The sequence below is a fragment of the Cornus florida genome, unplaced genomic scaffold (assembly GCF_030987335.1).
Source record: "Cornus florida cultivar Cherokee Brave unplaced genomic scaffold, ASM3098733v1 CherokeeBrave_3.0.0_Hap2_Chr03, whole genome shotgun sequence".
Taxonomy (NCBI): domain Eukaryota; kingdom Viridiplantae; phylum Streptophyta; class Magnoliopsida; order Cornales; family Cornaceae; genus Cornus; species Cornus florida.
In genome coordinates, this window is record NW_026775573.1 from 29,708,818 (window position 1) to 29,852,996 (window position 144,179).

Below are 144,179 nucleotides of genomic sequence, written 5' to 3' on the forward strand. Positions count from 1 at the left end.
CATTCCAGAACAAAGCATATATACTTAAGGTACCATTTCATATGCTCACTTTTGGAGGATAGAGTTTTATCACTTGAGAAGATCCATATATAGGAGTAAAAATCGAGCGGACATGTCAACCAAGACAGTGAGAATTGAGAAACTGAAGCTTTGCTTAGCTTTAGTTGGTGTTCAAGCTTGAGGACAGAGGAGTAAGTTGTTGTGGTGTTTTGTTATATATGAAGACATGTGGGAGTTGACAGTTTGATGTCTATCAGTTTCCAATTGGGAGATTGATGGGTAGTATGGAGTTTCATAGATACTGTACACCAAGCCCAAACTCATCGGATCACCCAATTTTTTTGGAGGGTATTTTGGTAATTTTCGCACTTGTTATGTTGCCCTAGTACGAGGGTATTTATTCATTCTGAACTCTCTGTATCCGCGGCTGTTTTTTATCATCATAGTGAAAATCCCTGCAATCCTTGGACATAACCCTGAATTTTGGGTGAACCAAGTAAAATCTGTATTCTTGTTGTGTGTGTGTTTGATCTCTTTCTTCTGTTTTCTATTTAATTTCGCAACAGTTGCTTCTTTACATCATTGAGAAAAAAGCGAAATAAAAAATTTTCTTGCCTTTACTGTTGCAAAGGTCAGACTTAATTCACTTTGCTGGTATCTTTCAGTTGATTTCACGTTGTTGAGTATATAAATAAGTATACAGTGGTATGAAGTTGTAAATATGTGATATTTAAAGTTCTCAAAGGGTTAGGAGTCAAAATACTTTTGATGAGGTTTGAACTATTCTTCATATGTCATGCAATTAAAGATAAAAAGAAAGTTGATTTTAATACTTGTACGTGCCATTCAACTACTCTATGCATGAGATTTGAGATCAGTGTTCAGTTTTGGCCTCTGTCGAATACTATTAGATATTAGTTGAAATTAAAAGCCGGCTTGAATTGTCCTTAAATAGAGAGTCGAAAGATTTGTATGAGATACTAAAATAAATATGCTGTTTGAAGAATTTGTGAATCTAGAGATGTATATTTGAGCTGGTAAAAAATTACGAAAACACAAGAACAACAAGAAAATGATAAAGATATCACCTGTATATCAAAGCTCTATATCATTTCTTTCTAAGAATTTGATGATACTCCACTACACTGAGTACATCACTGTCATAAGATAAGCTTTGATTGCACCTCTTCCAATCTGTTTCTGTTCCCTGATTATCGCAACAAAAATTCCGCGAAATAATGCTCAGATCAGACATTACATTATTATTATGTAATTAAGACCACCTTTGATAGCCTAGTTAAAGTGTTTTATATCAAAATACCTATCAAAAGAATATTTTTGATCTATCTATAATTACTCAGTCATTGACATACGTTTTGAATGTGAAGACCTTCTTGCACGCTTGGATCATTTGCCCAGACATAAGAGAGAACATAATCGTTAACCCGTGAACATAATATGTTTGTTTTGTAAATAGAGAATGGGGGGTGGTTACCTGGCACCACAATTCTTCTTGTTGAGATGGTAGGTGGATGTCGGTGGAAATGTCTTCAAAAAATCTTTGATTTCATCCTGATTCATCTGGGTTCCAAAATATGTGCGTCGTTCAATTTTCCTATGCACTGATTTAAAAAACACATTCTCAATTCCCAATAAATCATGGCTTTCTTACTAAAACTAAATAAGAACATAAGTTACCATCTGATATTTTCTAAAACAATCATTGGAACAAGGATGCCTGAATAGGAGTCACCAGCAACGTAGAGGAGAGTGTTGAGAAATTTGGGATGGTTCATCAACCAATGCATTTTTTGTTATAGGTTTATCATTAAATTGTCACTATCAAATTCTATAAATCAAAACATGAGCATCAATTTCCTTTTGTTTTTACATATTATTAGTGATTATAGGTGTCTTTTGCTTATTTTGTCTGAAGGAGCAGAAAGTGGACCGGGCCACTTTCTGGCCGGTCCACTCAGTCCAGGACATCACTTGGTTGTTGATCCACTTTCAGAATGACCCACTAGGTCCAAAGATCAATTCCATCACTCACAATCCCAGTCTCTTCAGCGTTACAAAGCAGACATCAATTCACCACGGCCTGAACATCAGGCCCACTGAAGATTATCCCAAGTTTGAGAGTTTTGGGAGAGGAGCTAGGACATATGTACACTTCTGTAAATAAAAGTTAGAGAGATAAAAAGAGGCCGATTGTGTGATGTATAATAGATTACTTTCCTGATATAGAGAGAAATTTCTTACATCTTTGTAGGGGTTCTTTTTTACTAGGTAATAAAATAGTAATAAAATAGAAATATCAAGGATACAAATACTAAGGAAAACAAAGGAGATGCTCAGTGTAGGAGGAGGAGGAGAAGAAGACCAACTCTCAAGATCAAGATGGTGGTAGGGCGAGTATACAGTTTTTTATGACAGCTTTTCTTTCATCCGGAGGTTGATTCTTTCTTCATAGGACAGTGCCATTTATAGATCTAGATTCCATTGGTCATTATCCAATGGTCCCCTTTATGCATGGTTCCTCGCATGCATCACCCCCAATCCGGATTACGTGAATAATCCTAAAGATTTAGGGGTCCGAAAGGTCTAATCCTTTCCTCAAGCCTTGTCCCATGTTGCCATGTCACTTCTCCCCTAATCAGGGGCATTAAATGTTGCTTGGTCGTCGGTTGGTCAAGCTTGACACGGCATTAATTGTGATTTTAAGGTTTGCTGTCACAACGTGTATAATCCCATCATCTTGTTAATTGGGCCTTGCCGAGAGTGAAGGCACCTCTTGACTTCACATCCACCAATCCAAGATCCTCCTAAGTTTCCCAAACATGGATTCCTATAACACGAAGATCCTACCTCATCTCGTACTAAGGAGCTCCAATCTTTCAAGACAGCATCGTCGCGTAACACCAGGATTCGGGATATTCGAGAGTCGATCTCTAGAGACTTGATGCGCCTGGTGTGGCGCCCGAATTTGGAATGTTCAAGGATCAGCTTCTCGAGGCTTATTGGGCCTGGGGCGATGCCAGGGCTTAGAGTGCTTGAGATTTGATCTTTCGAGGCTTAAGGGCCTGGAGCGATGCCAGGGCTTAAAGTGCTCGAGATTTGATCTTTCGAGGCTTGAAGGCCTGGAGCGATGTCAGGGCTTAAAGTGCTCGCGATTTGTTCTTTCGAGGCTTGAGGTCCTGGAATGATGCCAGGGCTTAAAGTGCTCGAGATTTGATCTTTCGAGGCTTGAGGGCCTGGAGTGATGCCAGGGCTTAAAGTGCTCGAGATTTGGTCTTTCAAGACTTTTAACTTTTCAACTTGCCACGGAGGATTTAGCTAGGGTTGTATTGACTTGTCAACGTGCCACATCAGCACCTGATAAGTGACACCCACATTTTGGCCCCTGCACGTGCGACAATTCAAAATGAATTATTGTGCGTGCAAGACTAGGTTTCTAGGTCATTTATTGTTTCGAGGAGGCTGAAGAGACGCGAGCATGAAAGATCGCCTCCAGTTATTAATGCGCCGTCTGTTGCCGATTTGATTTTTGGGGGTTCCCGAGGCAAGAGGGCTATTAAAAGGGAAACAGTGACGGAGTAAAGGGTTACTTATGAAAAGGACTTAGAAAGTACAGAGATTACCTGAACTTCTATCGTCGTCGGAGAAGAGATCTCACGAAAGTTTAGAGCGCTTTGGTGAATTGTTTGCTTAGTGGAAGGGACTGCCATCATGGTTAGCAAGAAACAAGAGTTATGCAAGAAGGATTGCCCTCCGCCAAAGGTGCTAGCAAATTCGGAATGGCGACGGGCACCACTTTCTGGAAAAAGTGACCTGTTTTGACACCGGGCGAACAAGGTTGTGGTCACCAGCGAACCACTTGAAGTGGTTGAGTTGATGGAGGAGGAAGTTGAAATGAACCTGGCTCCTCGCATCCCTGCAGATACTATCTTGTGATTTGGGGTAAAGCAAGGGCAGTATCCATGGTCCTATATAAACTTCAATAATCACATAAGTCCAGCCCATAGTTGGGAAAAATGGACGGACGCGATCTTTGCAAACACGGAGTACAAGGCAATCTTGGATGCAGCGAGTTTAACATCGTGTATTAAGCTATTTCGCCAAATACACATTCCTCGCGACACTGCAAGTTTATGGGAACTAACCTCGCGGTGGAGCTCAAGCTCGCACACTTTCATTACTGCGTAGGGAGAGTTCACTCCCACGATTGAGGATGTGAGCCAGTTGTTAGGCCTACCTTTCCAAGGGGTAGAAAATCCGGGCTCTTGGGAGTTCGTGCAAGCTGAAGACGTTATCTCATGATCTCGAGATGGCACTGGAGAAAACCAAAGATTTTAGATCGCTGTGGGGCGCACAGGGTGTTCGCCATGCTAAGCAAGGCAAGGGTACACGTAAGGCCACTCTTGGGGCGTTGGTGCAATACTATTTTAAGGACTTCCCCATGACGAAAAAGTATCTCTCAGAGGAGGGAAGGAAAGGGATTCCAGGTCCCTAGGTTGATCATTCTACCAGTCTCGCGGCTTATTTACTATGTTGGCCATCGAGATACCTGTTCGAGGGGACTCCGGAGGATGCTCCACAGCCACGACTTGTGGATCTGGCGATGAAGCTGGCGAGTGGTGTGAAAGTGGCCCTCGCACCTCTCTTTTCGGGAACATTATACCACCGACTCGATATGGTGTGGGAAGACATGGGATGGTCTGTGGGGCACTATGTCCATTGCTCGTACGCGTCCACCATCTTTCTACAAATGTTCCTGTACGAGAGGTTCCAATCCTATGCTCCCATCCCAGCGGATTTGGCTGTGGACGAGGAGGTGGTGCGAGGCATGAGATGGCATGGTCGGTCGCCACGAGGACGGCTAGGATATGCCTTGGACCAAAGCTTCTAATTCATTACTCGCCCTTATGCAATGGACCTTCCCGGGGCGAAAACTCTGCCCATGTATGTTGATGATAACGAGCACATTTCAGCGGGTGTTCATCGCTTGAATACGAGCAAAGTGTTGGTGTTCTTGTTGATGAGCACCCCTAGCTACTTGCCCGCGATATGGGAAGGGGGCCAAATAGCAAAAACATATAACCCTCGCAGAGTCCCTCTGTAATTTGGCTACGATATGGGGGTACCCTCGCAATACATCTTTGTAAAGGACGAGGACTCTTATAAGAGTAGCTTCGCGAGGTTTGTAGTGGCTCACATTGGGCTACTTCGCGAAGGCATTGGCGGTGTTTTCCTGCCAGGAAGAGGCAAAGTCCCGAGATGTACAGAGACGACTCGCTCGCTCTGGGCAATAGAGCTAGCGAGCTGGAAAGACTTTTGTCAGAGTCCGGCCCATCGTGCAAAGGCACTGGTGATATATTCGAGGGACCATTCACTAAGGCCTACAATAGAATTTGACAAGGGAGACCTTTGCAGCTTCACGCCTGACCCTATACGCACTACAACGCAACAAGGGAATCCTCTCAACCCGTCGCGGCAACCACTAATCCTACCTTCGAGGCAGCCCCATCGCCTGTCTGTAGGCGCAAGACGTGGACAACTTCACGAGCAAACCTTGCCCCACCCCCCAGCAAACGTGTAGCTGTAAGTGCAGTAGAGCCAGCCATTGCTAGAGTGAGGCAAGAGATGGTAAAGCCTCCAGTACCAAGTATATCTCGACCCATGGCCTCCCCGAGCAGAATCCCACTTGTGGATGAACCAACTGAGAGTGAGGATACGACTACGTCTGAAGATGATGGCGAACAGCCTCTCGTTGGAGAGCATGGCTCAATGGCTGCAGCCTTTGGGCCAGGGCAGGGGGGTCGCGCAGGCTTCACCGGGTGCGAGATGGTGGAATTGATGCCACTGTCCATGATATAAGCTCAGGTGAGGTACTAGCTGCTGACAGTGAATTTCCAAATTTACCTACTTTTGATTTTATGAAAGCCTTAGGTGAGAGTGCCTTGTATTGTTATCGTCAGGAGGATACTTCAGCGGGGGTAAGAGAGGAAGAAATGGAAGAGATCGCGCTGTATGTCTCGCCTCTCATCACCATTCGAGACGTACCTGTGCGCACGCATGCCGCTGAGGTGGCAGAAATGATGCGAGGGTATGTAAGTGCTACAGCGCCACCTCAAGCGAGCGACGACAATACCGAGGACACAGTACTTCCCCAAGAGGGGGAGGATATGTCTCGAGACACTGCCCAAGTGAGGGCTGAGAATGGGTCAGAATCCCTATACCCTGAGGGGACAACTTATTCAGGCGATGCTGCATCTGGATCACCCAGGGGTGAAAATGTAAAAGTGGCCCCGCGAGGTAATACAGATACAATTTCGAGCTCACCTATGGAGGTGCAAGAACCCTTTCAATCGAGAGATGAACAGATGGGAGAACACCTCTCTTCTGAAATGGGTAAGGCCTCTGAGCGAGACCCCTAAGTCTCATCTTTAGAGACACAGGAGACAGAACAGGCCCCTCTAGTAAGTGAGGAGGCGTTGCAAGAGGAGAGGGTTCAAACCTCTCCTTTAATGGAGTTGCAACCTTCACCAGTCCTCTCGGTGCCACAATCGCAGACTACTGTAGTGCGCCACGGCTACCCCAGTGAGGCAGTCCACAGCTCCCACTGTTGAGCAAACCACAGCAAAAAGGACTCCTTGCCCTATTGGTGAGCCAACCTTGGGGGTTAAGCAACGTGCAGTGAGTGACACAGGGCACAAGCTGCTAGCGTGGAGGCGGAGTGGATGGGTATGCCATTCCCTCGCGCCTATGTATAACTCCTCAAGGCAGCCCTTGCTCATCATCCCGAGGTTGTACAATTTTTATCATCGCGCCATGCATATGTGCAGCATTCAATGTACCTATGCCTTGGAAAAATTTTGGAGGTTTTTACAGAAATCGAGCGGGGCGCGACCAATGAAAACCTCATCGAGGAGGCTACACTCCTATTGGATGATGTTCGGAGGCTCGAAGTTCCGGTTTCATGGCTACGAAGATGATTATTTGTGGCTGAGAAGTGTTTGCAGCAGTGACTGCTCGCACCACGCCTTCAAGAAGTACGGGCTCGTATTGGCAAATTAGAGGGGGAGCTCGCACAAGAGCGAGAGAGCTTTGAAGTATTGACATCGTACTCACGGGAGCTCGATGATGATTACTCGCTGCTGTCATTATATAGGGATTAAACTTATAGATTGCTCTTTTGATTATTGATGTAAATGAGCCAAGGACTCCACAATTGTAATCGAACAACCTTGAATGAAAAGAAAGAAAATTTGTGATTATTCCACTCTTGGTTTTTTTTTTTTTTAAGAACTTGAGTCATGCACCAAGCTGAATAAAACCAATAACTTTCATTCAGGATAACCAAGTTTAACAAAAGTAAGGCTTGAGCCAGACATTATTAATGGGGCTATGATCAGAGCCCTCGAGTATGCAATAGCCACTATCACTAGATGTCTTGACAATATAGGGGCCCTCCCAATTAGGTGACAACTTGGGAGCTAAGAGGCCGCGCATAATGTGTGGAACAGCTTTAAGAACGAGCTGGCCTGGTTAGAACTGCCAAGGTTGAACATGCTTATTATATGCTCACACTATGTTGCGCTGGTACTGTTGGAGGTGCTGCAGGGCTAACTCGCGCCGCTCGTCGGGGGCTTCCAACTCAATATCTCGTGACATGGGAATCCCGCTGCGCAAGGCGAGCTGCGTCGCCGGGACTGCAATATCAATGGGCAAAATAGCTTTAGTTCCATAGACAAGAGAAAACGGAGTTTGACCTGTGGAGCGCTTGGCGGAAGTGCGATAAGCCCAGAGTGCTAGAGGCAATTGCTCTACCCAGGTGCCAGGCTTTTCTTCGAGCGTCCTACTTAAGATTCGAATGAGATTCTTGTTTAAAGCCTCTGCTTGGCCATTACCCTGCGGGTAATATGGCGATGAACGTTTATGCTGGACATTGTACTGCCTAAGCAATCGCTTGACTTTATAATTAATGAAAAGAGTACCATTGTCGGTGAAAAAGGTAGTGAGGGATTCCGAAGCGGCAAATGATATTCTCTTGTATGAAAGCCGCGACGGCCCCGCCAGTGGCATACTTAAGGGGGATCGCCTCGATCCATTTAGTGAAGTACTCTGTTGCAACAAGAATCCACATGTGACCTCGCACCAGTGGATGGATTGGCCCAATAAGATCCAGCCCCTATGTGTGGAATGGCCAAGGGACTTCGAAAGAATGGAGGGGTGTAGCTGATGTATGGATCTGGTGATGATGATGTTGACAAGGTCGACATTTTTGTACATGAGACTTGGCATCACGTTCCATAGTAGGCCAATAAATTCCCTTTTGTAACAAATACGCGAAAAGCTTGCGTGAACCTTGATGCTCCAACCGGTGAGCCTCCTTGAGAGCTTCCATGGCATCATTGCGAGATAAACATTGCAAATACGTACCATTGAGGGCTCGATGAAATAGTTCATCCCCGAATCTCGAATCATGCGGACTTCCTCTTGAGCTTTGCAGCAGCTTGTTTATCATCTGGAAGGGTACCATGTGCAAGGAAATCAATGAATAGGCGACGCCAATCAATCATCTCGAGAATATAAGATTTGGTCTCATCCATTACAGCCTGATATCACGGGCAGGTGCGTTGCAAGGTATTAGCCTAAGCTGCCATGTTTGGCCAAAAATAACCCTGACGCTAGAGTCACCGGTACAACGCCAAAAGCATAACACAGTGCTGCTCGTGAGTTGCTATTGGAGCTACCTCAGCATTGCGAGGGCCCAAGCATCTGGCTAACGTTCCGCATGGCAGGTGGAAGTAGAGCAGTCCCTGTAAGAGCTGGAATGATTTCAATTATGTGAGAGGTAGTGACCCTGTCCGCTGTTTGAGTTGACTAATGATTGGGGTTCGCCAATCATTGTCCAGAACGGTTTGGGCCGAGAAAAGCTCAGCGATGTTAGCTGGACCAATGCATTTTGTGATGCGGATCTCAGTCATATCATCTGTAATGGTCAGTTTCGAAGCTAACGTGGCGAGGGCATCTGGGTACCGGTTATTGGAACGAGGTACATGCAAGAAACGAACGGAGGAGAATCTCGCGAGGAGCTTTTGAATAATGGTACAATAAGATGCGAGCGAAGGCTCGCGTATAGCATACTCACCCGTTACCTATTTAACAACGAACATGGAATCCCCGCATACACATAAGCACGAGATGCCTTTGTCGAGGGCTACGAGGAGGCTAAGAATGAGTGTTTCATACTCAGTTTCATTGTTAGAACAACGAAAGGCCAGCTTGAAAGCTGCAGTGACATGCTGAGTTGGCGAGGTGAGAACAATGCCTGCTCCTCCACCCGTGTTAGTGGAAGACCCATCAAAAGCTAGTTTCCATTCGCCGTGACTGTCTGCAATGGCAGTCACCTGGAGCTCGTCAAGGGGTAATGCTTCGTCAAGGGGCTCATGCCTCTATTCGGGGAACTGCGCGAGCAAATCTGCTAAAGCCTGGCTCTTAATACCTTACGGTGCATAACAGGTAATGTCAAACTCTGAAAGAGCTAAAAGCCAGTGCGACGCCTTCCCTGAGATGATTGGCTTAGAAAGGATGTGTCGATATGGGTCGCACTTTGTGATCAGATGGCTGAATAGTAAGCCTCAGCCTCGCGTAGAAGACAACTGAGATAATAGACTGGTCGTTCTTGCCTGTCGACTGTTTGCGCGAGAAGAGCACCAATAGACTTGTCAGTTGAAGTGAGATAGAGAAGCAAAGGCTGCTCCCTCATAGGTAGGTGCATAGTGGTCGAGGAGGCAAGAACGGCCTTGATCTTCTCAAAGGCTACTTGATGAGCCGCTGTCCAAAGGAATTTGGCATTACCTTTGATCAAAGTGCTAAAAGGATGAGAGATTTCAGTGAGAGCTGGTATAAACCTACGCAAATACAAAACTTTGCCCAAAAAAACTTTTGAGCTGTTTAAAGGAGCAAGGGCGGGGCATATCTGTAATTGCACGAGCTTTAGTGGGGTCAAGGTCGATTCCTTGGCAATGCACCAAAAAGCCCAAAAAATTGCTGCGACGTACCCCAAACGCACACTTAAGAGGATTCATGCGTAGATTGTACATACGACATCGCCCAAAAACGCGACGCAAATCGTGGAAATGATCCTCTCGCTGTTTGGATTTCACGACCAAGTCATCGACATAATCTTCCACTGTGTGATGCAGCATATCGTGAAAGATGGCAGTCATGGCTCTTTGATATGTGGCTCCAGCATTCTTTAACCCGAAGGGCATGACAGTGTAGTGGAAATTGCCAAGTGGTGTCCGGAACGTAGTCTTGTGGGCATCTCCTTCGGCCATCTGTATCTGATTGTAGCCGCTGTACCTATCCATAAAGGAGAAAAGTGAATGCCCGGCGGTTGCATCAACCAGCGTATTAATGATAGGAAGAGGGAAATCATCCTTCGGGCATGCCTTGTTGAGATCGCGAAAATTGATGCAGATTCGAATTTGTCCGTTCTTCTTCTTTACAGGAACAATATTTGCCAGCCAAGTTGGATGTAAGATTGGCCTAATGAATCCTACAAGGAGTAAATTTTTGACCTCTGTGTTAATCTGAAGCTCGAGCTTAGGTCTATAGACGCAAGGTACTTGTTTGACAGGGCACGAGCCTGGGATGGTACTGAGATGATGTGTCACAAGCTGGGGGTCAAGTCCTGGCATCTCGCTATAGGTCCATACGAAGACATCCGAGAAGTACTTCAAGAGGTAAATAAGGCCATCTCGCAACGATGGGTCTAATTATGAGGACACGAAAGTTGTCCGTGGTTCTCATCCTGCAGGGGAGAGATTGACTTCCTCGAGATCCGGCATTTGTAGTGGTTCCTCCTTTACATTCGTAGGCTCAACAACTGGGCTCGCCAAGGCGGAGCCCGTACACCGTCATAAGCGATAGACATATCGCCCATCCAGCAGCCTCACTCGTTTGCATTCCCGCGGGGTAGTGACTTCTGTGCCTCAACGAGGAACATACGGCTGCAGAGGGTAAAAGATGCCCTGCTGTACCTCTTCCCATTTAGGTAGCGGAGTATAAATTATATGCGCCTCTGCTTCTTCATCCTCATCATCCAACTCATCAAAGAAGAGAGCCTCAATAAAGTGTGCCTCGTGCTTAGCAAAAGGCTTGTCAGAGCACGGAATCGTGACGACCTTGTTGCCCAAGATGCCCTTGAAACATTGATGGTAGGTAGAAACTACTATACTGAAACGGTGCATCCACGCCCGCTCGAGGAACACATGGTAGGATGTATCGGCCTTGATGACATGGAATTTGGTGGGAGCTCGAAATCTACCAACCGCGAGATCAACATTTACATAACCGAGAGTCTGGTGGGATTTATTGCCGAAACCATAGACCTCGATGATTTCTTTGACAAGGCGATCCTAGGGCAAACCAGCTTTCTGAAAGGTAGCCCATGGCATGATGCTGATGGAAGACCCGTTATCTAGAAAAGCGCGCCGAAACTCCCTACCATTGAGTTGCGCAGTGACATAGAGTGGATGATTCTGGGGCGTAGAAACCCTTTTGTCAGATTCAGAGAAAGAAATGGTCAATGGAGCCTGGTGAGAGGAGGGTTGACTTGACAAAGCGGCTGCACAGTACTCTTCCTCTCCATATTGCGCTTGAACCTTTGATTGCGTAGGATTGGTTTCTTTCAACTCGTCATAATACGTGACCACAGCCACACCGCGATGACGAGGGTACGGATTACGCCGTACATCCTTTAGCGCGGTCAACTCGAGATCACTACCCTCAAGCCGTTGTTGGAAAATTCGCCTCAGAGTCCTGCAAACACTTGTTGGATGTGAAGTGGCTTAGTGGAAGATACAGAAATTTGGACTTGCACGATCCTGCGCGGTCGGCTTTTTGTGAGGGACAGGTAGCACGACTACACCGTACTTGACCCACTATTCGAGAGTACTGGCAACTTCTTCCATACACACCGGGAATGGGGGAGGCTCATTTGTTCGCTCAGCGCGAGATCCCTTGGCCCTAACATCGACGCTTTTTTGCCCTGTCATTTCGAGGAGCAACCGACGTGTCCTTGCGAGTGACCTGTCCAGCGACCTCTGCCTTGGGAGGTGCAAGATCTTTACAAATGTTCTGTACAGCTATGGTGAGATCGCTGAAGTTGTTGAGACCCAGATTGACCAAGTGTATCCTTTAGGTCTTAGTCATGCCTTGTATGCATATATCAACCAGATCTCTTTCACTGCTACCCTCGAAGCATTCCCTTGCACGGGTCTGGAAACGAGAAATGAACTTGAGGGGCTCTTCGTGAGATTCTTGCGTTTCTTTGGTGAGAGAGAGAGTAGTGACTATGATACCCCCTGGATCTAAGACATGGGTTGATCAGGCCCAGGCCCAAACCTGAGGGATATCAAACAATTAATATGTAACCGAACACAGAATACAAGATAAAATAAGAAATAAAAATAATAAGCTGAAAGAATCTAGAAATAAAATCCTTTATAATTAAATACTTAAAAACTAATAATCCAAAACTCCATAAGTTTACAACTCGGGAATCCATCCATTGGACCCCTTATTAAAATTCTCCAAAAGATACTGAAATAATAAAAATAAAATCCAAAGCTATCATAGAGAAGATTCCTACATAATCGGAGGAATGAATAGTTGTATCTGCTCTGCACGTCCAAACTCTAACCCTGGAACTGACGAACATCTGAAAAATAAAGAAGTGGGTCAGGCCCACATGCAAGTCCTGATCTACTACAATCCAAACAGTAATCCGATACGCAGATACATCCTAAGAAGACTAAACAATATCTAGAGTAGTCCATATATATATATAGTACACACTATAGGACGCTCGCTAGTCCAGTAGGTCTGTCTCAGCCTGAATAGAAGGCAACATGCGAATACGCACCCGAAGGGGGGCATGAGTACCTAGACCTACCAGGGAACAACACCTATGTACAGTTATCCATCCTAGGTGATATACGCACCCTAACCATGGTCCTAAGACTCAAGCTCATACCATGGCACATAAAACAAATATATAAAGTCCGTACTCCTAATACAAAATATTATCCATCTGTATAGTGGTCTGATATATGTATAACCAATCCATCCTGAAACCACAATAGGTCATTCAATTTATTTGTTTGACATGACACAAGTAGGTAATGGACTTAACCTTTATAGTTAATCCATACCTTAATCCAAATTTGATAGGACTTAGTGTTTTAAACTAATCCATTCCCTATATAGGTAAGTCTTAGTGTTTTGAACCAAGCCATCCCTAATATGACACCGTCCCATACCGGTTCATATATATATCCATATAAGTAGGACTTAACCTTTTTATGGTAAATCCAACTCATTCCAAATTTGGTAGGATTTAGTGCTTGAACCAATCCATACCTAGTATGTCACCGTCCCATACCGGTATATACAATCCTCCAATTAACGAAGTTGACAAAAACGGGAATAAGTATTTATCAACCATACTCTAGAATTAGCATAAATATAGTTTAACATGTATATAACCAACTTATGCATTCAATATAAGATCTAGAATCCCAATTATAGTCCATTAAATTTATTAAGTAGAATTACACAATCTACCTCTCCAAACAGTACCATAACTGATGCAATGTAAAACAGATTTTAACACCAGTTGATACCAACTAAGCATAGATATAACTATACAATAGTATACTTATAACACAGCTGCAAAACATGATTTATAAATCCAAGTCATGCAGAGAAATAAAATTCCAAAAATAGTAGACAATAGAAATTAATTTTCAAATCATCCACCCACGGGTTCACTGTTTAATCTTAGATTAATCCCGTTCTTAGTTCCTACTTATAATCATGCTTACCAACATTTTTACAAGTCTTAAACATTAAATTACAACATCCAGTAGCCTTTAAACAATTTTAGAAAATCCAATTTCAGCCAAAAAGTCCTTAAAAATTCGATTCTGTACGTTTTAAAATGGAACAGGCTCTAAAATTTGGAGCCTGCTCAATTTTCATTTGGAGCCTGCTCAATTTTCTCTTGGAGCCGGCTCTAAACCACTTAGAGCCGGCTCTAAGACACTTGGAGCCGCCTCCAAATAAGTTTGGAGCTAGCTCTAAGGTATTTGAGAGCCTGCTCTCTTTTCCCCTAGCCGCCGTTGTCCGTTCCAGCTTCGTCTTCTCCAATTCCGATGATTACCAGAGCAGCCTCTGTGTAATACCCCGATAATTTTAAAAGATTTATTAATTAGGATTAATTATTTTATTTTATTTTTCAATGATTTATTTTATTTTATTGAGTGCTAGATTAATTATCTTATTTTAATTAAGTTATATTTCGTGATTATGTATGATGATTGATTATTTGTGTGGTTGATTATTGATTGAATTATTGGTGTGTTGATTTTATTGGTATTATATAACTTAGTTGTAAATTCTTGTTTGTTTATGTGCTTCATGTAATTAGTTATTTTAATTTCTATATTTAATTAATTATCTTATTTATTTAAATTAATTGGATTGGGCTTAAGGAAAGTTGGACCCAAAAGATGTGGTCTTGGGCTTGTATGAAACCTTATTGGGTTAATTAATGAAGGTCCGTGGTTATTTAATTATTTAAATGATCACTTTTGTATCAATTATATTTATATATATATAATTATATATAAATATAATTAATTAATAATTGTTATGGAAAGATATATATATAGATATATATTTATTGATATTTATAAGTATATATGATTTAATTAACTAATGAGTTAATTATGGAAGGAATATATATTTATATATATATATATGTTTATAGATATAAATTATTTAAAGATTATTATTTTAATTCATAATACTAGTTGGAATAGGATTTGGAATTTAAGGTGTATAAAAATACACATAAGGCTTTAGGGTTAAAGGTTTTACACGTTAGAAAAATAAAACAGACAGAGAGAGAGGAAGAAGAAGGGCTGACAAGGAGGAGGTCGGATCTTAAAAGGAGGACGTCGGAATTGGAAGAGATAATTAAAGCTTAAAGCGTCGGTTTCGTTTCGAAACCTTCAGGCGAGTTTTCTCTAACTTTCCTCTTAGAACTCATAAGGATTTCACCTTGAGTATCAAGGCTTTAATTAAATTTATTTGTTTAAAAATTATGGTTAGATCGGAATAATTAAAAAGTATAAACTATTATATTTGATTTTTAGATTATTGGATTTTAATTGATATATATAGGTGTTATGTATATTTTAAAATCAATCTATAGGTGGATTTGTGACCCAAGAGAGTTAATTATGGTTTCTTTATTTTCTAGAATTGTTCTGCAATTTTCTGGATTTTTTTCTGATATTTTTAGGAATTTATTAGGATTTATTTTCCTATTATTTGTTAGGAAAATAATTTATATATATATATATATATATATATATATATATATATATACTAGGTAACTGGCGCATGTGGAGCGGCGGCACAATAAAGAATTGATCCAGTGCGGCGCGGTGTAGGATAATAGGGTGTATACGCCAATTAGGGCCATTAGATTAATTAAACTTATGTGAATTGATATGGTGCATCGCGGCGCATAAAACTTTGGTGCGCATGTGTATCTGGACCATAGAAGTGGTCTGGTCAATTATGGGATTATTTGGTGTATTGCAGACCATGAGAAGATGGTGCACTCGCTGATCTGGACCTTAGATCTATTATAGTTAATAGAAAATAATCTAGTGTGAGCGTGTTCATTTGCGCACTCGTTTATGACCATTGGATGCGGCATAAAGGAAGTGATGGATTCAGTGTGGTGAGCTCACGGTAGTTGAAAGAGCTTAGCCAATACCAGCACACAAGGAGGATTGAATCCAGCGCGTGCAAATGCATAGTAAGCACGTGGGCGCGCGTGGGAAACTATGTTGGCCTAATTCGACACTAGAAATTAAAACGGTCATAACTTAGTCATTTTAAATCGAAATTGGGTCATTCTTGAGCTCAAATTCAAGGATTTTTCGTCTTCTTTCCAATGGTACCAATTTCATTATCAGATTCCCATCCTACTAGGAGATATTTATGTTTTAGTGAGAAAGTGTCGGAAAACTATTTAAACCAATATGGAGTATTTAAAGGAAACTATTTCTGACATATTTAGTTGCACTAATTTGTGTAAATATAATAAATTAATAATTTGTTATGGAAGGAAGTGTATATATATATATATATATATATATATATATAAAATTATTTATATATGTGTATATATAGTTTAATTTGTCTATGAGTTGTATGGAATGATGAATATATATATATGTATGTATGTATGTATATTGATTTTAAATAATCAAGGATTATTAAAGAAGGTGTTAAACACATAAATACATTAAATAACATATGTGTAGGTATATATACATATAAATCATTTAAGATGATTAATATTATCATTCTTATTTGGCATATCTTAATAGGCTGGTTGTTAAATTAATGATATGCGTATAATATGCATGTGATGGCTATGTATGATTTAGCGTATTGTTAATTTTAAAGTTAATTCATGGTTAAAGTGTGGGCATGGATGAATTGTCAAATGATTAAATATATTACCTAAATATTTGTATGAATAGAATACATATATGGAAAGCATGGATGAATTGCTAATTAAATGTATGAATAAATATACCTGTGGAGGCATGGTTGAATTGCCAATGTATAAATATACATACACGGAGGCATGGTTGAATTGCCAATGTATAAATAAATATACTTATGGAGGCATGGTTGAATTGCCAATATATAAATAAAAATATTTACAATGGCATGGTTGATTTGTCAAAGCATAATTACGTTGTTATGTGTTAGATGATTAAAATATCATCTATAGTTGTTGTATGTATGGATTGGATTAGGGTTAGATATTCTTAAATGAGAATAGTTTAGTACTTACTGGTTAGTGTATTATTTTACATTAATAAAATAATATTGGGGAAGACGTGGATGATTTGTCAAAACTTGGATTTTTGATATGTGATTTAAACAATTAAAATCATTATCGGGTTGGGATTAAATAGAGTATTTCTTTTATTATAATTTGTTGTTTAAATGATTATACAACTGACTAGGATGGGATTAAGGTCAAAGGAGTTTTTATAAAATGAAATGGTAGATTGGTCTAGGTATGAATATTATTTTAATAATTATTTAATAGGTATGGAAATTTAATAAACCTATTAATGGATGTGATTAGTATAGTATATATAATTATATATAGACATGTATATCGTGCTTTATTAAAGTTAAAACTTTATTAGGTTTGGTTTTGATCAGAGATGATCATCTGCTTATTGGTTTTCAGAGGCCTGGTAGAGTGAACTTGCTCGTAGGGTTTAACCCACGATTTATTTTTCAGGTTATTAGAGGTTCCAGTCTCGAGGTTGAGGATCCGCAGCTAGGAGACTGTCATTTGTCTATTCATCTTGTGTACTTTTAAATAGTATTGGATTATTGGATAATGTTTTAAGGGGTCCTTGAGTTATGGGATTTCTGAATTGTAATTGTTAGAGAATCATTAAGTAATATTTATTTATTAGTTTTCTTCAGCGGTTTATTTATTCTTTATTATTCATCTTTGTATTCTGTGCTTGTTAAATACTTAAATTGTTTTGATATCCCTTGATTTTGTGCGCGGACTTGATCAATCCGTGTTCCGAAATTAGGGGGTATTATAGTTGGTATCAGAGCACTCCAGGTTCAAGTGTCCCTAGGGTGTCTTTCGTTGTGTGACTTCCGCGTTGTGTACTCTTTTACTTAGAGCTTAAGTTTAGGATTCATTGTATTCTATATTCGGTCCGTTAGTGTGTCCTAATGGTAAATCATTGAGTCTTATCAGGAAAATGGTAAGACACCGATTTAGAAGGTATTGGTAAATCGTTGAGTCTTCCCCTAATTTTGAAGTATGGGTTTTATGGATTTATGCACCAATAAAATAATATGGAGGTATTTTAGGGACGGATTAACGGAATAGTTAAGTCCTACCTATTTATTTATGAATTGTATGGTTTAATACACCGGTATGGGACGGTGGCATTTCAGGGACGGATTAACCAAAGAAGTTAAGTCCTACCTATATATTTATAAGAGAACGGATTAACCATAGCGTTAAGTCCTACTTATTCGTGTCAGGTCAACGGAATAGTTGGATGGTATGCCATTGAAATAATATGGTTGGATAGTTTACTTTTATGTGGATATAATGGATTATATATATATATATATATATATATATATATATATATACATACACACACACATATATGGGCCATGATATAAGTTTGAGTCTCAGGATCAGTGGTTAGGATGGAAGCGTATATTGCCGATTGAGATGGGTAGCTGGGTTTAAGGATGTGTGGGCTCTGGTAGAAGGAGGACTCGTAACCACCTTTGTGTGCGTTTTACATGAGATACCCACTATCCGGTTGAAACTGCTTTAGTCCAGTGAGAGTCTCTAGTGTGTACTTATATTTATCAATTATATAAATATAGAATTAGCTAATTACGTGATGTGTCTGCTAATAATGAATATGTGTGGATGGGTTAATTTCCACACGGATAAAAGGAATAATGAAATTTGAAATTAAATAATCAAAGTTTTTATTTCATGGATTTGTGAATTCCGAGGACGGAATTCCGTTTGTTAGGGGGGAAGAATGTAATACCCCGATAATTTTAAAAGATTTATTAATTAGGATTAATTATTTTATTTTATTTTTCAATGATTTATTTTATTTTATTGAGTGCTAGATTAATTATCTTATTTTAATTAAGTTATATTTCGTGATTATGTATGATGATTGATTGTTTGTGTGGTTGATTATTGATTGAATTATTGGTGTGTTGATTTTATTGGTATTATATGACTTAGTTGTAAATTCTTGTTTGTTTATGTGCTTCATGTAATTAGTTATTTTAATTTCTGTATTTAATTAATTATCTTATTTATTTAAATTAATTGGATTGGGCTTAAGGAAAGTTGGACCCAAAAGATGTGGTCTTGGGCTTGTATGAAACCTTATTGGGTTAATTAATGAAGGTCCGTGGTTGTTTAATTATTTAAATGATCACTTTTGTATCAATTATATTTATATATATATATAATTATATATAAATATAATTAATTAATAATTGTTATGGAAAGATATATATATAGATATATATTTATTGATATTTATAAGTATATATGATTTAATTAACTAATGAGTTAATTATGGAAGGAATATATATTTATATATATATATATGTTTATAGATATAAATTATTTAAAGATTATTATTTTAATTCATAATACTAGTTGGAATAGGATTTGGAATTTAAGGTGTATAAAAATACACATAAGGCTTTAGGGTTAAAGGTTTTACACGTTAGAAAAATAAAACAGACAGAGAGAGAGGAAGAAGAAGGGCTGACAAGGAGGAGGTCGGATCTGAAAAGGAGGACGTCGGAATTGGAAGAGATAATTAAAGCTTAAAGCGTCGGTTTCGTTTCGAAACCTTCAGGCTAGTTTTCTCTAACTTTCCTCTTAGAACTCATAAGGATTTCACCTTGAGTATCAAGGCTTTAATTAAATTTATTTGTTTAAAAATTATGGTTAGATCGGAATAATTAAAAAGTATAAACTATTATATTTGATTTTTAGATTATTGGATTTTAATTGATATATATAGGTGTTATGTATATTTTAAAATCAATCTATAGGTGGATTTGTGACCCAAGAGAGTTAATTATGGTTTCTTTATTTTCTAGAATTGTTCTGTAATTTTCTGGATTTTTTTCTGATATTTTTAGGAATTTATTAGGATTTATTTTCCTATTATTTGTTAGGAAAATAATTTTATATATATATATATATATATATACTAGGTAACTGGCGCATGTGGAGCGGCGGCACAATAAAGAATTGATCCAGTGCGGCGCGGTGTAGGATAATAGGGTGTATACGCCAATTAGGGCCATTAGATTAATTAAACTTATGTGAATTGATATGGTGCATCGCGGCGCATAAAACTTTGGTGCGCATGTGTATCTGGACCATAGAAGTGGTCTGGTCAACTATGGGATTATTTGGTGTATTGCAGACCATGAGAAGATGGTGCACTCGCTGATCTGGACCTTAGATCTATTATAGTTAATAGAAAATAATCTAGTGTGAGCGTGTTCATTTGCGCACTCGTTTATGACCATTGGATGCGGCATAAAGGAAGTGATGGATTCAGTGTGGTGAGCTCACGGTAGCTGAAAGAGCTTAGCCAATACCAGCACACAAGGAGGCTTGAATCCAGCGCGTGCAAATGCATAGTAAGCACGTGGGCGCGCGTGGGAAACTATGTTGGCCTAATTCGACACTAGAAATTAAAACGGTCATAACTTAGTCATTTTAAATCGAAATTGGGTCATTCTTGAGCTCAAATTCAAGGATTTTTCGTCTTCTTTCCAATGGTACCAATTTCATTATCAGATTCCCATCCTACTAGGAGATATTTATGTTTTAGTGAGAAAGTGTCGGAAAACTATTTAAACCAATATGGAGTATTTAAATGAAACTATTTCTGACATATTTAGTTGCACTAATTTGTGTAAATATAATAAATTAATAATTTGTTATGGAAGGAAGTGTATATATATATATATATATATATATATATATATATATATATAATTATTTATATATGTGTATATATAGTTTATTTTGTCTATGAGTTGTATGAAAGGATGAATATATATATATGTATGTATGTATGTATATTGATTTTAAATAATCAAGGATTATTAAAGAAGGTGTTAAACACATAAATACATTAAATAACATATGTGTAGGTATATATATATATAAATCATTTAAGATGATTAATATTATCATTCTTATTTGGCATATCTTAATAGGCTGGTTGTTAAATTAATGATATGCGTATAATATGCATGTGATGGCTATGTATGATTTAGCGTATTGTTAATTTTAAAGTTAATTCATGGTTAAAGTGTGGGCATGGATGAATTGTCAAATGATTAAATATATTACCTAAATATTTGTATGAATAGAATACATATATGGAAAGCATGGATGAATTGCTAATTAAATGTATGAATAAATATACCTGTGGAGGCATGGTTGAATTGCCAATGTACAAATATACATACACGGAGGCATGGTTGAATTGTCAATGTATAAATAAATATACTTATGGAGGCATGGTTGAATTGCCAATATATAAATAAAAATATTTACAATGGCATGGTTGATTTGCCAAAGCATAATTACATTGTTATGTGTTAGATGATTAAAATATCATCTATAGTTGTTGTATGTATGGATTGGATTAGGGTTAGATATTCTTAAATGAGAATAGTTTAGTACTTACTGGTTAGTGTATTATTTTACATTAATAAAATAATATTGGGGAAGACGTGGATGATTTGTCAAAACTTAGATTTTTGATATGTGATTTAAACAATTAAAATCATTATCGGGTTGGGATTAAATAGAGTATTTCTTTTATTATAATTTGTTGTTTAAATGATTATACAACTGACTAGGATGGGATTAAGGTCAAAGGAGTTTTTATAAAATGAAATGGTAGATTGGTCTAGGTATGAATATTATTTTAATAATTATTTAATAGGTATGGAAATTTAATAAACCTATTAATGGATGTGATTAGTATAGTATATATAATTATATATAGACATGTATATCGTGCTTTATTAAAGTTAAAACTTTATTAGGTTTGGTTTTGATCAGAGATGATCATCTGCTTATTGGTTTTCAGAGGCCTGGTAGAGTGAACTTGCTCGTAGGGTTTAACCCACGATTTATTTTTCAGGTTATTAGAGGTTCCAGTCTCGAGGTTGAGGATCCGCAGCTGGGAGACTGTCATTCGTCTATTCATCTTGTGTACTTTTAAATAGTATTGGATTATTGGATAATGTTTTAAGGGGTCCTTGAGTTATGGGATTTCCGAATTGTAATTGTTAGAGAATCATTAAGTAATATTTATTTATTAGTTTTCTTCAGCGGTTTATTTATTCTTTATTATTCATCTTTGTATTCTGTGCTTGTTAAATACTTAAATTGTTTTGATATCCCTTGATTTTGTGCGCGGACTTGATCAATCCGTGTTCCGAAATTAGGGGGTATTACACTCTGTAACATGTTTTAATTCTCATTCTAGGTTCAATCTCAGTCCTTGGTACATATTAAACCACTGATATTCAATGATAGCATGCATAAAACATAGGTTTAGAAGCAACGATTACAAAACCTTAGTCTGAAACTTTAAGCAACCCACAACAGATTTATTTGGTGATCTTCATTACTGTTTTAAAAACTTATTCTAGGGTTCATTTAAATATTTCAAACTAATACTAAAACATAGATATCCAATCACAACAGGAATTCAACACAAGTGCTAAAATAATCTAGAACAAGATTTCTGTTAAAACTTTTAAGCAACATCAAACAGATTAACTCAATAGAAACAAAATACTGATTCAACATGCATACAAGATGAATTATAACATTCGTTGAATCTGTTTTAATGTTTGATTAATTCCTGGAGTCTAACTAGGCATGCACAGAATACGAATTAACGGGAGAGAGAAGAACAGAGACTTGCCTGCAGTTTCAGATTTGAAACTATAATTCACCGTCTCTATAAATTCCGGCAACGTCAACTTGTTGTTATCAACCTCTGCCACTCCTAGTTAGGACCAGAACTCCTCCTTGAATCCCTCCCTTAATCTCCTAAAGTTTCTCTAAGTAAACCACACAAGCTCCCTCTCTGTTTCTCTGCCCTTACAACTCTCTATATGACTCTATTATGTGACTCTGTTATTGAAGGTGGTGAGTAGGGTTTATCAAAAACCCTAGACAGACGTATACCCATATATTTATAGAGTTATACCAAACCCTAAATTAATTCAAGCCCTAACTAAATCCTAACCGGCCTATAGAACATAATTAAAACCTGTGTCGGCTAAATAAACTAAACCCTAAATTATAAAACAGTTAATTTTACATAAGCACGTAATTAAGAAAACTTAAGAAACATAATTAAATAATCAATTAACCTAAAACAGTTTTATTTAAACAATTAATTCACGAAATGCAAATAATCAAGCAAATAATTTATTAACCAAATATTTAAAACAATTTAATTCAAGTAATGCAATTAATCCAGCAAACAATTTATTTAAACAAACAAAACACAATTTAAACAATAAATTTAGTAAAAACACACATACATAATTAAAATAAATGCCAGGACTATCCTTTTTAAAATTAGGGGTATTACAGTGACCCTCTCGATGGCTTGACCAAATTTATCGTGGAACTTCTGGGAGAGCTGTTGCTAGGTGGTAACCGAGTCTGGCTTGAGACTACGAAACCATCTGTACGCGAGCCCGGTGAGAGACTTGGAGAATTCTCGCAGGCGTAGGATTTCGTCATGGCTATGTTGGCCTAGAGATTCCACGAATCTTTGCAAGTGCTCATCGGCATCCCCTTTGACACCGTCGTACTTGGGAAATTTTGGGATGATGTACCCCTGTGGGTACGGTGTCTGAGCCAGGCTTTTTGGGTACGGAGGCTCCATACGCAAAACTAACGTGCGTGCAGCCGATGGGGTATGCTTCATAAAAAAATCACGTAGCATAGATTCAGTGACATATTCCGGGGAGGGGTTTGCCGGTGGACCTGTTTGAACTGGGGTAGGCTTTGGGGCTGCTTGGGCTTGCGTCGGCGGATACTATAGTGATGGCACATGAGTAGATGAACTACCTGGTTGGTCATGCTCAGGAAGGGCCACTCTAGTGGGAGAAATAGTTCTGGCTCGTGCACTCTGCATGATCAAGGCTTCCAACCTATCCAGGCGGACGTTAAGATCACGGTTGGACTGTAACAACTCCTCATGAACAGAAGGGGCCGCTGAACTTTCCGGCATTGTGATATGTGGTGCACGAGCATTGGAAGCATGTGACGGTGCCTGGGATTGAAGAGGAACGCCGCCGCCACCCCCAACAGAGGGCTCTGAATGGCGAGTCGACATATCATGTGATTCCATCTGCTTGTACTGATATCCCCAGCGGAGTCGCCAAAATGTAGGGGTTCTTTTTTACTAGGTAATAAAATAGCAATAAAATAGAGATATCAGGGATACAAATACGAAGGAAAACAAAGGAGATGTTCAGTGTAGGAGGAGGAGAAGAAAACTAACTCTCAAGATCAAGATGGTGGTAGGGCGAGTATACAGTTTTTTATGACAGCTTTTCTTTCATCCGGGGGTTGATTCTTTCTTCATGGGACAGTGCCATTTATAGATCTAGATTCCATTGGTCATTATCCAATGGTCCCCTCTATGCATGGTTCCTCGCATGCATCACCCCCAATCCGGATTACATGAATAATCCTGAAGATTTAGGGGTCCGAAGGGTCTAATCCTTTCCTTGAGCCTTGTCCCATGTTGCCATGTCACTCTCCCCTAATCAGAGGCATTAAATGTTGTTTGGTCGTCGGTTGGTCAAGCCTGACACAGCATTAATTGTGATTTTAAGGTTTACTGTCACAACGTGTATAATCCCATCATTTTGTTAATTGGGCCTTGCCGAGAGTGAAGGCACCTCTTGACTTCTCATCCACCAATCCAAGATCCTCCTAAGTTTCCCAAACATGGATTCCTATAACACGAAGATCCTACCTCATCTCGTGCTAAGGAGCTCCGATCTTTCAAGACAGTATCGTCTGGCGTAACACCGGGATTCGGGATATTCGAGAGTCGGTCTCTCGAGACTTGATCGGCCTGGTGTGGCGCCCGGATTTGGAATGCTCAAGGATCAGCTTCTCGAGACTTATTGGGCCTGGGGCGATGCCAGGGCTTAGAGTGCTCGAGATTTGATCTTTCGAAACTTGATGGGCCTAGAGCGATGCCCGGGTTTAAAGTGCTCGAGATTTGATCTTTCGAGACTTGAGGGCCTGGAGCGATGTCAGGACTTAAAGTGCTCGAGATTTGATCTTTTGAGGCTTGAGGGCCTGGAGCGATGCCAGGGCTTAAAGTACTCGAGATTTGATCTTTCGAGGCTTGAGGGCCTGGAGCGATGCCAGGGCTTAAAGTGTTCGAGATTTGTTCTTTCGAGGCCTGGAGCGATGCCAGGGTTTACAGTGCGCGAGATTTGCTCTTTCGAGGCTTCAGAACCTGGAGCGATGCCAAGGCTTAAAGTGCTCGAGATTTGGTCTTTTGAGGCTTTTGACTTTTCAACTTGCCACGGAGGATTTAGCTAGGGTTGTATTGACTTATCAACATGCCACGTCAGTACCTAATAAGTGACACCCACAATCTTTAGGAGGAGTATTAACCTTTTGAGGTTGTTGAGCAAGAGAATCCAGTGCCGACGGGTGCGTCTAGGAATATAATGCTGGAAATCTGGAAATTATCATTACCATTTGCTAACAACAATAAGTAGAGCCTTGCGACCAGCTGGAAACATGATTTGTGTTAATTTTCCGGTAAACTTGTGTACTAAAGCTGCCAGTCTATGCCTAGTGACACAGATGGGCAATGTCTGTTAAAAGTTGAGATAAAGAAACTGTTGATTGTAAAGTGCATTAATATATTTTACTTTTTCTAAAATGGTAGAGTTGATAAATTTAAACTTCATCATTCAAATTATACATCTTTGACTATTATTTCTTCAAAAATATCTACTCAGTAATTTAGATCTGATATGTGAGGAGTGAGTGACGGTGGCAAGAAATAGATATTTTTAACAATAATAATAATTTATAAAATACCCACCTTTCAATTAAAGTTACATATTTGGGATATATTTTATTTGGTTGGGGAGCAGGTGTTAAGTCAACTTGATAGTGACGAGATAAATATGTATGTGTGTAATTTTGAATTTTCTTTTCAATTTTAAACATGTAGAACATGCGTGAGAAACCTACCAATTTCATAAACCAGACCAGAGAAAGCAGAACTACAGGGACCTCCAGTGAGCCACAACACAAGGGGATCCTTCACATGATTCCTCTTTGCTTCAATGAAGTACTGCACATCGTCCATTTCGCCAACGCTCACATGTCTGAAAAAATAAAAAAATAACATAAAATCCCATGATAACTTCATTCATTTTTCTTAACTTGGTTGATTATTTGGTGCAGTGGTGAGGAGGATTCGAGTAAAAGACGACAGTCACTCGTGCAAATAATGTCGAAGGTTAAAAACACTCATTTTATATTTGGGATCTTGAATTCGTAGAGCAAAATGGAAGTAAAAAACTAAAAGCCAAATGGTGCATTAAGACCAGAATGTTGTGAAATTAACATAAAGCACAAGAAAAAGAACAAACAAACGCACAACAAGAATACACAGATTTTACTTGTTTTATCCAAAATTCAGTTTACCAATTACCCTCCAAGAAGAACAAAAAGAAGTAAATGCATCGACATTCTACTGATGAACTTTCCTGAAGCAAACAGACATTGTACTCGCGGAGAATCAGCTGCTCGTGACGCGCTGGAGTACTACGTGTATACACACACAAAACAATGATTAAAAAAAGTTGAAGTTGGTTGTTGCCTTCCATTCAAGTTTCAATCCTACTTTCCAAAATAAAATATAAAAAAGTTTCAATCCACCAGTCAAGCGCCAACTACAAATAGACTAGTTTTTCTTTAGTCCCTGTAGTTTTACAGTGTTTCACTGTTGTTCCCTAAATCATGATGTTTATTATATAAAGTGCATCTTATAAATCACATCTTTTAATTGCTTTGTGTGTGTATACACGAATCGACATACATAGTTTTGTTTTCATTTTAGATGTCATTCGTTTGTTTTTTAACGAAAGCTCATCACTTATACCGCATTAAAATTTTGGGTTTTAATGTCACAACTTGATGTGAGTGATTCGATCTTTCTTTAAATTTTTGTTCTTTGTCAACAGAAAGTAACAAAAACTTTTTGTCAACAAGGGTTGTCAAAGAGAGAATTTAATACATTCGTATCAAAGTAACATTATTTTTATTTTTTATGTATGTCACATTATTTATTTATTTTTGTTTTTTGTGGTCGCTCTTGGGCATATTTTATGGGACATATCTGAGCAATTGAAGACTTGAAGTCTGTCCAATGAGGTAAGAAAGAATGGTGTCCCATGGTGAGCACGTGTGGGAGGGGGAGTATATATACCTAACCAAAAAACAAGAAGTTTGAGGGAATGCTATAATTTGGACACATATTGGTATAAATTCACCGACCTGATCGGTTCATAGAGATATGTAACGGTATCATATCATTAAAAAACGTTATAAACCGATTAGATACATCGACCGATACACCGAACCATATTGAAAACTTATCCTAAATGTATTGAATCATTTTTATATTTTTGGAGAGTCAACACTCTACCTAAAACTTGATAGGTAGTTCATTACACATTATTTGAAGGAAAATTGTGGATATATGAAGAGATTATTCTAGAGGTGGACACCCTCCATTACAGAAAGAGAAACTTCAGACTTTTTGTAGGATTTTTATTTTTATTTATTTATTTTTGGGGTGTGTTTAGTCATGAATTATTTATCGATATTCTGTTCTATGATTATAAGTTCAATCATATTCAAATTTAGATATTATTATATGCCCATTCAATTTCTTGTTCTTCTGTTTTTTCTCTCTATTTTAATAAGCATTATAGCAAATCAGATCTTGAAAGTTTGTTGGTGGGATAAAGTTGAGCTTAAAATGAAGCCCGGTTTGAAATTTGGGTGTAAGATTGAAATGGTGAGATTTGATTTGTTTATCTGTGTTGGATTAGCCCAAGCTAGGGGGTCTTTTTCTACAGGCGTGGGCTTCATTTTTGATTGACCCAACAGTTCTTTGGGATTTTTATGATAAGCCCAATTGTTTTTATAGACATTTAAATTATGTGGGCCTCTACCCGTGGCAAATTGGACCCACCACAAAATATGGGTTACAAGTTAACTTAAATTGTATAAATACCAAGCCCATTTTCATGGGTAAATTTAAATTATTTAACTAGTCCAAGCCCACTCCAAAGTGGGTTAGTTGAATGAGAGGATACCTAATAAAAATATAGTTGTGAATAATTATTATAAATTGTTTTTAAAAAATAATAATAATAACTATTATAAATGATAATTATCACAAAATAATAAATAAATAAAAATTCATAATATGTGATTATTAATAAAGGACACGTGTCATCATTCTATTGATAGAGGTATGGACGAGGAGAATAAAGATGGAGCAAATACTAAAAGATTGTGATCCAACATGTTAGGGCAGAGATCACATAGCAAAGTTTGGTAAAGGTAGAGCACAACGAACATAATTTTGGTACATGTATAGGCATCAAAACACAAAGCTACCTTAAATATGGCTAGAATAAGTCTGGTGTAATGTACACCCTGCGTACTCAATATTTATTTCTGAACAGCATCTATCATTTGTATGTTGATTATGATAACAAAAGTAAGAATTTGACATACAAAAATAAGACTACGTACATATAATCCTTTCAAGACCTCAATAACCTTATAGCAAACACGACAAACTCAACGTGTCAACACTGAAAAAGTTTGAATAAGCTCAGACTCTCGTATTAACAACCCCATCTCCATTGAAAGATCCAACAAATTTTTTTCACTCAAAATCATTAACATTGAACGATCTCACATTGAAAATAAGGTAGAAAAATTGAAGCCCCTAGTGCTCTCTAGATAGGATAATAATGGATCCACCTATCATACATGTCAAAGCATTCTCTGCGCTTGTACTCTTGAGGTACATGTCCTGCTCCCTATTGTATAGATTGAAAAAAAAAAAAAAAAAAAAAAAAAAAAAAAAAAAAAAAAAAAAAAAGAGTCAAAATTTTCCCTAATTTTTACTTAATTTATGAGTATTTAAATAAAATAATATTTTCTACGCACCAGTACAGTTGCATATGTTAAGCGATATCCAGATCCGCGTCTCGAATACTTGATATTGTATCTACATTGAAAAGAAAAATAAGAGGAAAAAAATTGAATTTTTAAGCTAAAACCAAATTTTAAGGGAAAAAAAAAATTAAATAGAATTGATGGATGGAAAGAAATCTATAAAATTAGAAGCTGACCCTGCAATTTGGCCATCAGCAAACCATGGTCTCCATTCAAAATCAACAGTCATATTATTCAACAACTTTATCCAATCTTGAGTACCAATGTTTGGAACAACAAGGTCATGATCGCCACTGTGGAAAAACAGGTAATGTTAGTTAGCCAAGTGTATCACCCCTTAACCATGTAGGCACGTTTTGAACAAAATTATGAGTGCCGAGATGAAAATGTGCAAAGCGGATAATATTTACATAATTAGGGCGAATCATGACAATAGATGTTCGAAGATTAATATAAATAGGGTTGTCACAAACACTGTTTATGTAGCAATTGTGATGGTCATCAATTCATGTAGTGCAAAACAATGATTAATTCACTAAAACTTGTAATAGTGTAAGATAGTTACTTGTACACTAAAACTTGTAACCCTTTTGAACTGAGATAGCGATGAACATCAAGAACACTGTACACATTCATTGTGTAATTTAATTTCTTATCGCATCTCTTCCAATCCTTTATTGTTCCCTGATTATCACCATATTAACAAAATCAACAGAATATGTTATATATACTTGTAAAATGTATATAGTAATTGTTGAAGATAACGTACCACTCGGACATTCAGAGCCTCTTGGACACTAATATCATTTGCCCAGATATACGAAAGTGCATAGTTGAAGTTCTGCAAATGTGGATCGAGTCATTTCGTTGTTCTTCAAATTTAAAGCGCCAAAAATGGTAATACAGAGAGTGTATGGAACATTACATGACACCAAAAATCTGGAATTCTAGGAGGAGAGAGTATAAAATTTTCTGATTCCTCTTTGAGTGATCTTATATCTGATTCTCCATCTTGATCTGGGGATGCCCAAGTACACTTGGGCTCAAGAATATGGTTTTTGTTTATGTCATGAATCAACTGCAAAATTTAAAAACAATAATTCTAAAATATTAAGAAGCTTAACGAAATTGGAATTTACTAGGCCAGCCTTAGTTTAGTTTTCAAAGAACGATTTTCTGTTTCCTGAAAACTGGAAATCAGAAAATTGTACAAAAATTTACTTGGTTGACAGATTCTAAAACTGTTTTTAAAAAATTCAGTTAAAAATTTTTTTGGGTGACAAACCAAACAAGCCCTAATTCTCTCTCACCTTGTCGATCTTCTGAAGATTTATATAACACTCTGATTCATCTGCTTCAACTTCATAGTAACTCCCATTACAACTTTCTCTGGCTTGCTGTACGTTCGACAAAATCAAATTTCACCAAATGTACTCTATAACATTGTATACTTTTACGTTGAACTATATGATACTTAATTAAAGTTACATTAATTCAACTACCTCAAAAAGTGGATCAGAAATAAGCCCCATTCGATGACAATATGTAACCTTGGAATTTTCATTTATAGTTTCAACTGTTCTTGGGCATCCAAGAATGTATCCCTGAGACCATTTCAAAGAACTTTGTACTTAATAATAGAAATCTATAGCACAAAACCATAATTTTTTCAATTAATCTAGCATATTGAAGTCATTAAAATTCTATTATTAGATTATGTACTTTGAGATTCAGACGTGGAAAGACCCCCGCGTCAGCTCCTGAAACATTAGGAGAAATAAAAAGGTAACGTCATGAATTAGTCTATATTTGTTCTAATGGTTTTGGGTCTTAACTCCCAAATCCTAGTCAACGTTTCAAGACCGGGGGAGAGAATCAATAAAAAAAAATCTTTATGAAATAATTATTGGATCACTTTCAAGAATGCTGAATAAATCTGAGAAATAGTTTAGTAGTTTTCAAGAAAATTGGTTACCATCTATTATGTGTTTTACAACGATTGGTGCGGATATGCCCGAATATGAATCAGCTCCGATGAATAGTTGATTTGCTAGGAATTGTGGGTGATCGGTAAACCACTGCATCACAATTTAAATTAAAGAATTTATTCATAGGATAATAGAAAATATGATGTTCATGATATTGCTTGCATTGTTCATGGTGAACAATGTTTATACTGCTGGTCCAAGAACAATTGAAAATATTTTTTGCATTTAATTTTTTTTCTAATTCTAAATTATTTTTACCTTTAGGAGGAATTCGTAAGTCTGTTCTGCTGATTTTGTGTCTGATGAAGGGTAAGCACTCGAGTTTATTGCGTAGGAGAAACCAGTGCCAACTGGAGCGTCTATAAATAATATGTTGCTAGTCTGAAAAATTATTTTTACAATTCATCTATGAGATTAATTAAGAAAATTATGAAGAAAATTGATTTTTTATAATAAAAAATAAAAATAATAATAATAATAGTAAAAAAGGAGGGTGCGAAATGTTGCACCTTTGTCCATGAGTATGGGTAATACTCCAATATTGGTGTACCTCCTTGATAAGCTGTTATGTTGAAAGCTAATGGACCTAAAATATACACATACATAAAGATATATCAAGCACATTATATTCCTCCATTTGTATAGGTCAAAGAGATGTTCATAAAATCAAGAACTAAGCTTTCATTTTGTTGTAGTCTATCAAACTATTGCATGGTTGGATGTTCACAATTTAAAATTCTATATGTGAAAATACAAAAAATTGAGTAGTATATCTAATTATTATTATTATTATTATTTTTTTTTTTTTTTTTTTTTTTTTTTTTTTTTTTTTTGTATAATCCAGACAATTGTTAGTAGTTAGGGGGAGGGAATCGTACTCTGACTCGTGGGAGGGAAGAAATCGAACTCTGAACAAGATAGGGACACTAAAAGCTTGACTCTTTATCACTCGAGTAATACCGTCGTACCTTATTTACATATACTACTATGAAAATCTTTTAAAGCTTTCACATCTTTGTCTAAGTTTGAAAGTTTAACTAGTCAACTACATTTTATGTGGTCAATAATATGACAATATCAATAAAATGGTTTTGATACGTATTTCACTGAATGTTAGGTAGCTACCTAACTTGGTAGATGTTCTGTATTTTCAGTATATTCTTATTATTCTTGTTCTCTTTCTTATCATTATATATATATATATATATATATATATAATTTATTAGTTTTTTTTAAGAGTTGTAGGTCAATTACCAAATCTGCCCACCCAATCAGATACTGAGATACTATTTATTCAATATTTTTAAATTCCATATCATAAAGTATATTATATGGACAATGAATTATTATTTTTAATTGATAAAAAATTCATATATATTTTAATTTTCATAAAGATACATGTATATAAATTACATACAAAATATATATATATATATATATATATATATATATATTATAATTTTGTGGTTGTTTTGAATTTTAGAATCTGATTGAATTAAGGTAGGAATGGTTGGTTCAAGTAGATGCAAGATGTAGAAAATTCCCATTTTCTAGTTGTTGAACTGGTGTTTTTGTTGGATTTTTTTTTATTTCATTCCGTTTTAAGGAATGGTTAGTTGTACATTAAATGCCAATGTTTATATACAATTTTTAAAAAAATTCATATTGTGGTGTCCAAATCATGTCAATATCCACATTCATATTATCCAACAAGAGATATTGTGGGCCCACAATCCCTCTCTCTTGTTCCAAAACAAATTTTTCCAAAATTGAAAACAATTTTTCATAAAATGAAATTCACTCACATTCAAGCTCTCTGAAGTAGTAGAATCAAAAGAAAAGAAAGATTACCTATTTCATAAATAATTCCATTGAGGGTAGAACAACCAGGACCACCACTGTACCAAACCAAAACAGGGTCGGACTCCGGGCTCAATTCGGACTCAATGAAGTAATAGAAGAGCTCCGATTCAGCAACAGTTATGTATCTGAAAATCAAAATCAACCCATTAAACATATATATATATATATATATATATATATATATATATGTTTTTAATTTATGAAAAAAAAAAAAAAAATGAATACTTACCCAGTCTCAAGCTTAAAGGGAAGTTCACCATCAAAACCTGGCAAGAACTTGACAATTGAACCACCAAACACAGCATTTCCAGAGGACAACAATGGTAGACACACCCAAATGATCATACAATTTCTGTAGCTGAATGACATTGTTAGGAGCTTCTCGATCATATGCTGCCTTTGGACCAAACTTAGCTACGCTAGTTGGGTTCTAAAAAGTCTGACCAAATATATATATTTATATATATATATATCATGTGTGTGTGTGTGTGTAATTGGAGAATATTTTAAAATGTTTATGAACATTGGATAGAATCACATAACTTTTGAAGTATGGAAATGTTGGTAGAACAAACGCATGCATTGGAAATGCAGTTGGGTAGACAGACCATTCTGGTCGTATATCTTTTTTTTTCCCACCAAATCTTTTTTATTGGGTCTTCACTCGAGAAGTCGTGTCACACAATCTAAAGGTTTGTCATTGAAACAGACCAATATTTTCTAATTTCCTCGTCCCACACCTTATTATTATACTCGCCATTTAAAATGTAATCAAAATAATATTTTTCTCACCTTATTATTGTACTTGCCATCGATTATTTGATCACGGGGTTCCGATAAAATATATATATTTTTTTATGTGTTTGACAATTATTATTATTATTATTTTTTTTTTTTTTTTATCAAACGTTTCATAATATTCAGGAGTATGTTTATTAACATTATAACTGTTGTAAGATTTTTTGCAACAAAAATATGAAAACACATTGGGTAAAAAAATGTTACAAGTTTAAAATATAAAAATGACTAATAAAAATGGTCATTTAAGAGTTTTTATTTTTTATTTTTGTGTACCATGCATAGCTGGGGTTTGGAAACAACTTTGCCACTTTGTTGTTTCCATCTTTAGCCTCTTTTTTCAAAACAAATAGTATTATTCAACAAAAGTTACTAAACACGCTTTTGTTTCGCTACAAGTTACCATTGGAAATTAACAAAACACACTAATCAAAAAGAGTTGTTAAATAGGGCCACATTGGGTGGGTGTTTTTGCTTTTGGTATTTTTTTTTTTTTTTTTCCTTTTACTTTTTAATACTTATGTCTCTTTTAGTTAGTATAAAATAAGAAGGATAGAAGAGTAATTCCATATGGGATTTTTACGGACATTAATGTCCGTCACTTAAAAGGGAAGCGAGTGTAATTTTCCAAAATTAATGAAAGTTTTAATATGTTACAATGTTCAATTACGAGAAAGTTTACAATATTTCTGGACCATTTATTACGTGGTATTCCCACCAACAGCTAATTATTATTTTTCTTGAAAATTTTTAATTTCTCGTTTATCAAATTAGAATTTCAATGACAGTCATTTGATCGGATATCATATGTAAATATTATGAAATATTGTATACTTTATCCAATTATTTGCCAATGATTAGAGAATTAAAAATTAGTGAAAGTTATTGAAAAAAATTCGAACTTAGAAATATAGAGCGGAGATACTCGATGCATAACTTTTACACCGTTACAGCTCTCTCGTCAAATTACATACACACGTATGGTACCTATGCATTGGAAATGTAGTTGGGTAGACCGTTATTGTGGCCTCTTATGTGGATTTAGCTAGGTAGGGTCCATATATATATATATGGATAGTCATAAGCTTTTGTCCCTCATATATTCTTTTCCAAATAATTTTTGTCTCTTCCCACGTGAGATGTATAATCAGGCAATTAAAACGTTCGACATTGAAACCGAACCACCTTTTCAAATTTCCTCGTCTCTCACCTTATTATTGTACTCTTATCACATTCCACCAACAACCATCAAATTAGTTGATGATTATGTTTTTTTTAATATGCGTGGAACACCCCTTCTGAACATCCTTAAAGAATAAATTATTCAAACACTGGTGAGATCTAAGTATCATCTCAAATAAGTCACGAATAAGAATAATTTAAAAAGAATAATGTCTCCACTATTCTTTCTAAGTATCGAGCTTTGAGACCTCCAAACATCCATCCCACCCCTCTGCCCCTCGACTATTCTTCCTAAGTATCGAACTTGAAACCTCCAAACATCTATCCCACCCCTCTACCACACTGGGCCAACCAGTGGGTATCAAATTAGTTAATCTTTTCTTTCTTTCTTTATTTCTTTTGCTTGTTTGGGGTTGATTTTTTTTTATTTTTTTTTTTGGACAGTATCAAATTAGTTAATCTTTTCTTTCTTTCTTTATTTCTTTTGCTTGTTTGGGGTTGATTTTTTTTTATTTTTTTTTTTGGACAGGAGGTATCCAACGCTGACGCCCCAACTATTCCCCCTATCACTCGCACCGGCCCCACAACACGCACAACGGTCCGTCGAAGAACTCAACAGACAAGGTAGGAATCGAACCCTGACCATTGCGAACCAACACCCAAGACTTACCATCACTGCTAGGCCCTAGGAGCTTGTATGGGGTTGATTTCAATTTTATATAGTTGATAGGTAGGTCAAATTAGTTCATCTTTTCTTTCTTTATTTCTTTTGCTTGTTTGGGGTTGATTTCAATTTTATGTAGTTGATAGGCAGGCCACAGTCAAACATGACCTAGTGAATAAACTTACTTTGAAAAAACCAGTAAACCACGAAAAAATGACTCAGATTTTATAATAAATTACACTTGCATCCATGTAGATAAAGTGAATTACAAAAATCTCTCATAAGTTTTGAAAAATTACACTCGCCTCCCCCTATATACTGTATTGAAATATATATTATATATATGCATTATATTCTGTTTCCTTTTTCCCTTCTTTCGTCCTTAATTTACTCCTTGGTTTATTTCTTTTGTGTGCAACTTTATTCTTATAAATTGTGTATCAATACAATGTAAACATATCAAGTACTATAAGCAGTAAGAGAAATGTAGCCTCAGTGGCTCTTGATACATGGATATAGGCATTAATGCCGAACCATGTATGTGCTGTGTTCTCCATCTTTCTCTCTTCCATCTTCTTATTTTATATCTTATATTTTTGCATCCTATGAAATGTAGCATCAGTGGCTCTTGATCAAACGGTTGGCCAATATGAAATTACTCTTTCGTCCTTACTCATTTTTTTTTAGTTGTGGTTATATGTTTTAAAGAAAAAATGTCTCGACCTGTTTGTTGTGTAGATATTATTTACTTTGCATATTATTTGTGTTCAAAATTTATAACGTGTGTCACATGTAAGTACCAACAACTTTTCATACAAGTCACCTCACAACGTAGAAGTGGCGTGAGAGCAAATGGAACTCATGATTTGAAGTCATCATGTACATAAGCTAATGGACGGCCTAGCATGTAAACCTAATTCAATTAAAATGGCATGATTTTTGAACTTAGCTCACAACTTACAAAATCATATGATGCCAAACCTGCCCCTGGATGTTCAAGTGTGGCTCTTGTCCAGCTGAAGCATTAAAAGTGTAAGTCGACAATTAGTGCTGTCAAGACATTACTAATCAAAGGCATAATATTTTTTCTGTTGTTTCTTTTCACTCGCTTTCCTGAGAAAATTATATGTATCCATTGGCGATTTTGTGTCTCAATACATTGTAACCTCATGAGGTTATTGAGTAGAAAAATCAAGTGCCAACGGGTGCATCTAAAAAATATTATGCTGGCAATATGAAAAATTATCAGTACTTTGAGTCTTTTGATATATATATACTTGACGTGCGCGGAAAAATTGCACAGTTTGTTTAGCATTGGAGTGAAATATGGTACCAGTCTCCATTAGTATGAATTCAGCAGAAATGTGAGTCTTTGAAAGCTTGAACATTGAAATTTTATGACTAGGAAATCCTTAAAATGAGCCATGGAGGGTCATCAACGATGTGATCTAATTGTTGCACTATGTTGTTATTGTAGTTTATATGTTAACATTGTGCTCAACTTGATTCGGTACTCTTATGATTAATAGCTTTTGCTCCGCTGCTTTGTTTTCTTCTTTATATCCCACAAGGTCACAATACATACACATACAAAAACACACACTCCATGTATTACATGGTTTGCTCTCTGAGTACTCAAAAAGGTCTATTGAAGTGATGAAGCTGAATTTGTGTGTGTATGAGAGAGGTGGTTGTAGCTAATCTTACATATCAGTCAGTAACAAAAAATGATCCCACAAAATTATCTTCTTTTTTTCAAATATAATTATTCAACAATGGCTCGGGTATCATGGCAGGAGACATGCTAGACAATGACACAGCATGTCACATACAGCCATGGATACTGTTGTGGCTTCTTCAATGGGAATTCAGATAGGGACATGTGGAATGGTGGACAGGGTTGGATTGGAGGTGACATTACGAAATGCAACTTGGGGATATCAAGAAACCACGGCCATCCAATTTGCAGGAGTGATCAGGTACCTTCAGAGAGGACAAGTGGAGCCTGAGGCTGAAATCAAAAGGAAATGTAACTCACTTCTACAAGAATAAATAGGAAGATAGACGGCAGGGGAGACAGATTGGAAAAGAGGAAGGAAAGGATTTTCAGCTGAAGGCGTAGAGAGAGACAGATTGGAATAGAGGAGGAAAATGATTTTCAGCTGAATGTCCTCTGTGCCTCTTCCTCTTTGGTGTGTATTTGCTCCAATCTCTCCCCTTTTCTTCATCGTGTATGGTTTGAAACTTGGCAATTACTACTATGTTTGATAAAACTTAATTATTAATTATCATAATATCGTTCATGTTTGGAATTTTTATTACTTCATACTAAACTCAATGCTTATTATTATTTTTTTTGAGCTATTAATATCACTAATTTTAAACTATTAATTTATATAAAAGAATATTATTGACAGCAAATAAAAAATTGTCACTTTTAAATATAGATATAGTCGGTTTTAACATAAGAGTAGAGAAATCTGATTTCCACGTCGAAAAACTCTCTCTATAAAGAGACAAACAATATAAATTATAGTTTATAAAATAAAACTGTTTATATTATAATGTAATAAAGTAACTTAATGATATTCTCCAAATAATACACATAATATAGGTAATTTATGTATTAGTTTTTGAGATAATAAATTCTGAAGTTATAAACTTAATTATTATCATAATATCATTCTACGTTTGGAATTTTTATTACTTCATAAATACTTATTATCATTCATTATTATTTGTTTTGAGCTATTAGTATCACTAATTTTAAACTATTAATTTATAAAAAGAATATTATTGGTAATTAAAAAAAATTGTATTTTTAAATATAGATTTAATCATTTTTGAAATAGAATACAAAAATCTGATTTACACGATTTTTAACATAGAGTACAGAAATCTGATTTCCACCCTGCAAATTACTCTCCGTCTAACAAGACTAACAATATAAATTATAATTTATAAAGAGAAACAATTTATATTATAATGTAATAAAGTAACTTAATGATATTCTCCAAATAATACACATAATATGAGTAATTTATGTATTAGTTTTTGAGATAATAAATTCTGAAGTTTCAGATAAGAAAAGAAAACAAAATATAAAAAGATTTTGGAGAATATTTTATCACTTGTAGAGCAAATGAGCTCCCATCCCTATTTATAAGGAACTATACTATGTATACTATACTATGTAGTAATGTCTCAAATCTTACAGTTGAGAGAAAAATAGAATACTCACTAAAGAATATCTAGAATATTAACTTATCTTTATCCAATTTTAGAAAATTCTATACACTTCTATAATAATTCTATACTAATAAGTGTATTAGATTTTAAATATAAAAGCAGTCAAACTATCCATATCATAGTGGGTCCTTCCAGTTGTACGCCTGTGTGTTCCAAGTGCAACCTTTCATAGCAAAATAACGCGGTAAAAATGTTAGCATTCAACCATTAAGTTAATGCATCCTGATTTGACATATTATCAAGGATGAATTTAGGGGTAAACTTTGGTGGACTTGAGTTCATCTTAAAAAAAAATAGTAAAAGTAATTTTAGCTCATTCAAAAAAAAAAAAAAAATCCGTTCCAGAATATATTATCACACCCTAGTATGCATTTCTAGATCCACCCTTACATACTAGTATGCTAGGGCTAAACCATATAAATTTTTGCCATAAATGTAACTTTACACTAAATCTTTATTTCATGTGTTTAGTGCATTTTAACATTATTCTATTAATTTCTTAGTTTGTTCTTAGTCTACAATATTTGTTTTAATAAAAACAAAAATGTTTTGTTTTCGATATATATATATATATATATATATATATATATATATATATATATATGAGTCGATTAGGATACAATCCATTCATTAAACAGGTCAAACACCTAACAGAGAACGACGTATATATTAACTAACATAGTATGACTTTAATAAATGTATGTGAGTTGTATCATGACATGACCAGTTTACAAGTATGGAGGCACATAGGACCCGGACTTTGTGTCATATGTTTAGTGCATTTTAATTTTTATTAATTTCTTTATTTGTTTTTAATTCACTGTGTCTATCTTAACATAAAGGAACATATTTTGTTATATATGTTGATTATATGATACAATCCGTTTATTAAACTGGACAAACTACTCATTTATTAAATAGGTAATATAATACTCTTTTTAATAAATAAGCCATATAAATTGTATCATAACATCTAATTACAAGCATAGTGGCCCATAAGTCAGTGAGTGGTCTGCCTCCGCTGATTATTTTATACCATATTATTGATACGTTCATCCAATAAAATAGTGCTTCTGTATTTTTACATTTAGGACAACTTGTTCCTCCTTGTTAATTGTTAATACATGAAATTTGTACCATCTATATGTAAAAATACACTCATTCAATGTGTTTTTCTTGAGTGGGTGTATTAATGGAGTGGTATGCCGCACTCAATACCTTCCAAGTTTTAGTATGAGAGCACCTGGTGAAAGGAAAGTTCGCTCTTCCTTTTTTTGTTTTTTGTTTTTTGTTTTTTCTTTTTTTTTGTAAGATTTCAACTAATGAAATTTTGAAGTATAAATTAACAATTTATTCAGTGAGGATTTTCAATTTTCTTTTTCTTTTTTTTTTAATTTTAATTGTTGAATGATAAATGAAATCTCCATAAGTTAAAATATTTTTAGATTTAGGTGTTACTTTATTAGTTATGCGTCATATAAAACATTTAATTGAATAATCACATAGTTTATTAAAAAATTAAAAACTAAATTGAGTCATTAATAAAGAAAAAGAAAGCATTAAGGAATTGAAAGAATTACTAATTCTGATATCAACAATAACCGGTTATACACTTACTCTCTAATTCAAATACTTAAACTATCGGATACACTGTTATACTAATTTTACTTTCCACAAGGATATAAAAGTTTTTTTGGCTGACAATATAAATGATTCACCGCAACTTGATTGTATTCACTTTTAATTTCTGATATTCAATGAAATTGTTCTTGCTTGCTTTAGGAAAAACGAAAAGAAAACAATTTTATATTTTAAAAAAGGAAAATATACCTTCTTTATTTTTCTTTTGTCCCACCAAAGAAATCCCAATACTCTTCAGGAGGCTCCGACCTTTGAAGGAGATGAGACAATACTAAGTCACAAGCCTCTATAGAAAAAGTCCCTTTATATTGTTGGGAAAATGTTTAAAAAATTCTGAAAAACCTGTTGAATTTGTTAGGGGTAGGCAAATAATTTGTGAATTTGCAAATCCGATCCGCATGGATTGCTGCACCCACATATTGGGTGGAGGATTTAAAAAAATTAAATCCTTAACTCATGGATCGGATCACCTATTAAGCTGTTAAAATTCGATCCGATCCGTGAATCCGATATATGTGAGATTTATATATATATATTTGAAGAATGTATTAATTAATTTAATTAATTAATAATCTTTAATGGACTCTAAGAATATATTAGTTAATGATCATTTAAATATATGAATTAATATTGATCAATTAAAATTTTATCTGGGTTATGCTTAAAAAATAAACAATATTAAACTATTTACAAAAAAAAATCCAATTCCGTGGATCTGTTGGGCTTTGTTTATGAATTTTGGACCAACTTAACGAGGGTCCAGTCCATACTGGGCTGCCTGTTAAATGATACAAAACTGTTGGGTCAGTTTTAAGTGTGAACGTTTGAAGGATGAATAAAAAAATAAAAAGTTTGACACTCTATTTCAATTAAATTCTTGCATTATATATTTTACTTGAGAAAAAATATGTGTTTAATTAATATAAATAATTAATAGGATAAAGTACAGTCACACCTTTTGAGATTTGGTAAAAGGACACTTAGATGAAACTTGCCTATTTTTTGGACAAAGACATCCCCTGAAGGTTCAAAAATGAACAAATCCACCCTTTTACATGAGAAATTGACTAAATTATCCTTTAACCGTTTAAGAAACTTTTTTAACTTTACAATTTAATAAATTAGACCAATCTATCCTTATGAACAATTTATGTATAAAAAAAAAAAAAAAAAAAAGTAACCAAAAGAAAAAACTTTATATTGTTCTTTTTTTTTTTTTTTGTTATTTACTTTATAAATGTCCCAACTTCTTAAAAATGTAGACGTCTAAAATGATTTTTTGATCCAATACATATATTTCAAATAAATTATATTTTGTTATTACTTCTTTTCCTTTTCTTTTTTATTTTTAAATTAAGATGCTTAATTCTTTTATCTAAAAAAATTAAACCAATCTTTTTTTCTTAAAAATAAAAAATATGGTACCAGTATAACTTTATGTATCTTAAATTGTATATCAAATATTATGCATTTTCCAACATAAAAGGGAAAAAAAATAATAATAAAACAAAGGGAAAAAAATAATAAAACAAAGGAAAAAAAAAAAAAAGGCATGCATAAAGTTATACTGATACCTAATTTCTTTTATATTGGAAAATGCATAATATTTTATATATAATTTAAGATCCATAAAGTTATACTAGTACCATATTTTTTATTTTTATGGAAAAAAGATTGGTTTAATTTTTTTTAGATGAAAGAATTAAACATCTTAATTTAAAAATAAAAAAGAAAAAGAAAAGAAGTAATAACAAAATATAATTTATTTGACATATATGTATTGAATCAAAAAATCATTTTAGACGTCTACATTTTAAGAAGTTGGAACATTTATAAAGTAAATAACAAAAAAAAAAAGTGAACAATATAAATTTTTTTTTTTTTTTTTTACTTTTTTTTTATACATAAATTATTCATGAGAGTAGATTGGTCCAATTTATTAAATTTTAAAGTTAAAAAATTCTCCTAAATGGTCAAAAGGTAATTTGGTCAATTTTCATGTAAAGGGGTGTCTTTGTCCAAAAAACATGTAAGTTTTCTCTAAGTGTTCTTTTACCAAATTTCAGGGGGTGTGGCTGTACTTTACCCTAATTAATAAGAAAGATCAATAAAATATTTTTTAAAAAAAATTCCTGCATTACTTTTTTTAAAAAATATTTTATTGATATTTCTTATTAATTATTTAAACTAATTAAGCACATATATTTTTTCCTCACACACTTTATTTATTTTAATTCAAAAAAATCCCATTAAAATTGTCCATTGCTATATTTTTTTTTCCATTAAAATACACACATAAAACAACGATCAAATTATGTTTCGTAAAACTTATTATCATAATATTGTTCTATGTTTGGAATTATTATTACTTGATATTAAACTCACTACTTATTATCATCTATTATTATTTGTTAATTTAAACTAATAATTTATACCAAGAATATTATTGGGAATAAACAAAAAAAACAAATTGTTACTTTTAAATATATGTAAGATATAATTGTTTTAAGGAAGTACAGAAATCTTAATGTCCAGATTGGAAATTACAAAAATAATAAATTATAATTTATTGAATGGTTAATATTATATATATTCTAATAAAGTAATTTAATGATATTCTCCGAATAATACACGTAAAGGTAATTTATGTATTACTTTTGGGTAATAAATTCTGAAGTTTTAGATAAGAAAATAAAACAAAATATAGAAAGGTTTTGGAGAATATTTTGTGACATTTGTTACTTGTTGTAGAGCAAATAAGCTACCATCAATATTTATAAGGACTACTAGTGTCTCAAATCTAACGGTTGAGCGAAAAATAGAATTCTCACTAAAGAATATCTGGAATATTAAATTTTAGAAATTCTATACATCTCTGTACAATAATTCTATACACTTCTTCAATAATAATTCTATACTAATAAGTGTATTAGATTTTAATTGGACGCTGGCTAAACCACTTGTTCCTCCTTGTTAATACATGAATTTTGTCCCACCTATATGTAAAAATAAACTCATACACTATATTTTTGTTGAGTGGGTGTATCAATGGAGTGGTATGCCGCACTCAATACCTTCTAAATTTTAGTATGAGAACACCCTTTCTTTCTTCTTTCTTTTTTTTTTTTTTTTTTAGTGGGGAGTTATCTTTTCTTTTCTTTTTTTTTTAAATATTAAGTGTTCAATGATAAATGAAATCTCCATCAGTTAAAATATTTTTAGACTTAAGTCTTACTTTATAATTTATGTCATATAAAACATTTAATTGAATAATCCTAAATTGAGTCATTAATAAAGAAAAAGAAAGCATCAAGGACAAATTCCAAATTGATATCAACTGTTACGAGTTAGGCACTTAACCTCTAATTCAAATACTTAAACTATCAACCTCTAATTCAAATACTTAAACTATTGGATAGTGTTATACCAATTTCACTTCCGACTCTAACGGTAGGCTAGTAACTTATAACAATTTAAGTGAAATTGTTCTTTCTTGATTTAGGAAAAAGTAAAGAAAACAATTTTATTTCAAAAAAGGAAAAAAATTCCTTTTTTTTTTCTTTTGTCAGGACAAAGAACTCTCACAATAGTCTTCAGAAGGATCAAACCTTTGAAAGGAGAGGAGATAATACTATTATTAAGTCACTAGCCTCCGTAGAAAAAGTCCCATTAAACGGTTGGGAAAATGCTTCAAAAATTCTGAAAAATCTATTGAATTTGTGACAATAGAATTGGGTTATGAGAATGGGCCTTTAATGTAAACTTTTAAATGGGAGATTTATGCTTTTAAATGGATAGACTGTTGGGCTTACTCTAAAACTTTGAACCAATTTAATGAGGGTCCATTCCATACTGTTGGGCTGCCTCTTAAATGATATAAAGCCATTGGGCCAATTTAAAGTGTGAACGTTTGAAGTCTGACTTCTTTTGTAATTCCTAAACAAAGGAGATACGTTCTACCAAATCAAAAAATTTTGGTTGCGCCAGTTGCACCGCAACGGAACCGTTTGCGTGATGCACACGCATATGTGCAAGAAAGAAAGGTCCAATGCGCTCAGTGCACGGTACAACAAACGCAACCAAGTTTTTCTCCTCCCAAAGAACTAGCCCATCCTCAAAAAGTGTGTGCCAGTACTTTCCTTATCAAAAAAAAAAAAATTCAAGATAAGTGTTCGACATACTTTTTGGCTATTTTGACCGAATTCCTTTGAACTTTCCGGGAATATTTTGGTGCTTTTCAAGCAATTAATTCATATTTTATGACATTACTGTTGGGCTTACTCTTAAACTTTGGACCAATTTAATGAGGGTCCATTCCATACTGTTGGGCTGCCTCTTAAATGATATAAAGCCATTGGGCCAATTTAGAGTGTGAACGTTTGAAGTCTGACTTCTTTTGTAATTCCTAAACAAAGGAGATACGTTCTACCAGATGAAAAAATTTTGGTATTCCTTAGAACTTTCCGGGAATATTTTGGTGTTTTTCAAGCAATTAATTCATATTTTATGACATTATTGTATTTCATTATTACGAAGTTTTAAGTGGAAGGTGACCACTTGAGAATCATCTTCACCAAAGGACATGTGACACTCTATTTCAATTAAATTCTTGCATTATTTATTTTACCTGAGAAAAAAAAAATTCCTGCATTATTTTTTAAAAATATAAATTTTATTCATCTTTCATATTAATTATTTAAATTAATTAACCACATATTTTTTCCTCACACACTATTATTTATTTTAATTCAAAAAGAAAAAATCCCATTTAAATTGTCCATTGCTATATTTTTTTTCCATTAAAATACACACATAAAACAACCATCAAAGAGCAACATCATGGTCATCCATACTATGTGAATCACACAAACTAATGCAGTATTCCCTGCACTAAATTGAGTGTGACAAAATTCAATAATTTTACAATGCATTCGGTTGAATCTCTTCAAATGTAACCCTAATATACTTCGAAGTTAAAATAATAAGTGCTTGTTGTTTCAATATTATTGCAATTAATCAATACAGTACTACAAAAATAACTTTATTTATAAATTTGCCGCGCAAAAGTTGGAATCAACAATGAATTTTTAGGCCTCAACCATCACCATTTAGATTGGGTAATAAGCAAACCACCTCTCGACCATATTCATTGACTCCTTGTGCTTGTACTCTGGAGCTGTATGTCCTGCCCCCTATATAAAACCAAACAATATACGCACATATATATATAAGCTTTTTTTTTCCCAAAAAAAAATTTTAAAAAAAAGTACGAAAAATCACATATATAAGCTTTATTTGTGCAAATCATAAAAAATGATAAATTAATTGGAGGTGTAGCTGGTTGTGCTTGCCTTTAGAGTTACATATGTCAAACGGAAGTTATCGTTCGTGTACTTCTGTAGGTACCTGCATTATAGTTAATTTGTGTGACCATAAGGTGGCTGCAAATAATTCGAGTCTAGAAAAACATTCTAAAATCGAGAAGAGATCGAATTTTTAATGGAATGTCATGTTTTCAAAACTCACCCTGCAATTTGTCCGTCAACGTACCATGGTCGCCATTGATCAAAAATAGGCACTTTGAGATTATTTACCCAACTTAGTGTCCCAATGTATGGAACAGAAATGTCGTGATCACCACTGCAGAAAATGAAAATATCGAAAAATCCATGAGAGAAATTTGGATACATGATTCTCAAAGGTATTAATAATCAATTTTTAATAAATAAAATTCATTTTCTTCTGCATTGTCCTTTTGGAAGATGAACTAGCACTATCTGAGTCAAAACAAAAAATGCAAGTTCTTGGTTCTTGTAATCTGTTTAAGGCATTGATCATGAATTTAAAGTTGATTCCTATTTTTGTTCTTTTATTTTTATGAATTGTTGTTTGTATGAGTCAAAAAGTTTATACAACTGAAAACAGTATATATATATATAGTACCTGTAAATAAGAGCTCGCAGACCTGTCCTTGTGAAATTCTGGTGATAAGCAATAGTGCTAGAGATTTCTTCTGTGTAGAATGGCAAGGATTTAAGACATCTCATCCAACTACTCTCCAATGTACCCTGTTTGGAATCATGGATTAATATATCCCATTTATAACATTTCCGAATCTTGGGACTTACTTGGTTTATAACTCTAAGAACAGAAAACAGAAAACTGAAAACTGAAAATTGTACAAAAAAAACTCTGCTTGGTTCAATTTTCTGATAACTCGGTTATAAAAAAGTCTGTTTTTTGTTCTTCAGATTTACGAACCAAACAAACCCTTGATTTCTCACACAGTGGAATTCACATACCTCCCGGACATAAAGAGCCGCTTTGACAGCATCATCATTTGCCCATTTGTGGGAAAGCATATAACCAAAGCTCTGCACCAGAAGAAAATTAGTAAATTTTGGAGCTCTTTAAGCCAAAACGACGAAACTATGCCAAAAAAATGGTCTTCATTTCTATCAGTAAGCGGTTTTTTGATCAAATGACAAAGACAAGGAATAGAAATTTACGCGACAAGTTAACTTGGGAAGTTTGTTCTGCGAAAGAAGATATTCCATCTCTTCAGCTTCCCGAACTCTCAAGTCCCATTCTATTTCCTTTCGCCTTGGGGCTGCAAAAGCACATTGTGGTTCCAAAATATGTACTAGGTTTATTTGTAGGAGGCACTGCAAATCCAAAGGGTTCATTCCTTTTTAGTCCCTATGAGTTTGAAGATGAAATATTTGTATAGTGTAAGCAAAAGTAGTAACTGTTCTAACCTGTTTGATTGCATCAAGACTTGTCACGCATAGCGAGTTGTTAAAATCTATGTTTATATAGTCACCGTTGCAAAATAATTTGGCTCTCTGCAATAACACACAGACATTTAGAAATTTATTAGTCATGGTATGCAAACCAGAAGAATAAACCTAACCAAAAAATAAATTAAATTAAATTAAAAATTAAGTGTAGGTATGAACAGAGTAGAACTGAGAGTATAAATTGATAGGGGGAAAAAAAAAATTGACGTCGGAATATTTAATTAGAAAAAAAAATTAAACAGAAATGTGATGAATTATTGAGATGCTAATATATCTTTATCCCAACAAAGTATATAGGAAAATAAAAAGCATCAATTTGATTGATATGGAGAAAAAAATAACCCTCATATCGAAAATACTATGCAAGAAAGAGGAATGTTCGAATTTTTGAGACAAAAAATGAGAATTGTCACCTCATAAAGCTCATCTGAGATTAGGTTCACCCTGTGAACATATGGGATCCTTGAATTATCATCAACGAAACTATCTGTAACTGGATTTCCAAGAATGTAACCCTGAAACCGATTCAAGCAACACTCAATTCAACCAAAATTTTCAGAACTTAAAACCAATATTCTGTTTCTGATTGCCAAAAGGACGATAGTGAAAGAAGAACGAAATTTTGAATATTACAACAGTTTCAACCCTAAATTTTTCACACTTATGAAGCATGAGGGACTGATAAATTGGAATGAACTATAAACTAAATGAAACAACAAAAAATTATGTTATCAAGTGACATACTTGGAGTCCCATATCCGGCTCATTCCCGGCTTCAATACCTGCAAGCTCCATCACCAACAAAAAGTTGAGCTTAAAAGTCAACAAAAAAAAAAAAAAAAAAAAAAAAAGGGCAAAACATCTGGTTTAGAGTATAAACAGATTGCCATGAAAACAATTACCGTCTAATATTGTTTGTACAAGGAGTGGAAGGGTAAATCCAGAATAAGAATCACCACCAATGTAGAGTGGATTTGCTTGAAATTGTGGATGAGATGTCAACCACTGTGTCACAGCACAAAAAAAAGGTCAAAAATTCTTTTACATAGTTAGAATGCTTCAGAATACAAGTTGTTCAACTTAGACATGAAAGAAACAGCCATAACAATACATAATTACTGATATCAAAGCTGAAAAATCATCGTTTTCCGATTATTCAATCACGGAAACATTCTTCTCATTCTATTAGAAATTCTAACTCACCTTTCTCAGGAAACTATAGGCCTGTGCCACTGCTTTTGTGTCTGAGGTATTTTTACCGGATTCGGTTGTAGCATAGGAATATCCAGTTCCAACAGGTTGATCTATGAATATTATGTTGGCAACCTATAACACCATAAACACTTTCCGACTGTTAAAAATGGCCATAATTCATACAAGGGTAAAGTGTAAAAAAAAAAAAGTGCAAAAACCCTCCTTTGTGTAAATAAATAAAAACCCTACATTTTTTAAATTGAGCAAACAAGGACACTTTCTCAATTTGAAGACTTAAATAACTAAAATGCCCTTAAAGAAAAATAAAAATAAAAAACACTAATATACAAGGGTATTTTGTGGTTTTCATAGAAATTGTCAAAATTGACGATGAGGGGGTAATTTGCATAAATTTTCAAATGTTAGGGATTTATATACACATGCTAAATTGAAGGGGTGTTTTTCGCACTTGATGTATATATGCATACATATATATATATATTTGAGTTATCTGAATTGTACCCTTGTCCATGAGTATTTGTTCACAACAAGAGTAGGTAAGCTTCCATTCCAAGCCTCAACATCAAATGCTAGTGGACCTACACAGAAGGAAGAATATTTGTCAAGACATATCTCACAAATATGCTGAAATGCAAGGCCAAGTCTTCAATCTGGATATTGTGCATTCCACAACAGTTTTTCTGTTCAAATTCTATACAGACATTTAATCAAACACCTGGCGAATGACTTCCTTATGGTAAATGATAAATGCAGCTCTCTCTTTTCTGCCCATGGTTATGCTATTTTTTTTCCTACGTATCGATTTAACGTAATAGGGTCATTGCCTAGTGCAATGGTAAATTACTCGGATTGTCAAGCATGAAAATGTGAGTTTGAATTCGGAGAGCAGTCACTTTGTGCAAAAAAAAAAAATGACAAAAATTAGGTTTGTATACCGTTGGCCCCTCCTTGAGGTTGACTAATGATCCTTTAATAATTAAAACATTATCAAGCCAAATGTTCTTTAGAACATGGTATACAGAATAAACAAAGTGTCAATTGGGACTCTCCAACAACCATTCTAAGTAATGGTGGTTGTAACACTACATTACTTATTTTCAGATTATCATTAATTGCAGCTACCAAACAGGGCCCAACTGGAAATAAAACCTTAGACAAAGTAATAGCAGAATTTATGGAGCAATACTTGCGAAATCTACACCATCCTTACCCGTGATGTGGACCAATAACAAGTGAACACACCATCCGTAATTATTAAATGAAAGATGTGGGATGTGCCCACTATGTCTTATTTGGTAAGTAAATATGTATACACTATATTTGATTTGGTAAATAAAGAGGATATATTCATTTATTATTGGTTCACATCACCGGTGAGGATGGTGTAAATCCTTACCGATGAGGACCCAAGCATCGTAAAGATAATTGCTCCACATTATGACAAAGACTTGTTGGACCCATTAGGCCTTAGGCTCTGTTTGGATGGAGGGATTTGGAGGGATAGTGAGGGAAAAGAAAGTAAAGAATAGTGTAGTTTGGGTTGTTGAAAATAAGAGAGATGAAAAGATTTGGAGGGATAAGGATCCTCTTAAACGTGAGAAGATGGGGAAGAAAAGAATACTGAGTTAAGTAGTATTTTATAATTCAGAAACTGCTTTTTCCAATTAGAAGGTGAAAATTGTTATTCCACTCATGTCGCATCTAATTAAAAGGGTATGATAGTAATTTAGTTATTATCCATTTATTTCTTTTATCTCTGTCTATCCAAACATGAATACAGATTATTGCTATTATTTTTTTTCTTTCCTTTTCTATTATAACTAATTTTATCATTTTATTTCTTTTCTCTCTTATGTAAAGGAACCTTAGATTTAATTATTCTTTTCTAGATGATCCAATTCTTACTGGGCAATTTTTTTTCCAAAATTCAAACAAAGGTACAATACTTACAATATTGCCCCTAAAAGAGCTGGAACTCTATTTGAATGTTTGAATAAAAAATGGTCATACCCAATGAACAAGGCTCCGCCATAAAATAGGGCCTCAAAGAGATAAGAGTTGGGAATGTTCGAACTAAATATGGTACTCAATTCCAATTCTAAGCCGCGGATTTAATGATTAATCACAACGAACAATCGAATTCGATTCTATTTCTTAACAGTATAAGAAGAATACCGATTTCATAAACGAGAGCAGATAAACCAGAACAGCCAGGGCCTCCGGTGAGCCACAGCATAAGAGGGTCAGTGACAGGGTCTCTCTCAGACTCAATGAAGTAGTAAAACAGTTGCACGTCATCAGTATCACCTATGCCAATGTATCTACACACAAAAAACACACATTACAATCAATCTCAAACTTCTCCAAATCCAAAAATCAATCGAAAATGGAGTAAAAGAGACCCAAAAAACTCACCCAGTTTCAAGTTTAAAGGGTAGCTCTCCATCGAATCCCGGCAGGGTGGTAACAATTGACTGTGAGTTTGTGACACCAATCCCAGAGAGAGCCAGCAAAAGTAGTACACACAAACACATCTCATTGACATAACTTCTTGAATTCAACATCATTTCCAAAAGTAATTAAAAAAAATGGATTAGAACCCAAAAATTTGTACTGGATTGGGGACCTCTTAACCTATGCTCATTTGATCATTGTTATATGTTTAAATAAAATGTGTGTATATATATATATATCATGTTATAACTTATACATCCGAAAGTATTGTAGTTGTCACGTGTTGTGTTGGTGGATGAAAAAACCGTTAGGTGTACTGGGTGGCTATAGCCCACTTTCAACTGAGTCAATTTGATGCACCTGAGTCTGTGGGTGGTTTGGGCTGGCCAATGGTTAACAAACTTTCCAGAGTCGAATGGACTATAAGGAGGAAGCTAATTGACTATTTGGGTTGTATTTACAGTGGTGAGCTCTCTCTACCATTCTATCTTCTTGACTTTAAAGTTTGTATATACTTGGATGGACAAAACCACCCAAATCTTTCTTTAGGGATTTCATTTTCAACCAAGTACAGTGTCTTTTTATGCCATTGAACATTTGAACAAGTGCAATCAATTCATGATGTTATTGACTGGATTGACGAGAACTAGAAGAATATGCCCTATATAGGACAGGACTCGAACTAAGTTGCAAAAATTAACAGAAAACTGATTAAACACTGAAGTAAAAACGTACTTATTTTAATTGGTTCACCAAAACGGATAAGAAATTAATTAATAAATAAATAATTTCAAAATAAGACAATATAATCAATGCAGAATAATTAACGGGTCAAATGTTCAAATCTTAGCGGAGCCATTTGTGTGTGCTATGATAACAGAAATTTGGATAGCATATCTCAAGAGGTTGAGTCAAGTGGGAAAGTGATACAAGGGGGAGTTTGTCCAATATCGAATCCAGATGAAAAAATAATTAGATATAAATGGGTAGGTATGTAGTACTACCCAATAACTTAAGTTTTTGGGTAAATGGGCAAGCGCATACCCGTTTCAGTTGGTATTAGATCCAAACCCAATCTTTAAATCGATATCACGCCAAACGCCCGACCCAGAGGGCGTCCGAATCTTCATCCCTGGTAGGCAGGGTGACCCGAGCCGCAACGAGGGTATTCCAAGTTCAAGTGGGAGAGAATGTTGTTATAAGGGAAAGTTTATTCTACATCGAATCCGGATGGAAAAATAAATGATTAGGTATAAATAGGTTGGTATGCAGTACTACCCAATAGTTTAAGCTTTTAGGTAAATGGACAAGCGTCCACCCGTTTCAGTTGATACCAGAGTCAGATCCAATTCTTGATTCGGTATCACGTCAAGCAGCCGGTCCGGAGGGCGTTCGGGTCTTTACCCCCAGTAGGCAAAGTGGCCCGAGCCGCAACAAAGGCGTTGCAATTTCAAGAGGGTGAGAATATTACAAAAGGGAGCTTGTCTCACATCGAATCCGGATGAAAAAATAATTGTGTATAAATAAGTAGGTATATAACACTATCAAATAATTTAAATTTTTGAATAAATGAGCAAGTTCTTGCTCATTTCAGAAAGTTATTTCCAAGGGCGGAGCTAGGATTTTGAGGTTAAGGGGGTCAAAATTATAAATAACATTACCTAATTAGAACTTTGGAAAAAATATATATATATTACGTAAGCAAAAATATTTTACTATTTATTATATTCATACAAAAATATATCTATTTAAAATTTTTTTAATTTATTTAAATAAAAAAAACTAGTTATTTAAAGAAATTTTTTATCAAACTTTCTGAACAAACACAAATAAAATTTATGTCAAAATTATAAAAAAATTCAATTAAATAACTCTCTTTATTTACCGAAAAGGAAAAAAAAACAAAAATAACTTTAAAAAAAATGTAACAATTGAAAATTTAACAAAACAATAACAATGATAAAAAAAAATAATAAAAAAAAACACACACACACACAAATAAATTAATAAAATAAAATTTTAGATTCTTAAATCATTGATTTTTGTTGATATTCAAAACTTCAAATGAAATTTTTGTTCTTGATTTTGTAAAAATTAATTTCTTATAAAATTCTTATAAAAGCATTTCAATAAAAAATAAAAAATAAAAAAAAAAAAAAAAAAGTGATGGAAAGAATCATGTATGAGATGGAATTTTAGAATAATAAGGTTATAAAAAGAATCGTGCTTGTAGTCACATTATAGAAAAAACGGTATTTGAGTTGAAATTTTAAGAAAATCACATTAAATTTTTATGTAAATTAATTTTTATCGGGATTTTATAATCGTTAATTAAACCACTATATAAACTATCTTTTGTTAAATTCTAATTAAAGAAATAATTTTTTTTTCTTAGGGGGCCCAAGTATAAATTTTATACTATATATGCTATATTATTTTATTTTTACTTATACTAAAAAAAAAAATTCCAAAAAATTAGGGGGGCCTCGGCCCCGCCGGCCCCCCTTCTCTCCGCCCCTGGTTACTTCCCGATATCTCATGGATCAAATCATTTGAGAGGTTTAAAGGACAAGAAAATGGGATTGCCTTTATATATATATATATATATATATATATATATATATATAGGACAGAGAAGGATAGGTAGTGAATCATCATAATCGTACTAAATGAAGGCAAACTCGTGTGTGGGGAGGAGCATTTCTTATTTGGGTTCTTGGGGATGTTGGCTACTTTTTCATTTTCACCCTCCCTACATCAATCATGAAATCCCCAACAATTCACCTTCAATTCATGCCTCCTCGAAGCTTCTTTAGAACAGAGTGGTTCCATCTTTATTCACAATTTGGAAAAGAAAGTTTGATTCTTAAAGGAGAGAATAGGGTCTTTGGAATTTAGTAGAATGAAACAACAGGAGTTGCTGGTGTTTGTGAACTTTCATTTTTTTTTTTTTTTTCAAATCCATGTGTTTTTTGTCAATGACATAAAAATTAAAATTAAAATTAAAATTAAAAATTAAAAATAAAATACACAAATAAAATTATTAATTCATTATTCATTTGTTTTGAAGCTGTATAGAAATGAATAAGTAAATATTATTTTAAATTGTAGATTTACATATTTAATTGAAATATAGATAGTTAATAGAAAAATTAAATATAAATAAAGGCTTTGTAGAGTGTTTATACATGTATTCACACAGTCCCCAACCTGTTTTTTCCTCTCCCTCTACTTTGAATGGTAGAAATCAAATAGACAGTAGAACTAGATATCTATATATATATGTATGTATAAACTCATTGCATTTATGTTTCACTGTCATTAGGCTTAATTTCATGGGAAAACTATATTTAAGTTGAGTTAGTAGTTCTAAATAACAAAGTGTCTATTTTATAAGTTTATTTTTCAATTTGGTTTAATTAAGTAAAATAATTACATATGCATCAATAATTATTATTTATGTCCAAAATGCCTTCTAAACTTTTATTTCAAAATGTTAAATTATCTTCCTTAAATCAAATAATTCATTCACACAAAAAATTTAAGAAAATACAAGCATTGTGTCCCTAATTAAATGTAAATGTAATTATTCATTTTTTGAAATAACATATTGGAGGGCATTTCGGACCTCAATAATGATTCTTGATGTATGTGTAATTATTTTGCTTAATTTAATCAAATTTAAAATTGAACTTATAAAATAGAATACTCTGTTATTTTGGACTCATAACTCAATGTAAGTGTAGTTTTTCTAATTTCATTTTACTTAGAACAAAGGGTTTCATTTACAGCTAAATGTTTTTTCATAGTTGTTTTTTTTATTATTATTATTTTAAGTTTTTTTTTGGCATTATTATTATTTTAATTATGACATTCTAATGGTAACAGTTTTTTTTTTTTTTTTTTTTTTTACTTAGTTGATGGTCATTTTAGTCATTACAACAAATTATTTTGGCGACGATGAGAAGGCATTCGTCATAATGGGCCAAATCACAGGCCAACACGGTGTGACTTTTTGTCCAAATTACGTAATTGTACATCACTTCTTAACGTCAATTAGTCTAATCAGTTTAAATTGAATGATCCTACATTTAAAATATTTTGAAAAAGTGTGACTTTTAATAAAGTTAGCTTGGACTTGTACATGGGTTTGGGTCCCAAGGGGCCCTGTACTTTTGTGGAGGGGAGAGAACCTAGGTTGGGTTTGGGTTTGGGCTTCTGAAGCTAATATTTTGTTTGGACACAATCAATTATACTCGGCTTGAGCCTGTTGGGCTTTTGCCTGATTCGTAATTATATTATATTATATTTTTTTTTTTTTTCTTTTCGGAAGGTAAAATGTTTCCTGCAAATTCAGAGTTTTTAAATGTTAAGAGGCTGCCCGCCCTTAAACCATCCCTATTCAAGGTGGTATTTAAGTCACATAAAGTGGAAGCGAGAGAGCGACAGAATTAAGTCATACAGTACTACATACATATTTATTTATATCATTTCACTTTTCATTAGATCCGTGAGACACCGCTAACATTCACTACATGTGTATTGATTTGATAAGGCCACATTGTACCATTCTCCAATGTGCAAATTGAGTGGTAAAGTAAGCCATCTTTGTGACATAGTAAATGTTATTGTAAAATTTATTTTATAACCAATGCCATGGAAAGATCAAACAAAGTGTTATTACTCAAAATGGTTACAAAATCAATAACATTGAACTATTTCGCATTGAAATTAAGGTAGAGAAATTGAAGCCCTGCAAGTGCCTTCTAGATAGGATAATAATGGATAAACCTATTATACATGTCAAAGCATTCTCTTCGCTTGTACTCTTGAGGTGAGTGTCCTGCACCCTATATATAGATGGAAACATAAAATCAACGTTAAAATTCTCTCAAACGCCTTATTTTAGAGCACCAAATCAATGTCTTGAAATCAAAATTAAAAAAAAAAGTTAGTCAAAACACACCATATTTTTCACTTGTTTCATTAATGCTTGTATGGTTTGTCACTCAACTAGAAAATTATTCTCAGACTACTTTAAAAAACTCTCCGAAAATAATTATTTTTATAACTGAGTTTTCATAAAACTGGATAAAACAATTTTTTGGTTTCTGATGAAAACACAAAACTGTTTTTAGAATTACAAACCAAGTAGAACCACAGTTTTTTTAAAACCGACTTTTTTTAACTAGGTTTTTAAAAAAACAATTCTCAGAAACTGTCAGTCAAAGAGATTTTTGTACAATTTTCTGGTTTTTCAAAACCGACTTTTTTTAACTAGGTTTTTAAAAAAACAATTCTCAGAAACTGTCAATCAAAGAGATTTTTGTACAGTTTTCTGGTTTTTCAATTCTCACAAAATAGAAAATTGTTCTAAGAAAACTAAACTAAACATGCCCTTAGTATTTCAAAGAAAAAAAACAATATTTACATTTTTTACTCACCAGAACAGTTGCATATGTTAATCGATATCCGGATCCGCGTCTTGAATACTTGATATTGTATCTACATTGAAAATGGGAAGAGAATTAAGAGAGAACAACATTGGAATTTCTAAGCTAAAACCAAATTTAAAGGGGAAAATTTTTGGATGGATTGAAAGAAATCTATAAAAGTAGAAGCTGACCCTGCAATTTGGCCATCAACAAACCATGGTCTCCATTCAAAATCAACAGTCATATTATTCAACAACTTTATCCAATCTTGAGTACCAATGTTTGGAACAGTAAGGTCATGATCACCGCTATAAAAAATAAAAATAAAAATAAAATAAAATAAAAAACACAAGTAATGTTAGTTATTCAAAATTGTGAGCACCGAGAATCCGAGATAGAAGTGTGCAAAACGAATAATATCTACAGTGTTGGAGTGAATCGTGACAATAGAACTACTTTCGAAGATTAATATGAGTAGGGTTGTCACAAACAATGTTTATAACAACTGTGATGGTCAATTCATGAAGTGCAAAAAAATACTCAAAACTCAATAAGAAATTTGAACAATTACTTGTATACTAGAACTTGTAACCCTTTTGTACTGAGATAGCGATGAACATCAAGAACACTGTCCACATCCATTGAGTAATCCAATGTCTTATTGCATCTCTTCCAATCCTTTACTGTTCCCTGATTATCACCACATTAACAAAATCATCAATATATATATATACACACACACACATATATAATAATCGTTGAAGATCACATACCACTCGGACATTTAGAGCCTCTTGGACACTAATATCATTTGCCCAGACATAGGAAAGTGCATAATTGAAGTTCTGCAAATGTGGATTGAGTTATTTTTGTTGTTTTAAGCACGAAAATTTCTAATTTCGAGAGGGGATAAAAAAAAAATTTACATGACACCAAAAATCTGGAATTCTTGGAGGAGAGAGTATGAAATTTTCTGATTCTTCTTTGAGTAATCTTCTATCTGATTCTCCATCTTGATCTGGGGATGCCCAAGTGCACTTAGGCTCAAGAATGTCATTTTTGTTTAAGTCATGAGTCAACTGCAAAAATTTTAAACAATAACTCATCATTGATGCATATATTTCTAAAATATTTTAAAAAGCGTGACGAAAATTGGAATTTATTAATATAAAATCTCTCACCTTTTCGATCTTTTGAAGATTTATGTAACACTCTGAATCATCTGATTCTATTTCATAGTAACTCCCATTGCAACTTTCTTTAGCTTGCTGTGTGTTTGACAAAATCAAATTTTAGAACATTGTCTAATTTAAATTTGAACTATATGGTACTTAAATCAATGTCATATCTAATTAAATTACCTCATAAAGTTGATCAGATATAAACCCCATTCTATGGGAATATGTTATCTTGGAATTTTCATTTATAATTGCATCTGTTCTTGGGCATCCAACAATGTATCCCTAAGACAATTTCAAAGTACATTGTACTTAAATTAATCAAATTAATCTGAATAATGTGGAAAATTGAAGTGATTAAAATTAAATTATTAGGGTATGTACCTTGAGATTGAAGCGCGGAAAGTCCCCTGTGTCAGCTCCTGAAACATTAGGGTAAATCGAAATGAGCTTGGTGAAATGATTTTGGGATCACTTTCGAGAATGCTGCATAAGAAGATGAGAAATATTTGGTATCTTTCAAGAAAATTGGTTACCGTCTATTATATATTTGACAACGATGGGAGCGGATATGCCTGAATACGAATCCGCACCGATGAATAGTTGATTTGCAAGGAATTTTGGGTGATCGGTGAACCACTGCATTAAAATTTAAATTAAAGAATTTATTCAAAGAGGAACATAAAATATGATGTTCATGATAATTGTTGGTCCAAGAACCTTTTAAAATGTTTGCATTTATTTATTTATTGTAATTTTAAGATATTTTTACCTTTATGAGGAATTCATAAGTCTCTTGTGCTGATTTTGTGTCCCCAGTAGGGTACGCGCTCAAGTCTGATGCATAGGAGAATCCAGTGCCAACAGGGGCGTCTATGAATAATATGTTGCTACTCTGAAATTTATTTTTACATTCATTTATGGGATTAAGCAATATATATATATTGTACCAATTGATGATAAAATTATGAAGAAAATTGATTATAAAAAAGAAGAGGAGGGTGTGAAATGTTGCACCTTTGTCCATGAGTATGGGTAATACTGCAATGTTGGTATACCTCCTTGATAAGCTGTTATGTTGAAAGCTAGTGGACCTAAAATATATATATATGCATACATATAGATATACATATCATGAGATGTTCATAAAATCAAGAAGGAAGCTTTTATTTTGGGAACGATGTTTTGCTGTGCAAATGTCAGTTTTGGGCCATGAACAGTTGTCTACTGTTATAATTTTGGACTATGAACAATTGTAAAAAATATATATATATATTTTTTTAATGTTTTGGTTTTGAGTCACTGTTCACAAAATATTTTAGCACTGTGTAAAATAAAACAAGACCACACCAAATATGTTTTTATTATCAAAATCAACACCGTAACAATTTAAAAAATAAAAATAGCAGAAATAAATCGCACGTGAAATAGAGTTTTATTCTGTCCAAAATCGACCAAAAGAAAGACATAGTGAATGTGGACCCCACAAAACATGGTGGGCCTATAATATGGGGTCCATAGTCACCGTCTAAATTTTTCTGTTTTGTGAAAAATTGAAATAAAAAAATTATACAAAAATTTATTTGGTTACGTTTTCTGAATTTATGAGGAATTATTTTAAAGGAACTTGTAGAGAGAGAGAGAGAGAGAGAGAGAGAGAGAGAGAGAGTACCTATTTCATAAATAAGTCCATTGAAGGCAGAACAGCCAGGACCTCCACTGTACCAAACCAAAAGAGGATCCGAGTCTGGGCTCAATTCAGACTCAATGAAATAATAGAAGAGCTCTGATTTATTAACCGTTATGTATCTGAAAATCAAAAACCAACCCATTAAACAAAAAAATTATATATACATATATATGTATGTATATCGTCATCGACACCGCTAAAAAAAAAAAAAAAGAAAAAACACATACCCAGTTTCAAGCGTGAAGGGAAGTTCACCATCAAATCCAGGCAAGTGAGTGACAATTGAGCCACCAAACACTAAATTTCCAGAGAAGAAGACTACAAGGAACAAATGCAGAGACACCCAATTGACGACACAACTCGTGTAGCTGAATGCCATTGTTGGAAAAGCAGCTAGCTTCTCATATGATGCCTTGGTACACACACATGCACACACACCCTTGTGCTTTTATTTACCAAACTTAGTCGCTAGGCTACTCTGTGTTCTAACAAATCTAACCAAAAATATACTTATATATATATATACACACACATATGTATATATAATTGAACATTGGTTGTTACACTTCGAAATATGGAAATATTGGTAGAACCAAATTATACATTGGAAATGTAGTTGGGTTACGTAGACCTTTCTGGACTCCTATAGGCTATAGTCCTACGTGATTTAGGTAGGGTCCACATATATATGGTCAAAATCTTTTGTCCCTCATAGCTTGTATAACAAATGAGATTTTGGGTATTATTTCTGGCATGTGACGTAGAGTTATGCAAATTAGTAAATCTTTGTGAATAAAACAAATTAAATAAACTACCCACCTCATTATTGCAGTTGTGACTTAAAATCTGACCAAAAGAATATGTAACTAACCATCAAAATTAACCAAAACTGGTAGGTGGTTTTTTCTTACCACCTTTTCTCTTGTTCTTTTAGGGGGTGGAGTTTGAATTTGTAAAGCTGATATTTAGGCCAAAGTCAAGCATCACCTAATAAGAAAATAAACACGCAACAGGGGCATTCATGGTTCAGATTAGATTGATTTTAAATTATTTTGTAATCAAATTAAATTGTAAAAAAAAAAACTTTAAAATGGAACCGAATTGAATTGTGAAAAGGATTGAACCATATTGACTGGTTCGATTCAATGTGGATGAATTTTGTTAGAGGATTTATTAAAAAAAAAAAAAAACAAAAACAAAAAGTGAAGAGTAAATTTTGCTTTTTATTTGAGCACGTGGTTATGTATACATGGGAGGTTTGCATATTTGAACGTCCGCTGCCACCCACACAATCAGAAATTCACAATATGATTAGCTGTACGTTCCTGATGCACCAGAGCAATTTGTCGTCAACTTTTAGGTGTGAGAGGAGACTGAAAGAGGAGGTCCACTTATGACACGGAAGCGCGCGCGCAGAGAGAGAGAGAGAAAGAGACGGGAGTATTAGCAGGGATGGCAGCCGAGCAGGTTGGGGCGGGGATTTCATTCCCTATTTCTATCTCTGATGTATTTTTCATTCTCCATCTCTATTCTCATTCTCGCTTAAAATTTTGTCAGAATCCCCATACCCGCCCCCACCCCCGACACCTTATCCCCTTCCCCGCCCCGTCCCAGCCCCAGCCTCATAATTTTTTTTTATTAAAAAAAAAACATATTTTTTCTCATTTTCATATATATAATAAATCTAATTTAGTAATAAATTATTATATATAAGGGTATATTAGTAACTTCACACCTACTCGGGGCGGGGCGGGTTTACCCCATTTCCGCCCCCGCCCGGCGGGGATTGATAAATTGTCCCCATCCCCATCCCCATCCCTGTTTAGCTAAAAAGATCCCCATTCCCGCTATAAATGGGGCGGGGTCCCGGCAGGGATAGGGAATTTGCCATCCCTAGGTATGAGAATGACACAACAAATCTCATTCAAATAGGATACCATGTGGTAAGTTGACAAATAATAATATAATAATCTAATTAGTGTTCGAGTCTTATCCATATATCGACAAGTGTCCAATATTGTTATATATACACTAAACTATTTATATTGGGTTTAGTGTACAGAGTTAGAATAGAATAGAATGTCCATTTCTAATCATTCATTTGTTTGTTATGCAATTTAAGGTGCTAATGACCATTCTATTGGAATGAAAATCTAAACTTGAGAATGAAGATCCATTCCACAACTCTAAACCTATAGAATAACTATTCCATTCTCAGGTAAAATTTTTTTTAAAAAATCTAATTCTCAAAAACCTTCATATTTCAAGCCCAAAAACCACCACCACCACCACTACCTACCACCGTCATTGTTGCCTTCCACCACCACAACCGTCGTCTCCTTTCACCATTGCCTTCCACCATCGTCACTGTCCTTGCCGCCTTAAACCACCACACCGCCGCTACCTCCACTGTCTTCCACCACTGCCACCGCCTTCCACCACTACCACTTTCGACCACCGTCATCTCCATTGCTTTTTACCACCATCACCATTACTGTCGCTGTCACCACCACCATATTCCACCACTGCCACTTTCCACCACATACACCACTGCCCGCCTTTCATTACTACCATCACCACCACTATCATCGCCTTTCACCACCACCACCCACCACTGCCATTGACTTCCACTATCACCTTCTGCCACTACCATCATTACCGTCACTGCATTCCACCACCACCACCATCGTCACCTCCACTACCTTCCACCACCACCACCGCCACCTTCCACCACTACCGCTGCAATTGCCTTCTGCCATTATCACCTACCTACACCACTTATGCCTTCCACTACTATCACCACTTCTTCCACCATCGCCACCGCCATCACCACTGTCGTTACCTTTTACCAACACTATTGCCAACTTTCGCCACCACCACCGTTATTTCCGCTGCCCTTCCGCCACCACCTCTACCACTATTTACCACCGTTGTTTCTTTTAAAAAAAAAGTATAGAAGAATATTATTTTGTTAATTTAATTTATTTGTCATTAAGAAAATTATTTTGGAGAATTTAACTTAAAGATTCATTATATTATAAATTTAAAATTGGTTCAACCAAATACTAAAATAATTATTATTATTTCATTCCTACACATTTTATATTTGCAACCAAATAATAAAATAAGAATAAAGATTTCATTTCCATCCTTATTTCATTCCCACTTGTATTTTATCATATCAAACAAAACATTAATAGACAGCAGGGGATCCAAATCTTATTATCACACTAGCAGGCGATGCCCATTTTCAACCTTTTGTTCCCGTGCATGTATAGGATCCAAATTCTAATGGAGGTTTGAGGATTTTAGTTGCTGGGTTCTTAAATGGAGGTTTGAGGATGTTAGATTTCTCTTTATTTCTTTGATGTTCTTAGAATATTGCCTTAAACATGTATAACATTAATTTAATAATGTCTTGATTAGTTTTTTTTTTTGTTTTTTTCGTTGAACTAATATTGGGTATTTCCATTTTCAGTATACTGCTGCCATTACAAAAAAAAAAAAAAAAAAAAAAAAAAAAAAGAAAAAAGATTCCGCCATGTTTTGTTTTTAGGCATTTAATAAAAAAATCAAACAACCTACCTCCTTCTTTTTCCTCCACCACCACCTAATATTGTCACCTTCCATCACCACCAGAGTCGACAGACCCAGAAACTTGGGGGAGGTAATATTTCATTAGTATATATATTAGAATGATAAAAATAGTGGGGCATAATAATAATAAATAAAAAATAAAAATCCAGGGAACAATTCCTCAGTCTAACTTAAGTCTGTCCCTAATCGCCACTTTCAGCTAATACCGCCGCCTTAAACTTACCGCCACCACCTTCCACCTAGTACAATGCCACATTCCAACACTGCTGTCGCCCCCAACTTTTTCTACCTTCCACTACCACCACCTGTTGGAATATGTTTTAAAATAGGATCGCAAGCGAAAAATACTATATGGTATACATATAGAGTATAAAACTACCTATACGTTATGAAAATAATGACATGAACTAAAGTGTCCCTCTATAATTGAATAAAAAATGTCAAAAAAATAATTAAATGTTAAATGACTAAAGAGTCCCTCTTTTTTTTTTTTTTTTTTTTTTTTTTATATATATATATATAAGGACATTATTGAAGAGAAAAAAATGTATTTTTTGAATTTTAGATCTTAAAAATGCCATGTGCAATGCACCTGATCAAATTTGTAACCAAATAATGACCTCAAACTCTTCTTTAATTATTTTTTCAAACTTAATATACTTATATATTCAAAAAGCCAAAAATATGTCTTACAGGCAATATTTGTTTAAAATTTAAATATTAAGAATATTTTTCTCGCTCTTTAAAATATATGATTCATTGAGAAAGGTCTTTAAAATGTTTTTTAAATATATTTGTTTTTTTAATTTATAACCACTTGCTTTGTAGAAGAAGATTAGGAATTTCGATTTTCACAAGAGCTCTCGTCCAGCTTACGCAAGCACTAAACGGTCAACGTGTTCTCAACAAAAGCCTGCTTATCTTTCGGGAAAAAAAAAAAAAAAACCAAAAAAAAAAACAAAAAAACAAAAGTCTGCTTCCATTTTTCACATAAATGATACACACGCCAAAATAAAAAATAAGTCCCTCGTTATTCTTTCTCCAATTATTTGAATAAAACCCAAAAATGAAAAAATAAAAATAAAAATAAAAAAGGGCCGCCGTTTTTGTGTCAAAATACAATTTCATTCATTAAACAATTTAAATTCAATACCATATATATATATATATATTCCACAACTCTAAGACCATCTAGTGTGCCATCCCAACCATTCTTATCATTTTTTAAATAATGTCTCAATCTTTGCAATTTGTTTTCCTGAAAAACCCTCATGTGTGGTTTGGTAGTTGGTACAAATAAACAAAATAAAAGAGGTTGGGATCAAATTAATAGGTTATGATATGTACTCAATTCGATAACATGATAAATTTACGCGGACATCAAATGTTGGGTACCAAAAGTTGTAGGATGATAGTATCTTATTTACTATTTGAAGAGAATGATGAAAGTTCAAATCTTCGTAAAGACAAATGAATGCGTGAGTTTTTTTTATTAATAATAATAAATAAATAAATATATGGGATACTTTTATGTGTTAATAATATTTTAATAAAAATAAATGATAATAAATTAATATGATTAATTATATTTATGGTGTGATTAATTATTATATTATATTTAAACTTATTAATTATCCCTATATTTTTTCGGTAAATGAATAATTGCGTAAAAGAAAAAGGAATATAAAAACAAGCCCAAAGGCAAAGAACAACAGGAGGCCCAAAGCCACAAGCCAAACCAATTATAGAACTAACAGTAAAACACCAATTTGAACTAGAGGAGGAGGGACGAAGAGAGCAACGAAGAACACAAGATCAATTAGGGGTTCGATCTTCCCTACTCAGCGAGCTCGGTATTAAGTGGGCGTTGCTAGTACGTACTTATAGGGCTGTCATACGACTTTAGAATAATGACCACGTATCTTTATTCAGATCAATTCTTTACTACTTATTTTATTAGTGTCGTTTCTAACTTAATTTCTATTATTGAGTTAATATTTTATTGTTAAGTTATTTGTGTTGTGTAAATTTTATTAGTCATGGTTGTTATATCCATGTTATTGAAATTGATGTATTATTCATCTTATTGAAATTATTGTGATTTCATATTGATGAATTATTTACTGACCACTTATTCATTGTGCATGAATAAAATTTAATATTGTGTTCTTAATCTCTTAAAATATTTGTGTTAATTTCTAATATTATGGAGAGGACGTCATCTCATACTTGTGCATAGATAAATTGGTGAAGGGTGGAGATCACTTTACGTGGGATGTGAAATACACTAGGTGAAAGAATGATTAATCAGTTCCTATTGAGACTATTTGTGTTAATTTTATTTTTTATTTTTATGCTCAACAGGTGCTTGGATTACAAAATGGATTTTACCTTTAACTATGAGTAATCAGTTCCTATTGAGACTATTTGTGTTAATTTTATTTTTTATTTTGTTTTATTTTTATGCTCAACGGATGCTTGGGTTACAAAATGGATTTTACCTTCAACTATGGCTGACAATTTGTGTTCGTGAGTTATAATTCTGTCGTGTCAATGTAAGAATATTATACTAAATAAATAAATTCAAACTTAATCTATTTAATAATTGTGTCAAGAATCCTCAATACTAACCTAACTCGTTTATTAAATAGATAAACGTGTTAACTCATTTAATGACATATTTATTAAAATGAGACATTTAATATTTAATCAAATATTAAATAATAGAAAAAAATTAGCATAATTAACTCAAATATTCAAAATAAAGAAAAATCATAAAACATAGACAAGATTTATATTGAAATGACTTAACTATTCATAATATTTGGGTTTAAACAGGTAACATATTATATAAGTCATATTTACAATTATAACATGTTGACTTAAATAAGTTATAAACGAGTTACACAGGTTAAACTCCTCAACTTTAACCCGACACAATTAAGTAAACGGATTGACAACAAAATCGTTTATACCAAACTTAAACTCATTTAACTCGTATCGTATTAGTATCGAGTCGTAATTTGTCACCTCTACTTTTAACAATAAGGCAAATTATTTTATAGGGAAAAATTATATATCCCCGGAGTATCATTTTTGTCCAAAAAGCCCCAGGAAAATTAAATAACTTGTAATATTATTGTAAGATTACAAAAATACCCCTCACCTCTTTCTAAAACTCTTTCCACACCCTTTGCTTGGGTGTAACCAGTGCTGGAGCTTGACCGGAGATCCCGATTTTGGTGGGTTTTCTGGCGGACTTTTTGTTTAATAAGCTCGGTAATTGCATATTCAAGCCACCACATGAATTTAAATTCTTTGGTAATCTTATTAGCCTCAGTTTTGAGAATATCACATGTACTTAAATTTAATGCTTTTTTTTTTTTTTTTTTTTTTTTTTGGGTTCAATTGTATTGGAACATATTAATTTCTTGGTTCTTATTTTCTGGGCTTTTTGCTTGGGTGACTGTGTTAATGTATCACCTTCATGGACAACTTCATCACTGTCTCAAATAATCTGAAATTTCGAATTCCAAAACTTCTAGTTCTGAGTCTCAATCTGCTATTCTCATCACCAACAATTTTGAATTTGATTTCTTCAATACCTTGCCCAATTCTAACCTAACTGATTTTAATCACTTAGAATTCGAAGCAAACCCACAAATTGCCGTCGATACGAAGATGCATAAGTCGGCGAGCTTGAGTGATCGCCTGCCGTCCTTGAGCATATCGGTTCCGTCGCCGGTGAAGAGGGTTTGAGTTGTCGGGATTTGGGGGAATCAATAAGCCGCCGGTGGCGGTGAATTATAAGGTGTCAGATTCCGGAGAGAATTGATAATTTAAGATTTTCTTTTTTCAAATGTATTTTCCCGGAAAATTGCAATTGCAGTTGCACAAGTGTTGACTAATTCAGTTGTCTTATTTAATTGCAGGGTGTAGTGAGTGGAAAGGAAGAAAGGGGAAGACTTTTTCCGGATCTGATTCCCTTTTATTTTCCTTCTTTTTATACTCTCTCTGCTTTCGATTTCGATTCAGTGGTGAGAAATGGGAGTGAAGGTTGCTCCGACCTGTTTTCATTTGTCTCAGCCCTCTTTTCCTCACTTACCATCTTCCTCTCAAACCCTAGCTTCCACTATCTTCTCTCCTTGTCCCAAACGGCCTTACCCTGATCTCTGATGGGCAACACAGACGAGCATCTTCGTCCAAGAGTTTTAAAAAGAGGTGAGGGTTATTTTTAGGGTAAATTTCACTCGGACTTAGGTCATTTTTTTTAGCTGGATGAGAATTTTGGTTTTAGATTTTACTTATATTTAAATTAATAGTTTACCATTTTACTTATACCTCAAATATTAATTTTTGATGAGTTTATATAACTTTTGAGGTGTTAAATAACTATGCTACTCTTTGACCATTCAACTATTTTTGTGACCAAAATACCCCAACATACACCTTCCTCTTCTTCCTCCACATACCATCATCATCCCCAATCACGCCGAAGAAGACCACCGCACCACTCCTCAAAATTACACACACCACTCCTCAAAATTACACACATATATATATCTATATAGAAACATATATATATATATATATATATATTTATTTATTTGTGTGTATACATACACTCCTCAAAATTACACACATATATATATATCTATATAGAAACATATATATATATATATATACACACACAAATAGATATATATATAGATATATACACACAAAATTATTAACATATATAGAATCATAGATATATACACACATACAAAACAGAAGGGAGCCGGTTGGCCCGATCGATGATGGGGATTTGGGTTGTGGATTGGAGGTGGCGGTGGCTAGGCGAGGTTGAAGAGGTGTAGGTGGCGACACTCAACTCGCCGACCTCCCAACCCTATTTAATTCGTTTCCCAGCCGACGTCGATCTCAAGACCCAACACCACTGACGCCACTCCTCCACCGAGAAGAAGCACAGTGTCGGAAAGACCCAAATCATATCTATCACCGATTAGATTTGCCGTTTTGACAGGCCTGAAATACCTCTTGTCAATCACTATATGGTCCTTCCAATTCAACCCAACGTAGCCACCACGTAGTCGTCGGGGCTCTCCTGCTGTAGCATCATTCACATCGCCTCCAGAAGCTTAGCTTCTCCAGGCCTGCTCACTGCCATCACCTTCCTAGCCGTGCACATCCATCATCGCCATCAATCATCGCTGCCATAACACGGCGAGCCGCCGTCTTCATCACGGCTGAGTTCAGTTCAGCCGATTCCACCGCCCTTGCTTATAACCGCCGTGAGATCTCGTTGGCCGCCCGCCCATTGTCGGATCCATCGCCGCCGGTTGGTTCTTCTCCATCCACCGATCTTCTTCTTCACGGCCAAGTTTCAAAGCAGCATCCTCTTCACCCACCTTCGCCACAAACCACCAGCCGAGCCCATCTCCTCCGGCGTCCACGACCGAGTCCGTCTCCTCCGGCGTCCACAGCCGAGCCCGTCTCCACCGGCGTCCACGGCCGAGCCCATCTACACCGGCCGAACCAGCCCGTCGTTGCATCACCATCAGTCCAGTCGAGCTTCATCACAGCCAAAGCCACCGCTGAACCAATCAAGCTTCATCACCGAAATGGGAGAGTAGCGTCGGCAGGAGGAGACGATAGTGTAGAGGAGACCTGAGAGGACGCCGGCGTTGATTCCGTCGGATCTCCACAACTCTGATCCACCGGAGGTGTTAAGGGTGGGGTGGCAGTTGAATATATATATATATATATGGGTCTTTTTGTCATTTAAGATTATATATATTTTGTATTAAAAAAATTGAGAGTAAAATAGTCAATTCACATGTATCAGATGCTAAAAAGTAAATTGGGTGTCAGTGAAAGTTAAAACCAAAATTCTAGCTGAAAAATGACCTAACCTCAAGAGGTCTAAGTGAAATTTACCTTTATTTTTATAATCTTACAATAATATTATAAGTTTTAAATTTAACAATTAACTTATAAAGATAATTTTGTCATTTTATACTGATTTGGGGGCAATTTGATAATTTTGATGACCTTTTATAATCTAGAGGGTGTTTAATTTTTATGAGGACTTTTTGGATGAAAATGATAGTTGCAAGGGGTTTTTGTAATTTTTCCCCTTATTTTATTCTATCCTAAAATTTCGTTTTACCTATAAATCTTTTAAAATAATCTGCCTTATTGTTAAAAATAAGAAATTTTAAAATAAAAGGTTGACGTATCCTCAATAAAATATAAATCTTTTCAAATATTCTTATATTACTAATGGAAACGATGAGCATTTGAAACACAAATACACATGTTCACTCTAGCGTTCACATAGCAACCAGTTAACTAACAACTTTTTTCAAAATCTAGATGCTGAATACTGTGTTGAACAAATAATTTAAAATTTACTACCATATATTTGAAAAAAATAAGTGTGTAACATTCTTATCTGTTTTTTTTTTTTTTTTTTTTTTTTTTTTTTTTAAAATGTCTCAATCTTTGCAATTTATTTTCCTGAATAACCCTAATATTAGGTTTGGTACAAATAATATAATGAAGCTAAAACTAAATATGTTTACAAAAGAACAATGAAACAAACTTTGAATTAACAAAGCTTAGGCAAGAGAACTCTAAAATTTTTATGTACATTGAATTGTATATTTGGACCAATCACGTTCTGACATATAAATAAATGTTTTGTATCTCACTTTTTGCTTATGAGTTGAGATGTGATTGGCCGGGATTATATAAATAATTTTTTCATAAGATCACGCACTTAGCTACCGTACTCTTGAACGTCAAAGTTAAAATAAAAAAATAACAAATTTACTGCCCGGATCTTTTATAATTGTAGAATCAAAAAGGATCATATGTGACTAGTCTTACCTCAACACGCAAAAAGGCCCGTGCGCACGTTCCATGACAAAGCGAGACCCAAATTTATGGCTGGCAACATTGGATGGATTTTTTTTTGGACGCCAAGCAAATAATATTAATAAGTAAAGTATTTGCATTGGGCTTCAGCTGTTGCTGAACAGACTATTACATAAGGAACGGCCCAATAGGCCCAAACAAGCATCTTGCATGAGACATACAACCGAAGAGGATGGTGGTGGACCCATCTATTGACATGTAAATAACTGTTACTTACCCGAGAAAATAAAATAATAAAATAAATAAAAATTGGACTGCAGGGTGCGATCTGTAATTATAAAGAAAATGATTTAGAGTGTGAGAGTAGAATAAATTTGAAAAAATCAGTGTAATTGGGGGCGTGTCCTTTCAACTTATCGGATCGTCACACTCTTTATCAACAATATAGTTAAAAAATAATTATAGTCCACTTTTATTTCCATTAAACAGGTTTTACACATGCTAGATGGTTGAGTACCCCTAAAGAAAGTGTACATGATTAAATATGTCCATGCCATACAAGTGAGCAGAATTAACATTGTAACATCTAACATATTTTCTCATACTTCCTTTATTTTTCTTTCTTCTTTCTTTTAATTTTACCAATTTCAAAACCTTGATTTAGAACTTGAAAGTTAAGATTCAAAATTAGTAGGACAGGAGAAGATGTTTGGTGCACCGGGTGCACTGTACACCGACTCAGATGAGCCGTACGCGCACAACACGTATGGCTCAGATGAGCCCAGTATACGATGCGTCAGGTGCCCCAAATACCTTCTCCTAGGACATAGGTAGACTAATATATTTCCTTTATTTTTATTAGAATTTGTTGCCAATTTTATTACTCCATCCAAAAAAGTAAAAATAAAAAGGTGAGTTTTTGGTAATCTAACTTTTTAATAGGATGAGGTTGTGAATGAGTTACCAAATCTATCCATAGTGAGTCCACATAATGTGATGGCTTATCCTCAATAAAATATAAATCTTTTCAAATATTCTTATCCCAATGAAATATAAATCTTTTCAAATATTATTATATTACTAATGGAAATGAGGAGCATTTGAAACACAAATACACATGTTCACTCTGCCGTTCGCAAAGCTACCATTCAACTAACTTTTTTCAAAATCTAGATGTTGAATGCTTTGTTGAACAACTAATTTAAAATTTACGACCATATACATTTGAAAAAAATAAGTGTAACATTCTTAGCTTTTTTTTTTATATAAAAAATAATGTCTCAATCATTGCAATTTATTTTTCTGAATAACCCTAATATTAGGTTAAATATAATGAAGCTAAAACTAAATATGTTTACAAAAGAACAATGAAACAAACTTTGAATTAACAGAGCTTAGGCAAGAGAACTCTAAAATTTTTATGTACATTGAATTGTATATTCTGGATCAATACACATAAGTAAATGTATTAATTTTGTGTCAGTTATATCTCACTTTTTATTTATGAGATTGCGCACTTGGCATACTCTTGAACATTAAAGTTAAAATAGAAAAATGACAAATTTAGTGTCCGAATCTCCTATCATTATAGGATCTGAAAAGGGTCTTATGTGACCCATCTTGCTCAACATGCCAAAAGGCCCATGCGCATGTGCCAGGACAAAGCGAGACGCAAAATATAGGGCTGGCCTCATAGGATGGAATTCTTTTTTGGATGCCAAGCAAATAATATTTATAAGTAAAGTATTTGCATTGGGCTTCAGCCTGTTGCTCAACAGGCTATTTCATAAGGAACCATGGCCCAATAGGCCCAAACAAGCATCTTGCATAAGAGGTGGTTTATGTCCTAAGGCTAAGAGACATACCAGCTGAAGAGGATGGTGGTAGACCCATCTATTGACATGTTACCCGAGAAAATAAAATAATTAAATAAATAAAATTTGGTCTGCTTAATAGTGTTTCATATTGAAAAAAACAAAATGGTGTTTCATATGGTCCAAGTACAAAATCCAAAATGAATAGTGGTAGGCCATATGTTAGATTTGATAGCGTATGATACAATAGCAGAGAAATAATAATAGAAATGGTTTAGAGTATGAGAGTCGAATAAATTTAAAAGAACCCAGTGTAATTGGGAACGTGTCCTTTCGAATTATCCAATAGTCGCAGCAATATAGTTAAAAAGTGGTCTATGGCCACTTTTATTTCTATTAAACAGTTTTTACACATGCTAGATGGTTGAGTACCCCTAAAGAAAGTGTACGTAGGTGCAAAATATACAAATCAAGAGCCATACATGTGTGTTCATTATGTCCATGCCATACAAGTGAGCAGAATTAACATGGTGGCATTGATATATTTTCTCATACCTCCTTTATTTTTCTTTCTTTTATCTTTACCAATTTCAAAATTTTGAGCGGGACCTTGAAAGTTAAGATTCAAAATCAATAGGAAAGGATAAGATATTTGGTGCACAACATGCGCTCGTGCATGCACCGTACAACGGCTCATCTGAGCCGTATGCTCACAATATGCGTTCGTGCATGTACAACACATACAGTTTGGATGAGCTTGGTACACGGTGCGCCAAGTGCACCGAATATTTTCTCCTAAGACATGGTAGACCAATATATTCCTTTATTTTTATTAGAATTTGTTGCCAATTTTATTACTCCATCCCAAAAAAAAATAATAAAAAGGTCTGTTTTTGGTAATCTAACTATTTTAATAGGGTGAGATAGTGAATGAATTATCAAATCTATCCACAGTGAGTCCACATAATGTGAGGGTTTACCTTTATTTATTTATTTATTTTTAAATTCAACACAAAAATATTAAATTAGTAATGTTACAAAAAAATAAAAAAAAATTTGACAATCTCCACAGAATTTGCTTCCCAGTCAATACTTTCCTCTCTTTCATGTAATTTGGTATTTGAGAAAGCATAACAAGAATGGCCATGACAAAAGTCACCCAAAAACCATGGACTGTTTAGATATGTCCAATCTTTTTCTACACCTGAATTTCAAAGTTAAATTGAAGTTCTTACAAAATTTTACATTACATGAATACATAGGTGGTACATATAACAACTTAGAACAAAAAATGCACCATAAGTTGGAAATTAAGCTCTTTTACACTAGAAATTTAATTAATTATATATCGAAAAGTGACATATAACTAAAGAGGAAAATAATGAATCCATCTATGGAACATGTCATAGCATGCCTTTCGGTTCCACTCTGGAGGGGAATGACCAGCACCCTATATAATCACACAAATAAATTATAGATATTTAGTTCTAATTTTCAAATGATTGAAGGGGAATATTAAATATATATATTAAGCAGAGAGACAAGTATTTCTTGCCTTTATAGTTGCATACGTGAATCGATATCCATCATTAGTGTACTTTCTTGTGTATCTGCACAAATTATATGCAATAGTGTCACTACATTATGATTTTGCAATTGATTTTTTTATTTTATTTTTATAAATAGTTTAATTGGACATATATTAATCATACACCAAAGAGAGATAAATTATGACCTGTCGGGTTTAGTTTTCTGAAAATAATCAATTTTGAAAAAATTAATAGACATGTTTGGTTTGTAATTTTAAAAATAGTTCTCAAAAATTCAAAAAATTGAAAATTGTTCGAACAATCTTATATTATTATATGAAGGAAAAAAAAATACATTTTTATAACTAAGTTTTCAGAAAACTGAACCACATAGAGTGTTTGTAAAGTTTTCAGTATTTTGAAAGTAGAAATTGTTTCTATAATTTCAAACCGCCTGATATTTTCCTTAAAGTTTTTAGTATTCTTGAGAACTGTTGCCATAAAACTGAACCAAACAGGCCTTATGAACTCACCCTGCAACTTGGCCTTCAACGAACCATGGTCGCCAATCACTATCAATCGTCAAATGGAGAGACGTAATCCATTCTTCAATCCCATTATGTGGCATAACCATGTCATGATCACCACTGTTGGAATTTAAAATTTGCATTAGTCAGTCATGTACATTTAACATTAATTTATTTGAATATTTTCGCACATTTGTGTTGTTAGTAGTTAAAGCTAGATCAGATGTGAGAAATTATTGTTCACCTGAAAGTCAGAACTTGCAAGCCAGTGTTTGTGAGGTTTCGATGATAACCAACAACACTATCGATATCTTCTGTGTATGATTCACTTATTATGGTGACATTGCATCTAAACCATTCTTTTGTTGTATTCTAGTCACAATCAAAAAAACAACTCACTATAAGTATACACAAACACACACACCTAAAATCTTTATGTCGATCATCAGCCCCAAGTTCATGGACTCAAAATCCTCTCCGGTCACAATTTCTTGCATTCGGTGCTATTGGTGAATTTCGCTACTATAATAATAAAATTTTACCTGTTTGAATTTCACTACGATTTGCTTACATGTGAAATTTTATCATTATAGTAACGAAATTTATCACTGATAGTAATGAGATTCACTAACTGTATGGAACTGTAGAAAAATTTTACCGGAGAGGATTATGGTTCGAATTTACTTACCGGTCGAACATGAAGAGCTTCTTGGACAGATTTATAATTTGTCCATATATCAGAAAGCATGTAGTGGAAATTCTGCCCAGAATAAATAGAGAAAAACATTAGCTACAGTTCATCAACTTAATACAAAACATAAAAACGCGAGAACACAGACAGACACACACAGAGATAGGGATTTACATGGCATGAAAGATCAGGTTCAGACAAAGAAAGTAGAGAATTTCTCGAGTTCTCAATGAGAGACCTTCCATTGTTTTCTGCATCTGTTTCCGGAGACAAGAATTCACAAACTGGTGCTAAAACATTTTGTCGACTTACTTGACCAATGCACTGCAATTAAATTCAATTAGGCCACTCAAAAAAAAAAAAAAAAAAGAGTATATTTAATGTATATATATATATAGATATATATATCAAATTTAGAGTCCATCTAACCAATGTTATAGCTTCAACTGCCTCAAGACACTCAGCATTCGCAGGATCAATATCGGCATAACTCCCATTGCAACTTGTTTTGGCTGACTGAAAAAAAAAAAAAAAAAAAAAATCCCATTATTTGGATAACTCCTACTACAAATTAATGACATTTATATGTAACGAAATTCGAAAATGTTGTATCACCTTATAGAGTGCATCGGATATAAGGGCCATCCGATGTGCATATGGTATTCTCGAATTTGTTTCGATTTCTGTATCTGCGTGAGGGCAGCTGATGATGTAACCCTAGTAAACCATTTCAAACAATGTCAAAATTCAAATGCATTTCCTTTTTATAAAAATCAACTCGAGCTAGTGTTGTGATTTGATCATTTTACTTTGAGATTAATTTGCGGTTCAATTCCAGCTTCATTTTCTGCATTGCCAACGCCAAACAAGATCTCGATTAATTAGAATTAATCGATAATTATCGACAATTATTTGTATATTGAATAAGGCATTATTGAAAGATACCATCTACTATTGCTTGAGCGATTATGGGAACAATTAAGCCTGCATATGAATCACTAACAACGTAGAATGGATTTTCGACGAAATTTGGGTAGTCAGTCAACCACTGTATCACAAGCACAACTCAAAAATGTTAGTAATTAATTAAGAAATTAAACATATAGATAATAATTTATGAATTCCCGAAAATCGTTGATATCGTGTCTTAGTTTCACACACATTTCTCATAAAACTTAGGGTTTGTGTTGCTGATAATGAGTCTGAGGTAGTATAAGTTTCTGCATTTGTTGCGTAGGTGAAACCAGTGCCAACTGGTGCATCTAGGAATATTATGTTGGCAGTCTGGAAAATCATCAAAAGTACTAGTATTAGGTAACAAGACATAACATAATTAATCTAACCATGAACATGGTGAAAGAGAGTTCAAATTGTTAACCAAAGCGACAAATATGAAACTTTTTGTACCTTGGTCCATGAGTATGGGTAGTATAGTAATTGTGGTATGCCCCCAGTGTATGTCATGTTGAATTCTAATGGTCCTACACAAAAATATCAAAGCCCGTATATGATAAGTAAAATAATTTCCTCACAAAAATAATACATCTTTCGAATTTTTTTCCAAAATCAGAAGATGTAAAAGGGAATGACGTTAGTAAAGGTGTGAGCCCCATTACATAACATCACACAAATGTTATACAGTGAGACTTATACTCTACTATAATTCTCATTTGACATCCTCTGAATATCGATCTATGCCAAAGTTACCTTAGAAGAAGGAGGCCTTAAGCACTAAGTTAGCAAGTAATAAATATGTAACAGTAAGTAAGCTAGAAATTTTTTGAGAGCCACTGATTGCGCTATGTATGTATCTTCTCATATTTCAGAGTATGGGTAGTATAGTAATTGTACTATGCCCCTACCTATCTCTCAGCTTATTTTGTTTTGCCCTTTCATTAATTGTGGTCCTCAATTCCTGATGCTCTGTACTACGGGTTACAGTACCAGGATGGTGCAAATTGTCTCTTTGCTAGATTAAGTAAGTGAACAGCAGATGGCGACGATCTCGGTGGAGCCAATTCAGTCGAATCTACAGTACTAAAGAACCAAAATCACAGTTAAGTGGGTGATGAATTGACCAAAACTGGACCTTTATCTGTGTTTGGTAAAGGTCTACGTCGAGATTAAATTGAAGTCGAGTCTATCAAACGACGCATGTAAAATAATTTATTTAAAATTTATGGATAAATATTTTTTGTTAACTTTTAATATTTTTTTTTTTTATAAATATTTTACGACAACCAAACACCAGAACATAAAAAAATATTTTTTAAAAAATATTATAGTCCAAATAAACGCAGCCTAAGTTAGACTAGTTATTATTTAAACTCATAATGTAATAGTATTAAGTAACTAAAACTTAAAAGGAACACAAAAATAAAAAATAAAAATAAAAAAATTATATAACAATTCTTGAATAAATCTATAATTACGGAATTTTATTTCTGTCTAGTAAGAGCATAAATACAAAATTTATTAATGTATAACTTAATTGCATTTATAACTCGAAGGCAATAAAAAACTGAGACAATTATTTTGAAACAGTCAAAACTAGAGAGAGAAACATGGTACTGTTACTACGTACCAGCTTGAAAGAAAAGACCGTTCAACCCAGAGCAACCTGGTCCTCCATTGAGATAAAGAATCAGAGGGTCAGTTGCAGAGTTACCCGATAATGACTCCACAAAATAGAAGAAGAACTCGATTTCTCCCACACTCACATACCTGAAAGAAATACTACGTATTATTTACTGTGATTATATATAATAATTATACAGGGTACGTACTAGGCCACATTTGATGTTCACAATATTTTGTATAATAAATTATTATATTAAATGTTATTTATGTTTTTATTAAAAATATTCCATACCATTAAATATCCTACACAATTAGTTAATTAACTTTTCTTTTCTTTATTTTAAGAAACTTACATTTTTTTTTTCCATACCATTAAATATCATAGACAATTTATTAAAAGAAACATGAATAAAATTAATCAAAAAAGATTTATAAAATGGAAATTAAATAAAGATTGCTTAAAAAGTATTGATTATAATCAAAACTCAAATTTCAAGATTGATCTATGTTATATACTCAGCTTAATAAAATATTTTGAATTTGTTCATCAACTAATTTAGAATTAAGAGAATACTATTGGCTTCACAATTTTTTTTAGAAATGTCCTTCAAAATAACTCTTAATATATTATTATATATCCATCCACATGTTCTCAGTGTTTTTTTTTTGGATGCCAAAATATTTATAATATCATTGCAAATCCTAAGTTTTTTTAAGGTCCTAAATTTATAATATTCTAATGGAGAATTATGTTCTCTATTTATTTAAAATCATTTAGTATATGTTTTCATAATTTATCAATAGAATTGATAAAGTGTGGAAAGAAACTAAAAATGATGACTTTTAATTTTAGATAAATTTTGACTGCTTGTGAGTTTGGCAAAAAGTAACCAAATTATTTTATTCTTATTTCTTTTACTAAATTGTCTAGTTCTGTGATTTTTCGTTAAGGATATTTAATGGTATAGAAAGAAAATATAAGTTTCTTAAAATAAAAGAAAAATATGATTAATATAAGTTTCTTAAAATAAAAGAAAATATAAGTTGCACCTGGACGGTGAGTTATACTGCCAACCATAATATATATATATATATATATATATATATATATATATATATATTTGGTACCAGAATTTCTAAGTTTTTTAAAGGCTGCTCATATACTTTTGATATAATTATCTGCCCCTCACCATTGTAGTAGCTCTGTTCAATGATATCTTAAGCAAAGCTACCAATAATATATATATATATATGGTGTAAGTGCACTAACCTGTTTTTCTGTTATATATATATATATAAAGAAGTAGAAGAAAATAAGAATAAAAAGACAGAAAAACAGGTTAGTGCACTTACACCATGCATTGAGTGTAAAAAGAATAAATTTCAAGAAATAAAAAATAAAATAAATAAAGAAAAATGGCACAACATACTTTGAACAGAAAAATAAAAAAATAAAAAAAATTTGATTGAAGAATGGAAATACAATAGTTTTTGAAAGAAACTAAAGAAATTTGAAGAAAAAAAGACATTTAAAATATTTCACGAAGATAGATGCATAAAAGTAAAATATATATATATATATATTGAAGAACAGTGTTCTCTGCCGATTCTGGCACCGTCATTGCACTCACCCGGTTTCGAGTTTGAACGGTAATCCGCCGGAAAAGCCCGGCAGAGACCTGACGAGGGAGCTAGAGGCAGCATTTCTTGAGAGTGCAAGCAGAAGGAGAAAATGCAGACACATGCATTTGCTTGAAATTGAATTCATTGTTGTTTACACAAATCTAATATATTTAATTATTCCAAATATAGTAAGAAAATGAAATAGTTTTGAAGGAGATATGTGGCCGGTGTTACACAAAGCATATTTGATATATATATATATAGCTGAAAATAGAAATACCATGCATATCCCTGTTCCCAACCATACTTTCCCACTTACTGGTCCAACTTAAATATTGCCACACTTTATTGAATGGATGTTGAGTCTCTCGCTGTTTGAGGTTCATGCATCAGAAGTACAAAACTTAATTGTCAAAAATAAATGCAAATAAGCTTTCTTAAATAATTATATTTTATAGAAAAGAAAATAATGTACAACTTATATTCTTACCTTGCGAATATTAAAATGATGTCACTGTAAATAAGAAAGAAAAAAAACCTGTTTAAATATATAAAATAATAAGAGAATCGAACTAAATAACCGAATAAAAAGTCGAACTTAACGTGTCTCAGCCACGTCAAATTATTTTTTAAAAAACAGAGCTCCAATCTCTTCCCATCTCTCTCCCCTTTTCCTCTAATTCTCGATTTTTCTTTTGTATTCAATTTTATCTTTGATTTTGGTTTTCTCTCTCTCTTTGATTTTGCAAAATTGAAGATAAAAAAATAATAATAATAAATTAAAAAAAAATTAAATTTCTCCATGTTTTGCAATACATAAGCACAAAACCAAAACAGAACAAAAAGTAAAAGAAAAAGAAAATAAAAGCTACAACTGTAATTTCTCTCCTTCAGATTTTGTATCATAAAAATCAAACAGAAACTTTGAGAAGATTCATCGTTTCTCTTCTCTGGGTTAGTTTTTTTTTTTTTTTTTTTTTCGTAAGAGATTAATATGTTTTGTAATGACAACTCTTGTGTGAATATTTATTTACCAAAAAAACAAAAAAATATTTCTCCATATTTTTCATCTGGGATTGGAAAGATTTATTCTTGGAAGATCTATGATAGAGAAAAGTAGGTAATCTTGAAAAATGAGCGAAGATAAAAAAATTTTGAATCTTGTCTGTAAAATACGTTGGATATGTGTATATCAAAAGAGAGGATGTATAAGAAGAATTGGTGAAGAACTAGACACAGAGAGGAAGAGAGAGAAACGAATAGGAAGAGAGAGAAAAGATCGATGATAAGGAAAAATTGGAAGAGAAAAGATTGATGATAAGGAGTTAGGTAATGAAATTATTTAATATGGATAAAGCCACGTAAGATTCGATATTTATTTCAGTAGAAACTTTCGATTTCTCTATCACTGCTCAAAATAAAATTATACGAGATAATCAAAATTATTATTATAATTTAACCAAAAGAAAGAGTGAAAACTTCTAGTTAATCTGATTTAATATAAATAAAATTTGACTAGATAATGACAAAAATACAAAGAGCTCATGTACATTTAAAATATATATACATTCAAAATATATAAATTAAGATCCAAGAATTACTCTGGCTGTTTAATCTATGATTCACTCTTAATTTTTATTATTTTCACCCTGTAAAAAAGACTATTGTGTAATAATATATGTATTGAAGTATATGACGAATTTGAAAGATGAGAGGTGTAAAGATTAGGGAGAGAGTGTTGTACAGATGAGAGAAAGAGAGCTGATATTGTTATTCATTTCTCACACCACAATTATGTACATAAGTTGGTTATTTATAGCGATAAAGACGTAGCCACCAAGCAGCTTGTTTGATAAGCTGCAATCCATTAATCACTTTTCATTTGGCTAGTGGACCCCACATATAAAGCTTCCCTTATAAGCCACAATTGTGGCCTTCTCTCTATGCCAAAAACAGGTATGTCTACATATATTATCATTGCATGTGGACCACACACACACATATATATATATAACACTCCTCCTTGGGGTCCATTGCACTACACTAAGAAAATGTCTCGTTAAAACCTTACTAAGGAAAATCCAGTGAGACAAAACCCTAGCAAAGGAAAAAGAGTACCGTATTCTTGTGTATCTGAAAATGGTATTGCATAGATTAAAAACTACCTCATTAAAACCTTACCAGGAAAACCAGTGGGACAAAATATGGACGAAGAAAAAAGAGTACAAACCTTATCTCTTTAATTAATTGCTCCCCTTCATTAGTTTAACCTTGAAGATCCTTTAGTTGACGCATTCCAATGTTGTGCACCAACTTCTTAAATGATGTAGTTGGAAGCGTTTTAGTGAATAGATCTGCTAAATTTTCACATGAACGTATCTTTTAAATATCAATATCACCCTTTTTCTAGAGTTCATGTGTATAAAAGAATTTTGGTGAGATGTGCTTGGTCCTGTCACTTTTAATATACCCTTCTTTCATCTGTGCAATGCATACCGCATAATCTTCATATAATACTATTGGGCTTTCTTTTATTGATGAGAGACCACATGTTGTTTAAATATGTTGGATTATTGATCTCAACCAAAAACATTTCCCTGCTTGCCTCATGAATTGCGAGTATCTCAGAATGATTTGAATAAGTGGTAATCATTGTCTGTTTCATAGATCGCCATGATATAGCTGTGCCGCCACATATCCTGTTTGTGAATAGGCTTTATGTGGGTCAGAAAGATAGCCGGCATCTGCATATCCAACTAATTGAGAACTTGATGCTTTTGAATAAAACAATCCTATATTAGTTGTGCCACGAAGATATCACAATATATGTTTGATTCCATTCCAATGTCTGCGAGTTGGTGCAGAACTGTACCGTGCTAATAAATTGACTGGAAAAATTATGTCAGGTCTTGTGCAATTTACAAGATACAAAAGAGCATCAATCGCACTGAGATAAGGCACTTCAGGACCAAGGAGTTCATCATCATCTTCTCGAGGACGAAAATGATCTTTCTTGATGTCAAGTGATCGGACAACCATTAGAGAGCTCAATGGATAGGCTTTATCCATATGAAAATGTTTCAGGATCTTTTCTGTATATGTTGATTGATGGATGAGAATACCACTCGAAAAATGTTCAATCTGTAGCCCAAGGCAAAATTTTGTCTTTCCGAGATCTTTTATTTCGAATTCTTTCTTTAAATAAGTGGCCGTCTTTTCGATCTCGTCCAATATTCCCACAAGATTCAAATTATCAACATATACTGCAACAATAACAAAACCAAATTATGATTTGTTAATAAAAATACATGGACAACTATGATTGTTTACATACACTTCTTTGAGTAAGTAATCGCTAAGGCGATTGTACCACATTCATCCAGATTGCTTCAATTCATATAATGATCGCTATAATTTTATCGAGTACATATCACGTGGTTTTATTTCAGGCATTTTAAATCCTTCAGGGATTTTCATATAAATATCGCTATCTAGTGATCTATATAAATATGTTATAACCACGTCCATTAAATGTATATGCAATCTTTCTGTGACTCCCAAATGTATTATGAATCTAAATGTGGGTGAATCAATCACATGGGAGTATGTTTCCTCATAATCAATACCAGGTCTCTGTCAGAAACCTTGAGCTACAAATCGGGCTTTGTATTTCACTTTTTCATTTTTCTCATTACGCTTTTATGATGCCTCCGGATTTCCAGATGCGGGTTAGCCAGGCCCACGTCCGATTACCCCGAGGATATCAAACCAATTAGCAATAACCGAACACAGAATACAATTAAGATAAACAGGAATAAATAAAATTGCTGAAAGAAACTAAAATGATAATCCAGAAACTGAAACCTCAGAATAAATTTTATAAATAAGAAACTATTCTGATACATTCAACTTCTCCATTTTTAATACAGCTCAGGAATCCATTTGGTGGACCCCTTATAAAACTCCAACACTGAAAAACAACAATTGAAGAAAATCTAATGCTAAACCATGAAGAAAACTCCTATGTCAGAAGAATGAGTAGCCGTCTCTGCTCAGCACGAACAAGCTCTAAGACCTGGAACCGTCTGTTACCTGAAAAAATAATAGTGGTTCAGGCCCACGAACAAGTTCTATTCTAATTACAATCCAAATAGAAACCCGATATGCAGATACATCCTAAATGTCTCAACCAATACTATATAGTCCATATATATATATATATATATATATATATATATATATATATATATATATATATCCACACTACAAGACTCTCATTGGACTATGATGAGGGTCTCAACCTAAATAGAAGGCAACATACAAAACACACCGGAGTGGGCAGGACTACCTAAGCCTAACAGGGTTATACCTCAACCAACATAACCAGTTACGCATCCTACTGCATATATGCTACCTAACTGTCGACTCTGAGACTCAAGCTCATATTGCAGTACCATACATTTATATCTAAATTCCCATCCAAAAACCAATGTAGGGTCGCTCAACTATTCGTTGCCAAGACACAACATGTAACTAGGATTTAAATGTTTTAATTAAACCTATTTCCTTTCTAATATCAAATATAAACAACCATCCAATGTCATTCAACTATTTTAGTTGACAGGATATAAAACCATGTAGGATTAAACTGTTTTAGTTAATCCATTCCGTATGTATGAATGGGTAGGAATTAGCGTTTTGATCTAATCCGTCCCCCCATATGCCACCATCCCATACCAATGCATATAATGCAAATGATCCGTAAATGATGCAACACCTCATACAGTACATCAAATACAATCTATATAATCCATATAGCTGATAAACCAAAATTTAAATAGTTCATCAACCAAAATCCAAAATAACATCCCTGTAATTGTTAGAATATTATTTAATAGTTTAAAAATGAGAATTTAGAGCATTTAATCCACGTGATTGCAGAGTAGAGTTTTAATATCTCAGTAATTAAAATTCCAAAACTGTAATCCATGTAATTTCAGATTAAAGTTTAATATCTCAGCAATTATAATCCAAAGTAAGCATGAACCAAGTCCGATAATTAAATGACCCGATTATGCATCCAAAACATGATTTATAAATTATTTTACAGTCTATTAAATTGTTAAAATAAAATTAAACAATTTAATCTTGTCTATTTGTTAACAGCATGCAAGATTCAGTTAATGTCCAATTAAACTCCTAGAGATCATCTAGGTATGCACAGAACACAGGCCAAGGGGAGAGAGAAAGAAAAGAATTTGCCTCTGTGGTTTTTAAATAAAAACCTCGTTGCCATCTGCCTAAGTTTTTCCGGCGATCATGACTGCTGTCAAGGACTCCTCTGCTCGGGTTCTAACCCTCGAACAGCCCTTAACCCCATTCCTTGGTCTAACCTACAATCCTTGGCCAAAACCCTAGCTTCTTCTCTCTCAGTTTCTCTCTAAAAACTCTCTGTATCCTCCCGTCCCTTACTACTGCTATAAGGGTTTTTTTCCAACCCTATTGCAGACCATCGTATATATTTATAGTTTAAACAGAATCCAACCCTAGTCCTAATTGAAAACTAAGTTCGGAAAGAAAAATAAAAATATAATACATAATAACAAAATGTCATGATAAATAAATAGATACATAATTTATAATTATATATGTACATATCACCTACTATCCTAAACTGCAATTATTAGTATTAATAATAAATAATTATTAATAAAAATAATACTCTATCCTTATATACATATATACCCAAATAAATCCCTACAACCATCTATATATGGGTAAATATCCGTACCCACAATCAACTCCCATTTAGATAATCTATGCGACCCCTTTGAGTTAGTCCATTACTTCTATTTCAATCCATCCTTTTAAACTAAAATAAAAAAATAAATACATATTTAATCTAGCCAATAAACTTATAATTAAACACATACATCAACAAAATCAAATAATAAATAAATTCACACAACACTTAATTCATTTAAACATAAAACATGAACCCATCTAAACATATAGCCACGTAAGTACCTAAAAACAATAAAATAAATAATAAAATTCTAATTATATCCTTTCTAAAACTAGGGGTATTATAGCTTTCGTACAAACACCCATTTATACCCAGCAAGATTAACACCCTCAGGTGTCTACTGGTCGAAATACTTCACGTTTAGCTAATGAATTTAGCTCTACTTGTATCGCTTCTTTCCATTTTGGCCAATCATTTCTTCGTCGACATTTTTCGACGTTTTGAAATTCCAGATCCTTATTATCAATATCAAGAGCAACGATATATGAGAATATGTTGTCGATAACAATTTCATCTTTATTCCATCTCGCTTCATAATTTAATGAGATCTCATCATTTTTAGGTACCTGTGCCTCATCAAGGGCATGTGTCTCATCAAGGGCCATATCATTATCTGTTATCTTTGCCTTATCAACATTTATTATTTCATCATTTTTAGGTACCTGAGACTCATTAAGAGTCACTGCCTTATCAAAGGCTATTGTCTCAGATTGATCAATAATATTTATTGCTCCTTTTGTGGCCTCTTCAGGAGTGTCAGCTTTTCTTTGTGATTTCCTCTTACGAGGAGCAGTATCTTTTGCACCGACTGGTTTACCACGCTTTAGGCGTGTTTTAGATGCATTTACTGCATTATTAACAGAAGGTCCCTCAAGGACAGCAATTCGTGCTGGAATATTTGCAGCTAGTATATGTGATTTTATTACTTTCTTTGTATCAGTAAATATATCAGGCAATTGATTTGCAACATTTTGTAAGTACATGATCCTCTGAACTTCTCGTTCACATTGATTTGTGCGAGGATCAAAATGAGACAATTCCAGGGCATTCCAAGTAAGATCACGTTGCTGCTGTGCATTTTCTCTCCCTAATGGTGGGAAAACAGTTTCATCAAAATGACAGTCAGTAAATCGTGCTTTAAAGATATCACCTGTCAGGGATTCAAGATATCTAATAATAGATAGAGAATCAAAACCAACATAAATTCCAAGTTTACGTTGAGGACTCATTTTAGTGCGTTGGGGTGGTGCAATTAGAACATATACAGCACAACCAAAAACTCGTATGTGAGAATATTTGGTTGTTGACCAAAAACAAGTTGTAATGGTGAGTACTTATGATAAGCAGTTGGTCGTATACGAACTAATGATGCAGCATGTAATATGGCATGTCCCTAGGAAGAAACAGGTAATTTTGTTCGCATAAGCAAAGGGCGACCAATTAACAGAAGTCTTTTAAGAAAATATTCGGCCATACCATTTTGAGTATGAGTGTGTGCAACAGGATGTTCAACATTAATTTCAACTGACATACAATAATTATCAAAAGTTTGAGAAGAAAATTTAGCGGCATTATCAAGACGAATTGTCTTAATTAAGTAATCAAGAAAGTGTGCCCGTAATTTAATGATTTGAGCAAAAAGTCTAGCAAATGCAACATTACGGGTAGAAAGCAGACAAACATGCGACCATCATGTTGAGGTATCAATTAAGACCATAAAATAAAGAAAGGGTCCACAGGGTGGATGAATTGGCCCACATATATCCCCGTGAATTCGTTGTAAAAATGGGGGAGATTCAACAATGACTTTTGAAGGGAATGATCTGATAATCAACTTACCTTATAAGCAGGCGATGCATAGATGATTATTTGGTAAGATGATTTTTTGATCCTTTAGTGGGTATCCATGTGAATTTTCAATAATTCGATGCATCATTCTACTCATTGGATGACCAAGTCGATCATGTCAAAGTATAAAAAGTTTTGGATCACACGATTCTTTATATATCACATTATTTGACTCAATTGTCCTAATGGTTGTATAGTATAACTCAGAAGAGAAACATAGAGTTTTTCTAATATCAACTTTTTGCCTGAGGTAATGGAAGTAATATAGAGATATTCCACATTTCTTTCATTTACGGTCTCAATATGATGCCCATTACGACGCAAGTCTTTAAAATTCAACAGATTTCTCCGAGATCTTGTAGAATATAAGGCATCATTGATTTGTAATCTTATTCCTCGTGGTAAAATGATGGTGGCTTGTCCGGAACCTTCAATCAAGTCAGTGGGACCTAATATTGTACTAACACTAGCGTCTGTCAAAATTAGGTGAGAAAAATATTTTTGATCTCGAAGGATTGTGTGTGTCGTTCCACTATCAGCAAGACATATATCTTCACTATTTATTATGGAACCAGTTAGATCCATTCTTAATCATGCAAATTTAAAAAGAAATAGTTATAACAAAAGAAACTTTAATACAAGGAAAATAAAAATATGTTGAAGATAATATAGTAGAAAGAATATGAAATAAAAAATAGGATTAATTGGTGTGGACATTTCTATCACCAATCATGAGGTGGTTTATCTTTCTATCACGGTCCTCAAAAAAATCTGATACATTTAGATTTGTGATGTCAATTAACTCATCATGATCAATGAAATTCATTTCTTTCCATTTCCCTTTTTTCTTTCATTGGGGTATGGTAAAGTTCAGCCAGATATTTAAGTGTATGACAAATGCTTTGTCAATGCCCAGTCATTTGATAACAAGTATTATCATATGCCATGGAAGGTTGAGCCACGTTCTTCCTTTTTACTTGTTTCATTTCATTATAACATCGATCTCCTTTGGGGATATGGTGTGGATCTCTGATTTCAAAAATTTGAGGATTGATATTCTTCACGGTAATAAGAGTGATTTTTACCACAACCATATTCATTATTGTAGCCATTTTTACCACCACGATTATGTCTTTTATCATGTCCACGTCCACATGATGAGCCAATATATGTTTCAGGGATCGATGTCGATCCAATTAGAAGGAACTGGTGGTTTCTTAACAAAATCTCGTTATTTTGCTCTGCCACAAGTAAACATGATATCAGCTCTAAACATTTTTTAAATTTACGCTCTCGATATAAGAGTACATTCGAGGCGTGAAATGTGATGAATGTTTTTTTTTTTTTCAACAAAAATTCATCAGTGATGGTATCACCACACAATTTCAGTGTAGAGCTGATTTTAAATAGGGCAGAGTTGTATTCAGCTACAATTTTTAAACCTCTTGTAACCGCAGTTGCTGCCAATCAGCCCTAGCTTTTGGAAGGGAAGCTGATGATTATATCTTTCTTTCAAATTTTTCCACAAACTCAGTGAATCTCTTTCAGTGAGGTATTCAGTTCTTAGTTCCTCACTAATATGATGACGAAGGAAAAACATAGCATTCGCTTTATATAACATAATATGAAGTATTATAATTCCAGTATAATTAAACAACAAAGGCGGTAAAATCAGCCATAGTGAATAAATTATTAAACAATAAAGGTGGTAAAATTGGTCATAAATTATTAAATAATAAAGGCGATAAAACTGACCATGTAAATTATTAAATAATAAAGACGGTAGAACCAACTATAGTTAGTAAATCATTAAAGAATAAAGGCGGTAGAACCGACCATAGTGTGAGCACATATATCACTTAAGTGAACAAATTTATTTCATGAACAATAATCAATAATTAAAATTTCTTACCCTTTGAAGTTAGAAATACTATTTTATTCAATAAAGCAAACCAACCCAACAATCTATCAAAACTAATATTACAAAATAGATATATAGTTGAGATAGAAAGAGGGAGAGAGAGTTTTTTCTCCCAAACTGAGATGGATAGAGCTCGTGCTGATAACGTGTAATAAATATATGTATTGAAGTATATGACAAATATGAAAGATGAGATGTGTAAAGATTAGGGAAAGAGTGCTGTATAGATGAGAGAAAGAGATAGCTGATATTGTTATTCATTTCTCACACCATAATTGTGTACATAAGTTGCCTATTTATTGCGATAAAGACGTAGCCACCAAATAGCTTGTTTGATAAGCTGCAATCCATTAATCACATTTCAATTGGCTAGTGGACCCCATATATAAAGCTTCCCTTATAAGCCACAATTGTGGCCTTGCTCTCTATGCCAAAACAGGTATGTGGACCCCCCCCCCCCCCCCCCACACACACACACATAACATATTGATATTTTTGTTGTGGCCACCGTGACAATTATCACCAAATGGGCTGGCTGACTTAATTATTATAGTCCAACTAATTATTAATATTTTTTATTTTAAATTAAATATCGCCTTCGAAAACTATGACGATCTGAATCACAGTTTTCAAATGCTATATTTAATTTGAGACTGGAGTATTCTCTTAAGGATAACAGTAGAACAGTATCAAAAACCCTAGAACATCCACTTTGAATTATTTTATGGGAAAAAATCACATAACCCTTATGTACTATCATTTTCGTCCAAAAAGCCGCTACTAAAATTAAACACCCCCTGAACTAACAAAACCCATCAAATTGCCCCCAAATGACAAAACTGCCCTTATAAGTTAATTGTAAAATACACAAATTTGTATAAAAAAACGTCTTTCTATATCTTCAATTGAAGGGTTTGACTCTCTATTGAGAACTCGAAAGCCTGTAATTGAATGCAAAGCATATGAATTTGATTAATCGTAACCATTAGACATTAACATTGAATTACCAGATTAACAAAAGGCAGCCGAGAAACTCATAATCAGTATATATTTCGACATATGTTGTAATATATAAACACAAACATGTATAAAATTAATTGTTCTTCTAGTTTCATTGTTTCACAGTTGTTCTTCTAGTTTCATTGTTTCATTGGAGGGCATTCCGGATAATCGCAAAAGGATCGAACCTGTCAATTGATTGAATGAAACATTGAACTGCTGAAGAGGTGGGATTAATTAAACAGTTGGATTAATTACGTTTTAGAGGAAAGAAAGGAACAGAGGCAAGCAATACCAAGCCAGTAACACCCAAAAGAGATCTGTACATATATTATGTAGATAGAGAAACTAAGTAAAGAGGGTGAGATAGAAGAAGAGGTTGTCGGATCCCATTGGTGGAGGTCGGCGGCGGCGGTGGTTGATGACATGGCAGTGGTTAGCAGGTGAGAACTAAAAACTGAGCCACACTAAAGGCAATTTGTAAAGATAAAGAGAGAGGAGGTGGATGGAAATTTTTATGGCCGAAGCTTTATGAACATTAAATTTGGGTTGCATACTTGATTGTGTTTTAAAACTTGGGTTTCTTGGCAATGATATATGATTTGAGAAAGGATTAAGGTGGAATTTTATACGGGTGTTGTGGATATATATTAGAGCTTGAACTTAACTCTATGGTAGAACGCATCATTGATGTGAAGCTTGATTATCAGATACCACTAATTATACCGTTGGGTTCTTCACAATCACCACCACTTGAACTTAGTTCCATGGTACAAAGTAGTTTGGTATTACGATATATATATATATATATATATATATATATATATAAACACAGATGAATAGGGAAGGGGAGGTATGAGGGGTATTTTATCAAGAAGCCCACCGCTGCGACACTCTTTATGATCGACGCCGGTCCGGGGACATGGCCGAAATTCGCAAAGCTTTTCTGATCTAATTGGTGGCCGCCTCTCATTTCGCTGGCCACCGTCACTCTTTCAACTCCTACGATGATCCCTCCCAAGGAAGTGGTAATGACTCCTACTCAATCCTTCTCTCTTTCTAAATTTGTTTCGTGTGCCTCACTTACATGTGACAACTTAGGGGTAGTTTTGTAATTTTATATTAATTTATAAGGACGATTTTGTCATTTGAGGGTAACGTGATTAGGGATGTCAATTTTTACCGCCCCGCCGGGGCCCCGCCCCGTTCCGCCCCGTTAATAACGGATATGGGAACACTTATTATACCGTTGGGGCGGACATGGATACAAATTTTGTACCCGTCGAGGGTCATGGGGCGGGTAAGGGTTCAATATACATATCCTAGGGGCCCCGCCCCGCCCCGCCCCGCCCCGCATATAACTATATTTAATATATATATATATATATATATATATATATATATATATATATATATTAATAAGTTATTTTAGCGGCTTACCTAACCCATCTCTTACAATCCTAATTTGGGATGTAAACTTGGTATTAAATTTGCTTTTGTTTTGGTTATGGTGGAAGTTGGAGCTTAGAACTTCTTGTGATTTGGTTGTATTAAATTTTTATTTTTGTTTATTATGTTCTTTGAATTATGTTATGTGCATGTTATTTTTTTAATTTTTGTTAGAATACATAATTTTATTTATGTTGTGTCATTCCTAGGCTTTGCACATTTAAATAGCAGGAGTTTAAGTTCCAAAAAGTGGGAGAAAAAAATTTGTTAGTGGGGCGGGCACGGGGGTACAGTATTTCCTAACGGGGCGGGGTAGGATATGAAAATTCAACCCGTCGCGGGTCTCGAGGCAGGCATGGATTTGACAAAAATTAAAAGGGGCGGGGCGGGATTTAGGGAAACCCGCTCCAAACCCGCCCCGTTGCCATCCCTAAACGTGATAGGTTTTGTTAATTCAAGAGAGTATTTAATTTTAGTAAGAATTTTTTGGACGAAAATAATGGTACAAGAGGGTTATATTATTTTTATTTTTATTTTTTTTGTGTTCCACCTTTTTTCCATTGTTACATCAATCAATTGCTGTCAGATCACATCAATCAATCGCTATCAGACCACAACGAGGGTCCAATCAAAAGTAAAAAAATAAAAATAATAAATAAAAAGTACTGTACTTCACTATTATTGGTATTAAGTCAATAACGTTGAACGGATGGTACTGTTGGGACCATGGTTTAAAAAAATAAAATAAATTAAGAATTAATCTGGTTGTGTAAAGCGTCGAATGTGCTTCGATTACTTCTGCTCCACTTTGAATTGATATTTTATTCTGTGTTCCAACTTTTCTTCCGTTGTTAAATCAATTGCTGTCATAATGCCATTACAGTTTCCAATGAAAGGATCAAATTCCTTTTATTAATTTAAAATATTATCAAAAAGTACTGTACTTCACTATTATTGGTATTAAGTCAATAATGTTGAACGGATGGTACTGTTGGGACCATGGTTTAAAAAAATAAAATAAATTAAGAATTAATCTGGTTGTGTAAAGCGTCGAATGTTCTTTAATTACTTCTGCTCCACTTTGAATTGATATTTTATTGTGTGTTCCAACTTTTCTTCCATTGTTATTAGGGCCTGTTTGGGGATGCTTCATCTCGTGCTATGCTCTTTCTTACAGTATAATTGGACACTATTGAGAACACTAACTTGTTTGGTATGGGCTGTATTGTGTTCAACAGTGTTAGAACAATTTTTATTTTTGGGCCAATTTTCGGAACAAAAAAATCATATTCCAAAGTGTTCCCAAATTTTAGCCGGCCCACTATTCACTGTAGAAAGGAGAACAACAGCCCAAAGTGCAGGAATTCTTAGAACACATATTTAAGAATTCTTAGAACAACAGCCTAATTGTGAACTTGCCTCCATCTCTATTCTCGTTCTCAACTGTGAACTTGCCCTAATTTCTGAAAAAACACTCTGACTTGCCCTCTCTCTCTCCAACTGCAAGCTACAAAATCTAAAAGAATCAGAAGTTCGAGACCCACCTCCATCTCTATTCTCGTTCTCAATTCTGAAGTTGCCCCCTCTCTCTCTGCAATTGCAAACTACAAAATCTAGCAGATCTGTGAACTTGCCCCCCTCTCTCTTTCAAGAACTATCTCAGCTCTACGTTTTCCGGCAAACCCCACCTCTGTGTTTTCTGGCGAACCCAAAGCTTCGGCGCGTAGATCTGTCACTCCGGCACGTCTGCGTTTTTTTAACTGAATTTTTGTTTGATCCAAATTCTCAAATCTCTTGCAATTTTTTCGAATCTCTTGCGTAGACCATGATTATCAAATTAACTCCTAATAAAACATGAAATGGAAATGGAAATGGAAAAGGAAAATGAAAATGAACTGTGCATATCTCACTCTAAAATAACAAATTCTCTCCATTTTTGTAAAAACCACATCCAGCTAATTTATGTCCTCTTGCATACTTTAATGCACAAAAGACAATTATATATATATATTATCTTAAATTTTTAAAAAAATGTTAGATAATATAGTATATGACTTATTATTATATAATATAATATATGATAAAATTTGTTTATATATATATATATATATATCAAAATAGCTTGAATCCTCATTTTTTTATATTTATCCATCTGAAATTTAAAAAAATTAAATTTAAATGAAAAAAGAAAATAATTGTGACTTATTATTAGATAATATAATATATGATTAAATTTGTTTTTCTATTTTTAGTAAAAAGGTACTGAAGAAGCAAATTTTTTATTTATAGGTTTTTATTGGTAATTTTTTAATTAAAAAAATCCAACACTCGTACTAATTTCATGCAATGAAATTTATTGGTAATATTTACAAGTTTTTATTGGTAATTTTTTAACAAAGGAAACCCAACAATTTTTTTTGGTAACTTATAGTTTTGGAATTTGTCACTTAAAAAATATATATATTTCATGATTTTTTTTTTTTAGTGATTTTGGTTACACTTTTATTCTTCCAAACATGTTTTGTTCTCATATTTCTTAGAACAATATACATTACCAAACATGTTTTATCATGTTTTTGTTTTAAAATTCTCAAAACAAATATGGAACACCAAACATATTTTGTTCTCGTTTCAAAACATCACGCTACAAAATACTTGTTCTGTTATAGGTTAGAACAGTACACTACGTCACACTACACTTCCCAAACGGGACCTAAATCAATTGTTGTCATACTGCCGATACAGTTTCCAATGAAAGAATCAAATCCATTTTATTAATTTAAAATATTATCATTCAATTGATAATGACATAAAATAATATTTATAACAATAGATTCAACAGTGAATTTTTAATACTTTCCATCTCAAAAAATCAAATCTCTTTTATTAATTTAAAATATTATCATTCAATTGGTAATAACTAATAACATAAAATAACATTTATAACATCAGACTCAACAATGAATTTTTAATCACGGTTTTTAAAATATGACATTTATTTTAAGACAGAATATATTTTTTTATGTGATATTATTAATATCGCTTATATATATATATTACTTAGAGTATCGTTGAAAGATATGAGTGGAGAGACATTTAGCTCAGACAATTTATCGAGGGAATGAGTTATGAGTGCATAAATAATTAGGTTAAGTATAATAGACACTAAAGATTCAATGTGTCCTAGTACTTAGTGTAAGCCTTAGGCATTCCTTGTCTGCTCCAAGATTACACTAGGAAGGTTTTAGGAGGGAGTGAGTGTACATGTTATTCCGATGTTGGTGACTCTCTACAAATTAGAATGTTTCTTTAATTATCATTATAATGGAATCGTTCTCCCCATTCTTAGACGTAATTTAGAGTTTAGGCACATTATGTAAATCAGTAAATCTTGTGTTGTGCATGTGTGTTATTACTTTATTACTTGATTGGATCTTCCATCTTGTTTTTGTTTTGTACAGTGCACGCGAGTAAAGTCTGACTAGTCGCATTTAAGTCGGCCGATCACACTTACTCTTGTCGTAAATACTTCGCTAGTCCAACCATTGACACTTGAGTCAAAAAATTAATTGCACTTGCTAGGTGTACATTATGATATTTGTCCATTAAGTCAAATTAATGACTAATATTTTATAATTCCATTTCTCTGAACTTTGTGAATTCCAAAATTATTCTATTAGATTTTGTGAATTTCAAAATTATTCTATTGTTGGTTGGTAAACTATCATAACTTTAGCTTCCGTCACCTCGTCAGCATTTCTGCATCCCAAGCCAATGTTGGTGTGAATTCTTTATTAATTTTGAAATGAAATTATTTCCCTTTGTCAGAGGAATTCTGTAAAAGAATTAAAGAATCAGATTTCACAAATGAGATATTTAATATTAGCCAAAAGTCTTTTTTTTTTTTTTTTTTTTTTTTTTTTCAATTGGATTTTTTTTATGTTTGTTGCTATAGAGAATTTTCTATTGTAGTGTTTTAAACTTTTATATATGATCTATAATTAATTTTTTATATTAACTTTAATACCAAGCTTTTAATGATATCTTTGCACGTAATACTTCTATGGATATCATTTTATATGGGCAGTTGAGACTTGAGATCCAAAGTTCCTATTTATTATTTATGTTTTATTCTTTCTTATGACAATTAACTAACAAACTTTATTTAGTTTTATCCCCTAAATGTTTGAAAGTTATTATTTTTTTTTTTCTTCTTTTGAGACAAGAAATATTAGAAGTTAAATTAATAGAAGTAAATACTAAATAGTCAAAACTTGACACTATTACTAACCCACTAAATTATCAAAACATATGTATTAATTTATAGTTGTAACTCAGTCCATTTTCTTCGATCTTTGCACATACACTCTCACCCTCCACATTGGAAATCATTAGAGGACGACAACTTATAATCATAACAATGTATAAAGAAATCAAAATGAGTTATTATTATTAAAACCTCTTCTTTTATGTAGAAAACATATTTGTCTTCGTTCTAATCTCTGTTTTTTTTTTTTCAAAAGAAGTAAATGCACCCGGATTCAATTCAGCCCAGTGGATGCCACTGGACTTTATCTAAATTACATTATTATTTATAATTTTAGTTAAAATTTTAAAAATACCCCCACTCAATTATTTAAAATGTCCCCCTTCACATTTTTATCTCACTTATTTCTCCACTAATTTTTTCTAATTTATATTATTACTTAAATTTTTAATTAAAATTTCACAAATACCCCCACTTCAAAAAAAATATACATATGTAATTTGTCTACAATTTTTTTTTCTTCGACGGTGCCACCCTCAAAAAAAACATCCTAGGTCCGACACTAAATGCACCACATAGTTTTCTTTGTTCTAATATCTATTTATTTTTTAAAACCAAATGAGAATGATAGATAGATGAGCTACTAATAAAACCTCTTCATTTGGTCAAAAAGTAAATAATGTTGAAAAATAAAAGTAATAAAAAGTGAGGCGAAGTCAATGAAAATAAGTTTCTTGTTTTTATTTGGTTAGGATGAAAAAAAAAAAAAAAAAGAAGAAAGTTATTACAACAATACTATATTAAAGAATAAAAGTAATTATATATATATATATAAGTATGTTTATCTTGATTTCAATGGCATCGTCATGAAAATGAAGAAATCAAGTGTAGTGCTCAAGTGTTGGCGGGCCTATTTAAGGCAGCTTTAAACAATAAACAAAAGTTACCTGACGATGTTTTATTATGGGGAGCAATTCGTGTTTACGGGTCGTAATCGTATTGTGTCAATTTAAGGGTATTATATTAAACAGTTCAATTCGTAAACGAGCCATTTAATAATTGTGTCAGGATCTCTTAACACTAACCTGACTAGTTTATTAAACAGGTTACACGTGTAACTTGTCTAACGACTTATTTAAAAAAAAATTATATTGTTTAAATTATTAATAATACTCAATAAAATATTAAATACTAAAAAAAATATAAGTTTTAATCAACTAAATTATTAAATAGTTTCTAGTTTACAAAAGATTAAATTATAAAACATAATTTTATATAGTGATTTTAAAACTTAAATAGAAATTTATTTACGACATATATAGTTAAACGTGTATAAACGAGTTATACTGGTTGAATCTCTCAACCCAAATACGACATGATTAATTAAACGAGTTAATCATGTCAACTCATTTATGATCCGAATCCATTTAAGGTCAATCCAAATCCGTTTAACTCGTATCGTGTTCGAATTATATTGGCGGGTCATGTCAACTTTTGTCAACCTTATGTTGTCCTGGACCAAATCTACCCTTCACTACCTACTATTTACATGAAAACAAGTGTTAACCCCTTAATTGCTTCTGTTTTTGTTTTTTGGGATAAAAAAATAATAATAATAAATTTAAAAATAACTTCAACTGATGTGAAGAATTGTGAGAAAGAAAGGATAAAATTTAAAAGGCAAAATAATAGTCGTTAAAATGTTGTTGTTAGTGCTTAAAAAGGCAAAACAAAAACAAAAAATATATTTAATAATATGTTTTTGTTTTTATATAACATAAAACGTTTTCTATTTTTGTGAAGAAAGGAAGAAACATTAAAAGAATGTTTCTCATGTTTTCGACGCTGTTAAACAAAAACATTTTCACCATTATTATTACATATATACATTGCTTATTTCAAATAAAATGTATGTTTTGCATGTTATATATTAATGCTACAAATTAAATACTAATAAAAGTTTTGTTTTTAATATATAATTATATTATATTAATATTAGTGTAAATTATTTTTTATTTAACAAAAATATATTTATAAAATATAGTATATTATATAATAGTGTAAATTATATATTGGAACAAAATAATATTTATGATTTAATATATTTATTATTTAATAGCAAAAGAAAAACAATTCCTCAAAGAAATTTAATAAAACTACAATTCCTATAAAATAAATAAATAAATAAAAAATTTAAATACTAAATATATAAAATTGTCCTACATCACTAAACTAAACATTGTGAATTTCAAAATTTTTCTATTAGATTTTGTGGATTGAAAATTATTCTATTGTTCGATGGTAATTAAACTTTCATAACTTTAGCTTCTAACCCTCGTCAGCATTTCCAAGACAATGTTGGTGTTGAATGCTTTATTAATTTTGACTAGTGTCAGATATTTAATATTAGCCAAAAGTTTTTTTTTTTTTTTTTTTAGAGAATGTTCTATTGTAGTGTTTTTAATTTATATATATGATCTATAATTAATTTTTTATATAAACTTTAATACCAAGCTTTTAATTGCATCTTTGCACGTAATACTTATATGGATATCTTTTTATATGGGTTGCTGAGACTTGAGGTCCAAAGTTCCTATTTATTATTTATGTTTTATTCTTTCTTTATCCCCAAACCAGAGTTGAACGATATTTTTTTTTTATTTTTTTTACAAGGCATTAGAAATATTATTAATCTACAATCTTTAATGATTTTAAAAATTGCTATTGAGATATAATGAGTGTATTTAGTTAGATGTTTCTTTTTGTATATATATATATTTACACACACACAAACATATATATACAAGAAAAAGATATTTTAAGTGAACAGAAATGCATTAGAGATTTATTTATTTATTTTTATCATTTTGAAAAGATAACAATGCATTAAAGATTGTGACCCAGTCTTGATTCAAGTTTTTTAAAAACAATTTTCAATAACTTCGAAAATTAAATAATATTTTCAGAATATTATAAAAGGCATTTCTCTTAAAATATACTTTATTCTAATTTAATTTTCATAAAATAATTTTTTAAAAATTATCAACTAAATAAATTTTTATACAATTTTTTCAATCTTTTGAGCTATTCGAGAAAATGAACCAAATATATCTTTGCACAATTTTCTCAATCTTTTGACTATTCAAAAAAGTGAACCTTTTAAAAGGTAAAAATACACAATCCAAATGTTGGGGTGAAAGCATTACTATAGGCATGGAATGCAACAAAGGAAGCATTTTTCATCCTAGATAAATGTGTATATTTATACGTGTGAGATTTAGCATTAGTCTATATACAGTAGATAAATGTGTATATTCATATGTGTGAGCCTCACACATATAAATATACACATTTATCTACTAGCACGGATGGAAATGAAACAGAGTGGGGGCATTCACGTTATGAAATTTTTTGCGGGGAATTATTTTTTAATTTGTATATTATAGCAAAAAATAATTTCCCAAAGAATAGCTAATTTGGAATTGCCCTTTGGGAAGCTGAGGACGCATCTAACTATTTTGGAATTGGCCTATAGGGAGCGCAAGCGATAAAAATGGTGGTTGAATAGCAGTTATCTATGGAGTGGACGTGTGCAATCCACTTGGTGTGTTTTGCAAAGGGCAATTCCAAAATGGTTAGATGCGTCGTGTGAGCACCTCGTCAATTTTGGAGCCGCCTCACCACGGAATATTTTATTAAGGAGTTATAATACACTGTTCGAAAGTTAGATGCACTCTATTATATTTACACGAGCAGTGAATATCATTATCATAGTATCATCATTATGATTAATGATGTTATTGTTGCAATGTATAATTTATTGAATATCGAATTGGTATTTTAAATTTAAAATTAATAAAAAATTAATTAAAATTGTTATAATAACCCCAAAAATAGTTATTTCAAAAAAAAAAAAAAAAAAAAAAAAAAACCACTTAACTTCTTATACTAAAATTCATTGAAATTTCAAATTCCCCCTCCCCTAATTTTTTTGAAAACATTTATTATCTCGGTATGTGAGTCGCAGTCTACGAAGCGGACAACAAAAAAAGGACGAAAGGAGTATTATTTATTTATTGGCCTACAAATTGAGAGTTTAAAAATAAATTTAACTTGTGTCCTTTCAATCTTCTAAAAAAAAAAAAAATTAGGACCAGGACCACTCTAACCATACTCTTGAAAGCCCGATCCTTATAAAATAAAATTTTCAGTTTGTTTATTCTTATTGTAGGATATATAATACTCCATAAGACCTTTATTTGTTAGTTGTTAAGTGACAAATTGTATGACTACTTGCAGGACAGATCAGACACATATATACACACAGTTGTATACACTATCCAAGCTGAGAGAAAGACAGATGGTGAAAGGAAATTGAAGGGTCGATAATAACCGATTAAGATAAAATTAAGAATTACGATAAAAAAGTAAACACACCACGTAATAATTTATATGTGATTCAACAACAATTTATGTTCACAGTAGGGATTCGACAAAAGTCTTCATTATGTGTAAAATAAAAAATTACAAATTTTGAGTCCCTCACTTTATTACTATACGAGTTTCAGAGTCTCTCCATTCCACCACTTTAAACCCTAATCGTATTTATATGTTTAATTATAAGAGACTAATTAGGATTCACGACCCATGAATAAAAAACGAGTCAAATTTTTTTTGCGAATCGCAACGCGACCCGACACCAAATTTGAAACACAACATCATAGCAACTACGAGGAACCAAAATCATGGTGCTTCAAAATGCAAGATCCAAAAAGTAATTCGGTGCGCAGTGTCACAAGTGAAATCATTTTCTTTGTTTTAAGTTTCAAAAGAAGGCTCACATAGTCCCTTAGGAAGCACGATTGGATGAACTAGTCAATATGGTAAATTTTTTTTTTTATTATTTATTATTATTTTGGATGAACTAGTCAATATGGTAAATTTTTTTTTTTATTATTTATTATTATTTTAAAACAAAGCCAAAAGTATGATTCGAAAACATTAAAATTAATACGAAATATAATATATTTTATATATAAAATAATAATTTTTACATATTTTATCTAATACAACAGTGAATAAAAATTTTAATTTGAAATTAAAGTTAGATTTTTATTATTTTTGTTTTCTTAAATTTTATATTATTTTTAACTACTTATAATATATTTTAAATTGCATTAAATTTTATTCTTGTAAAAATAATTACAAAATTGTTCTGCCTTATCATGAGAATGTCCAAATGTATCTTCGTTGTGAAGAAAAAAATTTAATTAAATATTTAAAATTTTGGACAACACGTGTCTCAACACATATCACAGTGTCCTGTGCTTCCACGATACCAAAGTGAAATGTCCATGGGTTCTAGAATACGAATGCATATTGTTCATACTCTCTCTCTTAATTTTAACTACTCTCTCTATTTCAAAAAAATATTAATTTTTTTGACGGTTTCTAAATAAATGTTCATTTTTTTTTTTTAATTTTTTTTTTTAAATATTATATTTTACATATTTCTATATATATTTGGAATTTGAAATTTCAAACTTCAATAATCAACACTTAAAAGGGTAAGTAACCTTTTAAGTAACAATACATAGATAGCCCACACGTCCCCTTAAAAATTTCTACCTTCCAAAACGAACATTCTTTTTAGTACAAAAGAAATTATCTTAATTTTAAGTTACAGAGAGTGAAAGTCACGTAGGAAGCATTTTTCTCTCGCCTCTCTCTACCCTCAACCGGCGTGTTATAATTAATCCTTTCTGGCTTAACGGGGTAGATCTGGTTTTTTGTTTCCGGTTAGATCTTCGATCTATGTCGGGTTTTTTGTCCCCGCCTCTGTGTGGGTTTTGTGGTCCCCACCTCTATGTGGATTTTGTTGTCCCCGCTTCTTGTGTGGAATTTGGGGGGTTTGTTCCCAGTCGGCGGCGCCTTGTGGATGCAACCTTGGAGCAGTTGCCTTGACAATAGTCTGACCTGTGGGTCACTCCCGTTGTTATTTTCTTCTTCAGTTTTTCTTCTATTGTTTCATGATTTGTTGCTCTTTGTAGATGCCGCATGGCTATTTTTTTTTTATTTCTAGGATATTAAAAAAAAAAAAAGTTATGAAAAAGGCCCACATTGCCACTCAAGTCTGGTTTGTCCTCCTCACTCTCCCCATGTCTATAAGAAAACGCAACTCACCACTTTTCACCTTTTGTATCTCTTTTTCTAAAAGTTTTTTTTTTTTTTTTTTTTGACAATCGTGGGTGTCCCGGCTAGCTTGCGTGCAGCTTGACTAATTCCACGAGGCCCTAAAGTTAACAACCGGGCAAGCCTCCAGTGGCCCTGAGGTAGGGGCGGCTCGATGTAACTCGGGGCTTTAGGCGAAAAAAAAAAGAAGGCCTTTTCATATTATAATATGTAATATATTAATTATTAAATAATAATTAATTAAAAATCATCCATTGTTTTAAAAAATATGGATAAAAATAGTCACAAGACTCACAACTCACAAATAAATATACAAATATATAAAAAAAAATATAGATGTATACAAATTTATAATAACAAAAGTTAGTAAAACAAAAAAATAATTAAAGAAAAAGAATAATATAACCTGATTTAGAAAGTCCCAATTCAATGTTGTTACAAATTCTTTAATAAAAAAAGTGCGTTCAAATTGAGATTTGAAACTATTGAATATTGAGTCGAGAAGAAAGAAAATTGTAAAGTTGTAATAAGAGAGGACTGAGAAGGGAAATGACTTGTAATTTGTTGAGTTAGCTGAGAGAGGAGAGAATGAAAGTGAAGATTAGGAATAAGAAAAAATAAATAAATAAATAAAATAAAATTTTTAAAAAAAAGAGAATATAGAAAGTTCATTCACTTCCCAATACGACGGCTAAATATTTATTATTGTGCAACTTACCAAAAATATATTTATATATATATAATGTTGGTGTAAAAAATAGTGTGTATATAAAAAAAGTGTATGACAAAGAAAAAATATATTATTTAAGAATATAAATATTTGGGCCCATATTGAGTGTGTGTAATGGTTAAGGTTTGGTTTACTAAACAACCATGAATGAGGGGGACAGAGAAATTGTGAAAAAAAATGAGATATTTTAGGAGATGAATAAAAAAAAAATGAGATATTTTAGGAGATAAATAATTTCTCTCTGAATTGATATGGAGAGAGAAAATAAAAAAAGCGTTATTTTAGGAAATAAATTCTTTAGAATTATTGTTCAATTAGGAAACAATTACAATATATTATATATACAAGGCAACTATAATATTTTCGGGCCTTTTTATTAGATGGGGGCCTTAGGCGACCGCCTAACTCGCCTAAGGGTTGAGCCGCCCCTACCCTGAGGAGAGTCGAACTTGTGACTATTGAGGAACAAACCCAAGACCTGACCAGTTAAGTTATGTGGTCGGGTTTTTTTCTAAAGGTTAATCGTTGAATAATATGGCTATATACATTTTGTGACCCACTATATTTGATAATTATATATATTGTGGACCCACTATAAATATATACAACTAAAATCTTGACATAATTAGAATTTTAGTGACATTGATCTAAAAAATCTAAAAAATTTAGACCATGATTTACATTTCTCTAAGTTCATCAAGCGTGCAATATGTACTTACTTTTTATCTATTAAATACTTGCCTCAATGTTTATCATTTAATTTTCAAAAAATGCCATAAATCTACAATATTTTATACAAAGAATGGGAAGCAATCTTTTATTAAATCAATACGAATGATGTATAGCACTAGTCACACACAATATATATACACACACGTGTATATATATACACACACTTATCCGATTGGAGAAGAAAGACAGATGGAGAAATTAAGGAGGTTGAAGGGTTGGTGACTATAATGGTTAGCGGATGTACGCTATCCATTTGGTGTTTCGAAATGCAAGGACCAAAAATTTAGGGGCGCTGCATCACAAGTCAAATCCTTTCCTTTGTTTTGTGTTTCATAGTACATTTTTTTTTTTGGTCGTATTTTCTGTAAAAAAAGATGATCGGCTCAGCTTTTTACAGACACAAATCAAGGGTGAGGGGTGGAGGATCGTTTTGAATCTTCTTGGAACAAGAGGAAGAAGATGAAACGTGTCGAACTATCGAAGCTTGAGTGAATGGTCGGCGCTTGAAAAAAACAAAAAGGGTAGCTTAAGTTATTGATATGCTGCATTTTGAGTAATGTAATAATGGATAGTGAAAAATATATATTTGGTAAAAAAATATTTTATTTTGTACTGAAACGTTTGGTGAACAGTGACAAAAAAATTAAGATACAAATATAATATTTTTACATATTTCAACACTAACAACTAGTACTATAATAATGAAAATTAAAAAATAATTTTATTTTTTTAAAAAATAAACAAAATAAATCTTAAATGATATTTTAAACTAACTATTATATTTTTAAAATTTAGCAATACTTTTTTACCAAATATGTTTTCATATTTTTGTTTCAAAAAATCTTATAATAAATAAATATTACCAAATATAATTCTAAATTTTAATTACTATTCAAATCAACCTATAATAAAATACTTATATTATTTCGAATAAAAATAAAACGTGAAAAATAAAACCCAAACCAAACAGTTATTTAAGTCTATGTTTCAGAAAAAGCCTACATTGCCACCGTGTCTTGTTTGTTTGAACTCTGCAACTCGGCAGTCCACATGGTTACTGCTCAAACATCACACAACCTTTACCTTTCTATGTCCTTCTCTAGAAGATAATTGTTGACTAATGTGTTAAACGTCACTATCTTTACCTTCGAACTTCTTTTATAGAAGGGAATTGTTGAATCATGACAATTAATTTTTAGCGGACCAATTTTTCTTTAACAATTGTTTTAATTTCTCAAAAAATCAATTTTTGAATTTCTAAAAAAAGTTTTGATTACTTCAATTTTACTTTGTAAAAGATATACCATTGTTACCTTAATGAGTGGTTAAAAGTAAATAAATTTAATTAAGTGAATTCTCAAACATGATTATCGGCAATAAGCCAGATAAATACTTTAATCATTTATATAATGAATGACGATAATAAAATATTAGTATTTGGCATTCTTGCCACCTTGCTCTCACAACATTTTGATTTGTCTTCATTCCCAAGATAATTGAGACTATTATATAATTTTATTTTATTTTTATTTATTTATTTGTTTTTGTAAGCATCATTCTTCAAAAATGTATGAAAAAAAAAGGTTTATGCATTAGAGATTTATTTATTTATTTTTATTATTTTGAAAAGATAACAATGCATTAAAGATTGTGACCCTGTCTTGATTTAAGTTTTTTTAAAACAATTTTAAATAATATTTTCAGAATATTATAAAAGGCATTTCTCTTAAAATATACTTTATTCTAATTTAATTTTCATAGGTTCATTTTTTCGAATAGCTCAAAAGATTGGGAAAATTGTATAAAAATTTATTTAGCTAAATAAATTTTTATACAATTTTCCCAATCTTTTGAGCTATTCGAAAAAATGAACCAAATATATATTTGTACAATTTTCTCAATCTTTTGACTATTCGAAAAAGTGAACCATTTAAAAGGTCAAAAGACACCATCCAAATGTTGGGGTAAAAGTGTTGAGATTTTAGTTCTTGTAATCCAGGATTATACAGCTGTAGGATTGAATTATTTACTTTTAAATTTAGGGCTAGATAATTAGTTTCCCGATTATTGCATAATTAGTTACCTATTTTAGCAAGGTATTATTCTATAAATTGTATGTAAAACTATCGTGAATAATATCGAATGGAGTTTTAATTCTCATATTCTTTCACTGAAATTCAAGATGATATCAGAGCCATCATTGAACCGTATTTTTTTATTCTCTTTGAATTTAGCTTTGAAATACACAGGCATCTCATATCCATATACACATAAATTAACCAACCCAGAAATTATTAACCCTGAAATTGACCAATCTGCCATCACAAGCCGCAGCTATCACAAGCCACAGCCGCACCGGTGCACCGTCTATCGCTATCGCCGGATCTTCTTCGCTTAAAGCCGTCGTCGGATCAACAGCCCTTAACTGTCGAACCACTATCCATAGCGTCGCCAGATCCATCTCAGCCAAACCGAACCAATCGTCGTCTCAATCATCGCCGCCGAATCCATCGTTGTCGTCGCCAAAAGAGGAGAACCTACAGCCGCTGTCTCCATTATCAGATCGTCGGCCGCTCTCCACGGCCATCGTCTCATCCAGTTTTGCCGGATCTGCCATCTCTGTTCTCATTTCAGTTTATTTATTTATTTAATTAATTATTATTATTATTTTTATTTTGTTGCTTAACAGAGACTAATTGGGCTACTTGAATATATGTTGTTTTGTTTTTTGTAAAATATATATATATCAAAAAAAAAAAAAAATGAGTGAAAAAAATATTAAATCCTCTGGGACGAAATCAGTTTATATTTTTGTTTAATCTGAAGGTGTTTTTAATGCAAGGATTAGTCTTACTGAATCCAATTATGACATTTGGTCCCAACTGATAGAGATGCATATTACTGAAAGGGAGAAACTCTCATATATTCGTGGCAAGACTAAGCCACCTGCTGAATCAGACGATGGTTATGACAAATGGTATGCCGAAAATCAGAAAGTGAAGTAGTGGCTATTAATGTCCATGACTCCAGAAATTATAAAGCGTTATTTACTCTTACCCACTGCCCACGAAATCTAGAGTGCTCTATCAAAGGCCTTTTATGATGGGAATGATGAGTTGCAAGTTTTTGCCTTGAACCAAAAGGCCTTCACCGCCAAACAAAATGGAAAATCTCTATCTGAATATTATGGAAAGCTAACTGAGGTTTTCCGATAAAAGTGGTCATGAAAGATCCGGTGACATTGAATCATATCAGAAGTCTATTAAGCGACTAAGGGTTCACATCTTTCTTGCCGGATTGGATGCTGATTTTGAATAAGTTCGTGGAGAAACTCTACGCAACGATCCAGTTCCAGACTTGCAAGGCTGCTACTCTTTGGTTCGACAAGAAGCGGTATGTCGTGCGACTCTGAATGGGGAGTCTGAAAACTCTGAAGCTTCAGTCATGATGGCTCGCAACAGATCGAAGCAAAACTGGCAAGACCGAACTAAACCCAATCAATCTAAAGTTATTAACGGTGCAGACAAGTCTACTTACAAATGCACCCATTGCAATCAGACTGGTCATACCAACAGTTGTTGTTTCGAACTTGTGGGATATCATGAATTGTGGGATCATAGCCGTTGGAAGAAGAATTCGACGAAGACCTGCGCTACAACAGTTGTTAAGACAGAGGATGATGGTGCTAAAAAGGCATTGGGGTTGGTAGTCGCTGGATATAATGGTGGTAAGATTTTAAATATTTCTACACATATTGTTAATAGTGCATGGATAATTGATTCTGGTGCTACAGATCATATGACATTTGATTCTAGACAGGTCTTACCTCTTAATTCCACCTCACAACACTTTGTTTCTACTGTTAATGGTACTTCGACCCCAGTTATTGGGGAAGGATCTTTGACACTCCCTGATAATCTGCATTTAGATTCTGTTTTAGTTGTTTAATCGTTAGCTTATAATATTTTGTCAGTTCCCAAATAACCACAGCTTTATCTTATGTTATAATTTTTTGGCTTGATTTTTGTATGTTTAAGGATATCCAAACAAAGCAGACGATTGGTTGTGGTTTAAGGCGAGGGAAGCTGTATTACTTGGACTTGATGTTAAAAAGTTTCGACAAGCTACGAAAAGTATTGACAGTGGATGGTTCTGAAGGGGAGAAAAAGAAATCTGAAATTTGGCTGTGGCATCGACGTCTGGGGCATGCTTCATTTGGTTCTCTGAAAAAATTATTTCCTAATTTATTTAAAAAATTTGATGGTTCTAGTTTTCGCTGCGATGTTTGTGAACTAGCAAAGAGCCATCGTGTTTCGTTTCCATTATGTTTGAATAAAAGTTCACTTCCTTTTATGGTTATACATTCTGATGTTTGGGATCTGTCCAAAGTCACTACTTTAGGTAGATCACGTTGGTTTGTTACTTTTATTGATGACTATACCAGGATGACCTGGTTGTGCCTGATGAAATCCAAAAGTGAAGTGAACTTATTATTTTAAAAGTTTCATAAAATGGTTGAAACTCATTACAATGCATATGTTTAGGTTTTCCGTAGTGACAATGGTGGAGAATATCAGAGTTTTGACCTTCAACAATATTTGGAATCATATGAAACTATTCATCAAACCACTTGTTCCAATACACCCCAGCAAAACAGGATTGCAGAGCGAAAAAATCGCCACTTGTTGGAGGTTGTTCGTGCTTCATTGATAGAAGCTCATATGCTGTTATCGTATTGGGGAGAAGCATTTACCTCTGCAGCATATCTAATCAATCGAGTACCTTCCAGCTCTATTGACTTCCAGACACCATTACAGGCTCTCACTGACGTAGTTGTTGCTCCAACTGTCCCAAATCTACCTCCTCATGTTTTTGGTTGTGTAGCATTTGTACACCTCCATAAGCATCAACGCAACAAGCTAACTCCTCGAGCATTGCGATATGTTTTTCTCAGATATGCTACGCATAAAAAGGGGTATTGCTGTTATCACCCTCCAACTCGACGAATATTCATCACCATGGATGTTGTTTTCCATGAAGAATCGATGTATTTTTTTTCTGCGTCAGAACTTCAAGGGGTGTACCAGAACGAAATTCAGACTCTAGATTATAATTATCTATATTATGATTATTATACTTTTGCGGATGGTGATTCTAGTGGTGATGACTCACAAGTTAGACTAGGCAATCAAGAATCGGGCGAATTGGATTTGAGTGGTATAAGTTTGGATCAAAGTGGTGATGAACGCCCAGAAATGGAAAGTATGGTGCCAACCCCACTGTCGTCCGAGTTTGAGTCCTCGCAACTGATATATCAAACCAATCGTCTGCTGAGGATGTTCCTAATTTAGTGCCTGAGCCACTCGGAAAATAATTACCATAACATCACACTAGAGGTGTTCCTAAACCCACATATGAACCTGAACTTTCTAGTAAAGTAAAGTATCCCATGAGTCATTATGTGTCGAACCATCGTTTGTCAGAGTCAAATTTGTCATTTGTAAATCAATTATCTACTATATCTATTCCTAACAGTGTGCATGAAGCCTTAGCTGATCCTAGGTAGAAAACAGCTATGAAAGAGGAGATGTAATCCTTACAGAAAAATAAAACTTGGGAACTCATTGATCCTCCACCAGGAAAGAAACCAGTAGGATGTCGATGGATTTATACTGTGAAGTATAAAGCTGATGGCACAGTTGAACACTTTAAAGCAAGATTGGTGGCAAAAGGTTACACCCAAACCTATATAATCGATTACACAGAGACGTTCGCACCTGTAGCCAAAATCAACATAGTTCGGGTCTTGTTCTCTTTAACTGCGAACTTGGATTGACCATTACAACAATTCGATGTGAAAAATGCCTTTCTGCATGGTGAATTATCCGAAGAAGTCTACATAGATCTCCCACTAGGATGCATAATACCCGAAAAATATAGTCGGAAGGTCTGCAGGTTAAAGAAATCATTATATGGGTTGAAATAATCTCCGATAGTATAGTTTGAAAGATTCACAAAGTCGATGATAGCCTTTGGCTACCATCGAAGCAATTCAGACCACACATTATTCCTAAAGAAATAACAGGGTAAGATCACTGCACTCATTTATGTAGATGACATGGTGGTTATGGGGATGATCTTGAAGAAATGAAGGTTCTCAAGAAGTACTTGTCCAGAGAATTCGAAATGAAAGATTTAGGTCCTTTGAGATATTTTCTTGGGATCGAAGTATCTCGATCTAATAAAGGAATCTTTCTATCTCAAAGAAAATATGCCTTAGATCTATTACAAGAGACTGGCTTGACAACATGTTAACCAGCTGAGACACCAATGGAAAAAGGGCTGAAGTTATGTGTTAAGTCCAACAAAGTACCTGCTAATAAAGAAAGATACCAAAGACTTGTAGGGAGATTAATGTATTTAACACACACGAGACCGGATCTGGCTTATGCATTGTGAGCATTATTAGCCAGTTTATGCATGATCCTAGAGAGCAACATATAAATGCTGTTATGCGCTTTTTGAGGTATCTGAAATCTGCTCCTGGAAAAGGAATTTTGTTCACTAAAAATGCTGGTTATTAAAACATAGATGCATATACTAATGCTGACTGGGCTGGAGCTATAGATGATAGGCGATTTACTTCTGGTTACTTCACTTTTATAGGCCGTAATCTTGTTACATAGAGAAGCAAGAAATAAAATGTTGTTGCTCGCTCAAGTGCAGAAGCTGAATTCAGAGGTATGACGCTTGGACTTTGTAAAACTTTGTGGTTAAGACTTCTCTTGCGGGATTTGGGTTATCTACCGGGGCAATCGATTCGACTATATTATGACAATAAAGTAGCATGTGATATTGCCCATAATCCAGTTCAATATGATCGTACGAAGCATATCGAAATAGATAGATTTTTCATTAAGGAGAAGTTGGATGAAAAAATTGTGGAGTTGCCTAAAATTCGATCTGAGGATCAACTAGCCGACATTCTCACCAAAACAATCTCAACTCAAGTGTTTTCAAAATTTTTAGACAAATTGGACATGTGTGACATCCCAACTTGATGGGAAGTGTTGAAATTTTACCTCTTGTAATCCAGGATTATACAGCTGTAGGATTAAATTATTTACTCCTTGATTTAGGGCTAATTGGTAAGTAATTACTTTCCTGATTATTGTATAATTAGTTGCCTATTTTAGTTAGGTATTATTCTATAAATTAAATGTAAAACCACCGTGAATAAGATCGGATGGAGTTTTAATTCTCATATTTTTTCTCTGAAATTCAAGAGAAAGCATTATTATAGGTATGGAATACAACCAAAGGAAACATTTTCCATCCGTGCACGTATATAAATGTGTATATTTATATGTGTGAGATCTAACATTAGTCTACATATACGTAGATAAATGTGTATATTTATATATATATATATGAATAATTGAAGTATATATAGACTAATGCTATACCTCATACGTATAAATATACACATTTATCTACGTGCACGGATGGAAATGGAGCTGAGTGGGAGCATCCACGCCATGAAATTTTTTGTGGGGAATTATTTTTTAATTTATATATTATAGCAAAAAATAATTTCCCAAAAAATAACTATTTTGAAATTGCCCTTTAGGGAGTAGAGGACACATCTAACTATTTTGGAATTGGCCTTTGGGGAGTTGAAGGGATCAAAATGGTGGTTGAATAGTAGTTATATATAGAGTGGACGTGTGCTATCCACTTGGCGTGTTTTGCAAAGGCTAATTCCAAAATAGTTAGATTCGTCGTGTGCGCGCCTCGTCAACGTTGGAGCCGCCTCAACACAAAAATATTTTATTAAGGACTTATAGTACACGGTTCGAAAGTTAGATACAATCCATTATATTTACACGAGCGGTGAATGTCATTATCATAGCGTCATCATTATGATTGATGATGCTAATGTTGCAATGTATAATTTTTTGAATATCGAATTGGTATCTTGAATTTAAAATTAATAAAAATTTAATTAAAGATGTATACTAAAATTCCTTCAATTTAAAGTCCGCCTTCATAAAAAAATAAAAAGTACGAAATTTTAAATGCAATTTGTCGTAACTTTTAACACATATTTTGTGTGACAAGAAATGCTATTATTCTTTTTTAGCTGGTAAAGAGTGAGAATGGGGTGGGTGCTTTGTGATCTGACCCAAAAGGGTAAGTTATTAGGACTCAACCTGAATTCTAACGCCCTCGTTACGGCTCGGGCCACCCTACCTACCCGGGTCTTGTGGGTGATTCGCAATCCGACCTAAAAGATTAAGCTGCTAGGTAAGACTAACACGCAGCCCATATATACACATATACTTCCCTATCCGAATCCAATGTTAGACAATACTCTCCTTGTAATGTTGAGCTTGTACTAGATGGGCTATTGACCATTTGGTTTTTTAAAATTTTTGTTCAATTATGTAAAGATATGTACGAAAGTTTGAGTCTAAATTTTATAATATCTAATTTACCAACGGAATATATAATTTAGTAAGGGTGTAAATGAAGATTCAGTGATTTAGGGCTTAAATGAAAAAATATCTCAAAAAGTAGGCTTATTAGTCATATGTTGTTGTTACTACTCTCCTGAAGGGCTTTTTTAACTCTTGAAAAATGTGAAAACAAAATTTTCAACCATACAGAGAATGAGTTTCAAGCATATTACTTAGTTGTCAACATTGAAAAATAAATTACTCAGAATTTCAGTTTGAGTTCAATAAGAAATGATTTTATTCTCCCAAAAATGGTTAGATACAATTTTGACAATAGATTTTTGATCAACATTTTGTTTAATTTTATACATATGCATGTCATAATTTACAAATACATGGCGTGACTAATTTTTTATTTTGTCCATTTCTATTTATATCCCTAATGAAATTAGTAAGATTTACGTCTATACAGGTGTATAGAGGCGGAGCCAGGGGTGGGTGGGTGGGTCAAGGGGGGCGATGGCCCTTCCAAAAAAATTTAAAATTGTTATAATACCCCCAAAAATAGTTATTTCACAAAAAAAAAAAAAAAAAAAAAAAAAAAACTTAACTTCTTGTACTAAAATTCATTGAAATTTCAAATTCCCCCTCCCCTAATTTTTTTGAAAACATTTATTATTTATATATTGGCCTACAAATTGAGAGTTTAAAAATAAATTTAACTTGTGTCCTTTCAGTTTTCTAGACAAAAAAAATTAATTTAGGACCAGGACCACTCAAACCATACTCTTGAAAGCCCGATCCTTATAAAATAAAATTTTCAGTTTGTTTATTCTTATGGTAGAATATATAATACTCCATTATACCTTTATTTGTTAGTTGTTAAGTGACAAATTGTATGACCACTTGCAGGATAGATCAGACACATATATACACACAGTTGTATACACTTATCCAAGCTGAGAAGAAAGACAGATGGAGAAAGGAAATTGAAGGGTTGGTAACAATCAATTAAGATAAAATTAAGAATCACAACATAAAAGTAAACACACCACATGATAATTTATCTGTAGTTCGGCAATAATTTACATTCAGGATTGAGATCCGATAAAAATTTTCACTACGTATAAAATCGAAAATTACAAGTTTCCAATCCCTCACTCTATTTCTGTACAAATTTAAGAGTTTCTCTATTCCACCACTCTAAACCCTAAGCGCACTTATATATCGAACTACAAAAGACTAATTAGAATTCACGACTCATGAACCAAAAACGAGTCAAATTTTTTTTTTACAAATTGCAACGCGACCCGACACTAAATTTGAACCACACTAAATTTGAACCATAACTGCGACGAACCAAAATCTTGGTGCTTCAAAATGCAAGATCCAAAAAGTAATCCGGTGTGCAGCGTCACAAATCAAATCATTTTCTTTGTTTTAAGTTTCAAAAGAAGGCTCACATAGTCCCTTAGGAAGCACGATTGGATGAATAAGTCAATAAGGTAATTTATTATTATTATTATTATTATTTAAAAAAAAGCCAAAGAATATGATTCGAAAACATTAAAAACAAAAAACGTAACATAATATATTATATATATAAGATAATAAATTTTACTTATTTTATCTCATACAACGGTGAATAAAATTATTAATTTGAAATTAAAGTTAGATGTTTGTTATTTTCATTTTCTTAAATTTTTTATTATTTTTAACTAACTCATAATATATTTTAAATTGCATTAAATTTTATTCTTGTAAAAATAATTACAAAATTATTCTGCCTTATCATGAGAATGTCCAAAATGTATCTTTCTTGTGAAGAAAAAAATATTTAAATATTTAAAATTTTGGACTTGGCTATTCCTAAATAAATGTCCACTTTTTATTTTTTATTTTTTATTTTTTAAACATTATATTTTACATATTTTTATATATATGTACTTGGAGTTTAAAATTTCAAACTTCAATAATCAAAACTTAAAGGGTATGTTAGAAACTTTTTAAGTAACAATACATAGATAGCTCCAAAACCAACATTCTTTTTAATACAAAAGGAATTATCTTAATTTTAAGTTATATAGAGTGAAAGTCAGACCGGAAGCATTTTTCTCTCACCTCTCTACCCTCAGTCGCCCCCTTAGTTCTCTCCCTCTGTTTTGCTCCCCACCCCTCCCATGAGGGTGGGGAGGTGCTGATCCTCGCCTCCCACTGCGTAATAAACACGACATGTTGTAATTAGTTGCTCAGTGGGTGGATTTTTATGCCGTTTTATTATTATTTTTTTGTTAGATTTACTCTTGTTAAGCTTATTTCTGGTTTGACGGGGTAGATCTTTTTTTTTATTTCCGAATAGATTTCTGATCTACGTCAGGTTTTTTTGTCCCCACCTCTGTGTGGGTTTTGGGTCCCCTCCTCTCTGTGGGTTTTGTTGTCCCCTCTTCTTGTGCTGGGTTTTGGGGTTTATTTCTCGTTGGCAACGCCTTGTGGATGCAGTCTTATAACAGCTGCCTTGTGGATGCTTTTCTTTCTTGGTAGTTTTCGCTGTTGCGTTGTTTCTCAGCAAATTTTTGGAGTCCGTTATTCAGTTTTTATTCTATTGCTCTATGATTTGTTTGTGAACTCTTTGTAGATGTTGTATGGCTGTTTTTCTTATTGTCCAAAAAAAAAAAAAAAATTTAAGTTACAAAAAAGACCCACATTGCCACTTAGGTATGGTTTGTCCTCACTCTCACCATGTCTATAAGAAAACACAACTCACCACTTTTCACCTATTGTATCTCTTTTTCTAAAAGTTAATCATCGAATAATATGGATGTATACATTCTGTGACCCACTATATTTAATAATTATATATATTGTGGGCCCACTATAAATATGTACAACTAAAATCTTGACATAATTAGAATTTTAGTGACATTGATCTAAAAATTTTAGATCATGATTTACATTTCTCTAAGTTCATCAAGCGTGCAATATGTACTTACTTTTTATCTATTAAATACTTGCCTAAATGTTCATCATTTATTTTTCAAAAAATGCCATAAATCTACAATATTTTATACAAAGAATGGGAAGCAATCTCTTATTAAATCAATACGAATGATGTATAGCACTAGTCACACACAATATATATATATATATATATATATATATATATATATACACACACACACATACTTATCCGATTGGAGAAGAAAGACGGAGAAATTAAGGAGGTTGAAGGGTTGGTAACCATAATGGTTAGCGGATGTATGCTATCCATTTGGTGTTTCGAAATGCAAGGACCAAAAATTTAGGTGCGCTGCATCACAAGTCAAATCCTTTCCTTTGTTTTAAGTTTCATAGTACATTTTTTTTTTTGTTTTTAGTGTTTTTTTTTTTTTTTGGGTCGTATTTTCTGCAAAAAGAATGATTGGCTAAGTTTTCTACAGACAGAGCAAGAGGCGAGGGGTGAAGGATCGTTTTGAGTCTTCTTGGAACAAGAGGAAGAGGACGAAACCTGTCGAACTATCAAAGCTTGAATCTTAAGTTGATTGATCTGTCCATTTTGAGTAATGTAATAATGAATAGTGAAAAATATATAGTCGGTAAAAAAATATTTTATTTTGTACAGTATTAAAACCTTTGGTAGATAGTGACAAAAAAAATTGAAATACCAATTTATTTTTTTTACATATTTCAGCACTGTAGTAATGAATACTATAGTAATGAAAAGTAAAAAAATAATTTTACTTCTTTTAAAAAAACAAAATAAATCTTAAATGATATTTTAAATTAACTATTATATTTTTTAAACTTAGTAATATTTTTTTACTGGATATGTTTTCATATTTTTGTTTTAAAAAATCTTATAACAAATAAATATTTTCTAAATTCTAAATTCTAAATTCTAATTACTATTTAATTCATTCTACAATAAAATATTTATTTTATTTTGAATTAAAATAAAACGTGAAAAATAAAACCCAAACCAAACAGTGTCTTGTTTGTTTGTACTCTGCAACTCTGCAGTCCACATGGTTACTGCTCAAACATCACCACCACCTTTTCCTTTCTACGTCCTTTTCTAGAAGATAATTGTTGACTAATGTGTTAAACGTCACTATCTTTTTATCTTTTTAACTTCTTTTCTAGAAGGTAATTGTTGAACCCTGACAATTAATTTTTAGCGAACCAATTTTTCTTTATCAATTGTTTTAATTTTTTAAAAAATTAAATTTTGAATTTCTAAAAAAAGTTTTGATTACTTTAATTTTAATTTGTAAAAGATATACCATTATTACCTTAATTAATGGTTAAAAGTAAATAAATTTAATTAAGTGAATTCTCAAACATTATTATCAGGAATAAGCCAGATAAATACTTTAATAATTTATATAATGAATGACGATACTATGAGAAATATATAATAATAATAATAATTCAACTTTCTTATAGCTAATAAAGACAATTTTCAATGTAATTTTGAAAATTAGAATGGAGGAAAAACATGAACGAGAACAAATTTTGGTAATTAGAATGGAAGAAAAATATTTAAATGTACAATAATTGTCTAAGATGAATTGCTGCAATATACAAGTAATAAATAATATATTTGAAAGGGCATTGGGTTATACCCAATAACAAAGCTGATCTAAACCACATTTCCAACCACCACCACCACATTTTCGATCCAAATATACATCTGTAATGTACTAACATCCCCGCCACATTTCCGACCACCACCACATTTCCGGTCAATTTTACTACAGTTATAAATCCAGAAGTGTCGATCACAAAAAAGAAAAAGAAAAAGAAAAAAGAAAGGCATTACCAATCATACAAAATCTCTTCATCAATCATTTAATTCTGTCTCTTTCTAAAACATTGAATTATTGTTATTATGGGTGGTCATTACTCATTAGTCTTCAAATGGTTTTATTTGATTTTAGAGAGAGAAAGTAAGATAAGGAGGAGATAAAAAGAAGAAATGGGTCTTGCACTCTGGCCTGATCTAGGGTTCAAAAAAATGGATTTTGTGGTTGTAGACAGGGTTGTTGGTTGCAAGAAAAGGATTAGAGATGAGAAGATAGATCTATAATACAGTATGGGAAGAGGATTAAAGTAAAGATAGAAATAGGAAGGCTTAATTGCACTGATACCCCTTAAGGTTTTGGTCAATTGTCCTCAGCGGCTGCCCAACATAATTTTAGACAATGGGACCCTGAGATTTCACATGACATAAATGCCATCGAATTAAATTCAATTTTATTCACAAAATATCAGCAATGTCAGCTGACGAAAATACCCCTATGCAATTTTTTTTTTTTTTCCACCTCAACACCAAAGACATAGAAGATAATGAGGGGAGAAGAGGGCACCCCTTTTTAGAGAGAATGTAGCCACCACCAACCACCATCGCCACCTCCACCACCGGCTCCCCATTTCTCTTTGCACTCAACATCGCAACATCAACCCCACAACCACCACCTACCATCGCCAACCCGTTCTCATCACTAACCGCCATCGCCATCACCACCATCCTTAACTCCATCACCGTCTGAGTCCGCTTTGTCACCCCCCACCACTTCTAACACCATAATCTCCACCCATGACAGATCTCAATCGAACTCATGACCAACACAATCGAACCCATAACAAACTCAATCGAACCACGAGAAACCCCACATATATATACAAACTCAGGGAAAGTCAGTGCAATTAACCAATATAGTAACACCCTGAGTGTGAGTGTGATCGTGAGAGTGAGTGTGTGTGAGACAGAGGGGAGGGGACTGAGAATTAGGATTTAATTTGGATCTACTATCATTAGGTTAACCTAATTACCCTTTTAAATCTTTTTATTTTTTATTTATTTAAATTGCACAGTCACGTGCCACCAAATATTTGTATCACATTGGTGATAAGTAAGAACTTCTTAGTTACGGGTGAATTGGTTAGTATTGTCTTATTTAAATTTTAACAAATATTCTAGTACGTAACACTAGCAAATTAAACAAATTCTTTGAAACTAAAGGAGAATAATATTTTAAGATAAATTACAAACAATTCAAAGTCACATAAATCTGCATCAATTTTGATTGTTTTCAACTTTATGCATCTAATTCAACAAATTCGAGAACAAATTAAATAAATCTCATTTTTTTCCAAAATAACCCTCCCTATAATAGGTTTTGATGAAGTGGAATGATGATGTATTAATTGTTATGACGTCATGGTATTATTACATTTTAAATTTAAATGTATTTCTCGTAATCGTTCTTCCATCTCCTTCTGTAGCAATATTGATATCCGCTCACACTTCTTCTTCTTCATTATTATTTTTTTTGTTTTTTATTTTTATTTTTAATAAGATAGTATTAAGAAGAGAAAAATAATATGATAAGCTATAAGATAACTACAATGATTTCCTCTCAGGTTTGGCTTAATTGTAAATAAATATATTATTTGTCATCTTTTTACGAAGACCTCCTTAATTCAAATTTTGTTATGAATTTACTTATTTACCCTTATTATTATATAATTAAAGATAATCAGAATATCTGGGTATGTCAAATGACTATTCTACCCTCTATAATTATAACCACATAAATTGTTATACTTTTAGTCTACATATATACGAATCTATATATACACATATACATATATACATATATACACACACACACAGACATAATACAGAGAATGGAACACCATGGCCACCACACTTCCTCCCACCATTGCCACCCCTTCCTCCCACCGGCTGTTTCTGCTTCTCCATTTGAGTGATTGGAGGATTTGCCACCTCTGGCCGATTAGGAACTGGGTCTCTACCATCGTTTATACGAAAGGGCGGATTCAAGAATTGTCAATAGAATGGGCTAATATTTCTTTGGGTGGGCTAATACTTTTTTTATTTTTTATTTTTTTTGGGCTAGGTAAAATTACCTATACTTAAATAATAATAATAATAATAATAATAATCTTTTGGGGTGGGCTCAAGCCCATCAGAGCCCACCCCTAAATCCGCCCTTGCATGCAAGAAACAAAATTTTGAAGGAGAATGAACAACAAAGATCGTACATGTCTTACCAGTCGGACCTTCTCTAGAACACGGTGAGGCTCAACGCGCTTGCGAGAAGCGTAGAAGTGGTCGCAAATCTCGTTGAAGTATTGTTGTGGGATCTTGGGTTTTGATTTGGGGTTATGAATAGAATAGGTGAGGTGGGACATGTTGCAAAAAAAATGTAGACATCAGATTTATTTGCTATTAAATCAAATCTTATTGGTGGTCAATGTAGTTTACCCTAAGATATACCCACCAAAACGGCTTATGAGAAATGCTATAAACCAATAGAGCCTAATGTCACGCCTCACCTATTCTATTCGTTGAGAGGTTGTACACTTGTACCACACAAAATAAATGTGAGCGGCGAGTACTTTGCTTGATATCTGTGTAATATTAGTATAATTGAGTTTAAGAGTCTACCACAATTTGATGGAGATTTTAGAGTATTATAGAAATGAATAACAATTTTATAATGTTGAAAAAAGTTTATAAAAATTAATAGATTGATGAAGCATTTAGAAGAAGACAAAATTGTAAAATTTGTAAATATCTAAATATTTAAATAGAAATTTTTAGAGAACTGGTCTTAATAATTGATTGTAATGAAGTATCATATTTGTGAATGAAGAAATCCACGCCTATATATAAGTTGAAGTCTCAAGTTAGAGCGACTGTGTATGTAGCTATCGTGCTGTATTAGTGTGACTAGAGTGGTGGACATAGTCTCGTCTCAACTAACAAAAAATAGAAAATATAGAGGTGAAGTAATGTACACTTTTAGTACAAAGATAAGTTACTATCAATCAAAATTAACAAAATTTACTCCAAAACATAAATAGAATAATAATAGAGAAAGTATCTCAACTCAAAACGAGTATACTATTCTTCTACCTTGTACTTTTATTTAACTCAAAAACATAGAGTTACACACTAACTATAATAATAGTTTTGGATTATTTTTTAATCAATTGTTTCATTATTATTATTTTTTTATTTAATTTTAATCATTTGTACATCTTTATCAAGTATTTAATCGAACTTTCTTATCAATACCAACTTTTGAAGTAATTAATTCAAGCTTTGTTCTTATTTAACCATGTTAATTTAACTAAATCTCTAATTTACCAATAATATAAGATGATAAATCCAAAAATTGGATAAAAAAACCAACAGCATACCGAATGAAACAGCCATCAATATTTAACAAAGCAACTCAAACAGTAGCATGATCAATAATCAAGATTGAGAGGAGAAGAATGAAGAATTGAATAGGATGCTCCCAATTGACTTGAAGAAATTTTCTAAAAAAGCAACTCTTAATCTGATAACATTAAAATAATTAATAATAGTTTTCCTTTCAAGCCACATGTAATAGACCCAAGAAAACAATAATTTTTTATTTTATTAAAAAGGCTGAGTTAAGTACTGCCTTTTGAATGTAGAAGCAGGCCAGCTAATAATATCATCCCAAGTTGCAAGATTAAGAAGAGAACTAAATGTTACATGTTTGAAGAATACCAGACCAAATTTTGAAGGAAAAATGTCATCTAAAAAATAAGTATATCTACAAAAGAATTTTTTTTTTTTTTCCTCTCTTCCCGGTTAATAAACTCAAAATGGGTCACACATGTCAATTTCATGGAAAAAATTATAATCTGCAAAAGGTTATAATCCCACAATTAAGAATATATTTAGATTTTTTTTATATGCATATTTATGTGATCATCTACTCTAATAATCTAGAGATTAGTTTATATATATATACAATTGCATAATTTCAAATGCTTCCATTAGTCACTACTAGTGTGACTCAAACTTGGAGAGCTTTGCCACAAAATATGGAACTTCAACTTTTTTTCCCCAACAATTAGGCAACTTGTCACTCTTGGAAGCTCGGTTATGGATACGGGTAGAGATATATTGACATGGCAATACAACAAATCGGAAAAAAAAAAAAAAAAATTATATACAAAATATACATTTTGTTATCAGTTTCCTGCAATATTATAAATATAAATTCAATCATAATATAACATAAGATTTCGTTTTGTAACAAATAAAACAAGCATCTCTATTTATCACTTAATAAATTTTGAACTTTTATTAACAATTATATTAAGTTATTATTACTGAAAAAAATTAAATTTTAATATTTAAAGGGTTAAGTGCAAAAAAAAAAACCTTATATATAGGGTTTGTGAAAAAAAAGTCCTTACTTTTTGAAAATGTGTATTTCAGTTCATAAATTTCAAAAAATGTGCAAATAAGCCCCTCGACCACTTTTGATCAAAATTGACCTAAAATAAATTAAAAAACCTTATTTTGCCCTTGAGTTGAGTGCAAAAAACCCCCCCTCTATTATTGATATAGTTCAAAACAGTCCCTATGTGGTATAAACCCCTCTATATTATCAATTTGGTGTAATTACCCTCCTGTTCGCATAAAAAGACATTAATACCATCTCTAATATAAATAAAATAATATTAAAAAAAATTAGGCAATGTAAAAAATTCAAGCTAAACAAATATAGAATATAACCACTACTAATTTTCATCTAACTAGACCGAGCCTAAAAATTTCAAAAATTCCGATTAATTTAAGACCATTAACTTTTATTTTTGAATTTTTTTTTCACATAAAATTTATACTAATAGTTACAAATTCAATATTATCCAATTAAGATCATTAACCTTAAAGTAAATATATTTAAGATATTCAATAAGTAATGAAAAAACTGTAAAAAATTAATTACTAATGAATTCTGAACTAAATTAAAGATGAATTTTTGAAAAAAAAAATTAAATTAAAGATATATTAAAAAATAGAACTTTATTCCTCTTGATTATTACAGTAAAGTGGATTTTTTTAATTTTTTTTTTACCCACTGTAAAGTTAAATTAACTGATAATTTTTCAACAAATAATGCATTTGGTTTATACAATAATTATGATAAATTTCAGGGATAATCACTATTCTTTGTTTTTTAAAATTACAATCATTGTAATTTCAAAATTGCATGCATTTGCTCACTTTACTTTTTCAGGGGACCCAAAAGGCTAGGGTGTTGTGTGTCCTACTTTCTTTAACTCGAGGCAGTGATCGAAACTACTTTTTCCGTACAGACACTCATTGGCCTGGTCTAATATGAATTTTTTTAAGAGGAAATTATGGTATTGTGTGTGTGTGTGTGTATATATATAGTATATGTTTTTTTTTTTTTTTTAAAATAAGGATAAAATGTTATGTCTTTTTTTTTTTGAATTTATTTTATATCAATTTTGACCAAAAAGTGGTTAGAGGGGCTTATTTGCACTTTTTATTTATTTATTATTTTTTAATTTTTAATTTTTAATTTTATGGATTGAAATGCACATTTTCAAAAAATAGGAACTATTTCTGTACAAACCCTATATATCGGGGTATTTTTTGCACTTAACCCTAAAATTTATATTAGAGAAGGTATAATGTCCTTTTATGCGAACAAGGGGGTAATTGCATCAAATTAATAGTATAGGAGGGTTTTATACCGCACAAGGATTGTTTTGCACTATATCGATAGTAGGGGTTTTTTTCGCACTTAACCCATATTTAAATTTGTTAAAATTATGTTATGAAGTATTTGGAAAATAATCCACTTTGGATATGGCCCATAGGTTTATTCACTGGACTTTAGAGCTTAGTAAGCCTAAGGTCTGGGATTCGAGTCCCATTGGGTATTTTTTGTGGCTAGCCTTTGCTGTTTCTGTAGCGACTTACCAGACCCGGGTGGGGAGGTGCCCTTCCGGGTCCTCAGGGATTAGTTGGGTTGTTGAGGGACCCTAAAGGTTAGTGCCATCCCAAACACCCTGGGTTAACTTAAAAAAAAAAAAAAAGCATCTGAAAAATATTAAATACGCAGTCGGAATATAGCGACGCAAATATCGGTAGTAGAAGTAATCCTAGCTTCCTAACTTGTTATTTATTTCATAAAATGGCCAATAAATTTATTTACGTTTTAAGAGATTTTATAAAAGTAAATATATATACTTTTAAGGACAATACTTGCCTACTCACCAGTGAGTAGGAAGTTCATGTTTACCCATGATTTGACGCAAAAGTAATGTGACAAGTGTCCATAAAATAGAAAATAATAAAAATTAAATAAATTGAATTGTTACCGAGTCAACCCAAAATGATGTAAATCAAATCCTAATTTAACTATCTCTCTCTCTTTCTCTCTCTCAAACTATTATGCTAAAACCCTAATTTTCTAATACCGGAAGTTTTGACTTTTATCTTTCATGATTTAATGTGTAATCATTACATATATTTATCAATTGTTTTTATCTAAAGTACACCTAAATATACAAAATCCGATTCACATGGTTTGATAAATGATTTGTTAATTGTAGGATAGATTGTTATTACTTATTTCTTGTCTTCTTTTTCTTTTGGTAGAAAATAAATATTTATGTATCATTACATTTATAGTTCTTCTTTCTATTCATCATTCACAACTTTGTTTGTATGTTGTATTATTATTTTATTTAAGAATTTTAGCTTAAAATGTTTTTTTCCCGATTTGATCACCTTCTCATTCACTCCCTAAACAAAAGAAGAAAACTAAAGTTGCTTAAGAGAAATAGGGAGAGAGAGTTAGATTTCAATCATATTGAGTTTAATCTAGATAACCTCAAATCTTTTAATTTTTATTATTTTATATTATAGAAACACGTATTCTATTAATTTTGTACCACATCAAAGTATGAACTTTCTATATACCGATGAGTAGACAAGTATTGTCCTAATTTTAATACACATTCCAACATAGCTTATGAGTATCAATTAAGAAGAATCTCCTGGACGTGAGCCTAATTTACTATTAACTTTTGGCCTGCATGAGTATAAAGTGTTTACCGCAAAGAGTAACCTAAAAGTACCATTCTAAATTATATGTATGAACGGGAAAACAAACATAAAAAAGCCCTTATTTCCTAATAAGCCATAAGTAGATTCACAATTTGTCCCATGCAAGGTGAAAAGATCAGCTTCATCAAGTCCTACCGTTTGTAACTACAATAATGGTTCGCCACGAACCAGCTGATTTGGCACCGTTATGAACTGGCCGATTTTATGTTGATTTTTATTTATTTATTTATTATTATTTTTAAAAGGTGTGATTGAATGTATTCATTTATGGCCAACATCCTTTGACTGTTTTGTACCTTAAATGATGCGGGACTAGTATAGTAAGTGCACACCTTCACCGCTTTTTACTTTTTAATTTTTTTTTTAAAAATTATTACGTGTACCCATTTGGGATTGCGTTCGTAGCCTATAAAATATGTTCAATTTAAAAAATAAAGTTTAGCCTTTGTTTGGTAAATAAAAAACGAGCTTTTAAGGAGTCGGTTGAATAAAAAAACGCGTTTTGATGAAGCTGGAAATCGAAACTTATAAAATCGCGTTTGAGTAGAGGGTTGGTATCTAACGAGTTTTTGACAATATAATCCTCCATTATTTTTATAAAGGTTAAGTGCAAAAAACTCTCTTACGATACAAAAAATGTGCAAGAAACACCCTCACTAAAAATTAAGTGCATATAAATCCCTGTTTTATCAACCTTTTGAGCAAATTACTCCATAACCATCAATTTTGACCAATTTTTTTTAATAAAAACCCCAAAATGCCCTTGCTGTTATAGGAAAAAAAAATTCTCTTTTTACTTTCTCTCTCTAAACCGTCTCTCTCATCTCGCTTTCTTTTTTTATTTTCGACAGAAGCAAGAACCCTCTTCAACACGAGGAACCTCGACAAAGTAAAAAGGAACCAAAAGCAAACACAAAAGCAACCCAAGAAAGGAGAATATAGGAAAGAAATCGAATTAAGGAAACGATCAATAGGAAAGCAAAACGACGAAATGAAACCGGAGCCGGTTAAGTCCACTTTGAACTTTAATGGGAGAGAGAAATCCAAATAACAGACCATGAAATACCAACCACGAAATCTGCCACAAAAGCTACCTAAATCAACAGATCAAAACTCACAACTCTCGATGGAACGAGATCAGTAGAGCAAAACACACACATTCTTAATGAAATGAGAGAAACTCTGCACTCAGAGACACTTGATGGCACAAGGAGAAGAAAGAGGTTGACCCACTTTGAATTTGGACCCAAATCGGGTTGCCTATGGGTGAGTCCGACCCGATTAAGAAAAGTCTAAATTATATCTAGAACTTTCATTGTTATATTGGCTTGGGACCAAAGAAGATAACAATATAAATACATGCTATATTATGATATTCTACACAGCTCTGACAGAAACAGAACATCAAAAGAAAACTCCAGCGCACAAAATATTAGCTTTGGATTGCCTTTTCACACCCAGGTGATGTGGGATTGTGCACCTATAACAGTGCCTCTTACACCCGCCTCCAAGGTCACTGCAATCACCCCTAAGGTTATCACAATCACTTGCCTTTCCACACTCAGACGATGTGGGATTGTGTATCTATAGCAGTGCCTCTTGCATCTACATACAAGGTCATCACAATCACCCCCGTTTGTGGCCCAACATCCTCGTTGGACATCATTTGTAACGACCCACTCTATCATATGGTATGATATTGTCTGTTTTGGTCCCGATTCACACGGTTTTGCTCTTGAATTTAGCTCCAAAATGCCTCACACTAATTGGAGTGTAAAAATCTCACATAGATAAAACTCAAATCTCACATATATAATAATATTTTTTCTTTCCACACCCAGGTGATGTGGGATTGTGCACCTGTAGCTCACCCACTGTGGTAGTCTGATAGTATCTCTTGCACCCGCCCACGACACACCCACCCACAAGGTCGCAACACTATGTTGGCATGTGAATGATCCACTGGTTCATTTCTGATTCGGGTAAAGCTACTTTGAAATAATCCTAAGATGCTTCCACGCTCGTTATTATTGTTATTATTATTGAAGTGTGTGTGTGGGAGTAGAGATCTTGTGTGTGTTCTTGGTGTTTATTATTGTTATACTTGACTTCGTGTTGGTAAATATATGCTTCATGTGATATTTAAGATATAACTAACCCTATACTAATATGCCATAAGATATTTGTAATATGTTAAAAATAATTAATTAAATATTCAACTAGATATTTAACTAAACATGCAAATTAAAGTAATAAAATAATAATAAAAAATAAAGAACCTGGATTGAGGCTAGTGTTGAATACTATGTCCTTAAGACAGATTCGCTCCGCTATCGTGCTAACGGACTCAGTGGCGTCTATCTCCCAAGATACAACGGTTTACATTCACCAGTAACAGCACTACAAACTCGTGGATACGGTGAACTTCCTCTGTGTAATACTTTCTCTGACTAAAAAATGCATCTATACTATATAAAAAATGAATTGGGTGCAATCTGAACCAAATGGCTCGGACCAAATATAATATGCTTAAATGAAATTGGTTTTGGGCCTAAGTGGCTCAGACCACTTGACCATGGCTTGAACCCACACCCACTTGGGTTAGGTTCATCTTGAGAGAGGGAGAGAATAATTAATTGTACGTTAAATTAATACAGCCCATGAAAGTATTTATAGATAAGTGGTGTCTATTGGGATTGGATGCATCATTTCACCATCAATTGCAACGTTTTAGATTAAATGCAATTCATCGTTATTATGGAAATATCTGAAACATGGTGTCTGTTCGTCACATGACACAACCACCGGATGCATTAATGTTTCAAAGGGTTGTGTTGGATTAACGTACTACTATCACACCTCTTCACAATCCTGTATTGTACCTTAAGTGCAATGCATCCCTAAACTTTCTAACCCATCCTTAATCACGTCGAATCACGTATCAAGAATTCGTTAAATTTTCCAATCGCCACCAACAGTCACAATAAAAGCATTGTGACTATCCTTCATAGGTTTATCCTACAACTGCCATGTTTTAACGTATATGACTTTGGTAAAATCATGTTGCGACAACACATACACAACGTTCTATTCTACATATACACAACATTGTATTATATATACAGGCAAGTTTCATTCACACGTTAAAACACTAGTTTACACAACTAGTTTCCAACAATCCCCCACATGAATGAAATTTGGCTGCTTAAATGCAAAAGATGATCATGCAGACACTAGAAATAGTATAGTTGGAAAGTTACTGCATCAGGATAGGTAGTTTTTGGCTTTGAACCTTCCCTAGTGTATTGCTATCGGATTTACTGGCTAACTAGTGAACGCGATGTCTTGAACTGTTTAGCCGTTTGTGTAAACCAAGACAATAGCAAACACACAATACTTTTCTTCACAAAATTGGTTCTCATTATTGTGTTCATTTTGGCCTCGAACAAGTCTTGGTATTCAATGAGTGCTCTAGAAAACTTAGCCTTTATAGTTCTCATAGAAGCGGCCCCACTTCACACTCATATAGGTGACTTCTTATTAAGAGTATTCTACCATACCCCACTTGAATTTTCAAGGTATAAGAGTCATTAAAAGCGTAGCTTATCCTAACATTCGTTGTAGGTAGCACTGTCTCATCATAGAAATGGGTAGAAGATTTATATCTTCCCAGTGCTTCTGGTGAGTCACTCAGAATTTCTGTTGTCCATTTGAACCTAGATCTTAGGATCTCCAGTCAGCTAGGTTGGATTTCCATTAAGGTGACTCGTTAACTTTCGGCTTTTAATCCCATTCCCCTCGATGATCTATATAATTGCTCTCTAATACAACCCTCAATTTTGTATGTGGCTACAAGGTTGTGTTTAGAAATATTACACTCTATAGAGATTTCTCCAGTTGAGAGCAACTGTATACTTTGTGCCCTAAAATTGCTTATTGTTAGCAATATCCTTTTCTTTAGTGGCACAGGTGTAGACTTATTTTGAAATGTCCTCTAGGTAAAACCTATTTACTTTCCGATTTGACTTATTCAAAGTTTCTAACTTTGAGTTATATTATACAACTACACCTTTAATATTAAAGACATATCCACTCTTGGATTAAAGTCTTTAATATCCCACATCTAGATTGCATCACTGTTACACCTCCAATTTAGTTAGATACCTCTATCTATGCAATATTGGACTTAGGGTGTATCTCAACTACCCAATTTATTGTTTTTCAGTGATCCTATCCTGGATTGAAAGTGTGTAACTAATCACAGTTATTAAGATGCATTGTAATCTTAACCAGTGATATACTTTGACTAGTATTTGTATTTGAGATTTACATCTACAAAAGTTAGCTAGGCTTTTGTTGTCATAACTAGTATTATCCCAATCTCACTCTATCGAGAATATATTATGTTATCAGATGTTAAATATTTTATATCAAATATACCAATTAATATATCATTTATTTTTTTAAGGCATATAATGACTTATGCATCATATTTATGTCATTGTCTCGGTAACAGCTTTAATCTATTCAAGGACTTATAAGCTTGCACATTTGACTCTTCAATTAGAACAAATAACTCAGCTTTTCAGCTGGAAAAATAATTCTTCTAGTTGTTCCATAATATTTTCCTCGTAGGAAATAATATGCACTATTGTTATAATACTATAAATGATTTTTGGTTTTATCCAAAATATCTTAGGATTAAGAACCACTATATTTATAAGTATTTCTTATCTGATGAGGTAACTTGTATCAAATTTCATCTATGGACAATATTCCCCCACAACTTTGGGATAATCCTGAAATTATTTATATATGATATATTTCTTATGGTTTTCCAATACATGAAATACCATATATTAAATATTTCATCCTGTCTACCTTTCCAAGGTTCTATATTTGCTTCTCAACAAGCATGTATAATAGTCTCTAGTGCATATATATTCACTTTATCTCTAACTTGTTCTTATAATATGTCACAGATGTTACTGTGAATTAATACTAGAGATATTAATTACAATGAGCTCTAATTAATATTTACTTCTACATCTTTTGTATTTATGAATTGAGTTATTCATGTTTAGGTTCATGTTAAGTTAGTCATATTAACATGTCATAACCTTTCATGTATCTCACATCACATAACTCAATCATTTAAGCAAATAACTCACTTATTGTTTAAGCTTTGGATACATCACCACATAGTGAGCACTCACTTTTCAACTATCATTACTAGTTAAAAGTGAGTTTTTAAGCTCTCATTACTAACTTAGATTAAGCACACTCTTCTCATTAATTACTACTAGTTTATAATGAGCACCCACTTGTCTGTTATTACCACTAACTTGAAGTTAAGTTTGCTCAGTTATCAATTCTAGTAGCTCTTAACTTTAGTACACATTTATCTAAGTAGTTTACCTTGGTAGCAGAGTAATTTGTTTTGAAGAATATTCTTCAAAAACTACTACTTTACAAGTAGTATTATTCACTCCTACATGAGCAGATATGATGCATATCTCAAATAGCTTATTGCTAAAATGGCTACTCATCACTCTCGTGTTTTTTACTACCAAGTAGAGAGCAAGAACTAACAAATAGATTTTCATCTTCCTCTTAGGTTCTGTGCACCTCATTAATCATTTTAACTTATAGTTAAGCTAACTAATTTGCAATTTAGTAACATTTTAGCTTTTAGCTAAATTGTACATTATAGCTAACTAGCTTGATTTAGCTTATCTCAGTGTACTTGCTTACTGTATTCATAACATTTTCCATTAAGCACTTTAAAGTTGTCGGAAAATCTTATCTTATTCAGCCCATTCACAGCTATACATGTCTTTAAACACTAGTATAGATCTTTTTCCCTTGACTATCGGGAGAATTGACATAGCTAGACTAGTCAATTTTTATCTGTTGTATTAAATACACAAACCAGTTATGAACTCATACAAAATCAATAATATCACACATTAAATCAACTATATTGTAAAATTAAATTACTATGCACATTAAGTAATTCAACTACATAGTTCAATATTATAATCTCAATTAAAAGTAAGCACTTATATAAATAATATTGAACTCACATAAATAATATTATACCACATGATTAATTATATCACATAACTAATCTAAGAAATAATAATATTCAGGAGAAGACTTTGTTTTCTCAAAACTTTGTGCCTCATTCTCCAATAAACATGCTAGAAAATTAGGACTAAAAGATGTAGACGTTTTAGCCCACAAGAAAATGATATGCACTGATGTTATAAGCATAACCTATCAAAGGTTTTATGTAACGATCCACTCCACCACATAGTATGATATTGTCTGCTTTGGGCCCGAGCCCGTATGGTTTTGTTTTTGGATTTTATCCCAGAAGGCCTCATATCAATTGGAGATAACTCTACCACATAAAAGCACTTCACATTTCCCTTACGTAGGTGGTGTGGGACTGTGCACCTGTAGCTTGCTCAGTGTGGTAGTATGTCAGTGCCTCTTGCATTCGCTCACAGCACACCCACTCACAAGGTCGCCACATTATAGGTCCCACTTTAACTTTCTTAGGAGTAGGAACTACAACCTTAGTTAGACACCCCCACACTTCTAGAATTTATAGGAAGGTTTTTCGACCTTTCCATAATTCATATGATATCACATTAGTTTTTTTTGAGGTATTTTATTGATAACATAATTTGCAGAAAGCAAAACTTCTTCCCACAAATTCTGAGTAAAACTAGAACTTGTCAACATAGCATTCATCATTTCTTCGTGAATGATACCATGCTCTGAATAAATATTAGCAAATGATGATTCGCATTCACGAACTCTATCATTTCTTAACACCTCAACCTCATTTGTGTAATGTAATGTTTAAACATTTCTAAGGCTTTATCTTTGCTTCGTAACAGATATAAATAACATCATCTTGTGCAATCATTGATAAAAAGAATTAAATACCTTTTTTTATCTCTAGTTGGCACAAATTTAAGATAATATAATATACTACATAATATTATATTACAAAATTAAAATAATTCAACCAATATTGAATTATATAAATAATTCAATAATTTACTAATATAAGATGCTTTAATTTCACATTATATTGAACACATCAATATTTAACATATTATCAAATAATAATGTATATAACATTATTTTATTATATCTCATTTATTAGTATAATCTCTACTTGTTTATATCTTAAATAAAAACATATAATAAAACATACGCAATGAGCGAGTCTGTCTTAAGATTGTTGGTAAATATATGCTTCATGTAACATTTAAGATATAACTAACCCTACACTAATATGCCATAAGATATTTGTAATAGGCTAAAAATAATAATTAATTAAATATTCAACTAGATATTTAACTAAACATGCAAATTAAAATAATAAAATAATAATATAAAATAAAGAACCTAGACTGAGGCTAGTATTGAATATTATGTCCTTAAGCCAGATTCGCCTCGCTATGGTGCTAACGGACTCAGTGGCGTCTATCTCCCAGGATACAACGGTTTATATCCACCAGTAGTAGCACTACAAACTCGTGGATACGGTAAACCTCCTCCGTGTAATACTCTTTCTGACTCAAAAATGCATCTATACTATATAATATTGGGTGCAATCCGAACCAAATGGCTCGGACCAAATTTAATATGGCTCAATGAAATTGGTTTTGGGCCTAAGTGGCTTAGACCACTTGACCCTGGCTTGAATCCACACCCACTTGGGTTGGGTTCATCTTGAGAGAGTGAGAGAATAATTAATTATACGTGAAATTAATGCAGCCCATAGAAGTATTTATAGACAAGTGGTGTCTATTGGGACTGGATGCATCACTTTACCATCCATTGCAACATTTCAGATCAAATGCAATTCATCGTTATTATGGAAATATCTGAAACATGGTGTCTGTTCGTCACGAGACAAAACAACCAGATGCATTAATGGTTCAAAGGGTTGTGTTGGATTAACGTACTACTGTCACACCTCTTCACAATCCCTTATCGCACCTTATAAGTGCAATGCATCCCTAAACTTTCTAACCCATCCTTAATCACGTTGAATTACGTATCAAGAATTCGTTAAATTTTCCAATCGCCACCAACAGTCACAATAAAAGCATTGTGACTATCCTTCATAGGTTTATCCTACAACTGCCATGTTTTAGACTTTGGTAAAATCATGTTGCAACAACACATACACAACGTTCTATTCTACATATACACAACATTGTATTCTATATATAGGCAAGTTTCATTCACACGTTAAAACACTAGTTTACACAACTAGTTTCCAACACTTCCTACAACCCGGAAGGAAACCATTTAATAGTAGCTAGATATTGAAAGGATCAGGAAGAGGTATACTCCCAATTAAGGCTAAATGCTTCGAAGATCTAGGTAAAGAAATAAGCCAATTCCAGTATACCTTCTAAGAATATTGATAAAACCACAGTCATGAATCACTCTCATCCCCATAAGATTGATGTATTATCAAACCAAATAAAAGCATGACTACCCACTTCTAGCATTCTGATTTGCAGAAGCTTCCTCCACACCATTAAACAAAAGATTAATGTTACAGAAATAATTAATGAAGTTTTGTGAATAACTGATATGATGGAGATTTATGTTGCCCAATATATTGTAAAAGGCAATGCAAATATATATATATATATATATATATATATATATTGATTTCTTTCCAGCTGATTCATACTGGTCTTGCATAAATTTGGCAATTGGAATCAACTCCAGTAAGCACATCTCGAATGCTACATTGTTCAATACTCAATTCTCTGTTTCTAAATTTTCTTTCTTTCTCATTGGGCCAATTTATTCATTTCCAGATATCAATTTAACATTAATGAAAGTCCCATTTTGAAGAAAAGACACCTTCTGGAGCCAGAGGATATGTTCAATTTGAAAAGGAAGATGTTTTCTTTATTCTTGATAGCATCTGCAATTAGTCCATACAATAAGCCTTTTCATTTTCAAGTATGATGGTGACTTTTTTCACATGCCCTATAAAATCCTAGAAAGGTTGAATTTTATTTTATTTTATTTTTTTCTGAACTAATTCCAATTTATCAAGGAGATATTGCTCTCAGAAAAACATCTGTTTACTATGATCTAATTAATATTCTCTCCCTTTTAATCATATGATCTAATGAGAAAGCATTACAAAAGTGGTCACTATGCATTCACCCAAAAATGTAAGATGTAGTCAAAATTGAAGAGAAAATTGCTTATTGAAGTTCTTCAACAATTACAGATTACATGATTTGAGTGCCATACCACAGCTACCTAGTACAATGATCGACTCAAACGTCCGAAAATAGTCAAAATGGTGCAAATTTGTTTGCAATGGATAGGTTGATTCTGTCCAAAAATGACTTAAAACTAAAGAGGGAAGTAATTGCTCCACCTATGAAACATGTCATAGCATACTTTGCGGTTCCATTCATGTGGCGAATGACCAGCTCCCTACACAACCCGAAAAGATTATACTCAGTTCTGAATTGTATATCATGGAGAAGTGATTCAAGGAATCGAAATTTATCATTGATGGAGATAAATGTACCCGAAAAGATTTTACTTTGCGGTTACAATCTAACGTTACAGATTACCGAGACAGATACACTGATGCATATGCATGAATGGAACTTGAAATTAGTAGAAATTGCATATGCATGAATCGAAATTTACCCAAAAAGATTATACTTTGCGGTTACCAATCTAAGGTTACAGATTACCGAGACAGATACACTGATGCATATGCATGAATGGAACTTGAAAGTAGTAGAAATTGGGGAGTTCAAAGGTCAGGTATTAAATAGATTCACACTTAATTTGTTGGTTAGTGAACACTTTTAGCAGTATAAAAAGGGTAGACACCTTTGAAAGTTGGAAGCAGCACATTAGCAGAAGAAGTTGAAGTACTCTTCAGTTGGCAAGATCTTTGGTTTTAAAATGTGGTTCACCGTTCTCCATATTGTATTTGTTCTTGTTGGTGCTTTCATCAACATAGCTGGAATGTTTCTTTAGCAGAAGGAAGTGAAGGTGGACTCCAAAGGATGGAATTGATGGCCAAAACGGAGTGCTTTTTTGAATTTTGAGGGTTATTTATGTGAATTATGTTTTTGGCTTCATCTTTTTTTGCGTGTGATTATGGATAATATGATGTCCTCTTTCTTTAGTCATTGTTTGTTTTGTACCTATGTTGGTGCCTGAATATTCTAAAAAATGAATGACAAACCAACGGCCAGTGGGCTAGCGGTATCAGTTTCTTACTTTCCAAAGAGAGGTCAGGGGTTCAAGTCTCGGAAGAGACATGTGTGTGTGAGTACTAATTAGAAAAAAAATAAAAATAAAAAATGAATGACAATTAGAAGTTTCTGAATCATTTCATTAGCATCTTTATTATGGTATTACATAATCATTACGACCCTCCTGAGGCTGCTCAGTGGTAGAGTTTTGTGCACTGAGCTAACCCTTTTGTCATCCTTTTTAGTTTTTTACTATATTAGACTATGATTAAACACTTATTAATATCAGAAAACAAATTTTCAATTGTACTGTCTCAATTAAGAGAGTAAATGAAATAAAAGCCTTAGTAGAGGCCTGCAGCGAAATATGCAATTCATGGAAAAAATGTCCAGCTTAATAATATATATCAGAGAAACTGAATGCAACTGCTGAACTAAAGCAATTGTATGCATCAAGCAGAGGAGTATGTATTTCTTGCCTTTATAGTCGCGTATGTGAAGCGATATCCATCATTAGTGTACTTCCTTGTGTATCTGCACGAACAATGTAGTAGAGTACTCACTACGATGTTGAATTGAAATTTTTGTCGAGAACAGTTAAAAAAACCAAATTTAATCACAGATGATATGTGGATCAAAAATTTTAAACTTACCCTGCTACTTGACCTTGAACAAACCACGGTCGCCAATCGCTGTCAATAGTCAAATCCAGAGACTTCACCCACCCTTCAATGGCTACATGTGGAATAACCATATCATGATCACCACTGTGGGAAGTGAAAATTTTCATTAGCTAATGAGAATGGCCACAGTAAATGTTTTTAGCTCTGGTAAATGAATGGTTCTGTCAAGTACAATAGTGTGGTAAAAATATGTTAGAAACCTCAATATTTACCTAAAAGCCAGAATTTGCAAGCCAGTGTTTGTGAGATTTAGATGATAGGGAACAACATCATTGACATCCACCGAGTACGATAAGCTGACATTGCACCGAAACCATTCTTTCGTTGTGTTCTAATTGCCATCAAGAAAAGATTAATTCAGTGTTTATTGAATATGTTTATCACCATATATAACTACTCAAAAAATTGAAGTTCACTTACTGGTCTAACATGAAGAGCCTCTTGGACAGATTTAAAATTTGCCCATATGTCAGAAAGCAGATACTCAAAATTCTGCCCCAAAAAAAAAATAAATAAATAAAACCGGAAAATTTAAACAATTGCATCAAAATGCACATATGTAAATATATAGAGAGATAGAGAGGGGTTTACATGGCATTCAAGATCAGGAGACTTGAATGAAGAAAGGAGGGAATTTCTTGAATTCTCTACGAGAGATCTTCGATCCTTTTCTTCGTTTGCATTCGGAGATAGGAAAGCACACTCGGGTGACAAAATATTCTGAGGACTTATATCTTGAATGCACTGCAAATTCAAATGATCACTCTAACTGGTGTCCTAAAAGCTTTTTTCTAAAAAATATGTGTAACTTAAAAAAAAAAAAAAATACAGAATGATGGTTCATCTCACCAGTTCGATAGCTTCAATTGCCTCAAGACACGCTGCGTTTGAAGAATCTACATCAGCGTAACTCCCATTGCAGCTCGTTTTGGCTGTCTGAAAATTCACAAATCATTTTGTCATCTAATATAACATTTTTTTTGTTTTGTAACGACAGCAATGACTTTTAGTACTAGAGAAGCATTGTTTCACCTCATAGAGTGCATCAGATATAAGTGCCATCCGATGAGCATACACGATCTTCGAATCTGTTTCAACATCAGTAGCTGTGTGTGCACAGCTAAGAATGTATCCCTGGTACCAATTTAAGCAACATTAAATTGATGCAACACTGACACATATAACAAATCAAAGGATGTCATATACATCCTGTATTTTGATATTTGATTTACTTACTCTGATATTAATTCGAGGCTCAACTCCAGCTTCATTCTCTGCGCGGCCAACATCAACCAAGAACTTAATCAGAATTAACAATAAACAATTTTTTTTTACAGTAAACAAGGCTTTAGTTGAATATAAACACTAGTTTTCATGATCATAAATTACCATTTATTATTGCTTGAGCAATCAAGGGAACAAGTATGCCTGCATACGAATCGCTATTAATAAAAAATGGATTTCCCCCGAATTTTGGGTGCTCATTTAACCACTGTCACAACCACAATTCAAAATGTTAGTAACTGATCCCAAAAACATAGATCATTTTTTATTTAAATGGAAGAACTTAAGCTATCCGTTGGTTGTTCGGACTTGAATTTCCACAAACAGTTGGATGTCGATCATATAATTAAATTTCTATACCTTAAAATAAGACTATGATAATCAATTGTTATACAAGAACAAGATCAAATTAATTATTGCGTTTGCCATATAAAAATGTAGTGACCAAACAGTTGGGAATTGTAAATGTGTCTCATTTCACTCACATTTCTCATAAAATTGACCATATCTGCTGATGTTAATGTGTCTGAAGAAGCATAAGCTTCAGCATTTGTTGCGTAGGAGAAACCAGTGCCAATTGGCGCGTCTATAAATATAATATTGGCACTCTGAAAATTCATCAAAACCATTTGTTAACAAGGCATAACGTGATTAATCATCTAACATAGAAATATTGATGAAACAGAGTTCAAATTATAAAAAATTTTGTACCTTGGTCCATGAATATGGGGTGTATAACAATTCTGGTATGCCCCCAGTGTATGTAAGGTTGAATTCCAATGGTCCTATAAAAAATAAATAGAAAATTAAAAAATCAAGGCCATTAATTTATGATAAGTAAAATAGATTTTCTTTCACCTGACTCACCTACAATACTAGGTCATTTATGCATAAAAAATTAAACTTGTCAAAGTTGTTTTTAGGTCTCCTAGCCATATATGATTATTAGATTCCATGAGCAGCTAACAAAAAAATTTAAAAAAAAAAAAAAATTAATAATAATAATAATAATACAACTAAGAGTCAAACCTTAACTTATAGTTCATTAATTCAACTCAAAATCAAACTCATATTGGTTTAAGTATGTTAGATGTAAGAATGTAACCACGCTTCTGATTTCTACAGACTGGAGGACAGCAACAAACTATAATAATATTATCCGTACCCATGTAGTACCCAATAATTTCTCACTCCAACGGTCGTATGGACTTATATTTCATTCTATTTGTACATAAATTAATTATTTATATTCAAAACTCGCATTCCTCACATTCATAAGGACAATATAAAACTTGGTAGAACATTCACTACCAAGTTTGCTCCTTTTAACAATACCTATAATCTGAACTCTTTGGAATGGATTTATATATATAAATCTAACAAGTTTGCATTGGATATCATGAAATTCACACCTTAATATTGAAAAAAATACCTTAAACAATATATTAATTGCATTCTATATTTTTTTATTTTTCAGGAAAAAGAAAACACAGAGAGAGAGAGACATACCAACTTGGAAGAGAAGGCCATTCAAGCCAGAACAACCAGGACCTCCATTGAGATAGAGTATAAGAGGGTCTGTTGGTGAATACCCTGATGACGACTCCACAAAATAGTAGAAGAACTCGATTTCACCAACACTCACATACCTATACATTAATACCACCCAAAAAAAAAAAAAAAAAATCAATAGATTTTCTTATAGGTAATGATGGTGACGTGTCTAATGTTTAAATTCATATTCACACACTGATGAATGTACTCGAGTTCAGGTAACATATGTTCCGTTAGAACTTAGTCGAGGAGATACCACTTATCATGATCAGTGAGGGAAGTTGCCCTATAAAAAATTTAAAAAATTTGCATTATATACCCTATAAATTTTATGAAATTTTGAAAATGCCTCCACAAAAATTATGAAAAAACACCAATGGCGCCCCCTCCTATCAACAAAATTTCTGGGTCCGTTACTGCCACTTGCATTAAATCCTTTTGCTTCATTAACAGAAGAAGAAAATGCAAATTAATGGAGAATAAAGCGAAATTAACAGAGTTGAGTAAAAAACACTCACCCAGTTTCAAGTGTGAATGGTAAATCCCCAGAAAAGCCTGGTAGAGTCTTGACAATCCAGTTAGAGACTGCATTTCTTGAGAGGGAAAATAGAATCAGCAATTGCATACAAAGTATGCATTTCCTAGAAATTGAAGTCATTGTTGTGCTGTTGTTGGGAGTGCACACTACTCTGTAAGATATATTCCTCAAATGAAAGTTCCAAACTTTATTTTCTTTTTCCCTTTTTTTATTTCAACTATATTTTCTCCACTTAATTGTCAAACCATATAAATTAGCATTGGTTGAATGGATGTTATATATATATATATATATATATATATATATATATATATTGAATGTCTTTGGTGGTTGATGTTAATGTGTGGGTAGGTCTAAATATGTTGTGAGGACTGTATGGTAGAGTACACCAGAAAGTCGTGAACATTAAAAACAAATAAGCCATGGGTAAAATGTGTCCAATTGGAAAGTCAAACATGCTTCATCATGAATCTAGGATTGCAGCCCAAAAATAACCTAAATTTAGTTGAATTAGAGTTTGATTTAAATTGGGTTCAAATATATTCCCATTAGGCCTGATTAATCAATTTAAAGCCCGAAGTTAGATCCAATTAACAAGCAATTAAAGGCCCGGTTATCGCCCACTATCCAGCCTGTGGGCCAGAGTTCAAAATGGAGTTTGGGCTGGCCCAGCTTACTCCAAACTCTATACCGGCCTAAATGTCTAATTCAGTGTCTTTTTCCAGAACAGTGACGTGGGCAGTTTATTACTACGAGTATAACACAATTTGTATGAAAAGAAATAAAAGGATATATACTCAAACAATTTCATGTTGCGAAAATTAACTGAAAATGAAAATAAGAACATAGATTTGAGTGGTTCTTTCAAATTTTGGACGCAATTCTGGTGTCACATCATACTTTAGCACTTTTATTTATTTGCTTAGTTTGTTTGATTTAGTTTTTATTTGGTTAAGGAGCAAGTATAACATGTTCTGATTCTGATTTTGAAGGATAAATTGACTTTAAAAAGGCAATATCATGATATGTATTTATTTTTTTATTTTTGCAGGAGGAGCTATCTCGTGGAGAAGCTTAAAACAAAAATTAATCACTTCCTCAATTATGAAGGCGGAGTACATAGCATGTCATGAGGCTACAAAACATGTGGGTAAAGAATTTTATCACAGATCTTAAAGTTGTGACACAGCTTACAGTATTTTCATTGGTTCTTGTCTCATCGTGTGGAGCTCTAAAAAGTAACCATAGTCTCTCAGTCCTCCACTGAGGCCAAATATCTTGATCTATCAACTAGTATTGTGGACCTATGTTGGCTTCAATCTCTATTTTATGAACTAGGTATTTTGTGACAATATCAGTGCGAGTGACGACGAGCGGACTTTTAATTTGTGGGAGCAAATTTATATAGTTGGTTCTTTTTTTAATTTCAGTGAGGTCATCTTCATAAATTCTTAAAAAATTGAAGTTAAAAAAAAAAAAAAAAAAATCCAATGGGTTGAATTGTAATTTTAGTGGGGGCACCTTCATAAATTCCCAAATATTTGAAGTATAAAATGAAAAAAAAAAAACAAAAAAAGAATTTCAGTGGGGGCAAATTGTAATTTTAGTTGGGGCATATTCATAAGTTCCTAAATATTTGAAATATAAAATGCAAAAATAAAATATTCTTGGTCTTATTGTAGATCCGTGCTTGATCAATGCCACATATCTTGTTACCAATCCGGTTCTCCATGATGTACCAAATACATATAAATTGATTATCTTTTTATTTAAGAACGTGTTCCTCGCGATGTCTTACAAGTGTTTTTTGTTCTTAGTTATGCTCAGTTGGTTGTCTCTCTCAGGGTTTTCTCGCTTGATTCGCTCAAACACATGCCAATTTCAAAGTTGGTAGCGCCACAATAATTGTGGAATGGTGTAAAGATATAATTCAACAACCTTAATTCTAGATTGGTTTGTGTAACTTGATTGTACTAATTATTATTCTTTTATATTGTATTCCAATATTATGTAAATCACTTCTATAAATACAAATAGAGGCAGCGTATTAAGTTTAATGCAAATTATACAGTATCAATTTACATTCCAGTATAACAATCTTAAACTATTGCAAAACAACCCTTAAACTATTGCAAAACAACCCTTAAAATTTTAAAAATTCTATCGTGTGTCTTTATCCATTTTGATGTGTATTTTTCAAGTTTTGACACATTTTATTGGGAGCTTTCTTGTACATTCTTATCTCTCTTTTTTTTTTTTTTACTCCCAATGCATTCTCCATTGTACTTGGATGGGCAGAAAGGTTGGACTTACTATTTCCAATATATTATTGGGTTTTTCTTTTTTCTTTTTTCCGCCCCTTTTCGAGTTTAAAATAAATTCAATTTCTAGATAATTTCTTTTGATTACTTTTGCTGATCATTTAGAAGAGCTGCAATTATAGACCCTTCTTTAATATTGGTATTGCCATTGTTCCTCATCAAACTATGTTTAGGAGTAGTGAATAAATTAGAATTGGTGAAAATTTAGTTCAAATCCATTCAGTGTTATCAAACACAACATTAGTATTTTTTTATTTATTTTCTTAAATATTAAATAAGTATGTAAATAAAAAAAAGGAGAAACAATATACATATATGTACTTGGATACCGAAAAGGCCATTAAAGCCCATTAGGCAAAAGTGTAACAAACTAAGGCACATCAAAACAACCTATTGAATGAGACAGTTAAGCCCAAAAAGTAACAGGCCCAACCAAATCAGGCCCAAAAAATTTTAAACATTCCAAATAACCTATGTAGCACAGATACAGACACGGGACACGGATATGATACAGATATGTTGACACGTCAAATTTTTAAAAAGTAGGATATGGATATGGCGTGGACACGACTACATATAAATATAATTTTTTTTTTTTTATATACATCTATTTAGTAATAATATTATAAAACTTTAATTCATTTATAATTTCTATATTAAAAATTGCTCTGAAATAAATTAGAAAATACAATTATGTTATTATTGTAATGATTTTTATATCATATGTACCAGTATTTCACTATTTGGTCATGATAGTATTCATAATAATTTCAAGATTAGCGGGTAGAATTGTATTAAAAATGTCTGAAAAGTGTCACGAAGTGTCGGCGAAGTCTCCGAAATAAAAAAATTAATTTTTATTTATGGACACATATATAAAGTGTTTGACACGTATCCGAGAAGTGTCCGAGAAGTGTTAGTGTCCGATGCAAGTACGATACGGGTATGGCTCCTTCGTAGAACTGTCTGTGATTCTTAGGGTCTAATCAACACTATGACAGTGGGAGAATCAAAACTATACATGTTAGTAAGTGTAATATGACATTTACATGTAATTTTTTTTTATTTTTCCGAGCAATTGTGGCCTGTACTCTAGCCATTCAACAAGTGGAATAAGTGAATAAAATATTTTTTTACATGTTCCTCCCTTAACTTCTCTTACAAAATTATTGACTTAATTGTTCTAATTTTTAAATTTATGGCGTCTGTGCTCCCACTCACAACAATTTGATTCAAACAAAAACTTCACTACTACAAAAATGCAAAGACGAATTCCATTGAACTAAGAAAGCCCCTCCATATATAGATGACATCAATTAGGACTGAAAAGTAGCAAAATATAAAACAACCAATATCAAATACCATATAAGCATACAAATTAACAACAACAACTTTGGAAAATATATTATATACTAGTAATGTCCAACAAAAGCTAATTATAGTGCATTAAACTTCCGAGACTGCAGGAAAAAATAAGTATATAATATATTTTCCAAAGTTGTAGTTGTTAATTTGTATGCTTACATGGTATTTGATATTGGTTGTTTTATATTTAGCTAATTATAGTGCATTAAACTTCCGAGACTTGCAGGAAAAAACAAGTTGTCAACCCTTCCACCAATCACAATATAACCAACTACACATCACACATGCAAGAGTGTCATAGTGTCAAGAGTTGTCGTTTGTATCACAAGTTTAGTAATTACTACTTTCGCCCCAAAATAAATGTGAGTCGCAATTTTTAAAATATTTGAGATGGAAGAAGTAATATTTTTGTCACCATATTCTTTGATGACCATTATCATAAGAGTAGTGTTTTCCGAGCTGCTACTCTGACTGAATCACTCACAAGAGTGCACCGCGGCGGCTCAAAACAAAGAAGCCGAAGGCGATGGAACAATTAATAAGCAGAAGATCTACTTGCATGCCACTATTTAAATTTCTGTTTTTTCATGACAAAGTTCTTATTCAATTACATGCCTCCATCACAACAATTTGATTCCAAGTTTGGGCTCTCGAAAACAAGGGCAGCGCAGACTACTTCGCTCTAGTCATTGCGGGATCATAAGAACAATTAAAACATACTTAGACTTTATTTCTACATATAGAGATATTGTTTTTCCTTTTAAACATGTGATGACTTTTTCATTGCAACTTACCAACTTTATTTTCTTTTGTATAATTGTTTTACTTAAGATAGATCAATTTTCTCTTCAATTTTTATATAAATCTTGCTTAAAATATAATAAAATAAAAAATTATGAATCAATATAAAGTTTTGTTCAAAAACATTCTTTTTATCTTATCATTTTTCAACTTGATTCTGTCTCAATCATTGCAAAACACCTGTGCTGACTGTAAATAAATGTGACTAAAATGATAAGGAGTTCAATAGTCATAAATGGATAACATAATGATAATGTCGGCCAACTTTGCAAAATAAACAATATCAAGACAAAAATGAGCATACAAACTGCTATTTTATATATGGAAAACGTGCAAAAGGTGAGTACAATGCATAGAACTTCCGTATCCGTGCAAAAGCATGAATTTTAAACCTCCAGTCAGACCAAAACCAAACCAGTTCATTAAACAAAATCACCAAAGAGTTTGTCGCTAATATCACTACTACTTCGACAACCTAAAACAGCAAATAGTTCAATATATAGCATATGTGACACCCCACTATTCAAACTTTCCAGGAACCCTAGCAACAGCTTTGCAAACCAACGGTGCTTCATCTCCATGGAGAGTTTGAGGCAGTCAGACAAGTCCACACCATTATCAGAAGCAACCCATTTCAAGTTCTGAAGCAACTGGGCTAACCAAAGCTGAACAGTTGCTAGCCCCATGGCTTTACCGGGACAGACCCTCCTCCCAGCGCCGAAAGGAGCCAACCTGAGATCAGACCCCATAATGGGAACCACCTCCTCCTCCATGAACCTCTCTGGTTTGAACTAATTTGGCTCCGACCACACCTGCTCGTCGTGAGTAATGGCCCACATGTTTACCAAAGCAGTGGTGCCAGCCGGAATGAAGTGGTGGCCGACATGGGTGTCGCGGATGGCGAGCCGAGCCCAGGACAGTAATGGTCCTGGTGGGTGCATTCGCAGTGTTTCCTTCACTGTGGCACTGAGATAGGGAAGGTGAGGTAGGTCGGAATCGGATACTGCTCGGGAGGTCCCAACCACAGTGTCAATTTCAGATTGGGCTTTGGCTTGGATTCCAGGGTGTAAAACCTTTCTTGCAAGTATCCACTCTAGGAGTATTGCCAAACTGTATCAGTCCCCCTAAAGATCATTTCCTGCAAAAATACAGAAACGTACCTCCATTCACGCATAGTACATTTGTATATTTGATGATAAAACATGTAGTATTAATAAGTAAATATACACATATATATATATAGGGAAGGTAATGGCTTAATTTATGAAAACAGGTCTTAAGAACTCAGAAAACAATTTGATCGAAAATATATATAGTAAACATTTGAAAATTCATTTATTTGAAATTCTCATTGAGGTAAAAAGAATGCATAATTTAGGAGAATATCTATTGTATATATTGTCTGAAAATTAATTGTAACTCTAAATATTTATAGAGTCATTGAAATCTGTTTTAAGGAACTGAGGCAAATATTAAATCATCATCATAAGCACGTACAATAAAAGCAACACAATTCACAAACTAAAAATTTAAGGTTGATCGAGAAGCAAAAGTAATAAAAAAATTACCCAAAGAGGTGCAACCATGTCGGACATTTAAGTATGTTCTCCATTTCTAAATCAAGCAAGACATCAACAAAATCAGCAAAGTTGTCATCAACACCACAACCATTTTCAACCCTCTTCATCCTAGCTCTTCTATGATCTTCCCAACAAAAACATTCACCTTAGCAACCAAATCTTTGCATCTCTTTCTCACTCCCTGCAAATCCAACCAGCCCAGAAGAGGAAAATGGTCACTCCAGTTGAAAATACCAAGCAATTCATACCCTTGGCTCACCAAACCCTCCAGTTCACACCCATCACCAACACCAACACCACCAAACTCATAACACCTTCCTAACACACTCATCATCACATTGTTCAGAGACCTAAAATGTAAAACTCTCTTTACATCAATCTCTCCATTGCTCTCCATCAAATCCATGATTTCACCAACCATTTTGATCCCAATCTTTTCCCGAAACTCCCCAAAACAGCCGATTCTCTTGGGACTGAACAAATGGGTCGCAGAAATTCTCCTCAAATTCCTCCAATACACACCATATGGAGCGAAACCCATTGCTCTGTGGAAGAGAAGCTGGTAGGCAGACTCTTTAATGGGTCGATCGGCGAAAGCCGAGCTGTTGAGAATGTCTTTGGCGGTCTCGGGTTTGCTTGAAATGATGAAACGGGTGAACCCAATCGAGAACGCCATTAACGGTACGGCCTTAAAACGCTGAGCGAGTTTTGCGAGGACCTTGTGAATCAAAGAGCCAGTGAAAGCGAAGACCAGACCTAGAAGAGGAAGACCAGAGGGTCCTGGAATGGATGTTTTAGTCTGGCCTCTGATTCCAACCTTGGAGAGAGCCCAAGCGAGTCCACCAGGTGATAACCAGAAAGCAAACGAAGCAACAAAGAGGAGAACACAGAGAAACAGTTTGAAACTGAGTACTGAGGAGGAATACCCTATTTGAGGAATGCAGAGAGAATAAAATTCGGACGACATTTTGGGCTGTTTTAGAGA

General features: G+C 33.2%; 6 protein-coding genes and 1 pseudogene across 6 annotated transcripts; 1 reads left to right on the top strand and 6 right to left on the bottom strand.

Annotated features, from left to right (window-relative positions):
- Positions 1-28,473: 28,473 nt before the first annotated feature.
- LOC132300110 (serine carboxypeptidase-like 13) lies at positions 28,474-33,322 on the bottom strand. Its single transcript, XM_059797063.1, has 14 exons — positions 33,101-33,322; positions 32,860-32,996; positions 31,518-31,594; positions 31,267-31,389; positions 30,996-31,098; positions 30,743-30,780; positions 30,523-30,624; positions 30,331-30,417; positions 29,946-30,098; positions 29,790-29,861; positions 29,586-29,704; positions 29,197-29,313; positions 29,012-29,072; positions 28,474-28,881 (listed from the first exon to the last, which is right to left on the bottom strand). The coding sequence occupies exons 1-14, from the start codon at positions 33,259-33,261 to the stop codon at positions 28,798-28,800; spliced, it is 1,434 nt and encodes a 477-aa protein (XP_059653046.1). The 5' UTR covers positions 33,262-33,322; the 3' UTR covers positions 28,474-28,797.
- An 11,940-nt stretch (positions 33,323-45,262) lies between these two features.
- On the bottom strand, positions 45,263-51,092 carry LOC132300108 (serine carboxypeptidase-like 7). The gene is made up of 14 exons (XM_059797062.1): positions 50,836-51,092; positions 50,596-50,741; positions 48,922-48,998; positions 48,409-48,531; positions 48,108-48,210; positions 47,950-47,987; positions 47,619-47,720; positions 47,164-47,250; positions 46,915-47,070; positions 46,708-46,779; positions 46,349-46,473; positions 45,932-46,045; positions 45,757-45,811; positions 45,263-45,597 (listed from the first exon to the last, which is right to left on the bottom strand). The coding sequence occupies exons 1-14, from the start codon at positions 50,985-50,987 to the stop codon at positions 45,514-45,516; spliced, it is 1,434 nt and encodes a 477-aa protein (XP_059653045.1). The 5' UTR covers positions 50,988-51,092; the 3' UTR covers positions 45,263-45,513.
- Positions 51,093-55,533: 4,441 nt separating this feature from the next.
- Positions 55,534-59,677, bottom strand: LOC132300111 (serine carboxypeptidase-like 13). Its single transcript, XM_059797064.1, has 14 exons — positions 59,405-59,677; positions 59,160-59,296; positions 58,505-58,581; positions 58,260-58,382; positions 58,024-58,126; positions 57,872-57,909; positions 57,671-57,772; positions 57,491-57,577; positions 57,236-57,388; positions 57,083-57,154; positions 56,881-56,999; positions 56,501-56,617; positions 56,319-56,379; positions 55,534-55,724 (listed from the first exon to the last, which is right to left on the bottom strand). Exons 1-14 carry the CDS (start codon positions 59,554-59,556, stop codon positions 55,641-55,643), a joined length of 1,425 nt encoding a protein of 474 aa, XP_059653047.1. The 5' UTR covers positions 59,557-59,677; the 3' UTR covers positions 55,534-55,640.
- Positions 59,678-72,654: 12,977 nt separating this feature from the next.
- LOC132301371 (serine carboxypeptidase-like 17) lies at positions 72,655-74,313 on the bottom strand. Its single transcript, XM_059798629.1, has 4 exons — positions 74,215-74,313; positions 73,771-73,898; positions 73,533-73,646; positions 72,655-73,080 (listed from the first exon to the last, which is right to left on the bottom strand). Exons 1-4 carry the CDS (start codon positions 74,311-74,313, stop codon positions 72,999-73,001), a joined length of 423 nt encoding a protein of 140 aa, XP_059654612.1. The 3' UTR covers positions 72,655-72,998.
- A 31,498-nt stretch (positions 74,314-105,811) lies between these two features.
- Positions 105,812-107,715, top strand: LOC132301372 (uncharacterized). Its single transcript, XM_059798630.1, has 3 exons — positions 105,812-106,297; positions 106,402-106,647; positions 106,909-107,715. Exons 1-3 carry the CDS (start codon positions 105,812-105,814, stop codon positions 107,713-107,715), a joined length of 1,539 nt encoding a protein of 512 aa, XP_059654613.1.
- A 24,314-nt stretch (positions 107,716-132,029) lies between these two features.
- Positions 132,030-137,309, bottom strand: LOC132300112 (serine carboxypeptidase-like 18). Its single transcript, XM_059797065.1, has 14 exons — positions 137,108-137,309; positions 136,545-136,684; positions 135,747-135,820; positions 135,521-135,643; positions 135,141-135,243; positions 134,988-135,025; positions 134,784-134,885; positions 134,601-134,687; positions 134,343-134,495; positions 134,172-134,243; positions 133,964-134,082; positions 133,722-133,835; positions 133,548-133,602; positions 132,030-132,286 (listed from the first exon to the last, which is right to left on the bottom strand). The coding sequence occupies exons 1-14, from the start codon at positions 137,245-137,247 to the stop codon at positions 132,203-132,205; spliced, it is 1,404 nt and encodes a 467-aa protein (XP_059653048.1). The 5' UTR covers positions 137,248-137,309; the 3' UTR covers positions 132,030-132,202.
- A 4,824-nt stretch (positions 137,310-142,133) lies between these two features.
- LOC132301373 (cytochrome P450 78A5-like) lies at positions 142,134-144,161 on the bottom strand (annotated as a pseudogene).
- Positions 144,162-144,179: the final 18 nt, after the last annotated feature.

What these genes read in the sequence shown, in the direction of transcription:
- LOC132300110 (XM_059797063.1), bottom strand. Translation starts at nt 33,261, where the DNA reads ATGATCGAGAAGCTCCTAACAATGTCATTCAGCTACAGAAATTGTATG. An exon ending in CTTACGAATTCCTCCTAAAG is followed by an intron (nt 31,099 to 31,266) that starts GTAAAAATAATT and finishes ATTGTGATGCAG; the next exon opens with TGGTTTACCGATCACCCACA. An exon ending in TTTCTGATCCACTTTTTGAG is followed by an intron (nt 30,418 to 30,522) that starts GTAGTTGAATTA and finishes TCGAACGTACAG; the next exon opens with CAAGCCAGAGAAAGTTGTAA.
- LOC132300108 (XM_059797062.1), bottom strand. Translation starts at nt 50,987, where the DNA reads ATGATGTTGAATTCAAGAAGTTATGTCAATGAGATGTGTTTGTGTGTA. An exon ending in TTCCCAAGTTAACTTGTCGC is followed by an intron (nt 46,780 to 46,914) that starts GTAAATTTCTAT and finishes CTTCTGGTGCAG; the next exon opens with AGCTTTGGTTATATGCTTTC. An exon ending in CGGCTCTTTATGTCCGGGAG is followed by an intron (nt 46,474 to 46,707) that starts GTATGTGAATTC and finishes GATTCCAAACAG; the next exon opens with GGTACATTGGAGAGTAGTTG.
- LOC132300111 (XM_059797064.1), bottom strand. Translation starts at nt 59,556, where the DNA reads ATGGCATTCAGCTACACGAGTTGTGTCGTCAATTGGGTGTCTCTGCAT. An exon ending in ATCTTCAAAAGATCGAAAAG is followed by an intron (nt 57,389 to 57,490) that starts GTGAGAGATTTT and finishes AAATTTTTGCAG; the next exon opens with TTGACTCATGACTTAAACAA. An exon ending in TTACAAGTTCTAGTATACAA is followed by an intron (nt 56,618 to 56,880) that starts GTAATTGTTCAA and finishes TATTTTTTATAG; the next exon opens with CGGTGATCATGACCTTACTG.
- LOC132301371 (XM_059798629.1), bottom strand. Translation starts at nt 74,313, where the DNA reads ATGTTTTTCTCTATTTATTCTGGGCAGAATTTCCACTACATGCTTTCT. An exon ending in AAGCTCTTCATGTTCGACCG is followed by an intron (nt 73,899 to 74,214) that starts GTAAGTAAATTC and finishes GATTGTGACTAG; the next exon opens with AATACAACAAAAGAATGGTT. An exon ending in TTGCAAGTTCTGACTTTCAG is followed by an intron (nt 73,647 to 73,770) that starts GTGAACAATAAT and finishes AAATTCCAACAG; the next exon opens with TGGTGATCATGACATGGTTA.
- LOC132301372 (XM_059798630.1), top strand. Translation starts at nt 105,812, where the DNA reads ATGGCTCGCAACAGATCGAAGCAAAACTGGCAAGACCGAACTAAACCC. An exon ending in ATAATCTGCATTTAGATTCT is followed by an intron (nt 106,298 to 106,401) that starts GTTTTAGTTGTT and finishes TGTATGTTTAAG; the next exon opens with GATATCCAAACAAAGCAGAC. An exon ending in GTTCTAGTTTTCGCTGCGAT is followed by an intron (nt 106,648 to 106,908) that starts GTTTGTGAACTA and finishes GCATATGTTTAG; the next exon opens with GTTTTCCGTAGTGACAATGG.
- LOC132300112 (XM_059797065.1), bottom strand. Translation starts at nt 137,247, where the DNA reads ATGACTTCAATTTCTAGGAAATGCATACTTTGTATGCAATTGCTGATT. An exon ending in GTTCAAGGTCAAGTAGCAGG is followed by an intron (nt 133,603 to 133,721) that starts GTAAGTTTAAAA and finishes TTGTTCGTGCAG; the next exon opens with ATACACAAGGAAGTACACTA. An exon ending in TCACATACGCGACTATAAAG is followed by an intron (nt 132,287 to 133,547) that starts GCAAGAAATACA and finishes CGGGTTGTGTAG; the next exon opens with GGAGCTGGTCATTCGCCACA.